The sequence below is a fragment of the Lycium barbarum genome, chromosome 6 (genome assembly GCF_019175385.1).
Source record: "Lycium barbarum isolate Lr01 chromosome 6, ASM1917538v2, whole genome shotgun sequence".
Classification (NCBI taxonomy): domain Eukaryota; kingdom Viridiplantae; phylum Streptophyta; class Magnoliopsida; order Solanales; family Solanaceae; genus Lycium; species Lycium barbarum.
This window is the reverse complement of record NC_083342.1, coordinates 111,762,523-111,906,701: the sequence shown is the minus strand read 5'-3', so window position 1 is coordinate 111,906,701 and position 144,179 is coordinate 111,762,523. Positions and strand designations below refer to the sequence as shown.

The 144,179-nt window shown below is 34.7% G+C and overlaps 12 protein-coding genes and 2 non-coding genes across 22 annotated transcripts; 10 read left to right on the top strand and 4 right to left on the bottom strand.

The window, feature by feature from the left end:
- The first annotated feature begins 2,291 nt into the window (after nucleotides 1-2,291).
- LOC132645525 (desiccation protectant protein Lea14 homolog) lies at nucleotides 2,292-3,896 on the top strand. Its single transcript, XM_060362542.1, has 2 exons — nucleotides 2,292-2,602; nucleotides 3,456-3,896. Exons 1-2 carry the CDS (start codon nucleotides 2,397-2,399, stop codon nucleotides 3,745-3,747), a joined length of 498 nt encoding a protein of 165 aa, XP_060218525.1. The 5' UTR covers nucleotides 2,292-2,396; the 3' UTR covers nucleotides 3,748-3,896.
- Nucleotides 3,897-8,568: 4,672 nt separating this feature from the next.
- Nucleotides 8,569-9,262, top strand: LOC132644393 (uncharacterized). Its single transcript, XM_060360984.1, has 2 exons — nucleotides 8,569-8,774; nucleotides 8,914-9,262. Exons 1-2 carry the CDS (start codon nucleotides 8,569-8,571, stop codon nucleotides 9,260-9,262), a joined length of 555 nt encoding a protein of 184 aa, XP_060216967.1.
- Nucleotides 9,263-12,903: 3,641 nt separating this feature from the next.
- Nucleotides 12,904-15,461, top strand: LOC132599983 (desiccation protectant protein Lea14 homolog). Its single transcript, XM_060313125.1, has 2 exons — nucleotides 12,904-13,275; nucleotides 14,820-15,461. Exons 1-2 carry the CDS (start codon nucleotides 13,073-13,075, stop codon nucleotides 15,148-15,150), a joined length of 534 nt encoding a protein of 177 aa, XP_060169108.1. The 5' UTR covers nucleotides 12,904-13,072; the 3' UTR covers nucleotides 15,151-15,461.
- A 1,805-nt stretch (nucleotides 15,462-17,266) lies between these two features.
- Nucleotides 17,267-18,753, top strand: LOC132645523 (desiccation protectant protein Lea14 homolog). The gene is made up of 2 exons (XM_060362539.1): nucleotides 17,267-17,532; nucleotides 18,297-18,753. Exons 1-2 carry the CDS (start codon nucleotides 17,330-17,332, stop codon nucleotides 18,601-18,603), a joined length of 510 nt encoding a protein of 169 aa, XP_060218522.1. The 5' UTR covers nucleotides 17,267-17,329; the 3' UTR covers nucleotides 18,604-18,753.
- A 9,010-nt stretch (nucleotides 18,754-27,763) lies between these two features.
- Nucleotides 27,764-29,073, top strand: LOC132645522 (uncharacterized). Its single transcript, XM_060362538.1, has one exon. The coding sequence runs from the start codon at nucleotides 27,996-27,998 to the stop codon at nucleotides 28,662-28,664; it is 669 nt and encodes a 222-aa protein (XP_060218521.1). The 5' UTR covers nucleotides 27,764-27,995; the 3' UTR covers nucleotides 28,665-29,073.
- Nucleotides 29,074-73,180: 44,107 nt separating this feature from the next.
- LOC132645520 (RING-H2 finger protein ATL67-like) lies at nucleotides 73,181-74,138 on the top strand. Its single transcript, XM_060362537.1, has one exon. The coding sequence runs from the start codon at nucleotides 73,304-73,306 to the stop codon at nucleotides 73,928-73,930; it is 627 nt and encodes a 208-aa protein (XP_060218520.1). The 5' UTR covers nucleotides 73,181-73,303; the 3' UTR covers nucleotides 73,931-74,138.
- Nucleotides 74,139-76,531: 2,393 nt separating this feature from the next.
- LOC132645519 (probable methyltransferase At1g29790) lies at nucleotides 76,532-78,271 on the top strand. Its single transcript, XM_060362536.1, has one exon. The coding sequence runs from the start codon at nucleotides 76,709-76,711 to the stop codon at nucleotides 78,098-78,100; it is 1,392 nt and encodes a 463-aa protein (XP_060218519.1). The 5' UTR covers nucleotides 76,532-76,708; the 3' UTR covers nucleotides 78,101-78,271.
- A 5,016-nt stretch (nucleotides 78,272-83,287) lies between these two features.
- LOC132645518 (reticulon-like protein B1) lies at nucleotides 83,288-86,574 on the top strand. The gene is made up of 5 exons (XM_060362535.1): nucleotides 83,288-83,632; nucleotides 84,904-85,084; nucleotides 85,172-85,313; nucleotides 85,919-85,988; nucleotides 86,092-86,574. Exons 1-5 carry the CDS (start codon nucleotides 83,392-83,394, stop codon nucleotides 86,259-86,261), a joined length of 804 nt encoding a protein of 267 aa, XP_060218518.1. The 5' UTR covers nucleotides 83,288-83,391; the 3' UTR covers nucleotides 86,262-86,574.
- Nucleotides 86,575-87,174: 600 nt separating this feature from the next.
- On the bottom strand, nucleotides 87,175-101,774 carry LOC132645517 (golgin candidate 4). 3 transcript variants are annotated; one of them, XM_060362534.1, is made up of 15 exons: nucleotides 101,377-101,774; nucleotides 99,814-99,912; nucleotides 97,845-97,937; nucleotides 96,251-96,382; nucleotides 95,297-95,384; nucleotides 95,148-95,212; nucleotides 94,245-94,412; nucleotides 94,035-94,118; nucleotides 93,766-93,912; nucleotides 92,796-93,092; nucleotides 92,600-92,665; nucleotides 90,122-90,324; nucleotides 88,849-88,903; nucleotides 88,249-88,425; nucleotides 87,175-87,594 (listed from the first exon to the last, which is right to left on the bottom strand). In XM_060362534.1, exons 1-15 carry the CDS (start codon nucleotides 101,581-101,583, stop codon nucleotides 87,271-87,273), a joined length of 2,205 nt encoding a protein of 734 aa, XP_060218517.1. In that variant the 5' UTR covers nucleotides 101,584-101,774; the 3' UTR covers nucleotides 87,175-87,270. The 3 variants fall into 3 exon arrangements, with proteins under 3 accessions (XP_060218517.1, XP_060218515.1, XP_060218516.1); XM_060362532.1 differs by having other exon boundaries at nucleotides 95,297-95,435; nucleotides 101,377-101,773; XM_060362533.1 differs by having other exon boundaries at nucleotides 93,766-93,909; nucleotides 95,297-95,435; nucleotides 101,377-101,773.
- A 6,405-nt stretch (nucleotides 101,775-108,179) lies between these two features.
- Nucleotides 108,180-108,329, top strand: LOC132601048 (small nucleolar RNA snoR145). The gene has a single exon (XR_009567494.1). It is a non-coding gene; the product is annotated as a small nucleolar RNA snoR145 (small nucleolar RNA).
- A 554-nt stretch (nucleotides 108,330-108,883) lies between these two features.
- Nucleotides 108,884-115,232, bottom strand: LOC132645516 (protein WHAT'S THIS FACTOR 9, mitochondrial-like). Of its 6 annotated transcripts, XR_009584122.1 has the most exons (5): nucleotides 114,614-115,232; nucleotides 112,946-113,815; nucleotides 111,308-111,407; nucleotides 109,716-109,806; nucleotides 108,884-109,225 (listed from the first exon to the last, which is right to left on the bottom strand). XR_009584122.1 is itself a non-coding variant. In XM_060362530.1 (2 exons), exons 1-2 carry the CDS (start codon nucleotides 115,070-115,072, stop codon nucleotides 113,000-113,002), a joined length of 1,275 nt encoding a protein of 424 aa, XP_060218513.1. In that variant the 5' UTR covers nucleotides 115,073-115,231; the 3' UTR covers nucleotides 112,732-112,999. The 6 variants fall into 6 exon arrangements, 1 of the variants encoding a protein (XP_060218513.1); XR_009584124.1 differs by lacking the exon at nucleotides 111,308-111,407; XR_009584125.1 differs by lacking the exons at nucleotides 109,716-109,806; nucleotides 111,308-111,407.
- A 1,553-nt stretch (nucleotides 115,233-116,785) lies between these two features.
- LOC132645515 (U11/U12 small nuclear ribonucleoprotein 59 kDa protein) lies at nucleotides 116,786-123,064 on the bottom strand. Of its 2 annotated transcripts, XM_060362529.1 has the most exons (10): nucleotides 122,919-123,064; nucleotides 122,662-122,819; nucleotides 121,224-121,569; nucleotides 121,012-121,095; nucleotides 120,063-120,128; nucleotides 119,570-119,642; nucleotides 118,563-118,945; nucleotides 118,338-118,378; nucleotides 117,479-117,568; nucleotides 116,786-117,403 (listed from the first exon to the last, which is right to left on the bottom strand). In XM_060362529.1, the coding sequence occupies exons 1-9, from the start codon at nucleotides 122,922-122,924 to the stop codon at nucleotides 117,490-117,492; spliced, it is 1,236 nt and encodes a 411-aa protein (XP_060218512.1). In that variant the 5' UTR covers nucleotides 122,925-123,064; the 3' UTR covers nucleotides 116,786-117,403; nucleotides 117,479-117,489. The 2 variants fall into 2 exon arrangements, with proteins under 2 accessions (XP_060218512.1, XP_060218511.1); XM_060362528.1 differs by having other exon boundaries at nucleotides 116,786-117,568.
- Nucleotides 123,065-123,108: 44 nt separating this feature from the next.
- On the top strand, nucleotides 123,109-123,192 carry TRNAL-CAA (transfer RNA leucine (anticodon CAA)). The gene has a single exon. It is a non-coding gene; the product is annotated as a tRNA-Leu (tRNA).
- Nucleotides 123,193-133,580: 10,388 nt separating this feature from the next.
- LOC132599982 (uncharacterized) lies at nucleotides 133,581-134,677 on the bottom strand. The gene has a single exon (XM_060313123.1). It carries the CDS (start codon nucleotides 134,593-134,595, stop codon nucleotides 133,780-133,782), a length of 816 nt encoding a protein of 271 aa, XP_060169106.1. The 5' UTR covers nucleotides 134,596-134,677; the 3' UTR covers nucleotides 133,581-133,779.
- Nucleotides 134,678-144,179: the final 9,502 nt, after the last annotated feature.

The window sequence follows — 144,179 nt, the reverse complement described above, 5'->3', positions numbered from 1 at the left end:
AGAATTTGCATGGGCAGAGGGCAAAAGTTTAAAAGATCACCAATTTTGAAGGACAAAACTTAAAGACCACCAATTTTAAGGAACAAAACTTAAAGACCACCAATTTGAAGGACAAAAAATTAAAGACCACCCCAAATGAAGGACGCAATACGCGCAAAAAAAAAAGGTTTAATTTGTGGGTTCTGGACGTAAAAGTTCATATGTATTCTGATCGCTATTCAGTTCTTAAAAATTTGCACGATTGTCCTTCAAAGGCACTGGTCTTTAATTTTTGTCTCTCAAATTGATGTTCTTTAATTTTTGTCCTTCACTTGAAAAGGTGGCCAAAAATACCCCAAGGATCTGGGTTCGAATTCCCGCTCAGTCCAAAAAAAAAAAAAAATCGCAAAACATAAGTTCATATGAAACTATGCCTATTCGCTATGAAATTATGCCGGACACGACAAAGGTTTCTATGAAACTATATAGAACCTATGCCCATAAGCATAGTTGTGAAATTAAGGCAGAATTTTGTTTCCACAAACTTTTGCTGGACAAGACATAGGTCTGTGTAACTTCACCCGAATAGGCATAGGTTAATAGGAATTTATGCCTTGCGAAATTATTATTATTTTCGACTCTGCTGGGGATATAACCCAGAATCTTTGATGTGAAAAGGGTACTTTAGCTCATAAATTTTCATTAAATGAGAAGTAGAGGCAAAAATTAAAGACCGGTCCGTATGAAGGGCAATCAAGCAATTTATGTCTGAAGTTCAGAAAAAAATGGATGAACTTCAGCACATGTGCATGATTTTCAAGCAAAAATGATGAATTTGTTATGTCGAAGTAGGTAGACTTAGAAATCTTTATTCACTACAATATGATTTAAATAATGGTCTCAAAATTAGCTATTTTGCACTTCGACCATTCTGGACTCTACGTTTTTGCTTACTGAATTTGAATACTGTAAGTTATTCATACATACTAAATTGGAGTATATTTTTAATCTAAAATTAAAATTACAAAGTTTTACCGAACCCCTAATTGCATTTTTAGATCCGCCCATGGCCTCAGATGTAATGGCACCTTCAGATAGAAAGTAAAAGGGAAAAGGGTCAAAAATACCCCTTTACTTTGGTAAAAGGATTCAAAATATCTTTCGTTATAAATTTGGATAAAAAATATTCCTCCGTCATTAAAGTTTTCAAATATACCCTGTTTTAACAGAAATCTTCAAAATAATCCGATTTCATTTTTAAACCTGCTCCATTTAAATCCGATCTAACTAAATAAAAACCCATATGGGTTATTCACTCCCGTGCCTAGTGGCTCCAAATGTCGGACTCGAGAATAAGTTGGTCGCAATGGGTTTTTTATGTAGTTGGGTCAGGTTTAAATGGAGCAGTTTTAAAAATAAAATCGTGTTATTTTGAAAATTTCTGTTAAGATAAGGGTATATATATTGAAACTAAAAAGGAGTATTTTTAATCCAAATTCATAACGAAGAATATTATTTGGCTCATTTTAAAGTAGAGGGTCATTTTTGACCCTTTCCCCAAAGCTAAAAGGTGGGGAACCTTCAGAGACGTCGGTTGAATAAAAACAAATCGTAACTATTAAAATATTAATTAATAATAATAAAGAGGTGGGGAACCGACTATTTGGAGAATAGTAGAAAGTTATGGGACAATCTTTTTGATATTGACAAATGAAGTCGGATCATGGGGTTGTCGACAGAGTTGAACAATCCGTGGTGAAATAGCTTTACAAATTCCATGAATCCATCCCCATTGGAGAGGCATTTAACAAACACTTGGCGATAACGAAACTGTACCAAAAAGCTTGCATCGAGTAGTCAATAGATATACACATTTTCTGACTTAATTATAAGTATTTAATATAATATACTCAGTGTATATATGTCACTTATTAAAATTACTTAATCATGATAAATTATTGTAATTTGCCACATAATTGGCGCTGATAAGTTTAAAGAATGCAATTTTATGAGAAGGTCCACATTGGCAACTAATTTCACGTCAATCAAGAGTTAACAAGCAGGTTGTTTAAATTTGCCCCTTCCAGCCAACTAAAGAGTAACACGTAATTAATGTCGACGAAGAGATAGATATTTATGCATGATGTGATAAAGCCTTGGCACGGGCTCAAGATACCGACCATGACATGTACTACTGGTGTCGACACTACAGCTTTTTCACGTAAAAAAGTTACTTGGCATATCATAACTTTTTTACGTGTCAGCTCATCAGAGACTCTTACCAGGAAACCACATCCTATAAATAGACGCTTCTAATCTAATAATTTACTGTATATTCCTAGGAGGCGTAGAGTTGCATATTCATTCAGCACTATAGATTTTCAATTGACTTTTAGAAGGAAAGAAAAAAGAAAAGAATGGCAAATTTGATAGACAAAGCGAAGAACTTCGTGTCGGAGAAGGTGACGAACGTGGAGAAACCAGAGGCTAGCATCACTGACGTTGATATGAAGAAAGTGAGTATGGACAGTATTTCGTATCATGCTAACGTGGCAGTGAAGAACCCTTACTCTGTTCCAGTACCAATAATGCAGATTTCTTACACCCTCAAATGTGCCAACAGGTTCTTCCCATCTTCTCCAAATTATATCACTCTTTCTCCACTTTACTGACTTCCTACTGCATATAACATACGTTACCATATAATCACCCTATTTTCTGTATATTTATGCATGCTTTGGCTTTCTATTGTTTTATTTTTTTTTGTTAATTTACGTGTGTTTTACTTGAATTTGACACATCTTTGAAATTCTAGAAATTTTTCCAACTGTAGCATATTATGTTGGAGTTTTACTTGTCGAAGTTTAACTCCTACGGCCTGTGCTAGAGTTTTTTGGTTTTTTTTTTTTTTTTTTCAATTTAGGTCTTTGTTTAAATTTTATTTTCACATTAAAAGTTGTTAAACTTGCTATAGTTTTGACATCGTAGAAATAAAGTTAATTAGCGGTCTGAAATATAAGGTCCCAAGGCCCGTTCTGACTGTGAAATTAGGCCTATCTTGGACAATACTTTTGTCTTGCAACATTTCATTGCCCAACTCTTACTTGCAGGCCATTCACTGAGCTTCGAGATTCCTATATTAATCAAAGCTAGTTCTAATTTGTGAGGATCGGAGAATACTGGAAGATTAACTGTTAAAAGTTTATTGTTCAAGCAAGTCCCCGTTAATTTGAGTTTGAGAGTTCATTGATATAATTTGATTTTCATCCCCAACTTTGCTTTAAATATCAAACTTCCCCAACTTCGAAGTTTGGGAGTTTGCTTTTTAAAGGTAAATGATTCTCACCCATAGAATTTAATAGTCTTCCACTGCAAATACTAAAATTTGGGATTGAGACATGGTTCGTTGGTTGATATAGTGAACTTAATCGTCTAACATATGCTGATTTTTTTGTCCTTTTGAATATGGAATACAGGGAAATAGTTTCGGGAACAATTCCAGACCCAGGGAATATAAAGGCAAATGACACAACCATGTTAGATGTGCCAGTGAAGGTTCCTCACAGTGTGCTATTGAGCTTGGCTAAAGATATTGGTGCAGATTGGGACATTGACTATACACTCGAATTGGGTCTCACCGTTGACCTTCCAGTCATTGGAAATTTCACCATTCCACTCTCTCATAAGGGCGTGATCAAGCTTCCATCAATCTCCGACTTATGGAAGGGTGGCAAAGAAGAAGAGAAAGAAGAGACAAAAGAGATTTAAATAGATGTGAAAAAGCATAACTATCTATAATAATACTGTAGTTTCATGTGTCCTTTTCACTTCAAATGTTCTACATAAAGTTTGTACGCATTTTGTTTCATAATCCAAAGCATTGGATCTTTTTAAATTGCAAAACTATTTTTCTTTTTTGCTGCTGCTACACTTTTTTAATTGATCCATGTGATGCACTTAAGATAAAGCGTACAAAAAGTTACTTTAAGTGCAGGCGTGGAGAAGTTCTAAAGGAGGTGCAGGTCTGAGTACAATCTTAATAAGTAGGAAACATATCATCCCGTAAGATTTCACCTACGAGTGAAATAGAAAAATAAGTTACTTTGTGACCGTGGTTGTGTCACAAATGTGTATTGTGACCAATTTAAATTAAGTTTATAAGTGTCTGTTTTAGTCCTTTAAATTTTTAAGTGATTTATTTCTGTTTTTATAATTTAGTCCCTAAGCTAGCTAAAGTTTATTTGCAGTTTAGTCCCTAATTTTGTTCGAGGAATTGGACAAGTGTCAGATGAGGTATTAATTTTCATATAATCGTTGTATTGAGTATCAATCATTATCAGAAAATATATTCAGCTTATTCTCTCCTCTCTTCTATCTTTCTCTTCTCTATTTCTTACTGTAACAAGAGGAAGCTTCCTTCCTCTTGTTACAAATGGTATCAGAGCATTCGAGCTCGTCTCCGCCACTAATAATGACACAGTCATCGGAATTTCGAAGTTTCAAAGACAATGTGCGTGCTATTCAAACCCAGTTGACTGTTTTCGCTGAGGATACGGGGAAACGATTTGAAACCATGGAAAACAACCAAGCACAGTTTCAGTCACAACTAGATGAAGCTCGTGAAACCAACAAAAAGCTCGAAGCGATTTCGTCAAACATGAATTTGAACCCACAAGCGAGTTCGATTCCTCCGGTGAGTTCGATACCGGCGTTACCAACCCATTCCAATGTCAATATGAAATATGACCTTACACACAACAAATGATAGAACCCCAATTGCTCCCGCAGTCAACGAGTATGGACAAACCTCAGGTACTAAAACCCCTAATCCAACATCTCAAACCTTGTTTACTCCGTCTACTTTCAATGTTGGTAGAGGATTTACATTTCCACCAGCCCTTTTATTTCGAGTCCACCTATTTTTAGAAACCCTATGTATTCCGCTTCGTCACCTATTTTGCCGACACCTATGTATTCCACTTCATCACCTATTTTGCCTAACCCTGTTACCCACACCTATGATAATACGAACAACCCCAGAACTTTAAATCCCAAAATTAATTTCCCTGAATTTGATGGAAACAACTCACGCAGTTGGTTGAGAAAATGTGAGAAATTCTTTGAGTTATACAATATTGCTGAAAATGAGAAATTGAGCTATGCTTCTGTTCATATTGGAGAAAAGGTGGATGTCTGCTTTGATAGCTATATAGTAAATCATAGAGGTGTAATGTCCTGGCAAAAGTTTAGTGTTGAAGTGTGTAGGAGGTTTGGTAGTATTAGACCACAAGATATTGTAGATGAATTTAATAAATTGATGCAGTTGGGTACAGTAGACCAATACCAAGAGAAATTTAAGGAGTTAACCAATTACATGACAACTTTAAACCCATTATTGAATGAAGCTCACTATGCATTAAGTTTCATCAGTGGATTAAGACTAGAATTGAAACCACTAGTGAAGTTAGCCAACCCCACTATTGTATTGGATGCATACGAAGTAGCCAAATTGTATGAAGAGTCTTTCAGAGCTTTTACACCATTTATTCCAACCAGAGCACCATCTTATCCACAACCAAGACCCATGGCCAATTCTTATCCTAGATACTCACAAAACACTTCACAAAGAACACCAGCTACCCCAAACACCCAACAACCATTCAGAATAACTTATCCAACTCAAAGACCACCAAACAGAACCCCTTTTAAACCAAATACACTACCACCTAATCTTGAAGCTCTCAGGGAGCAAGGGTTGTGTTATAGGTGTAAGGAGAAGTACTTTGTTGGTCACCCGTGTAAACCAAAGGGCTTACCTGCTATTGAAGGAGTAGAAGCAGAGGATGCTAATGAACCTCAGGAGGAGTTCTTGGATGTCCCTGAAACCTTAAAGGAACCTATTGAGGAAATGGTAGAAATTTCCATGAATGCTTTAATGGGTTTGAGTTCTTCCAGTGGTCAAGTTTCAACCATTAAGATCAGGGGATATGCATGAAAAATACCTATGATAGTCTTAATTGATAGTGGTTCAACTCACTCCTTTGTGGATCCTCACATTGTAAAGTCATTAAGACTCCCAATATAACCCATAAGAAAACCAATGAGGGTGATAGTTGCAAATGGTCAACTCATGAGCTGTCAGTTAGAGAGCCCTTCTTTTGGATGGAAAATGCAAAATGAACAGTTCCATTTCAAGTTGAGATTAATGAAAGTAGGAGGGTGTGACATGATATTGGGGATGGATTGGATAGACATGGTGGCACCATTTGTGTTGCACACTAGGCCCCATAGTCTAAGCTTCATGTGTGAGGATAGGATGATCACATTATATGGAGAAACAGATGATACAACTGTCACTACAGTAGATACTTAGAAGAATGTTGCAGTGTGGAACATATGAAGTGGTTGCTGAATTATCTATGGTAAGTAAGAAGGTGAGCATACCAGGGCAACAAATTAAGCATCCACAGGTAGAAAAGTTATTGAAGAAATATGCATTAGTGTTCAAGGAACCCACTGCATTGCCCCCGAAAGAGACTGTGATCATGTGATTAACTTAACTGTTGGTGCTCAACCTTTTAACTTAAGACCTTATAGATATTCATATGATCAAAAGAATGCTATTGAGTCAATTATTGCTGAGATGCTTAAGGCTGCTACTGTAGTCCCAAGTCAATCACCATTTGTTTCACCAGCTTTGTTAGTGAAGAAGAAAGATTCAACATGGAGGCTGTGTGTGGACTACAGGAGACTGAATAGTTTGACTGTAAAAAATAAGTATCCAATTCTAATAGTTGATGACCTACTAGATGAATTGTTTGGTGCTACAGTGTTCTCCAAGGTGGATTTAAGAGCTGGTTATCACCAAGTGAGAATGAAAGCTGGGGAAGAATACAAGTCTGCAGTCAGAACTCACCATGGTTAATGGGAATTTAGAGTCATGCCTTTTGGTTTGACAAATGCTCCTGCCACCTTTCAATCCTTAATGAATTCTGTATTTAAGGACCAGTTGAGAAAATATATATTAGTATTCTTTGATGATATACTAATATACAGTAGAACAATGGAGAAACACTTGAATCATTTGGATACTGTATGGAAACTTTTGCAACAGAACCAGTTATTTGCCAAACAAAGCAAGTGTGAGTTTGGGCAGTCCCAGATTGAGTACTTGGGGCATATAATCAATAGTGAAGGGGTAAACACTGATCAAGCAAAGGTAGCTACTATGGTAGAATGGCCTCACCCAAGAAAAATCAAAGAACTAAGAGGATTCTTGGGGTTAACTAGGTACTACAAAAAATTTGTGAGAGGTTATGCTGAAATAAGCAAACCCCTAACCAACTTGCTGAAGAAAGATGAATTTCAGTGGAACCAAGAAGCTGACATAGCCTTCAATCAATTGAAAGTAGCAATGACCAGCACCCTAATACTTGTATTGCTTGATTTCAATAAACCTTTTATATTGGAAGTTGATGCATGTAATACTGGCATTGGAGCTGTTTTGATGCAAGACAAAAGACCTTTAGCTTTTATGAGTCAAACCCTGAGTAAAAGGCATCAGGGCATGTCAACTTATGAAAAAGAGTTGATTGCATTACTACAAGCTGTGGATAAGTGGAAACATTATCTTCATCCCCACCATTTTATAATCAAGACTAATCACTTTAGCTTGAAATTCTTAAAGGATCAGAGGATCACAACTTCTTTGCAACATAAGGGTCTGACCAAATTGATGGGATTGAGTTTTGAAATCCAATATAAGAAGGGGGTGGACAATGTAGTAGCTGATGCTTTATCTGGAAAGGTTGATTACTAAGTTGAACAACCAGAAGCACAATGCTTACTGATATCACAAATGCAACCTAAGTGGATTGAAGAAATTCTAGAAAGCTACAAAGGTGATCCAGAGGTGTTACAAGCTATCACTACTTTGAGTAATACTACTGATCCTGACTCAAACATAACCATACAACAAGGGATACTAAGATACAAAAACAAAGCTTGGATGGGTAAGAATGGACAACTGAGACAACAATTGGTTCAAACAATACACAGTTCAGGACTAAGTGGTCATTCAGGAGTTTGGGCTACATATCAGAGGCTGAAAGCAGTATTCTACTGGCCAGCTATGATAGAACAAGTTAAACAACTGGTGCAAGAGTGGGATACTTGTAGAGATGCAAGGATGAACATGTAGCTTATCCTGGACTGCTTCAATCACTGCCTATTCCTGAGAGGGCTTGGGAGCATATTTCCATGGATTTCATTGAAAGTTTACCCAACTCAGAAGGAAAGGATACTATTTTGGTGATAATTGATAGGTACAGCAAGTATGCACACTTCATTTATATCTCACATCCTTTCACTGCTTCTTCTGTAGCCAGATTGTTCTTGGACAATATATACAAACTTCATGGACTTCCAAAAAGCATAGTGTGAGACAGAGATAAGGTATTTATTAGTCACTTTTGGAAGCAATTGTTCAAACTCTTGCAAGTTCAATTGTTATATAGCTCTGCATATCACCCACAGACGGATGGGCAAACCGAGAGGCTAAATAGATGTTTGGAGAATTATTTAAGATGCATGACTGGGCATAAGCCTAAAGATTGGAATAAATGGTTGTCATTAGCTGAATTTTGGTACAATAGCAACTACCATACCACTCTGAAAATGACTCCTTTCAAGGTAGTATATGGATATGATCCTCCACAGTTATTTTTGAAGTCATTGCTCAATCCAAGGTTGATGTTGTTGACCAGATTCTCAGAGAAAGACAGATCATGGCTAAAGTACTGAAGGAAAATCTAACTAAAGCTCGAAATAGAATGAAGATGAATGCTAATAAAAGAAGGACTGAGAGGGAATTCGAAGAAGAGATTGGGTGTTTCTCAAACTACAACCATACAGATAGACTTCTGTTGCTATAAGGAAAAGTCTCAAACTAGCTTCCAAGTTCTATGGACCTTATAAGGTTATTCAGAAGATTGGACCAGTGGCATACAAATTAGCACTTCCCACAATTGCTAGAATTCACCCTGTTTTTCACATATCTCAACTAAAGAAGAAAATTGGAAATCATATAATTCCTGGAGTCGATCCTCCTATCTGTTCTTCTGAAGGGCAACCTTTGGTGGAACCTGTTGCTATATTAGACATAAGAATGATCAAGAAGGGCAATAGAGCAATCACTCAAATTCTGGTACAATGGGCCAACTTAATGCAGAAAAAGCAACTTGGGAGGATTACCACTTTATCAAGTCTCAATTTCCAGCAATAGCAACCATTTGAAGACAAGGCTCATTTTGAGAAGGGTGGATTGTCACAAATGTGTATTGTGACCAATTTAAATTAAGTTTATAAGTGTCTGTTTTAGCCCTTTAAGTTTTTAAGTGATTTATTTCTGTCTTTATAATTTAGTCCCTAAGCTAGTTAAAGTTTATTTGCAGTTTAGTTCCTGATTCTGTTAGAGGAATTGGACAAGTGTCAGATGAGATATTAATTTCCATATAACTGTTGTATTGAGTATCAATCATTATCAGAAAATATATTCAGCTTATTTTCTCTTCCTCCTCTCTTCTATCTTTCTCTTCTCTATTTCTTACTATAATAAGAGGAAGCTTCCTCTTGTTACAAGTTGTTCGAAAACTTGTCTAAAAAGAGAGAAAATGTATAACTTCAGCTACAGGCTCCGTAGACGCCTAGACGGCATACCATAATATCATCACACGAGTTGCCAATATTCTAAGAAGGAGAAATCTTTAACATTAGAATTAGGGATGCATCTGATAGCACATGCAGACATTTTCATGACTTCGATGTTTTTCTAAATTTCTTTTGACGGACAAGAAATGAAAAAACAAGTGGTTCACTGAAATTTGTCTCTTGGGCTGCAATTAAGTCTTCCTCATAGCTACAGCCTCCTGCACATTTCTAAAGTGAACATATTGACATATGGACTTTTTCTACCTTATTCTCCATAGGCCGTCTCTTCACTACTTTACCCTCTGTTAGTTTCATATGGACAAAGCTAGCATTGTAGGTTTGTGTTTTTCTTTGTCACCCTTAACTAGTGACGGACTCGGAATTTTATTAAGGAATTCAAATTTTGAGCTAGATTAGAATTTCAACCTCTATTATTATATACATAAAAAAAAAAACTTATTTAGACAATGTACTTTTTCGTCGAAAATGATTTGAATAAAACCCCTTGCCCCTACCTGTTCTGCCCCTACCTACCTTAGAAGATAATTTGACCATCTACAGATCCACAAATCAAGAGTTCAAATCATGGTATAAAATATCAGTAAATTATATAGGAATAAGTGAGGGAATCCTAAGTGAAATACTTATTGTTAGGATACCTCACATGGGAAGGCCCTTAATTAAATAGAATACTTGGCAATAGAAAATTTGGAGCAATTGCACTATGAAACATCACGATCCCCACGTGTGACAAATTGCAAGTTAATTAAGCTTTACTCTATCCATGTGGTACTTTTCTCCTCTTCCACGCACCTAACGTTCGGAATATGCTGACAATTGATAAAAGATCTGCGCGAATAAAGCAATCAAATAACGCGGGCGCAACGCTGGATATACTGACATTCATGTGTAGGTAACGTGTCCTCATTACAGTCCTACTACCGTCTCTCTGACAACCTCTTAATTTTTTATTTACTAACCTGTTTTATTTAACATACATATACACATGCACAAAAGAGTAAAATTATTATACAATATCGATATTTTTGACGAGTTATAGTAATTAATCTTATTATACTTTTCAAGTTTTTTTTATCGCATCTTTATGAGCGGATGAAAATAATTTACACTCTCAAACTTTGCTTTGAAAATCAAATTTCCCTTTCAACTTTGAATAATAGATATTCTTTCCCTTTATTCTATGTAATGACTATTTCACCCTTATTTTTGGTAATTCCCCATTTATGTAATACATTTTTATATTATATATAATATTTATTTATTTAATCTAGGTATTTATAGATTCTTATTTTAACTTTATTAACATTATAAGTAGAATAATACTTTTATGCATTTATAACAAAAAAATAATGCTATTTTTTATGATTGTTATTTCAATATTATATGCACTAAGTATGTATATATGTATGTATATGTATGTGTGTATATTTAAATTTCACTTCTCTTTTACTCTCCTTTGTTTATATAAATAAAGAGAAAATAGTCAAATGCCCCCTCAACGTATACTCCGGTTAATTATGACGCACCCAAGTGAATATTTCTTAAGTTATAATAAAATTCATTTACAGTATAAATAAATAAATTTTAAAAATTTGCCTCTATTTTTTTAATTGTTTTTGCATTACCTACATAGAAATATATTTATAAAGTTATTACGACCTGTTATTTTTCACTTGTATAAATAAATATTAAAATTTTCATTATTTTAAATAAAATTATTTTTTTGTTTATTCTGCTAATTTATTTTATTATAGAACATCATTAACATACATACTCAATTAATATTTCTCACTTTTTACTTCGCCTAGAAGATAATATTGATTTTTATAAGAAATTTGGTACATAAATTAGAAAAATGAAAAATAACATGATTTTAAAGAAGTAAAAAAAGAAAACAAAAGTTAATAATGTAAGGATACAATAAGCATTTCAAAACGTCGATTAGGATAAAGGGGGCAGAATGTCTATTGTTCAAAGTTGAGGAGGGAGTTTGATTTGTAAAGCAAAGTTGGGGAGTGTAAATGATTTTCACCCATTATATATATATATATAAAAATACATTCGAATTATACATTATTTAAATAACCTGATTATTATCATTTAAGTGGAACAACATTAATTTAATAGTGTACGAAATCGACTGGTTCAATAAAACCTTTTTCGCTCCTTTGCAATTACGAGAAGAGTAAACACCTTAGATTTTATATATAGACCATTGTGTTTCCTTTATATTGACAACAATATTGTTATACAAAAAAGACTAAATTATTTTATTTTAGAGCAAAACCGAAACTAATTCTCTAAAAATTAAAGCAAAATAAAACTGTTTTCTGATCTAAAATGCAACCATTGTCTTTAGAGATCAATCTTAATCTTTAGAGCAAATATTGCTGGTTGTAATACATTTTTGCAACTAACTTGAGAAGACAACTCCCTCCAGTTCTCCTTGAGACGAATACAAACTAAGTATAATTTTTGTCTATAAGTTTTCCTTCTATTTTATCGATAAATAACATTCTTATATTTAATACATTAGATTGGAGAATCAGATTACAGTGATCTCTGTAGGAAAGGATATTAGCCAAACTTTGAAAGTAGATTTAAAAAATATTTGTTCTTGTCAATATTTCAACGCACTTTCTAGCGTATCATTTTATGTCTTCCTTTTTCTTTTTTTTTTTCTCCTCGCATTTCTACTATAGTTAATTGTAGAATTTATTATCACCGTCTGAACTCCAACAATTCGCCCCTATACTTGAAGCTATATAGGTTGATCAGTATCGGATTTTAAACTATTTTTCGAGCTCTAAATTTTGGTCATCAACTTCCCTCCAACCACAAACCCCCCTCTTCTTTTTAACAGATAACTAACGTGTCAAGTGAGAAAAAATCTGTGATCACAAGGAGAATATAAATAAACCAACATCCCTTTTATCTTCGTCCTCACATTAGAGGGAAGCACAAAATGAAACATCAAATGGTAACTAGTAAAAGTAATATTAAGTTCAATAAACTTTTGCTATGCGCGTTTATATTTTTACAATTTTTTTTTTTTTACAGCCTGTGCTACAGTTGTACTTAAAGTGCCAACTAAACAATACTAGGACAAACTAATAAAAAAGTACCCCGAAAACGAGTAACCTGTGACTTTCGATTTAAAAAGCATTATTATTAAAAATACAGACCTAAATCGGAATCGCTATTATGACTTGAGCAGAGTAGCACGTCAATTCTGACCCTAACGTGGAATCATCACATCTGATAAATAGTCGACTCTTTTTGTATATCCCAAAAACGAGCAAAATTCGTTGAGCACAAAACCTGGGCTAGTATTCAACTCAATTTCCTCCCATCTTCAAGAAGAATGGATCTGATAGACAAGGCAAAGAAAATTGTGTCAGATAAGGTAGCAAACATGGAGAAACCTGAGGCAACCATCATGGACGTGGATCTTAAGAAGATCGGTTTTGATGGCCTTACCTTTCATGCTAAAGTGGCCGTTAAGAATCCATACTTCGTTCCTATCCCCATCATGGAAATCGATTACGTCCTCAAAAGTGCTGGCAGGTCCAACTTCCTTTTCTCTTTACACTTGACTTCCATTCCATTACTTACCAAAGATTCTTTTGTCACACATTTTCTTTCTTCTAGTCATGGTTCATCACACTCAATAAAATTTATACAAACAAATAGTAGCATGAACTTTACACCCTATAACAGCATTGTGAATCGCAATTATGAACTTCTGTGTGTTTCGAATCAAGCGAATGAATTCTAAAATGTTACTGTAGTATATATATATAACTCTATTTTGTATACGTCTTGAACGCATGCAGAGTGAAGTCGATTATATAGGTCGCAACTTTAATCCCAAATGATCATATTTGACTTTTTCTTTCAAAAGTTGTGTGCTTCTCCCGCTATTTGCAAAAAATGTCATCATCCTAAAAGAAAAAAGTTAGAATAAAAGAATGTTCATTGATTGATTTAGTAGAATATATGGATATATATATATATATATAGATGATCCATATACGGCTATTAGTCCCCTATTAGTGGGCATAAACATAAAATATAGTCAAGCCTCTCTATAGTGGCAGCGTTTGTCTGAAAATTTCATAGCTGCTATAATAAGGTGTTGTTATGCATGTATATTGACATTTGATGTTTGGATCTCATTTAGCTGTTATAAACGAAAGTACGCATATATTTATTTTTCAATACTTTTTTTTATATATGTTATAAATGAAAACAAAATACATGTTAATTTTAAAATCTCGATTGATTTTTCTTTTTTATTAATAAAAATTGAAGTGACTAATAAATTCATAACTAGTTGTACCTTACTAAGGAAGATCATATGCATTTTAAATTAATTGAAAATTTAAATATTTCAAGTTTGACGTAAGAATTCTACAATTATAGGTTGTTTTGTAAATTTCAGTCTCTTAGTTGTTTTGTAAATTTCAGTCTCTTAGTGATAATATAATATTTGAATTAATGAAGATTTTTGTCCAAACTTTCAGCAAAAACAAATTTAATAGCTTTTTCTTGATGATTATCATAAATATTTTAATATTTTATTTTTATACATAATATATTTCTTACAAAAGATTACTTCCCCTAGTTCAAAAAGATTGTCCACTTAGCCATTTGCACACCTTTTAAGAAAATACTAACTCCCAGACAAAAATAGGTAATTTGACTAAACTATCCCAAATTAAATAAATATTGGGATTTGATCACTTAATAGTTAATACATAATAAGGGTAAATCTGAAAAAAAAATTATTAATTCTTTCTTGATTAGGTGAGTGGACACCCTTTTTGAACAAAAAAATAAAGGTTAAGCGGACACTCTTTTTGAATCAAAGGAAGTATTACACAATAGTTGAGTATGACTATTATAGAGAGGTAATTTTACAAAGAGTGCACCGCTCTAATGAATGTCACTGCTGTTATAGGTAAAATGTTGTTATAGAGAAGTAAAATATAACATGAAAAATCGGTTCCGGAGAAAATCAGGCCGTTATAGTGAAATGTCGTTATAACGAATGATATAGAGAGGTTTGACTGTAATGTACTAAATGCTGATTGGTATAATTCATGCAGGGTAATAGCATCAGGAAGAATTCCAGACCCAGGGAACATAAAGGCAAATGACTCGACCATGTTGGATGTGCCAGTGAAGGTTCCTCACAATGTGCTAGTGAGCTTGGTTAGGGACATTGGTGGAGATTGGGACGTTGACTATACGCTGGAATTAGGTCTCATCATTGACCTTCCAGTCATTGGCAACATCACCATTCCTCTCTCTTATAGCGGCGAGTATAAGCTTCCTACTTTGTCCGATTTGTGGAAGGGTGAAAAAGAAGAAAAGAAAAAAGAAGAAGAAGAAGAGGAGGAGGACAAAGAAGATCCGAGAAAAGTTATAGAGATATGAAGTACCATAGCTCTCTAATATTGTGGCTTCTATATATGTGCCTAATTTCTCTTCTATTGTTTTATAATTTAATAACACAACATTTGTACCTTATGTCATCTGAAGGTTACAAAATTGTCAGCTTTTTGCAATATTTAAGGTTCAATCTATGTATGTGGCAGTACTTTTCTCCCTTTCACGCACTCAACGTTTGGAATATGCCGAACAGCTCCACGAATACATCAATCAAAGAATGCGGGCTCAATGCTGAGTCACGTGTGTGTAACGTGTCCTCATTACAATCTTACTAGTTACTACCGTCTCTCTGACAACCTGTTGTTTATTATCTACACTATGATTTAGCTTACTCCACCAAATTTAAGTATTGGTGTTTGATCAGTAGAGTCCTTTTCTTTTAAAAGGTTGAAATTTATGGTTTAAATAAATTTTAGATATTTGTATGGACGAATTTATAGTCTTATTTATGAGGCATGTGAATTCATAATTTTTCATTAAATTAGGTATTTAAGTACATATTTCTTAGAATCGATTTAATACTATTTGTTGGCATTCATGCTTCAAGAAGTCTAAATTGTGCACTTGATTATATCGTGAGTTACTCACTAGAGGAACAAGGACCAATTTTGACTAAATATTTCACTTTCTCTCTTTTTTTTAGTGGTGCATTCATATTATAAAAATCTTAGATTCGCTTATAGTCATATGTGCATCGCTATAAATCATTTATTAAAAATTAAAATTAAATTGTTATTAAAGATAAAAAGATACTCCCTCCGGATAAAAAAGGTGTCCACTTAATCATTTGTACACCGTTTAAGAAAATACTAACTCCTAGACAAAAATAGGTAATTTGATTAAAATTCCTCTAATTAAATAGGTATTGAGATATGATCACTTACCACTTAATAAGGATAAATCCGAAAAAATAAAATTAATTCTTTCTTGATTTGATAAATAAACACTTTTTTTAAATAAAAAAATAAAGATTAAATGTACGCTTTTAATCCGGAAGGAGTATCACTCTTTTTAACATCGACTAAAATGGTAAGAGATCACAGAAAGAAAATACAGTAATCAGTAATACAGTAGTAGTCAAAAGGTCAGGGATAACGCATCGTTACCCTCCTGAACTATACCCGAAATTGTTACGACATACCTTACTTTTCTTAGGTCCTATTATTCCCCTAAACTTTTTTAAAACGAAATAATTACCCCCTAAACACTGATATTCACTCTCATATGGAAGAGTGACATACACTCTCCTTGCCACACGTATATTTATTTGTTTTCTTTTTTAATTTTTTTTCCGCTTACGTGTCATTTATTTTTTAAAATGAAAAACTAAAATTTCTTCAAAAAAATGAAAAATGAATATTTAAAGATCAGAAAATTTGATTTTTTTTTAAAATCCGAACATGGATTTTTTAAAAATATGAAAAACTTGATTATTTTTTTAAAATGCCTTTAAAAATCTTGATTTTCATGATTTCATTTTCTTAGGACACTTATATTTTTCAAATAAAATCTGGATTATTAAAAAAAAAAAAAAAGTGTTTTTCTTGTCAAAATGTGGAAAAACTGAATTTATAAAAATTTGGAAAATTAATTATTTTTAAAAAATGTGGAAACCCCATTTTTTAAACTAAATATGGAAAACTAGATTTCTAAAAAAATGAATTTTTCATAATTTTAAAAACAATTCAGTTTTCCATATTTTAAGAAAATACAGATTTTAAAGAAAAAAAATAAGTTTTCCACATTTTTATGCTTCTCACTTTCCAAAAAGAGTGACACACACTCTCCTTGCCATGCCAGCTCTCTATCTTGCCATATCATCATTTAGGGTGTAATTAATCCATTTTAAAAAAAAAATTAGGGGAGCAATGGAACTCACAAAAAGATAAAATATGTCGTAGTAACTTGAGATATATTCCGGGCGTAATGATGCCTTATCCCAAAAAGTTAAAAAGAAATGCTCGTAACTTTTTAAATTTCTTTTTAACTTTTTAAAGAGCAGTATTAAATAGTAGGAGGGACTATTATGACTTTGAGCAGGGTAGCGCGTCGAATCAGACTGAAACGCGCAATCCATATGTTATAAATTGACTCTTTATATCCCAAATGAGAAGCAGAGATATTCGTATTCCACTTACCATCCTCCCATTGAAGAAGAAGAAGAATGGATCTGATAGACAAGGCGAAGAATTATGTGTCAGAGAAGATAGGGCACATGGAGAAACCTGAGGCTACCATCACCGACGTCGATCTTAAGAAGTTTGGCTTCGACGGCATTACCTTTCACGCTAAAGTCACAGTTAAGAATCCATACTCTGTTCCTATTCCCATCATGGACATTGATTACGTCCTCAAAAGCGCCTCCAGGTTAGTTCCACTTTCCCCCTGTCTCCAGATTTTAATTAGGACTGTAGTGGATCTAACTATAGATTCACAATTCGGTAGGCAGAGTTTTATATTATATCCAAAAGATAGTATAAATAGAGTTAGATATACATTTAAGCACTTACCGTTTGAGGTGGAGCTATGATTTTGAGTTTATGAGTTCTGAATTCTAGAAAAACACAGAATTCAGCGCGAAGCTCTAGGTCTGTCCTGCTTACAGTTTCAATTCAGAGTTCACAAAAGTTTGAAATCTGGATTCACCAGTGTTGTAAGATGTAAGCTTCTATTTTTTCTGTTTTTGGATAAATTTGTTGAGTGGGATGGACCATGAATAGAAGTTGGGAGACAAGAAATTAAATACCCCTTCGCCTCAATTTGAGTGTTTTTAGTTTGGCTGAACATAAAATTTAAGGAATTATTTTTTTTTTTTTTTTTGAATCTTATGCTCCTAAACTGAAGGTATTTGTAATGTACTAAAATATCGTTTTAATCTTATGATTTTAAACTTACCGGATAGAATGTATGAATTGTCAATTTACTAAATATATAGATTCTTCGTGGGACAGACTAAAAAGAAAAATAAGACACTTCAATTGATGGATTGATATAACAAAATGACTTTGAATAATTCATTTAGTCAGCAGTTAGTTCCGAATTAGGAGGTGATTGATTGATATAAATGAATTTAGTCGGCATGAACAGAAACTAATTCTACTTGCTGATTTGTGTCAATTTTGGGGAAACAGGGTAATAGCATCAGGAAGAATTCCAGACCCAGGGAGCATAAAGGCAAATGATTCAACTATGTTAGATGTGCCAGTGAAGGTTCCACACAGTGTGTTATTGAGCTTGGTTAAGGACGTAGGTGGAGATTGGGACGTTGACTATACACTCGAATTAGGTCTCATCATTGATCTTCCCGTCATTGGGAACTTCACCATTCCCCTCTCTTATAGTGGCGAGTATAAGCTTCCTACTTTGTCTGACTTATGGAAGGGTTCTGGTAAAGAAGAAGAAGAGAAAGAAGATACTCAAAAGGTTAGAGAGATATGAAGCTGAGTACCATTAGCTATGTAATAACTATGGCTTCTATAATGCCGTTTTTAATTCAAATGTACTCTACATAAAAGATTGTACTCCCTTGTTTCTTTTGGTGGGTACCAAATTCCCAACTTTAAGTTATGCATTTTCTAATTCCATGAATTTTTGAGTTTTGATCTTTTTCGTAGAGGTATCAGTTTTTGCCAATTAAATTACCTTGCCAGGCAATAATTTGTCACTCATCTATCAGACGTACCCCGCTATGGTAGTGAAATCAAGAAAACAAGTTAACCATCTTTAGAGAGACGAATTTACAATTTTAAGTGAAGTAATAATGGCTCCAGCTTCTGCTCCTTCTCAACTTCAAATGCTCTTTTTTTTTTCTTTTTTTTTTTTTCAAAGCTTCCACCAAGTATTGTCCAAATGGTTACTTGTCTTTCTTTATGAAATGTATGTTAAATAGTTCCTTGGTATGAGTGGATTTAGACTATCATAATTAACGTAAAGGGTAGGGATTCGCCACTCTTGATTGTGGCTTTTGGGCCGGTGCCATTGTGTTGAATTTACAATATATGAATGGCACTTTGCATTATTCCTGCTTATAAAGAACGCGACCGCGAAGAAGTAGTTCTAACTTTTAGGGAAATGATCTAATAGAGTGTGGACCTATGAAAAATCTTTTTTTTTTTTTTTCTAATCCCTGCAGAATTTACTTCTTTGTCACAATAAGTCTTGTTAGGAGACAATCCAATTAGTGATATATAGATAAGTTAAAAGTTATAATTACACATGCACAATAGGTACGTGTGGTGGGATGATTTAGAATCAATCTACCCTCAATAAGAGATCTCAAATTTAAATCTTACGACGGTAAACTTCTTGGTAAAATGAGCTATACCCCTTAGTGAAGCCATGAAAACAACATTTTCTTATATATATATATATATATATATATATATATATATATATATATATATATATATTTGTTTGAGTGCCCATATACATTAGCTCCATGAAAACCCCTCGTGGTAGCAAAGACAGAATTCGTGTTACCTCTTAGTAAAGCCATGAAAATAGCATTTTCTTACATATATATTTGTTTGTGCCCATAGACATTAGCTCCACGAAAATCCCTCGTAGTAGCAAAGATAGATATATGTGTTACCTCTTTCTAGTGTGCAGTTTATGAAATCTAACTTTCAAATGACTAGTTCAGAACAAATGTAATTAGTATTACGTTAAACGATCAGATACAGTAAGAAGTTTTATGTCACTCTCATATTTCTTTGTTATCTCCCTTCTTTTCTTTCTTGTTTTTCCAGTCTTAGAAGTACGGTTGAGGTTGGAAAGCATAACTCAATCTTAAAACTAAAATCTTCTTTACCATAACAAAAAAGAATTATTATGATTGTGGGTACTTCATTCTTCGATTTTCCCATTATATAGTGAATACTGAACCGTTATTCATTCTGTTCGATTCAGTTCTAATTTGCTTCTTCAGTATGGGCTTTCTGCTTAAAAATTGGGCTACTTGGGTTCCCTAGAGCTGCCTGCTGGTGGCCTGGTCTAATGTTTAATCAATTAAGACAGCTTTATGGAACTGCAGTTATATGTTGTCTACATAGTTAAGTTGCATCGTGTGTAACAATGTTATTGTCAACAATTGTTAAGTTCCATTAAGTGTAGCAATGTTAATGTCAACAACATACTTCTTAATAAAATATATTATGTCTTGTCGAATAATTCTTATTCATGTAAATGGCCTCTTTCTACCACAGCATCCTTGATAAGCTTTAGAGATTGTTCAAGATCGTCAATATTAGCTTATTTGTACCACTTTGAAAATTAATTATCAATGGCTGAAATTTTAATGTATGGATAAAAAGTAAAGATCAAAGCAAGACCATTTATCCACGGATTATAAAAGAACATTGAGAGAAATAAAAATAGGAGAAAAGGACAGGTAAGTGTTGCTTGTAGCCCTTGAGTTCGGTTCATTTAAATTATTTGTGAAATGTCATGTCCGAGTAGCTTTTGCCACTGTTCATTTAAGAAGTTAAATGAATAGTTAATCAAAAGAGTATTAAAAAGGGCGTTAGATTATAGTTCCTTCACATTGCATATAAATAGTTTAAAGTTGTTGTAAGTTTGCTATGAAGAGATCAAAACAATGAAGGGAAACATGAGTGTTACGAGGGCATATAACATTTCAAACTTCTCTAACCAAAAAGAAAGTTATTACTAACTTATTCTACTTTCTCTTACTTACGTCAACCAAAAAATCATAGTGTAATTTTAATATAATAATTGAGTAATTCTTTTACCATACTAGTTTCACCCAGGGGCGGAGCTACAGGGGTGCGAGGGGTGGCAACCGAACCCCCTTCGTCGGAAAATTGCACGAAATATATATGGTGAATTTTTTTATTCATGTATAAATATTATTTTTGCATCCCCTTAACAAATGGAGATTCTGGATCAGTGGATGAGGTGCCTATAATTGAGCCTGCGACCGTGGGTTCGATTCTAGGCAATGACACCTTTTTTAACATTTTTCATCCAGTCCCTTTAAAAAAAAAAAAAAAGATTAACAAAACTCGTTTGCTGGACTCTATTTTTTTTTTTTTTAAAGCAAACACTAAGGAAACTTAGTGGAGGGATATTATTAAAATATAATAGTCTAACAAAAGTATAAACCAAGACAAAAGCAAAAGAATAGCTGGAACAAATCCAGCCCAAATGAAATTTAGCAAAAACAACTAGAAACGTTAGCCATTGGGGATAAAAAGAATCCCTAATTTCAAAAGTGTTAACATTGTTCTTCACTTCTTTGTCAACTCAATTGTGTTGCTGCCTTCGCCCATGGCTTCCAATTCCAAGGTTTTTCTTTTTTTTTTTTTCTCTTTTTTTTTTTTTACCATACTCAAAATCACAATAAACCCATTATTGTTTCTTGTTAGTTGTTAATCAACCCATTTTGTGAAATGGGTAGCTGACCCATTTTTCATCCATGAACCCCAAGTCTTGATTGTTTTAATTCTTAAATGTTGTTTGTTTGCAAAATTGGTCTTCTAGATATTTATTTTTAGCTAATAAAAGAATCAGAGTGTAGATTTTTATTTAGTAATCAATTCCCTTTTATGTGTGCTGGAATCTGGATTGTGAATTTGTGGTTAAGTTGTTTTCTTGCTTATTGAGACATTTGGTAGAGTTTTTCTAAATATAGGATCATCTATAGCCTAAGCAAATATTTTTCCTCAAAACTTTGAACAAGTGAACCACTAGGAACATAGTTCTTCCAGTTTTCCTGTGGCTTTAGTCTTTGATTCGATAACTTTTGATGTTTATACTCATAAATCAGTGTTAAAGTAGGTTATGATCCTATATTATAATATGGGATATGCTTAAGGTTACTGATTATTTTTTGCTGTATTGATATATACAAGATTGAGTTTTTATTCTCACAGTTAGATGTCCTTTAATATGCTTTATTTTATTGGCTTTTAAGATTGACATTGTGCCTTTAATTCTAACTAATTTTTTTTATTATAATTCAGTCTCAAAAGTCAGTGAAGAATTATTTTACCAAAGTTCCAAAATCAAGTTTGGACTCTCATGATCAACCTAATCTAGAAGAAAATGTCAACCACTCAGAAGTACCATTGCTTTCTTCTCAGGAATTTGATTTGAATTCTTTAAAGCATGATCCGGGTGAAAGAACTCAAATCTTGGACTTTCATCCAAATCATCGTGATGTCATTCGAAGAGAATACCTTAGGAGAGGTCCTTGTCAAACTCGGCTTAAAGAGTATCCTAAAACATATGAATAAGAGTTATTTTAGTGGTTGCTTGGTGCCTTATGTAGAAAAAGATGTGTTTAATAGGATCTCTAATTATGTTATTATAAAAACATTTCAAGGAATGAAATCTCGTCGTGTACAGTTGTAGTAATATACTTGCACTTTCAATAGAGAATTGTGTTTGTTTTGATTTCTTCGCGTGTTTATTTTTTAATTTTCTTGAACCCCTTTGTCAAATGTTCTGGTTCCGCCCCTGATTTCACCGGTGTAATTTTTGTACTAATTCTCTTAATTATCATGTCTCCAAATTTACGAATTATCATTTTGGCAAATTAGAATATTTGAAAGTATTTGATATTTGGAAATATAAGTTGTTTGTCGCCTTCTTATGATTAAGGAGCTTAAATATGTTTCTTAAAAGATGTGTGGAAATTTTAAAAAACACATATGATATGGACAGGAGGGAATATCTAGAGTCCGGAACCAAAATGACCCTCAAAAAAATCTTTTGAACTAAAATACCCACACAAAAAAAAGAGGTTACATAAGTACCTTTAGTGCAGTATTTTACCGCGCTAAAGCACTTAACCGTGACGGAGCCGTTAAGTGCTTTAGCGCAGTAAAATACTGCGCTAAACCAAATTGTCTCTCTTCTATAGCACAGTATTTTACTGCACTATAGGAGTCCACCATAAAACCCGATCGGCTCCACCACTAGTCCCTCCAGTGGGGTTAAAAAAATTCAAAAACGCCATTGGAGGCGATTTAAGGTGATCCCCACATAAAAAAAAAATGTCGTTTTCTATTAATTTTCGTCGGGAAAGTTTCGATTCTTGATATATTTAAGTCAAGGAGCAAGATTCTAAGCTCGAATTGTGGGAAAAAGCGGCGTACAACTCGATTAACACAACTCTACAAAAAATCTTTGATTAAGGTTTCCTATTATGAACTTTTGTTATTAATTTGTTAAATACATTATTGTACGCATGTTTAACATTTAATCGTCGTTAATTTCCAAAAAAAAAAAAAAGAGTCAAATTTCATTTTTTTTTTTTTTGGTTTGATCGGCTGGGTAGTGGCTTTTGCCACTGTTCCTTTTTTTTGGGGGGGGGGGGGAAAATTCATTAATTTTTAAATGTGTATGAATTGTTAATTTGTTAAATGTTTATGAATTGTTAAGTTGTTATATGTTTATGAGTTGTTAATTTGTTAATTGTTTATGAATTGTTAATTTTTTATGAATTGTTAATTGTTAATTGTTAATGAATTATTATTTTGTTAATTGATTATTTGTTAAATATTGATTATGAATTAATTAGTTGTTAAATATTGGTTATGAATTGAAAGAAGTTGATAGTTAATGAATTATTATTTTGTTAACACTTTGTTTGGATGATTGTTATGTATTGTTTCATAATGTATCGTATTGTGTTGTACTGTATAGGACCAAATCAGTCGTTACATAAAATAGGACCTTTCGTCGTTACATAGCGATGGATTTAATGATACGATACAATAAAATTAAAGTAACAATCAAAGCAAACATTGTATCTGAACTAACAACACAATATAATGCAATAGGTAACAACCATCCAAACAAGTTGTAAATGATTATGAATTGTTAAGTCTATATTATTCTAAAAGCATGAATATATATTTTAAATAAAAAAGATTATCTAAAAAAGAATAGTTAAAGTTCTTCTTTTCATAAATATATAAGTTTAACGATAAAAATGTAAAGTTTGTAGGAAAATATGTCGTCCACGAATATACTCTTTTAGTCTAATTTTATCATAGTTGTGTTGGCTATTTGGTCAACTAAAAATATATCACATATTCAAAATAGAGTTCTAAACAAATATTACTGCTGAATTTTTATTCCGAAACTAATTTTTCCATTACATAATTTAAAACTAATTAACTTAAAAGTCTTTGCCATCACATATGTGTCCTTACTATCACATATTAAATTTACTGCACATTTAATATGATGAAAATTATTTTCTTCCAATATTTGGTTGGAGAGTGAAAATAAATTTTGGAAAAGAATATCTAATAAATATTTTACATTCAAAATAAATATTGTATTCAAGATAATAAGTCGATATTTTTTTCCAAGTTGCTTATCAGTAGAATATAAATAATATTATAAAAATCGACAAGAAATATTCGTGCAACGCACGTACATAGAGACTACATACCCCCCAAAATATAGTAATCTCCTATTATGTTAATTCTGCCATTGTTATTTTATTTATTTGTGAAATTGTTTATCCCATGTTAATTATTCACAAGATATAATACAACATAATTCACATATTCCCTATAAATTATTAATTAGTTAATATAATTTATCTTTCATTTCAAGAATAATGACTAATTTAGTTTGTACAGACCGGTCTCTTTCATGGATCCGAATGTTTCACCTAGGCCCGATGATCACCCAGGGCCGGCTGATAGATCAGTATTGTCTTTACAAAACAATCATAGGTCAGAGTTATTATGAGTTGGTACTATAGGGATATCGACTAGTCTCTGTCCCCGTAGACTACCGAGGCGCAAGTAAGACTTTTACTTAAAATCAATTTTATTCAATATAAGGTAAATATTTATTTATTTTTTATAACCTTTATTTGGACTTCGAACAACATCTCGTCTAGGAGACTATCTCATATTCACCACCAGACCCATCTCAGGAGCCTACTCAGGTGCCCGTTGATACACATGTTTGATTATTCAACAAGCGTTAATGTATTCAATATAAATAAGAAATGGTGCTAATTTTTATATACTTTTCAGGTTCATTATTTGGCGCCTGCGGTGACGACTCTCGACGAGGAAGAGGTTGAGTTTCCAGACCAGGTCAGCATGAGGTTTTGCCCGTGCTAGCGGGACCAGATCCCAAGAAGAAGCACATTTTAGTCAAAGGCGCACGGGCCAGGGGAAGAGGAGATGATTATAACTTGGAGCGCCCGATTATTAAGAGGAAAAAGGGCGATGGAGCCGATGGCGAGGACAGTGGGGGTGGTATGAGTCTTAGGCTTAAGGATAGTCTCAAGCATACCATATGTGGGACCCATCCACGATAGTGTATATACATTAGTGTTGTACAGTTTATCGTAAATATTATATATTTTTTGCATATCTATTTATATTTATAAATATTATCTTAGTCTTTATTATTGTTTATAGTTTCACATCCTAAATTGATAATAAAAAAAAACGTGACACATTTGAAATAAAGTAAAGCATTAATTTAAAAATAACACGAAACCTAAAAGATAAATAACGTAAAGCTAATAACTACAAGTCTTCAAACAAAAAAGGACTTCGAGCACTTTTCAACCACTAAGCGACAATCCAAACTTTTACGTATCCTTGAAGTTTTGAGCAGTTTTGAGCCTACCTTATTAATCGTACAAATATAAGTAGGGTTCTATATAAAATATTAAAGTCCCGGAGTCTCAAAGCATGTTTAATATATGTCTAAACTACGTAAAAAGTGTGAAAATGTAATAAGAGGTTGTTTTGGGAAAATGGTGGACTCCTATAGCACAATAAAATATTGCGCTATTGGGGAGAGAGAATTTGGTTTAGCACAGTATTTTATTGCGCTAAAGCACTTAACGACTCTGTCACGGTTAAGTGTTTTAGCGCAGTAAAATACTGCGCTAAAGATACTTATGTAACTTTTTTTTTTATTGGGGTATTTTGATTCAAAAGATTTTTTTTTTGGATCATTTTGTTTCCGGACTCGGATAACTAAAATGATATGAAGACTTTCTAGTGTTTACAATATGTTGACTATTTGGACATAGCATAGTAACTAAGGTGGCTCTTCTCAAGCATTTACTTCAACAACCAACAATCCTCTGTCGTATAATTATACGGTAATAAACATTGATCCCTACTATGTATGTAATAATTAATATAAATAAAATACAAATTGAGGGGCAGAGCTCGCATTCATCTTACGGTTCAGTAGAACGAAATAATTTTGATTCAAATCTTATATTTATGTTAAAATATTTACTTATTTATAAATAATTTATCAAAAATCGAATAATTTTTTATTTTAGAATTTAAAAATCACAAATTTAGAATCCTAACTACGCCTGCCTGAGTGAAAAAGGAAAAAGCTACGCCTCTATTGCCATAGTCGTCAAAGTCCTCAATACATGATGTACCATTTCCATCAAGCTGCTGATTAACATCAAACAACTTTACGTACAATTAGAAAAAAGGAAGAAAAAAAGTGCCACCTCTTAATCCAATTAATAATTTATTTGGTCAAGTTTATTTTTTCCCCAAAAGTACTTATTTTTTTAATAAGTGTTTATTTGAAAAAAAATAAGGTATTTGGTCAAGCTTTTGGGAGAAAATAAGTGTTTTTAGGGAGTAGCAGAAATAGTTTTTCAGAAGCTAAAAAAAAATATTTTTGCCCAAAAACATTTTTTTAAAAAGTACTTTTGAGAAAAATACAAATAGAATCACTTTTTAAAATGACTGCTCAAAATATTTTTTTAAGTAATTGACCAAACACAAACTACTTTTCGTCAAAAGTGTTTTTTTTAAAAATATTTTTTTTTAAAAAAATACTTTTTAAAATAAGTTAATTTTAAAAGTATGATCAAACTATAAGTGAAGTAGCGATTTAAAAAAGGTATATAATCCCTCCTGTTCTTTTCTATTTGTCGCTCCACCCAAATAAATTTGGTCCAAAATTACGGTCGTTTTGGAAAATGAAAAAGGCATCAACTATTGTTTTTAAATGTACCCCTTTAATAATTTACCTATACAAATTTCTAAAACATGTTCCAATTTTTAGATACTTTTTGAAGAAAGATAATGATAATTTAATCGATTAGTCTTTTTGAGTAATACTATTAAATAAGTTTCTTAATGAATTTGCCAAATTTTTAAATGAAAATATAAAGGACCGGAGGGATCAATAGCATTTTTCTCAGTTTTTTGCTATTTCTTTTCCAACTTTACAATTAGGAGATCAATGGAATACAATATTTACTTTGACAATTTACTTGGAAGTCATCAATGGGTTAGCTACCTGACCAGTGACCACCATGAAACACAAAGTATGCTGGCAACTTCATAATTGTCAGTAAAAAATCACTTCAAGATTGTTTGTTCATTTGACATCACAATTCTAATGCTGGATCATCACGGAGCTAAAATACAATTTACGAGTTCGACTGGACTCAATAAATTTGTTCTAAACTTTATATTTGTGTTACAAAATTCATTAAATATCTATAAATTTAAAATTTAAAATCTAATTACTAATTAGTACTTGAAGTCGTGGTTATAATATTTAAAACAAATAAAACTTAGATCCATGAATTCGCTCCGCGGCTGGAAATGTGTCTGCATTGCACTCTTTCTATTAGTGAATCTCAAAATGATAAGACTTTAGAGTCAACATTGGCAGAAGAATGAGCCCAACCCATACCTTCTCCACTCACAAGACATTATGACAAAGTATAATATATAAGGGATTTAACACATACTCAAACACAAAAGTCCCAGAGTTTTGCATCTCAAATAACCATTTCTCAATTCTACCCTGACCTTCAAGACCCTACAAAAATGGGGGAGAGAGAACAAGTTAGGCCACTAGCTCCAGTATCCGATCGACCGGGCAGCGACGACGACGAAGCAACGTTAAACAAAAAAAAGTTTCATCAAAGAAGATGCTTCAAATACTGTGCTTGTGTATCTACTCTTCTTCTCATTCTAGCCATAATACTCATCATTTTGATCTTCACAGTGTTCAAAATAAAAGACCCTATTATTAGAATGAATGGTGTCACAGTTGAAAAACTAGACCTTGTTAACACCACCATTCTCCCTATGCCTAAACCAGGTTCCAACATGACCATAAAAGCTGATGTCTCAGTGAAAAATCCTAATTATTCATCATTTAGGTACAGTAACACAACCACCAGTATTTCCTACCGTGATACAGTGGTCGGTGAAGCGCGGGGCCCACCGGGGAAATCGAAGGCACGAAGGACTATGAGGATGAACATAACAATTGATATTATTACGGACAAGATTGTGTCACACCCTGGCTTACTGGATGATATTAGTACTGGTTTGCTGACTATGAATAGCTTCACAAGAGTTGGTGGGAGGGTCAAGTTGTTGAATATGATCAAGAAACATGTGGTTGTGAAGATGAATTGCAGTATCACTGTGAATATTACTAGCCAGGCAATTCAAGATCAAAAGTGCACTAAAAAGGTTAAGGTTTAATCAAGATTTCCGATATTAGTATCATGATATTTTTACTACATCCTTTTGGTTTTTTTTTTTTTTTTTTTTTTTTTTTTTTTTTTTTTTGTTGTTGTTGTTGTTGTAAAGATCTATTGAGTTTTGTATACTCTTGGCTGTTGATTATTAGAGGAGTTATTGGGAGTGGATTAGATGTTACTACTATATTAGTACTACATATATTTTGATACACGACAGATGACATTGTGTGATTAAACGAACCCATTTTACGTGCTCTTTATTTCTTGCTTTCCTGGTCGATTATATTATCACTCTTCCTAGATTTATAAATTCTTAATGCAGATTTGTGTGGGTATGATCACAAATACTTCCCTTTTCCTATGATCATGAGTGACAAATTAAAATGGATGTTGACATCAATTGAGCCCATATTTCTAATTATATTATTCTTCAATTATCAAAGACTCTCAACCCATTTTAATGTATTCCTTCATTGGTGTAAATTCGGACCCCGCACATAGCGGGAACTTAGTGCACCGGGCTGCCCTGTAAATATGACGATATTTAAGCTCAAGATTTGAATAAATTAATTGCTTCAATCCTTGTGAATTTCAGCATTTTGTTTTATTTCAGCGTTTCAAACTCCATTTAATTAGAGTAAGACAATGAGTTTCTCCCAACCATATCTCACGGTCCACTTCTTAATAATGGAAGACTTCTTGTTAGGTAGTGAAAGCAAATCAAGTACAAAATAATGTGAAAGAATGACTTTTCATCATTTTCCTAAACCTGTTATATTATGACAACTAATTGCATCATAATTAATATCGTACCAAATTGATATATCATGTGAACTTTAAGCTATCGCGACAAACGTCCTCATTATTCATATTTTTAAGGTTCATAACTCTTGGCTTCTCTTGTTCTCGACATCAAAATATCTCTAATATTTTAATAGAGTTCATATTTTGTGCATTCACAGTTTAAATAATTTGTATAATTTTCAAGTTAATTTGACCTACAATAACAATTAATCTCAATAAGGGAAAAGGGCCTGATTTGCCCCTCTACTATTGAAAATAGTTCGCATTTACCTCATTATACTTTCGGTGCAAATTTGCCCCTACCGTTACCTAAGTAGCAATATTTGCCCCTCCCCCCCCCCCCCCCCCCCTCCCGTTTGGATGGGAGTCCACCGTGACAATTAAACTTTCACGTGGCCTGACATTTGGATGAGGTGGCACGCCACGTGACATGCACCTCACTACCCTCTCCCCTCTCCATTTCTTTCTTCTACCTCCAACCAAAGCCACCTCCAACCACCATTGAAGCCACACCCCACCACCATCTCCTCCAACAATTATATCTTCTTTTCATTAATCCATCTCACCGGAATCACCATAACCGCCACTACTATCACTTTACCCGGATATTGTCCATTTATCCAACTCCAACCCAAAAACCTCACAATCATTAAAATTCTTAAAACCCACTTGACAAATCTGAAGATACTTTTAGATTAAAAGTTTAAATCTTTCAATAACAAAAAAGAATGTCTTTTAACTCTCGTAAGCATTAACATCATTGCTAATCTTTCTGCTAAATCTTTACGATAATGTGAAAGATTAAGAAAAAGCATTTCACCATTGTGTAAAAATACAACATTTGGGTATTGAATGCCTGAAAGTTTTGGAAATAAGAGGGTTATTTCGAATGAATTTGAGAGCGGCTGTGGGAATATTGAGTTGGGGTTTGAGAGAGGAAATGGTATGACAGGGTAGAGATATTGATTGGTAATGGGTTCTTTTCATTTGGGTTGAGATAGAGGAGAAAGGGGAAAAAGGTTGTTTGGTTGTCTCGGGGGTGGTGGCGTGGTGTATCGAAAAGGTGAGAGAGAGAGAGAGAGAGAGGACGGGGTAGTGGCGTGTGGTGGTTGTGGAGATGGGTTCGCCGAAGTTAAGGTTGTTTTGGTGGTGTGGTTGCGGCGGTTCTCCGCTGTTTGAGGGTGGTCAGTAATGTGGTTACTTGAATCAGATTTGTAAAAATTGTGTGGCTTCAATGGTGGTTGGAGGTGGCTTTGGTTGGAGGTAGAAGAAAGAAATGGAGAGGGGAGAGGGTGGTGAGGTGGCATGTCACGTGCCATGCCAGCTCATCTAAATGTGAGGCCACTTGGAAGTTTAATTGCCACGGTGGACTGCCATCCAAATGGGGGGCAAATATTGCTACTTAGGTAACAATAGGAGTAAATTTGCACCGAAAGTATAACGGGGGTAAATGTGAACTATTTCCGATAGTAGAGGGGTAAATCAAGCTTTTTTCCCTTCTCAATATTAAGCCTCTTACGACAACAATATTTTATAACCGATTAAATTGCACTGTTATATTTTTTTATTTTATTTTTGCATTATTCGTGTATATAACGTAAACTATTTGATATTGGACTGCTGCCAAACGCCACTTCTTTTATAAGATTAATACTGTAATAATTGAGTTGGTTGAGGCATATTCAGGTTCACGTGTAAATGCAACTTTGACTTTTTTGTGATTTTCTTTTGCTTAGTTAACCTCCAACTCTCTTGCGTTTTCTCTGACTTGTTGCATAGCATTAACAGATTTAGTTTTTAATTTCTCCATTTCTCATTATTTTCATTTTTTTCAGATTTTTACTTGTAGGAGAAATACATATTTCATTTCAAAATCAACGATTTAGATTGAATGAACTAAAGCTAAGCTTTCACCATGATTAGTATAATACATATTCATAAATATTTAGTACTTATTTAATAAGACCACCACTTAGACGACAACGATAACTTACCAGTGTAATCCTTACCCCTATCATGAAAGATATGAGACTAACACATGGACATGATGCGATTAGAGCAATTTGGAATGAACGTGGTGGACTGATGGGCAATGGAAAAATCATCATAAAAGAAAACTAACTTTTTAATTGGGCTGAAATCATCAACAGATCGTCGAACTTATCCAAAAAAATATCACTTAAACCCTTCAATTGAGACTCACACCATGTGAACTCTTCAAAATCACTTTTAATGGGTCACTTGGACACAAAATAAAAAAAGTGTAATTCACTTTCGTTGGGCGCGTGAGTTCCAAATATATATTTTTTTTTCTTGAAAAAGCTTATACAGAGTTCCAAATTTTTTTTTTTTTTTCTTGAAAAAGCTTATACATTTTTTTTCTTTTGTTGACACTTGGCGCTAAGTAAATAACTAAAGAGGACTTTTTATTAATTTTAGAAAATAACAATAACTTAATCAAAAAAGGAAAGCAACCCACCCCCTCCACGTCATCGTCTTCTTCGCCCCATTTTTACTTTCCCAAAGCTCTGCAATTTTTTCCTCCTGCACCTCTTTTTCTTTTCATTCTTCACAAAAGGAAAAAAAAAAATCTGAATCAACTAATTTTCCTCCCTTTCTTCTTCTTTCTAACATTGCCGTCGTCCTGTCACCACCGGACTACCCCATCACCACCATCTCCGTTCATGTGATTTGGTATGGAGAAAAACAATACTCTCTGTTCACGATTTCTATCTAACACTTGAATCTGAAAGAAGAATTTTTTCTAGTTTATTATAAGAAGAAAAAGAAAAAGAGGAGCTCGCCGGAGAAGTGGTTGGGGGGATGGGGCGGGTGACGAGGGGAATAGCAAAGAGAGGGGAAAAGGTTAGGTGGGTGGGTTGCTGGCTGGGGGTAAGGGGTGGGGGGGGAGTAAAAACTAAGTTTTCCTCTTCTTCTTTTTTTTTTTTGTTGATTATTGATATTAAAAAATATTTTTCATTTTTTTTTTAACTGTAAATTCATTTTTATTATTATTTTGAGCCCATGTGACACATGTTATCGTTTTATTCGTCGCTTTTTCATTACATCAGTGCGTGAATTACAAGTACCTTTGGTGTTTGACTGTATTTTTATTGTGTGTCTAAGTGGCACAATAAATTGATTTTTGACGGGTTCAGATGGTACAAGTTTTAATTTGAGAGTTTGTAGATGACTTCAGCCTTTTAAATAAATAATTTTCTTCTTTGTTATTATGACCGACCAATCGTTAGAGTCCACTGATCTCAAGTCTCAACTCAACGTAAGAAGCCCAATTGATAAAAGCCCAAAACTGTTGAATCGCCTAATTTGTTGTTGTGGGTGTGTAACAGCTAAAGAAGTTTGTTAGTAGTAAAAATTAAATTAGGACAGCTGGAAGCAGCCGAGAAACAAATTAAGCAGTCAAAATTTACTTCTTCTGCTCGTATTGGGACCATCTTTTATGAAAGTGAACACTTAAGTTACCTGATTGTTATGGAAAACAGAAATAATAATAACGTTGAGAAAGACAATTAGCCACTATGATAGCAACTTGGGTAGGGATTGCTTCATGAATTTATCCTTTTTAAATACAGTTTATTATGTGTTGCATGATCAATATATTTCATTTATATATAGGTTATGGTATTTATGTCGCACCAATAATCAAACATTATTAGACACATGCTACAATATCATATATTTGAGAACATCCAATATTTTATTATTAATTTATTCTTGTCATAATATTTTATTTAGCATGATAATGATATTATATGAGCTTAATGAAGAAATGTAGATTCATATTATAGCTGACCCAAAATTAATTGGGACTGATGTGTATTAGTAGTAGTTGTTGTTGTCATTCGTAGTCAATCTAATTCGCCTATATATGTACCAGTATTATCATTTTCGTAAGCTGTACAAAATTATTTACTAAGTACTATAGTAGTTAATCAGTTAACCTAGAGTCAATATAATTTGTTTTAAAGTGCATCATGTAGATGTAAGATGTGTCTATGGTATTCCATATTAGAGTAAATTCCCTAAGAGGTCATCATGTTTTGAGAATTGCCTAATAATATAATTTTTATTTTTTTAGGAATAGAATATTATTCAACTATCAATATTTTCTTAAAAAAATACTAAACACCACAAAACTTCCCTTCTCTCCTAGTTGGCATGCCATGTCACATTAATATTCTATTTTTAAATAATAAATTGGATACTTTCAGAAACCTCCCTCCAGGTTTTGCTTCATCACATTGACATCCCTTGTGGTTTACAATATTACGGTTACCTCTCTTATTTTGATTTTCTTATAGCCAATCTTTAAACCTATTTACTACTCCATATGTGTGTGTATATATATATATATATATATATATATATATATATATATATAACTAAATTAATAAATTTGCCCTTACTTTACATTAAACTCTTCCAATTAAATAATTCCATCAGAATACCTTAATTAACAAATTCTTTTATAATAAAACTAAATTAACAAATTTGCCCTTACTTTACATTAAACTCTTCCAATTAAATAATTCCATCAGAATACCTTAATTAACAAATTCTTTTATAATAAAAATGAAAACGCATCAGCTTTCTCTTTTTGGGAGTCCATTTCCACTAAGAATGAAGGTGGTGGCGTTGACAAATACCTGGTTGCCGGGAATTAAACTCGACGTTGAATTGATTTTTTAAAATGAGGAGAGTACTATTTAGACTGAAGCATCTGCTCGGGACGAGAACTTACTTAAAGCTACACACAGTAGAGTTAATATATCCAATTAGATTCTAATCATCTGTATTGTTATAATTCATATTCTCATTTGTTGTTTTTCATGCACTACGAATGCGCTCTCTTTCTTTGCACAATAGCATTGTTCCACTAATAATGGAACCGCTTGGTCCTTATTAACACTGGTGACTGCATCTGAAAACAGGTGATTCTGAAAAAATCAATTCGTATTAGAACAACACTCACTATTGAAGGGGGTTGTTAAGTAAATGGGTTGAATGTTCATCTTTGGAGATTCAACTGGAACTGAAGCAACCTAAGAATTTATTAATTAAGATATTTTGCTGGAATTAAATTAATTGGAAAATTAATACTAAGTAAGGGTCAATCTGTCAGTTCATATTTTATTGATATTAATGATAAGTAGGTTTAAATATTAGTTACAAGAAAATCAAAATAAGGGATGTAAGCGTAATATTGTAAACCACAAGAGAAGTTAATGCGATGAAGCAAAATCTGGAGGGAAGTCTCTAAAATTATCCCAATTTATTATTAAAAAATAGAATTTTGTCTTTGATCTAGTAAACATACAAAGACAAATCCAGCTACAGTACACAGACAACCTACAAACCCAGGAGAAATCAACTTTGCAAACACTGGAGAAATGGTCCTTGATAGAGGAGAATATAATGCGACAGAAGTCAAGGGCAAGATGGATCAAGTTGGGAGATGCTAACACCAAGTACTTCTCAGCAGTACTGAAAGAAAGGACACAAAGGAAACAAATCTCTAAAATTACTTCTATTGTTGGTGTGCGGTTAGTAGATCAAGAGGCTATCAAAGATGAAATTACTAGTTTCTATAAGAATCTTATGGGTACTTCAGCACCATCCTTACCAGCTATAAACAAACAAGTCACGAAGAGAGGACCAAGCTTAAATCAGACCCAAAGACTTAGCTTGATTACAGAGATCACTGATAAAGAAATCCTAGATAGTCTCAATGCTATTAGGGATGATAAAGCACCAGGAGTGGATGGGTATAATGCAGTGTTTTTTAAAAAATCTTGGTCCATCATCCAAACAAAAGTCACAGAGGCAGTCAAGGAATTTTTTGCAACTAGAAAGATGCATAAACCTATCAACTGTGCACTTGTTACTCTTATCCCCAAAAATTCAAAACCTGCTACAATCAAGGAATATAGGCCAATTGCCTGTTGTTCAGTGCTGTACAAGATGATTGGTAAAATAATTGTAAACAGGCTACAAAAGATCATGCCTAGTATTATATGTGAGGCACAAGCAGGGTTTATACTGGGTAGGAATATAGGAGATAACATTATCCTTGCTCATGAGTTAATAAAAGGGTATAAAAGAAAGGTCATATCCCCAAGGACCAAGGTGTATGATTAAGATTGATCTCCAGAAAGCATACAATTCACTCGAATGGATTTACTTTAACTAAGTTATGCATGAAACTGGCTTTCTTGATAAATTTATCCAGTGGACCATGGAGTGTGTGCAAACAGTGAGTTACAGTATCCTTATCAATGGTGAACCTACACAACCATTTAAGGCAGCTTGAGGGTTACGGCAAGGCGATCCCATGTCACCATTCCTATTTACTATAGGAATGGAATATCTTAGTAGACTACTTTGCGGACTGCGAGAAGATAAATCATTTCATTTTCATCCAAGGTGTGCCAAGCTCAATATTAGCCAACTTTGTTTTGCAGATGATCTATTACTATTTTCCAGAGGTGACTTAGCTTCAGTCACTGCCTTACACAAGTCCTTTACTCAATTCTCCTTATGTTCTGGCCTTCAAGCTAATCTTGGCAAGAGTGTTGTGTATTTTGATGGAGTATCAGTGCTTAAGCAGAACAAAATCATGCAACACCTAGGTTACTGTTATGGTGAGCTTCCTTTTAAGTACCTAAGAGTTTCATTGGCAACTAAGAAGATTTCCCTCATCCAGTGGCAACCATTAGTAGACAAGATCACATGCAAAATATCATCATGGACTGCCAAGAACTTGTCCTATGCAGGGAGGGCCCAGCTTATTCAATCAGTTATTTTTGGTATCCAAGCATACTGGGCCCAACTCTTCACCATCCCAGTTAAGATATTATACCTCATTGATGCCCATTGTAGAAGTTACCTATGGTCAAACAGTGGCACAATAACAGAAAAAGCTTTAGTTGCATGGGAATCAGTGTGCACTCCTAAATGTGTTGGAGGACTTAACCTCACTAATATCTTCTTGTGGAATAAAGCAACTTTAATAAAAAAATTCTGGGATATAGCTCATAAGCAAGACAAGTTGTGGATAAAGTGGCTTCATGTGTATTACATAAAGAACCAGATGATAGAAGAGGTGCAAGTGCCAAAACAATCTTGCTGGCTGATTAGGAAAATATTCGAATGCAGAAATCAATTCTAACAGTTGCAGCATATCAGAGGTGATAAAAGTATCATAAGACAAATTTATTATCAATTATTGCCTCATTTTCCTAGAGTTGCATGGAAAGGAATGATGTATCAGAATGCAGCAAGACTTAAAGTAAGATTTACAACTTGGTTGCTCATGCTAGGGAGGTTGTCTACCACTGATAGATTGATAAAGTGGGGATTACAAGTGGATCCTGAATGCTCTTTATGCCATCAACATGCTGAGTCTAGAGAACACTTATTTGTGCGATGTGATTATGCAAAGCAAATTTGGACCAAGATGGAACACTAGATGGAAATGCCACACTGTACAATTACCACATGGGAGCAACACATGACCTGGCTACTGAGAAATTCACGAGGAAACACAAAACAAGCTCAAGTTTACAAACTGATATACTCAGAAACTATATACGGCATCTAGATGGAGAGAAACAATAGAATCTTTGAGAAGAAGTGTCACGACTGGAGTATTGTGGCACGAGAGATTGCATATATTGTTTGTGTTCGGGACCCTAACAGGATTAGTGATGTAGTAGCTAGTTTTCACTTTTAGTCTGATTCTGTTGCCTTTTTTTGTTTCATTTGGAATGGCAAGCTGTGTATAGCTATGCCTTGATATGTAAAGTCCTACTTTGGTGATTAATACAAAGCTTAGTTACCGAAAAAAAAATAGAATTTTAATGTGGCATGACATGCCAACTAAGAGAGAAGGAGGGTTTTGTGGTGTATAGTATTTTTTAGGAAAATAGTGATAATTGAGTGATATTCTAGTCCTAAAAATACAAAAGTGATATTACTAGACAATTATCAAAACATAAGTGACCTTTTAGGAAATTTAATCTTTCATATTATTCATCCTGTGTATCTAGTTCCCTTCTTCATGAGGTGTTCCCCAGACAAACGAGGACTATTTACAAAATGTAAGATTGTCTGTTTGAGTACGTATTTACGGACACTTTTTTTTTTTGTGCGAGTGTTGGGCTGGGCCGCTAGGGCTTTCCCTTTTTCCTCACTTACTTGATTAATAAAAGTGAAACTTACATAAATGACTACCTTTTATTGGCTTCTAACTAGATATAACTATAAAATGCAAAATTACCAAGCGTAGCTACTTTTCTTTAAAAACGCGTGCATTTCTGTTTTTTTGAAATATAGAGAAATACAATGAACAGTAAATGTCGCACCCCATTTTAACCCGGATGGGTTTAAATTAGGAGTGCAACATATTGGAGATTCCTATTTTGTTTTGATTTTAAGGAGTCGCCACCTAATTATTTTAACGGTGAATTAGGACACCTAGATGTCAACTAAGGTAAAGTTAAAACTAAACCTTAATTAATGGTCTGCTTAACCAGTGTGATTCTAGGTAAGGGCTCTATATTATCCTAAAGGGAAGGGGTTAGGCATCCTTTAGAATCCGTTAACTTACGGTTATCCGACCAAACTTAGGTTAATTAATTAGGGCTAAAAATGCAAATATAATATTTAAAATTAAAGAAAATAGCTTATAATACTGCTAAAGTTTTAAAGAAAAATATAAATTGTTGCTTAAGATAAGATTTAGAGAAAAATATGATAATTTACATAAAAGAAGATTTTAAATGTCATTTCGAATAAAACTTATAAAATTGCTAAAAAGACTTTAAATAATAATGCTTCTTAAAATAATATTTGTATAGAATATATAAATAGAAAAAGACGAGAATTTGTGCAGTATTTTAATAGACATTTGAAACAAACCAAATAGTGAGATATTTAATGATTCTTTTCTGCGATTTTAAAAGCAATATCAATGTGGTAATGTAGAGATGCTTAGACTCGTTCTTTTGCTTAGAAGGCGATTATGACGAAACAAGACATAAGTTTTCCTCCTTTCTTTAATTTTATTAATTACCTTTAGCTAAAATGATATATGATTGATTTCAAATTTGAAGGGTTGTTTGCGAGAATATGCTTGAGTTTACACTTATGTAATAGTGGTATTTTGGAAATCAAAATATTAATTTATGCCATCAATTATTCTAGAAGCAAATATTATAGATTCTATAGATAATTTAATGTGGAGAGAAGAAAATGAAACTTAGGGGATTGGTTATTGGTTTTGTTTAAACTAACTACCCATTACTAAAACTAAGCCTACTTATTATTTAAGATTTATCTAAACTAGGAAAAAAAAAAAAAAAAAAAAATTAGTTGCATAATACAAATTAAATGCACAAAATAAAATAAAAGAGGTAAATAAATATCGAATGGGCCAGCCCATTTTTTTTACTGCTGGGAACTGTCCACGCTATTGGGCCTTGGCCCAGAATTTTCATTTTTTCTTTCTTTTGGGTTTTTGCTGCAGATTGGGCTGGACGCGGAAAAGATTTCGTTAGGCTTTTAGCCCAACACCGGATGTGGAAGAAGAACGAGCCTCCTCGGACTCGTATATGATGGTCATGCATAAAAACGAAAGAGAACGATTAGTATATGACCAATAGATAAGATTAAACATGCATAATATAAGTTCAAAACAGACAAGTGAACTAGGTACATACTGTGTATATTTAATGTACACCTCATATATACACATTCGTAAAGCTTTTGCCCCCGTCTTCCCGATGTTGCACAAGTTCGGAGGGATTTCACGAATCCCATGCATGGCTAACACCGGGGAGGGTTCAAGCTTAACCCATAATGACCCTTCTAACCTCCCCATTAACGTTCTGACCACAATATACTCATAATATACACTCGTATACATATTTCATATATAGGAATATCCACTGAACATGAATTCAGAAATAAGCATAATTAAAATTGAAATGAAACTGCACTGTACGTGGAATCTGCCAACACAAATGCCATTCCACGAGATACACATAATGTAGATCAAGTATATTCACCATACTCAACCATTTGGAGAATTTAAATAGAGCATTTTACATATATGGCACAGGCAGAGTGTAAAAGATATGCACTAGTAACACACAGCGCATATTGAACCCAAACATGACGGATTTGTGGTATACGAAACACCCACTGAATTCAGGAGGGGTATTTATAATATTCCGACACATTCTAGTCCACATTTTTCATATTATCAAAACAAACACTAATGACTACATCAAATATCACCCCTGCCAATCAGCTCATGATTCATTTCTACGTTCAGCAATTCTAAATTCAGTCAACGTAATGCACTATTTGAACACAAGATTTAATATATCGTGGAATGACAAAGAAAACAGCAGCCAAGGTGAAAGAGAACAGATGAGTTTCAGCATAAACGCAGAATTCTAACAGGTGCTGAACCATTACTTCTTAACATAAAGTAATTTATAGTCATATAGGTAGAAAAAATAGTTCAATACGTGGTTCAGGGTTAAAATCCTTTTCCAGAATTAGTCTACATTGGTTCAATATCAACATTCTATACCAGATATGGGCATTTTCAGTTCCAAGCTCAACCATCAGCATTTATGTTGCTCTGAAATGGGAACTAGTGACTCTAGACTATCATTTCTATATCACAAACCCCAGAAAGGAAATCAGATAGGAATAGGGAGAGGACAAGCATGAAAAAAGAAAAAAATGCTAAATGAAGTTATGTTTTCATATTGAGCTAGAGGGCAAAATATTCAGAGTATACCTGGTATACCTGAAAGGTATACACTGATATGCGACCTTGGTATATACTTGGGTGTATACTAAGGTTCATATACTACGTATACTTCGAGGCATATCATACTACAAACAGAAAATCAGATAGGGAATACGCGAAGATAAGTCAACATGAGTATTTGGGGGCATAAGTGTAGCCAAACAGATTAAAAAAAAAAAAAAAAAGACATACATGCTTATCCACACACACATATTGCTTTGGGCAGACCATATCAATCTCATTTACTCTAATCTCATCAAAATTTGATTTTTTAACTAAGTCATGTCTTTAACTAATCATCCAAAGTGAACACCCTTCCTCAAATATAAGACTTCAAAAGAGGAGTTAGCTTTTAAAATATGAAATTCAATCAAGCATAGAAATGCCCTTTTTCTGCAGCTTTCCACATGCTTAAAAGAAATTGTTCCTCCATTAGTTCCCAAAAGAGATTTTAAGGCTTCTGCCAAAGGGCGTATTCAGACAACAAATAAAACCAACTAAGTCAAGCACTTAAGCTCAATCATAGTTGAACTAAACCTTTTACACATTAAACCAAGCCTGACTTCTCCTAGCATACAACATTATGCCTATAAAGGCTCCACATCCAGATTTAAATGGGCTAAGAGAGAAGACACCCGAGCTCGTTATATATATATATATATATATGAATACACAACAGTTCCATCAACTTCGTTCAGAACCAGATTCTATTACTAAAGAGACATTATCATATAGTAAAGAAGATATTTTCATCAAAGAAATCTTAGGGGAACTACTATTAATGTCAAACAGAGGAGCAGCATAGAGAAGCTCCTGATGACATGAATAACTCAAGGTGGCCAGGATGATCAGGAGGTTGGTTACTAAATGATGTGCAACTGCAGGACCAGTGCAGTTTAGATTATAGCTTAGTTTGCAGAGTGTTACTGGGGCACGACACTGCTGTCTACAGCAGTCAGGAACCACAGCTGGTTGCTGTAGAAGTAAGAAGTTCGAAAGCTACTTTTGAGTATGTTTCAAAATACTTCTTTAGATTGTTTAAATCTAAAACAACATCTAACCTCCTCAAGACCATATAAACCAGCCCAAGAACTGAAACTGATGTATGTTAATAACTCCAAACAGCACATCAATTTTACCTTATGCTAATTTTAAGCCAGATTTATTCATCTTATCCACAAACTATCATTCTTATCATAGTACGAACTGGATATGCTTTCTCTCTGTTACAATTTCAGCCCTCCATATTACTATGTCATTACTAAATTACATTAAACAATCTTGTGTTATAATCAGAAGCAAACAGAAATCCATCACAGACTTAACCATTAGTCATGCCTGACCTAACAACAAACATTCAAACAAGCTCAAAATATCCTACTAACTAATTGTCCAGGTTTATACAACGATATGCAACTTAAACCAATCTAGCACGATTAACTCATGCATTTGAATTTACTGAAACCAATCTATCACACATAATACATGTAATTACACAAGCAGAGCTAAACTCGATGCTTCAAATATCACACAAAAACTAATTAGGTCCGGATTAACATCAACATACAGGCGGGCTTATCAGGCTAATCCAACTAATCAGCATATTTAAAACCTAACAAAGATTAAGAAAAGCATAGATTAAGCATAAAATAAAAGAAAAAAAAAAGGGAAATTACCTTCTTCAGGTGCAGCGAAGTGAGGCTTCGGATTCTTCGATCTACCTCAAAAAAAAAAACACCACGAACCCGAATTCGTATACACTCGAACTAAACAAATACCAAAGGCAAAAACAACAGAAAAAATGGTTTAATTTTTGACTCGATATCTAGAAATATTGCAACTATTGAGGATTAATATATTTTAGGGAATTTTGGGGTTCAAGATCTTGTTTTTTTTTTTTTCTTTTTTATTTCGAGTTTTTGATCTGATTTAAGTAAGGGATCCTGGATTTCCAAATCTCGTTTTTGCAAGGCAATTTTTTGGGGGATTCTCAAACCTCCTCCTTTTAGGGGATTTTTGCCGCTCCAAACAACAACAACAAAAAAAAACTACAAAATAGGGGGGTTTTGGGGTTCAGGAACTGTGATCCCCCCTTTCTGCGATTCTAACCCTACTATTTATGGGGATTTGGGGGGTTCTTTTGTGTTGAAGAAAAAACAGGGGGAGAGGAGCGGGGGAAAAAGGAAGAGGAGCGTGGTGGGGTAGCGGTGTGGGGGTCGTCGGCGATGATGATGATGAAAGGGAAAGAAAGGAGCGGGGGTAGGGAAAGGGAACGGCGTGGTGGGGATGACGACAAGAGAGGAGCGGCGGCGTGGTGGGGATGAAGATGATGAAGGAGAGGCGAGAAAGCGGAAAGAGAAAGAAGAGAAGGGAAAGGGGGAAGGGAGGCGCGGAGGAGAAAAAGAATAAAGGGAAACCTAGGGTTTCCCTTATGTTGGAGCTGATGCGGGTCGGACCCGGTATTTTTTGGACTGGGTCCATTTTTGGACTGAGTATTGAGAATGGGCTAAAATTAAAAACATAGACTGGGTTTAAAAATTGAGATAAAAGATATGGGCTAGTCCAAAAGATATTAGGAGTTAATCGGACTTTAATTTGGGATTCGGTAAGTCGAAATACGGACTGCGTGTAAGGAACAGTTTGTCTTCCAATATTTAAATAAGAGACTCATTTTGATTAACGATGTACTGAGAATGACATAATATCACATAATACCAAAATGTGTAATTATTAGAACTCGGGTAATAAAATTATATGATGTTATAATAGTCGTGCAATAATATTTTTTAAAAATTCACAGTAAAATAAAATACTATTATTTAATTATGCAAAGATAAATGCGATGCGTGTGCGTAAGCTGGTAAAATACTGAAATGATAAAAATTGTGAATAATAATAATAATAATAATAATAATAATAATGATAATAATAATAATAATATTAATAATAATAATAATAATAAGTAACTGAAATATAATAATGAAGCCCCGATTTTGATAAAAGGCTAATAATCATAGTAAATACAATATATATATTTTTTATTTTTCCACAAAATGTTAGGAGCATAAATGGGTATTTTGGGAAGAGAGGCGGGACAAAATTGGGTGTCAACAACTTGTCCCTCTTTGCCCGGTAATGATGAAAAGAGTTGTCGGGCAAAGACGTTGACTCAATAGCCTATTTTGTCCCGGCTAAAGGAAACTTGAGAAGTATATGACCGAACTCCGGTCTCTGAGTTGCCTACATATCTCGGGCTGCACGAGAATCAGGTCGAGTGTAGTTCTGGAACAATTACGACACCTGAACCCGATTAGCGCGAATCTTGCAAAATATTGTCCCAGTGTTGAATTATGATAACACTGGGTATTATGATAGAGACTTGAGAATTCAATTGCTGGAATGCAAAAGAATACTTGCGATTAGAGACGAGTGTTCGAGGTAGATCCTTGACCCGTGTCGGGAAGTCTGATTATCCTTCCCGACAAATTGCCCCAGTTCGCTGCCGAAGAAATAGTTCCACGAGTTGATGTGTGATGCCAACTTCGATATTGTCAAAAGCCACCAGCTAAAAAACAATTGTTAGCAACAAAGAAATATATGTGTAAATAAGACAGGGTTGGAGAAGTTTACACTTGTAACCCCTGTTTCGAAAGTTGAATCCATATCATACCCGCATTCGGAGGTGGGTGCCTGAACTGAAATATAAAATACCCGCATTCGGAGGTGGGCGCCTGAACTGAAATGTAAGATACCCGCATTCGGAGGTGGGCGCCTGAACTGAAATATAAGATACCCGCATTCGGAGGTGGGCGCCTGAACTGAAATATAAGATACCCGCATTCGGAGGTGGGCGCCTGAACTGAAATATAAAATACCCGCATTCGGAGGTGGGCGCCTGAACTGAAATATAAGATTCCCGCATTCGGAGGTGGGTGCCTGAACTCGAATATAAAATACCCGCATTCGGAGGTGGGTGCCTGAAATAAAATACAAGATACCCGCATTCGGAGGTGGGTGCCTAGAATGACATATAAAATACCCGCATTCAGAGGTGGGTGCCTGAACTTGAATATAAAATGCCCGCATTCGGAGGTGGGTGCCTGAACTTAAATATAAAATTCCCGCATTCGGAGGTGGGCGCCTGAACTGAAATATAAGATACCCGCATTCGGAGGTGGGTGCCTGAACTTAAATATTAGATTCCCGCATTCGGAGGTGGGTGCCTGAACTTGAATATAAAATGCCCGCATTCGGAGGTGGGTGCCTGAACTTAAATATAAAATTCCCGCATTCGGAGGTGGGCGCCTGAACTGAAATATAAGATACCCGCATTCGGAGGTGGGTGCCTGAACTGATATATAAAATACCCGCATTCGGAGGTGGGTGCCTGAACTGATATATAAAATACCCGCATTCGGAGGTGGGCGCCTGAACTGAAATATAGAATACCCGCATTCGGAGGTGGGCGCCTGAACTGAAATATAGGATACCCGCATTCGGAGGTGGGCGCCTGAACTGAAATATAAAATACCCGCATTCGGAGGTGGGTGCCTGAACTGATATATAAAATACCCGCATTCGGAGGTGGGCGCCTGAACTGAAATATAGAATACCCGCATTCGGAGGTGGGCGCCTGAACTGAAATATAGGATACCCGCATTCGGAGGTGGGCGCCTGAACTGAAATATAAAATACCCGCATTCGGAGGTGGGTGCCTGAACTGATATATAAAATACCCGCATTCGGAGGTGGGTGCCTGCACTGAAATATAAAATTCCCGCATTCGGAGGTGGGTGCCTGAACTGAAATATAAGATTCCCGCATTCGGAGGTGGGTGCCTGAACTTGAATATAAAATACCCGCATTCGGAGGTGGGTGCCTGAACTGAAATATAAAATACCCGCATTCGGAGGTGGGCGCCTGAACTTGAATATAAAATACCCGCATTCGGAGGTGGGTGCCTGAACTTAAATATAAAATTCCCGCATTCGGAGGTGGGTGCCTGGACTTGAATATAAAATACCCGCATTCGGAGGTGGGTGCCTGAACTGAAATATAAAATACCCGCATTCGGAGGTGGGTGCCTGCACTGAAATATAAAATTCCCGCATTCGGAGGTGGGTGCCTGAACTGAAATATAAGATTCCCGCATTCGGAGGTGGGTGCCTGAACTTGAATATAAAATACCCGCATTCGGAGGTGGGTGCCTGAACTTAAATATTAGATTCCCGCATTCGGAGGTGGGTGCCTGAACTTGAATATAAAATACCCGCATTCGGAGGTGGGTGCCTGAACTTAAATATAAGATACCCGCATTCGGAGGTGGGCGCCTGAACTGAAATTTTAAATCCATGTTCACTTCCACGGTGCAAAATATAAATCCACGTCCGCATTTCATGGTACAAAAACAAATCCAACATTCATTTTCACATCCGTATTATACGGTGTAAAGAATAAATCCACTTCTACTTCCACGTCCGTATTATACGGTTGTTTGAAATAAATCCACTTCTACTTTCACGTCCGTATTATACGGTGTAAAGAATAAATCCACTTCTACTTTCACGTCCGTATTATACGGTGTAAAGAATAAATCCACTTCTAGTTCCACGTCCGTATTATACGGTTGTTTGAAATAAATCCACTTCTACTTTCACATCCGTATTATACGGTGTAAAGAATAAATCCACTTCTACTTCCACATCCGTATTATACGGTGCAAATAAATCCACTTCTACTTTCGAAAAATAAATCTGTATCCACTTTCTATAATTATATGTGCATTTTCTTTTGTAATATAAATCTACTTCTGCCTCCTTGCTCACATCCACAATGTAAATGTAAATCCACGTCCACTTAAAATGGTATTGTAGAAAGGTATCCACGCTTATACCCACAACCAATAACGGGTGACCACAGTCAGTCCCTTTTGAAGAAAGTTAAGTCCACGATTATGTGTATTTGATCCATCGAGAAATGCCACGAGCTAAAGCAACTGTTAGTGATAAGGATATGTAAATAGCTGGGTTTGAAAGAATTATACTCACAACCCTTTGTTGAGAAGATAAATTCATGTCCACTGCTGCGATCGGGATTTCATAACGAGTGGTACGACGTCCACCGTTCATCATAAGCTACCTTTGCATCCAAGTTGAACAATATTTGCATTTTAAAGGAAGCTAACTCTTGGATCATGTCTATAATTTAAAATATGCACCACGTTCATGTTAGTTGAACCTGTCTCATCAAAGAAAAATTGTGAGTTTAAAAGAAAATTGGTTGACTTGTGCATGTTGGGGAACTTGGCCCTTGACTTGATTTTTGTCTCGGTCGCGTCCACGTTCTTCGATGTCTCACCACATATCTTGCTTTGCCGGGGAGTTTCAGTTATAAAACATATTTTGCAAAACATGAGTAACGAGATTTGTATGACTCTGAGGGGCAATATCTAATAGATAGATAAAAATGATTGTGAAGACTTGATTTTTTTGAATTTATTAGAAATATAGATGGACTTTTATTAAAAAACGGTTAAATATTTAAGACAACTTTTATGCTATTTCTAAAATTTTGTCCCAGTTTAAGTCCTGGAGACGCTTGATTCTGGACAATTGAAAAGTAAGAACTTATAATGAAAGCTTTTGAAAGTGATTTGACCGACTTCAAGATTTTGTCCCAGTTTCCAGTCCTGGAGGCACTTGATTCTAAACAAATCGAAAAGTGAGAAAGTTGTAATGAAAATTTTTGAAAGTGATTTGGCCGATTTCAAAAATTTGTCCCAGTTTCAAGATACTAAGACACATGAATTTAAACGGTGGGAAGACCAAAATCTTATATAAAAAATCCTTATGTATGTTATAGGAATTAAAATGTTTGGACAAACTGAAAAACTTTAAAATAGAAGGGCCGAACCCGCCTCGGGTTGCCTACGTATCCCAAAGGAATCAGGCCAGACGTAGTTCGTGATAAAAATAAAGACTTTTGAATTTATTTTTTTTTTAATAAAGGGGGGGCCGAACCCGATATGGGTTGCCTACGTATCCAAAAGGAAATCAGGCCACACGTAGTTCCACCCATACAACAAAACACTGAAATATTTTGAAAAAGTGGCCGAACCCGATGTGGGCTGCCTACGTATCCAACAGGAAGTCAGGCCAAACGTAGTTCCAACCACAAAACAAAGACGTTGAAATAATTTGAAAAGAGTGGCCGAACCCGATATGGGCTGCCTACGTATCCAACAGGAAGTCAGGCCAAACGTAGTTCCAACCACAAACAAAGATACTGAAATGATTTGAAAAGAGTGGCCGAACCCGATATGGGCTGCCTACGTATCCAACAGGAAGTCAGGCCAAACGTAGTTCCAACCACAAACAAAGATACTGAAATGATTTGAAAAGAGTGGCCGAACCCGATGTGGGCTGCCTACGTATCCAACAGGAAGTCAGGCCAAACGTAGTTCGTTACAAAACAAAAATGACAAACTCTGAATTCAAAAAGGCCGTAACAAAACATAGAGGCAGCATGACAAAAGGAACTAAACGTTCTAGTTGATGCCTCCGGCCTATTACAAAGGAAATTTAAACTTAAATTACTGAAACTCCCGGCGGGCTGGGGCTAAGATAGAAGTTCAATTCTGCAACTCAAGTCCTGGCTCAACAGCCTATAAAGTCAATATTTCAGCAAAGTCTTTGATTATCACAGCATGATCATCTTCATCTTCCACGAACAGGTTCTTGATTCCCTCCACGATATCATCATAGGCAACCTCAATAATTAGATCTGAAGGTTTTGAGAAAGTTTGATCAATGGTAGGAATAGGTTTTGGCAATGGAACCTCTTTCTTTTTATTCTTTCGTGCTTTCTTCACTTCTTCCTCAGTTGGCTCATATCCCAAACCGAATGTAAACTGTTGCGTAGGGAGAACGACTGGCTCAAGCCGCCCATTTAATGTCTTCCCTAGCCCAAATCCAGGTTGGTACCCATTTCTCAGCATTTCTTTTGCAACCATAATCGCGGCGCATGACCTTTTAAACTCTTGAGTTTGACAGACTTCACCCACTTTAGTGACATTCACAACCTCCCAAGCGTGGTAAGCTGCTCCGTCGAACCCTCCTTCTGCCTCAATGAATGGGATGGATTGCTCTCGATAGAAAGACGTATCCCCTTCTCCATGTATACATATTTGTTGCTGATCCCACTCGAATTTGACAGTTTGGTGCAAAGTAGATGGTACAGCCCCAGCCAGATGTATCCACGGTCTTCCTAACAGCATGTTGTATGTCGTGGAAATATCCAGTACTTGAAAATCCATAATGAATTCCACAGGACCAATCAACACTTTCAACTCTATTTCTCCAATAGGGCGCCTTTGAGCCCCATCAAATGCTCGAATATTCACATCACTTGTCTTGAGCTCACTAACATTATATCCGATCTTCTTCAGACTTGTTAATGGACAGATGTTAAGTCCAGAACCCCCATCAATCAACACTTTAGCCACAAACATGTTACGACACTTGACAGTTATATAGAGCGCTTTGTTATGCATGCATCCTTCTGGCGGCAGTTCTTCATTATCGAAACTGATTCGATGACTGTCAAGCACGCGCTCGATCATCCCAGCTAACGCCTCACTAGTTGTTTCACTTGGAACATATGCTTCATTCAAAATCCTCAACAGTGCATTTCTGTGCATATCTGAACTCAAAAGCAAAGAGAGAATAGGAATTTGAGCATTGGTCTTTTTCAACTGATCCACAACTGAGTACTCACTAGCTTTAATTTTCCTCAGAAATTCTTCTGCTTCGAATTCAGTCACGACCCTTTTTGGGAGGTACGTTGGTTTCCTTAAGTTGCCCCAATCTAACTAGTTCTTCTGGAGAATAGCACCTCCCAGACCTTGTCATTCCTGACGTCTTAACCTTGTCAGTGATCGTGTCCTTTCCTCGACACTCCATCACAGTTTGTTGATAATTCCATGGTACGGCTTTTGTATCGAGCACTGGCAACTGATTTGGTGCTCGAACTACTTCCACAGGTATTGATGAAGCTCCTAATATCTCGACAGGCACACAACCCCTTATCACTACAGCCGGAGAAGCAACGGCTACAAAATCATGATCCTCCACACGATCCACAGGCACTATAAATTCGGCTGGGTCGTCAACATTTTCATCTATTCCAATCATATTTATCGTGGCCCCATCATGGGTCGGGAGTGGATTGTTAACCACATTTGGTGTTGGTGGTTTGACCGTGATCTGTTTTGCTTCAATAAGATCCTCAACCTTATGCTTCAATGCGTAACAACGATCAGTGGAATGGCCTTTTACCCCCGAATGATATGCACATGTTTTAGTGGGATCAAAGCTTCTGGGTAATGGATCTGGAATTCTACCTTCCACAGGATATACTAAGCCTGAAGCTTGCAGTCTTTCAAAAACAACGCTCAGTGGCTCTCCTAATGGTGTGAAATGGCGAAACGGTTTATTTGGGCGAGGTGCGGATGCATTGTTTGGATGATGAGTTTGTGATGGTGGAGTTGGATATGTTGGTGGTCGTGGAGCTCGATATGCTGGTTGTGTGTTGTAAACAGGGTAGGATATTTGTGGTGATTGAGGTTGGTAAGATGACAAAGCTTGGTCGTAGGGATGTGGAGAATATTGGAAATACTGTGAGTGGTGAGCGTTAGGCTGGTATCGCGGGGGTTGTTGATGGTGGTATGATGTGTTTCCCAAAGCCATTACCGATGCTGCTTCTTTCTCTTTTTTCTTTCCGTTCCCGAGAGTACCTGTTTGTATGGCCCTACTAGTAGACTGTAAAGCCGCAAGACTTGTTATTCTCCCTGTCTTAATGCCATCTTCAATCATGTCCCCGGCTTTGATCACCTCTGCAAAAGTTTTTCCACCCATTGTCACCAAACGTTCATAGTATTCCGGCTCTAGCGCTTGAATGAAGAAAGTAACCATTTCTGTCTCCTCCATGGGTGGGTGTACTCTAGATGCTTCTTCCCTCCACCGTATAGCATATTCTCGAAATGATTCGGTGAACTTCTTCTTCAACTTTGTAATTGAGATTCTGTCAGGAGCGATCTCAACATGAAACTTGTAGTGATCCACAAAAGCATTTGCCAAATCATCCCAAGTACGCCATTTGGTTGTATCTTGCTTAGAATACCACTCCAAGGCTTTTCCACTCAAACTCTGATTGAATAGTTTGACTCTTATCCCTTCATTCTTCCCCACACCAATCAACTTTTCACAATAGACTTTCAAATGGAAGAAAGGGTTCCCCGACCCATCAAACTTCTCAAATTTTGGAATCTTGTAACCTGGTGGCAATTCTACCTCAGGAAATGCACATAATTCTTCATATCTCACGCTTTGGTTACTACCAAGTCCACGCAAACTTCTCATGGCATCCTCCAAACTTTTGAGCTTTCTATTTATCATTTCATCATTAATTGACCGTGCCTCATTTTCAACTTCGACATAATGATCAACATCTGTGCGACATTGTCCCTGGATTTGTGTCATGGGTGGAGCTGTGGTGTAAGTATATATGGGTGGAACTTGATGCGTATTGGTAACATCATGTGTCGGCGGTATGAATTGAGCATTTGAAGAGATGGCTGTAAATAAAAGGGGAGCATTTTGAGTGAGGGGTTCGGAACGAACCGGCTGGGAGGTGGTAAAATAATTTGCTTGGTTAAATTCGTCCAAATTTGGGAATGGAGGTGGCATAGGCAAAGTCTGACGAACCCCATGAGATGGAGTCATATGTGGTGGCGTTTGAGAAAATGACCGGTTGTGAAGTACCATGTGACTTAATTCAGCAACTCGTCGCTCCAAACGAGCAATGATCTCCAAATGCGTTTCTGGTTGATTAGAAGATGTGGGATCACTCGTGATCGGCAAACTAAGAGATGGCTCAGATGAAGTGGTTGCATTGATCAAACTTTGATCCATTTTAGAACGAGTCTTTTTAGTTAACCAGATGATTAGTGATGAGTCAGAGTCTGATTTCTTGGCTCTAGACCGTGTGAAATATGGATGCTCCGCCAGTTCCCCTTTAGCACAAGTCAACCTTTTATTTTGAAAAAATAAATTTTAAAAAGAAAAAAGATAAAACAAGAAAAAGAAAAAAAGAAAATGAGTCAGTATACGGTAAGGACATATTATTGCATATAAACACATTATTGCACATAATACATCGCGTTCTATAATGCAAGGGACCTCTTTATGCCAGAGGTAGGCCTAACGAACATTTGAAGGACAAACATGTTTTTTGATGTGTCATTCCATAACTCTTTCTAAAACTAGTTTACAAGAGTAATAAAAATTTATTACATGCCAGTCAATAATACAATTCAAAGTTAATCTAAGATATCTAATACTTCAACTCCACTAATTTCCTTTGGCTGTCTTCAAACCTCCGGCATTAATTTTGGATGCTCCACAACAACCTGCAACAAAAGGTTAGTTTCCTTGAAATATTTATCTATAGAGTATTAGGTCCACATAATCCACATATTTGTCCTCCAAATAATGCGCATAGATAGTGAGTAGTGTCACTTAGAGTCATAGACTCATTTGGACATTTGGTAAGGTTGACTAATGGACTTAATACCAAGGGTATTAAGCCTCCTAGGTTTAAAATGATGCATGTCCTTACAAGGTTTTGGTTTTCGCTCTACCTAGGTAGACTAAGAATGGTTTTCCTATGACACAAGGCTCCCCCAAGCGGACAACTTGGAAGTGGAAAGTCCGTGGCCGTCGACTGCACCGCCGATCGACTAAATCCACAAGACCAATCCAACTAAAAGGGTAATTTAGTAGTGCACGGGCGCAAACTGCGAAGCCGCTTTAAGTGTGTGAATATGTGTGAGTTTTCCAGGAGTGGAAAAAATATGAGCGGAATGCCAATTTAAGGAAAGCAATAACATACATATTACATAGAAAATTTACATAAGGAATAAAATAAAAACAACCAAAAGCATATAAGGAAAAAGCAATAATAAAGGCAAACAAAAAAAACAAACAAAATATCCGACAAATTATTAACCTAAGTCTGTTATGGTTAGAGCCTAAAGTCCCCAGCGGAGTCGCCAAGCTGTCACACCCCATTTTAACCCGGAGTCAAAATTAGGGATTTAGGAGTATGACGTATTGGTGATTCCTGTTTATTTTTGTTTTAAGGAGTCGCCACCTAATTAATTTAACGGTGAATTAGGACACCTAAATATTAACTAAGGGAAAGTTAAAACTAAACCTCAATTAATAGTCTGCTTAACCAGTGTGATTCTAGGTAAGGGCTCTATATTATCCTAAAGGGAAGGGGTTAGGCATCCTTTAGAATCCGTTAACTTACGGTTATCCGACCAAACTTAGGTTGATTAATTAAGAGTAAATAAAATGCTTAAAATTTAGAAAATGATTTTTAGATATTGCTAAAGTTTTAAAAGAAAATAATGTTAGTTAAAATAAGATTTACAGAAAATATAATAATCAGAGACTTTGAATGCCATTTTAAAAAAAAAATACGATTTATGAATGTTGTTAAGGTTTTAGACGAAAGTATAATAGTATTGTTTAAAATAATACTCGTAGAAAAACATAATAACGTGTGTAAAAGAAGATTCTAAAAATTTAAATGGGACTTGAAAATATTGATGAAGCCTTAAATAAAAGATAATATTTAATAAGATTTATAGGAAATGTGATAATTTGCATGAAATAAAACTTAGGCATTGTTAAGAAAAAAATGTCATTTGAAGAAGACTTATAAATGTGGCTAAACTTTAAAATAAAATGCTGTTTAATATAAGATTTGTATAAAATATGATAATTTGCCCATAAATAATAGCTTTTGAGAAAAGATTTAGTAATTTTGAACTTTGAATAAATTATATTATATGAATGTAGCAATGTAGAAAATCTAAGCTTATAAATAGGATTCAAAAGGAAGTGAATTTTCTTTCTCCCTTTTTTATTATTTATTATTAATTATGCTTAGCTAAAAATATGCATGATTGATTCAAAACTTGAAGAGTTACTTATAAAAACAATACTTGAGTTTATATTTGCATATTAATGACGTTTTGAAATGTTTAGATAATAGAAAGATAAAACACAATTCTTTTAATTCAAAATATGTAATCATGCTATTTTTTGAGAATCAATTATTCGGAAAATGAATTAGTCGTTAATTGCCTTGAATTATCTACCCATTACTAAACCCACTAATGTCTCCAAGGTTCATCTAAATTAGCAAAATAAAACATTAGACATACAAGTCAAATGTAAAAGATAAAATAGAGGAGAGAGTTAAATGGGATCAGCCCATTTTAAAAGACAACTGCAATCTGTTTGCCATTGGGCTTGGCCCAGAATTCCCTTTTTTTTATGCTTGCGGGCCGCTGCTGCTATACACATGGGCCAAGGCCCAAATATTTGTTTTCTATTTTTTTGCTGCGGACTGGCTGGACGCGGAAAAGATTTCGTTGGGCTTTTAGCCCAACACCGGATGTGGAGGAAGACGAGTCACTCGGACTCGTGTGCGATGATCATGCATAAAACGAAAGGAGAAAGATTAGTATATAATCAACGGATGAGGTTAAAACATGTAAAATATAACTCAAAACAAGTCAATGCATTGTATATATACTGTGTATATTTTAGTATATCTTATGTACACACAAATCAGCTGCCACACACTTGTCACATACGCCAATCATCCACCACATTTTGTTTCGACAGCAAATAGGTCATATTACTTATTTCTTAGTTTTCAGAAGTAGTTCCCGACATATTAGAGTTAAAGAAATAGAGTATGAGAAAGGGAGGTTCAGGTACAGCCATGCATTCAAGTGTACAACACAGACTCTTAATGAAGCAGTGGTTGACCTCACAGGGGCAATAATAACTTATTCAACAAAATGCAGCAACCAAGTAACAGCAGTAATGACAGTAGGAAGGCCAAACTGCAGCAATATATATTTTTTTTGATTAGAAGTCCATAACAGCATATTCAAATGTGACTTGATGCCTTATCTTGAACTCATTATAGTCTTAACTCAGAATCCAAAATATATTTTTTCTTTCCTTTAAAATACGCCTGATTCATACGCAGCTTGAAATATAACATATTATATACCAAATCATGATACATAATTCAAAACACACTGGGAAAAGGAACCCTGCCTAAAATACTCAAAGGATAAGTGCAAATAGTAGAATCTAGTACTCGACTTCTCAACTGAATTACAGGGAAATGAAAATAACACTGATTTGGCATATTTAACTCGAGTTTTAACTCATGAAACATCAACTTAAAAGGGCAGCATCGAGCTGAAAATCAAAGACTTATGATATGGGGATTTCAAGGCTAGTACTTCAACATACAATGATTATCTACCTACTTCTCTTACAGATTCATAATCCTCTTTTTTTTTTTTTTTTTTTTTTTTTCGGACAAAGATAGTAAGACAACAATCAAATGCAAGATCTCAACACCTATGACTTGGGGGTATTACGCTTGTGATCTGAATATGGCCTGTTATTTCCTCACACTAGAAATACATAACTCTCAAAAGACTGTTTATTCCTTCTGAACTCAATAGATTTCATATAAAGTAATGCCAAAATGAAGATTTTTCACATTATCGAAGGACTTGCATACAACAAAATGACATTTGTTTCAACCCTAGGGAACTGATTCATCACACTTTATTTGACACAGTTCACATATATACATCATGTTTTCTTTTAGGTTAACAGTTTCATTTTGAACTTGAAACAGGCTCTTGATTCTGGATCTAGGCTTCAACTTGAACATTCAACAAGGAATGCTTAATAAAATATCGATCTTAGTCTTGATAAGACAGTCCTTATTTTAAGCAAATCTTTCAAATGTACTTGAGCATGTTATTACCAGTTCAAGCTTTTTACTTTCGAAACTCATCTTGAACAAACATAACAGCACATTTGTCAAAAAAGAAGAAGAAACAACCAATCTTTAAGCCAATTGAACCTTATGCTGAAGCATACACTAACTCATAGGTTTTTAGTGAACATCTAATACCCTTTTATGACAGTGGGAGAAAACACATAAACTTTTGCTAGTGATATTAATCAGTTCATAAGTGGCGTAACTTAATGACTCATATATGACTAATGATGCAAATTGTAAGCCTTAGACATGTAAGATTAAGCCATTCAATTACGCAAATATGATCTTTGAAGATGACTTAGGCAGATAGCAGATCATTTTCAGAGGTTAATCTAAGTTCAACTAAACACAGAGAAATTCTGTCAGAAAGTTTACCAAATGATATAAGACTAAACATAGATAAGATGAACAGTAGGCAACTAGGATGAACATGCACAGTTTACATCGGGTGTGATTAAGATTGGGCATGTACATAATTAGGCAACCCACAACTAGTTGAGCTTATCCAGTAAACTACAGATTCAATGTTAAAACAAACATGGTTAAATGAGCCTGACCAGGTACAAATTTAAATAGAGATGATCATATAGTACACAACTAATAGTTTTGTCCACAAAGGGCTTTAAACAGTATTACAGGACTTAATAAGGCATTGGTACAAGTTTGCAGACTAGGAAGCAACACACCACGAAAGAACATTCGGTATATCAAACACAGAGGTCACAAATGATCTGGAACTTAACTTAACAGATATGGACACATCTCGGACATTCAAAATCAGCTGTACATTAATCAAAAGAAAACAGACAAAGGGTTGAGTGTGCTAATCATGATGCCAAGCAGGGAAGCTTATGTATTATCTCACAGGCATTCAAATAAACTGATCAAATCCATCACCCGATAATCCAGGTCTGATATAATCAATCGACAGGCTTAGCAGAATTAAAACCATATTAGCAGGATGGGTAGGCCTCTAGATCATAAATGAACACAGAACTCATTAGATGTCATAATAGTGAAACGACAACCCCAGATTTTAGAGGACATGCAAGGATTATCACTACTCTTCTGAACAGTATGTGAGAGCAAACATAATAGGCATTATAATGGTCCTTATTAGATCTTAACTGGATGAGATAGAGTCTAACTAATCATAAAAAAAACTACTGCACATAACCACGATTAACAGGTCTTCTAATCTGAACCTACACACAATTAATCTAATGACATACTAACCAACAAATATAAGCATCAGATGAATCTAGACCTGCATATAAGGCTAATATACTTCCAGAATTAAACTAAGCAGGACTGAACATGTTTAATTCGACCAGAATAAACTACAAACGCAATTAAAATACGACTACGCAAACAAGTCGACAGAATAGTTCAAAATACACAGACGATTATTAAAGAAACTTGCAGAAAGGGGATTCACCTTCTTCGGGTGCAGCGAAGTGGAGCGAATCTTCGATCTACACTCGAACACTTTGAAATTCGAACTTGCGTATGCTCGGATTTTGCAACAACACAAAGCAAATAAAAGCAGAAAACAAAACAAATGTTCTAGAATTTTGACTAGATAGTTTGAGACTATGATTTACTAAAGAAACTGGTTTTTTTTACGGAGATTTTGAGGCGGCTAATGAACTAGTATTACTGGTGATTTTGCCACTGAAAAATAAACTTGTTTCTTGCTTTAAGGGGTTTTGGGGGTTCCAAAACCTGTCTAATCTCGAGGGATTTTTGCCGCTCCAAACAACAACAACAAAAAAAAACTACAAATTAGGGGATTTTTTTCCGGGTCCCCTGAACTGTGATTCCTCTCTACTATTTATGGGGATTTGGGGGGTTCTTTTGTGTTGAAGAAAAAACAGGGGGAGAGGAGCGGGGAAAAAAAAGGAAGAGGAGCGTGGTGGGGTAGCGGTGTGGGGGTCGTCGGCGATGATGATGATGAAAGGGGAAAGAAAGGAGCGGGGGTAGGGAAAGGGAACGGCGTGGTGGGGATGACGACAAGAGAGGAGCGGCGGCGTGGTGGGGATGAAGATGATGAAGGAGAGGCGAGAAAGCGGAAAGAGAAAGAAGAGAAGGGAAAGGGGGAAGGGAGGCGCGGAGGAGAAAAAGAATAAAGGGAAACCCTAGGGGTTTCCCTTATGTTGGAGCTGATGCGGGTCGGACCCGGTATTTTTTGGACTGGGTCCATTTTTGGACTGAGTATTGAGAATGGGCTAAAATTAAAAACATAGACTGGGTTTAAAAATTGAGATAAAAGATATGGGCTAGTCCAAAAGATATTAGGAGTTAATCGGACTTTAATTTGGGATTCGGTAAGTCGAAATACGGACTGCGTGTAAGGAACAGTTTGTCTTCCAATATTTAAATAAGAGACTCATTTTGATTAACGATGTACTGAGAATGACATAATATCACATAATACCAAAATGTGTAATTATTAGAACTCGGGTAATAAAATTATATGATGTTATAATAGTCGTGCAATAATATTTTTTAAAAATTCACAGTAAAATAAAATACTATTATTTAATTATGCAAAGATAAATGCGATGCGTGTGCGTAAGCTGGTAAAATACTGAAATGATAAAAATTGTGAATAATAATAATAATAATAATAATAATAATAATATTAATAATAATAATAATAATAATAATAATAATAATAATAATAATAATAAGTAACTGAAATATAATAATGAAGCCCCGATTTTGATAAAAGGCTAATAATCATAGTAAATACAATATATATATTTTTTATTTTTCCACAAAATGTTAGGATCATAAATAGGTATTTTGGAAGAGAGGCGGGACAAAATTGGGTGTCAACAACTTGTCCCTCTTTGCCCGGTAATGATGAAAAGAGTTGTCGGGCAAAGACGTTGACTCAATAGCCTATTTTGTCCCGGCTAAAGGAAACTTGAGAAGTATATGACCGAACTCCGGTCTCTGAGTTGCCTACATATCTCGGGCTGCACGAGAATCAGGTCGAGTGTAGTTCTGGAACAATTACGACACCTGAACCCGATTAGTGCGAATCTTGCAAAATATTGTCCCAGTGTTGAATTATGATAACACTGGGTATTATGATAGAGACTTGAGAATTCAATTGCTGGAATGCAAAAGAATACTTGTGATTAGAGACGAGTGTTCGAGGTAGATCTTTGACCCGTGTCGGAAAGTCTGATTATCCTTCCCGACAAATTGACTCCGGGTTAATTCTGCGTTTATGCTGAAACTCATCTGTTCTCTTTCACCTTGGCTGCTGTTTTCTTTGTCATTCCACGATATATTAAATCTTGTGTTCAAATAGTGCATTACGTTGACTGAATTTAGAATTGCTGAACGTAGAAATGAATCATGAGCTGATTGGCAGGGGTGATATTTGATGTAGTCATTAGTGTTTGTTTTGATAATATGAAAAATGTGGACTAGAATGTGTCGGAATATTATAAATACCCCTCCTGAATTCAGTGGGTGTTTCGTATACCACAAATCCGTCATGTTTGGGTTCAATATGCGCTGTGTGTTACTAGTGCATATCTTTTACACTCTGCCTGTGCCATATATGTAAAATGCTCTATTTAAATTCTCCAAATGGTTGAGTATGGTGAATATACTTGATCTACATTATGTGTATCTCGTGGAATGGCATTTGTGTTGGCAGATTCCACGTACAGTGCAGTTTCATTTCAATTTTAATTATGCTTATTTCTGAATTCATGTTCAGTGGATATTCCTATATATGAAATATGTATACGAGTGTATATTATGAGTATATTGTGGTCAGAACGTTAATGGGGAGGTTAGAAGGGTCATTATGGGTTAAGCTTGAACCCTCCCCGGTGTTAGCCATGCATGGGATTCGTGAAATCCCTCCGAACTTGTGCAACATCGGGAAGACGGGGGCAAAAGCTTTACGAATGTGTATATATGAGGTGTACATTAAATATACACAGTATGTACCTAGTTCACTTGTCTGTTTTGAACTTATATTATGCATGTTTAATCTTATCTATTGGTCATATACTAATCGTTCTCTTTCGTTTTTATGCATGACCATCATATACGAGTCCGAGGAGGCTCGTTCTTCTTCCACATCCGGTGTTGGGCTAAAAGCCTAACGAAATCTTTTCCGCGTCCAGCCCAATCTGCAGCAAAAACCCAAAAGAAAGAAAAAATGAAAATTCTGGGCCAAGGCCCAATAGCGTGGACAGTTCCCAGCAGTAAAAAAAATGGGCTGGCCCATTCGATATTTATTTACCTCTTTTATTTTATTTTGTGCATTTAATTTGTATTATGCAACTAATTTTTTTTTTTTTTTTTTTTTCCTAGTTTAGATAAATCTTAAATAATAAGTAGGCTTAGTTTTAGTAATGGGTAGTTAGTTTAAACAAAACCAATAACCAATCCCCTAAGTTTCATTTTCTTCTCTCCACATTAAATTATCTATAGAATCTATAATATTTGCTTCTAGAATAATTGATGGCATAAATTAATATTTTGATTTCCAAAATACCACTATTACATAAGTGTAAACTCAAGCATATTCTCGCAAACAACCCTTCAAATTTGAAATCAATCATATATCATTTTAGCTAAAGGTAATTAATAAAATTAAAGAAAGGAGGAAAACTTATGTCTTGTTTCGTCATAATCGCCTTCTAAGCAAAAGAACGAGTCTAAGCATCTCTACATTACCACATTGATATTGCTTTTAAAATCGCAGAAAAGAATCATTAAATATCTCACTATTTGGTTTGTTTCAAATGTCTATTAAAATACTGCACAAATTCTCGTCTTTTTCTATTTATATATTCTATACAAATATTATTTTAAGAAGCATTATTATTTAAAGTCTTTTTAGCAATTTTATAAGTTTTATTCGAAATGACATTTAAAATCTTCTTTTATGTAAATTATCATATTTTTCTCTAAATCTTATCTTAAGCAACAATTTATATTTTTCTTTAAAACTTTAGCAGTATTATAAGCTATTTTCTTTAATTTTAAATATTATATTTGCATTTTTAGCCCTAATTAATTAACCTAAGTTTGGTCGGATAACCGTAAGTTAACGGATTCTAAAGGATGCCTAACCCCTTCCCTTTAGGATAATATAGAGCCCTTACCTAGAATCACACTGGTTAAGCAGACCATTAATTAAGGTTTAGTTTTAACTTTACCTTAGTTGACATCTAGGTGTCCTAATTCACCGTTAAAATAATTAGGTGGCGACTCCTTAAAATCAAAACAAAATAGGAATCTCCAATATGTTGCACTCCTAATTTAAACCCATCCGGGTTAAAATGGGGTGCGACAGCTTGGCGACTCTGCTGGGGACTTTAGGCTCTAACCATAACAGACTTAGGTTAATAATTTGTCGGATATTTTGTTTGTTTTTTTTGTTTGCCTTTATTATTGCTTTTTCCTTATATGCTTTTGGTTGTTTTTATTTTATTCCTTATGTAAATTTTCTATGTAATATGTATGTTATTGCTTTCCTTAAATTGGCATTCCGCTCATATTTTTTCCACTCCTGGAAAACTCACACATATTCACACACTTAAAGCGGCTTCGCAGTTTGCGCCCGTGCACTACTAAATTACCCTTTTAGTTGGATTGGTCTTGTGGATTTAGTCGATCGGCGGTGCAGTCGACGGCCACGGACTTTCCACTTCCAAGTTGTCCGCTTGGGGGAGCCTTGTGTCATAGGAAAACCATTCTTAGTCTACCTAGGTAGAGCGAAAACCAAAACCTTGTAAGGACATGCATCATTTTAAACCTAGGAGGCTTAATACCCTTGGTATTAAGTCCATTAGTCAACCTTACCAAATGTCCAAATGAGTCTATGACTCTAAGTGACACTACTCACTATCTATGCGCATTATTTGGAGGACAAATATGTGGATTATGTGGACCTAATACTCTATAGATAAATATTTCAAGGAAACTAACCTTTTGTTGCAGGTTGTTGTGGAGCATCCAAAATTAATGCCGGAGGTTTGAAGACAGCCAAAGGAAATTAGTGGAGTTGAAGTATTAGATATCTTAGATTAACTTTGAATTGTATTATTGACTGGCATGTAATAAATTTTTATTACTCTTGTAAACTAGTTTTAGAAAGAGTTATGGAATGACACATCAAAAAACATGTTTGTCCTTCAAATGTTCGTTAGGCCTACCTCTGGCATAAAGAGGTCCCTTGCATTATAGAACGCGATGTATTATGTGCAATAATGTGTTTATATGCAATAATATGTCCTTACCGTATACTGACTCATTTTCTTTTTTTCTTTTTCTTGTTTTATCTTTTTTCTTTTTAAAATTTATTTTTTCAAAATAAAAGGTTGACTTGTGCTAAAGGGGAACTGGCGGAGCATCCATATTTCACACGGTCTAGAGCCAAGAAATCAGACTCTGACTCATCACTAATGGGGTCCGACCAGACCAGTCCAAAAAATACCGGGTCCGACCCGCATCAGCTCCAACATAAGGGAAACCCTAGGTTTCCCTTTATTCTTTTTCTCCTCCGCGCCTCCCTTCCCCCTTTCCCTTCTCTTCTTTCTCTTTCCGCTTTCTCGCCTCTCCTTCATCATCTTCATCCCCACCACGCCGCCGCTCCTCTCTTGTCGTCATCCCCACCACGCCGTTCCCTTTCCCTACCCCCGCTCCTTTCTTTCCCTTTCATCATCATCATCGCCGACGACCCCCACACCGCTACCCCACCACGCTCCTCTTCCTTTTTCCCCCGCTCCTCTCCCCCTGTTTTTTCTTCAACACAAAAGAACCCCCCAAATCCCCATAAATAGTAGGGTTAGAATCGCAGAAAGGGGGGATCACAGTTCCTGAACCCCAAAACCCCCCTATTTTGTAGTTTTTTTTTGTTGTTGTTGTTTGGAGCGGCAAAAATCCCCTAAAAGGAGGAGGTTTAGCTGTCGCACCCCATTTTAACCCGGATGGGTTTAAATTAGGAGTGCAACATATTGGAGATTCCTATTTTGTTTTGATTTTAAGGAGTCGCCACCTAATTATTTTAACGGTGAATTAGGACACCTAGATGTCAACTAAGGTAAAGTTAAAACTAAACCTTAATTAATGGTCTGCTTAACCAGTGTGATTCTAGGTAAGGGCTCTATATTATCCTAAAGGGAAGGGGTTAGGCATCCTTTAGAATCCGTTAACTTACGGTTATCCGACCAAACTTAGGTTAATTAATTAGGGCTAAAAATGCAAATATAATATTTAAAATTAAAGAAAATAGCTTATAATACTGCTAAAGTTTTAAAGAAAAATATAAATTGTTGCTTAAGATAAGATTTAGAGAAAAATATGATAATTTACATAAAAGAAGATTTTAAATGTCATTTCGAATAAAACTTATAAAATTGCTAAAAAGACTTTAAATAATAATGCTTCTTAAAATAATATTTGTATAGAATATATAAATAGAAAAAGACGAGAATTTGTGCAGTATTTTAATAGACATTTGAAACAAACCAAATAGTGAGATATTTAATGATTCTTTTCTGCGATTTTAAAAGCAATATCAATGTGGTAATGTAGAGATGCTTAGACTCGTTCTTTTGCTTAGAAGGCGATTATGACGAAACAAGACATAAGTTTTCCTCCTTTCTTTAATTTTATTAATTACCTTTAGCTAAAATGATATATGATTGATTTCAAATTTGAAGGGTTGTTTGCGAGAATATGCTTGAGTTTACACTTATGTAATAGTGGTATTTTGGAAATCAAAATATTAATTTATGCCATCAATTATTCTAGAAGCAAATATTATAGATTCTATAGATAATTTAATGTGGAGAGAAGAAAATGAAACTTAGGGGATTGGTTATTGGTTTTGTTTAAACTAACTACCCATTACTAAAACTAAGCCTACTTATTATTTAAGATTTATCTAAACTAGGAAAAAAAAAAAAAAAAAAAAAATTAGTTGCATAATACAAATTAAATGCACAAAATAAAATAAAAGAGGTAAATAAATATCGAATGGGCCAGCCCATTTTTTTTACTGCTGGGAACTGTCCACGCTATTGGGCCTTGGCCCAGAATTTTCATTTTTTCTTTCTTTTGGGTTTTTGCTGCAGATTGGGCTGGACGCGGAAAAGATTTCGTTAGGCTTTTAGCCCAACACCGGATGTGGAAGAAGAACGAGCCTCCTCGGACTCGTATATGATGGTCATGCATAAAAACGAAAGAGAACGATTAGTATATGACCAATAGATAAGATTAAACATGCATAATATAAGTTCAAAACAGACAAGTGAACTAGGTACATACTGTGTATATTTAATGTACACCTCATATATACACATTCGTAAAGCTTTTGCCCCCGTCTTCCCGATGTTGCACAAGTTCGGAGGGATTTCACGAATCCCATGCATGGCTAACACCGGGGAGGGTTCAAGCTTAACCCATAATGACCCTTCTAACCTCCCCATTAACGTTCTGACCACAATATACTCATAATATACACTCGTATACATATTTCATATATAGGAATATCCACTGAACATGAATTCAGAAATAAGCATAATTAAAATTGAAATGAAACTGCACTGTACGTGGAATCTGCCAACACAAATGCCATTCCACGAGATACACATAATGTAGATCAAGTATATTCACCATACTCAACCATTTGGAGAATTTAAATAGAGCATTTTACATATATGGCACAGGCAGAGTGTAAAAGATATGCACTAGTAACACACAGCGCATATTGAACCCAAACATGACGGATTTGTGGTATACGAAACACCCACTGAATTCAGGAGGGGTATTTATAATATTCCGACACATTCTAGTCCACATTTTTCATATTATCAAAACAAACACTAATGACTACATCAAATATCACCCCTGCCAATCAGCTCATGATTCATTTCTACGTTCAGCAATTCTAAATTCAGTCAACGTAATGCACTATTTGAACACAAGATTTAATATATCGTGGAATGACAAAGAAAACAGCAGCCAAGGTGAAAGAGAACAGATGAGTTTCAGCATAAACGCAGAATTCTAACAGGTGCTGAACCATTACTTCTTAACATAAAGTAATTTATAGTCATATAGGTAGAAAAAATAGTTCAATACGTGGTTCAGGGTTAAAATCCTTTTCCAGAATTAGTCTACATTGGTTCAATATCAACATTCTATACCAGATATGGGCATTTTCAGTTCCAAGCTCAACCATCAGCATTTATGTTGCTCTGAAATGGGAACTAGTGACTCTAGACTATCATTTCTATATCACAAACCCCAGAAAGGAAATCAGATAGGAATAGGGAGAGGACAAGCATGAAAAAAGAAAAAAATGCTAAATGAAGTTATGTTTTCATATTGAGCTAGAGGGCAAAATATTCAGAGTATACCTGGTATACCTGAAAGGTATACACTGATATGCGACCTTGGTATATACTTGGGTGTATACTAAGGTTCATATACTACGTATACTTCGAGGCATATCATACTACAAACAGAAAATCAGATAGGGAATACGCGAAGATAAGTCAACATGAGTATTTGGGGGCATAAGTGTAGCCAAACAGATTAAAAAAAAAAAAAAAAAAAGACATACATGCTTATCCACACACACATATTGCTTTGGGCAGACCATATCAATCTCATTTACTCTAATCTCATCAAAATTTGATTTTTTAACTAAGTCATGTCTTTAACTAATCATCCAAAGTGAACACCCTTCCTCAAATATAAGACTTCAAAAGAGGAGTTAGCTTTTAAAATATGAAATTCAATCAAGCATAGAAATGCCCTTTTTCTGCAGCTTTCCACATGCTTAAAAGAAATTGTTCCTCCATTAGTTCCCAAAAGAGATTTTAAGGCTTCTGCCAAAGGGCGTATTCAGACAACAAATAAAACCAACTAAGTCAAGCACTTAAGCTCAATCATAGTTGAACTAAACCTTTTACACATTAAACCAAGCCTGACTTCTCCTAGCATACAACATTATGCCTATAAAGGCTCCACATCCAGATTTAAATGGGCTAAGAGAGAAGACACCTGAGCTCGTTATATATATATATATATATGAATACACAACAGTTCCATCAACTTGGTTCAGAACCAGATTCTATTACTAAAGAGACATTATCATATAGTAAAGAAGATATTTTCATCAAAGAAATCTTAGGGGAACTACTATTAATGTCAAACAGAGGAGCAGCATAGAGAAGCTCCTGATGACATGAATAACTCAAGGTGGCCAGGATGATCAGGAGGTTGGTTACTAAATGATGTGCAACTGCAGGACCAGTGCAGTTTAGATTATAGCTTAGTTTGCAGAGTGTTACTGGGGCACGACACTGCTGTCTACAGCAGTCAGGAACCACAGCTGGTTGCTGTAGAAGTAAGAAGTTCGAAAGCTACTTTTGAGTATGTTTCAAAATACTTCTTTAGATTGTTTAAATCTAAAACAACATCTAACCTCCTCAAGACCATATAAACCAGCCCAAGAACTGAAACTGATGTATGTTAATAACTCCAAACAGCACATCAATTTTACCTTATGCTAATTTTAAGCCAGATTTATTCATCTTATCCACAAACTATCATTCTTATCATAGTACGAACTGGATATGCTTTCTCTCTGTTACAATTTCAGCCCTCCATATTACTATGTCATTACTAAATTACATTAAACAATCTTGTGTTATAATCAGAAGCAAACAGAAATCCATCACAGACTTAACCATTAGTCATGCCTGACCTAACAACAAACATTCAAACAAGCTCAAAATATCCTACTAACTAATTGTCCAGGTTTATACAACGATATGCAACTTAAACCAATCTAGCACGATTAACTCATGCATTTGAATTTACTGAAACCAATCTATCACACATAATACATGTAATTACACAAGCAGAGCTAAACTCGATGCTTCAAATATCACACAAAAACTAATTAGGTCCGGATTAACATCAACATACAGGCGGGCTTATCAGGCTAATCCAACTAATCAGCATATTTAAAACCTAACAAAGATTAAGAAAAGCATAGATTAAGCATAAAATAAAAGAAAAAAAAAAGGGAAATTACCTTCTTCAGGTGCAGCGAAGTGAGGCTTCGGATTCTTCGATCTACCTCAAAAAAAAAAACACCACGAACCCGAATTCGTATACACTCGAACTAAACAAATACCAAAGGCAAAAACAACAGAAAAAATGGTTTAATTTTTGACTCGATATCTAGAAATATTGCAACTATTGAGGATTAATATATTTTAGGGAATTTTGGGGTTCAAGATCTTGTTTTTTTTTTTTTCTTTTTTATTTCGAGTTTTTGATCTGATTTAAGTAAGGGATCCTGGATTTCCAAATCTCGTTTTTGCAAGGCAATTTTTTGGGGGATTCTCAAACCTCCTCCTTTTAGGGGATTTTTGCCGCTCCAAACAACAACAACAAAAAAAAACTACAAAATAGGGGGGTTTTGGGGTTCAGGAACTGTGATCCCCCCTTTCTGCGATTCTAACCCTACTATTTATGGGGATTTGGGGGGTTCTTTTGTGTTGAAGAAAAAACAGGGGGAGAGGAGCGGGGGAAAAAGGAAGAGGAGCGTGGTGGGGTAGCGGTGTGGGGGTCGTCGGCGATGATGATGATGAAAGGGAAAGAAAGGAGCGGGGGTAGGGAAAGGGAACGGCGTGGTGGGGATGACGACAAGAGAGGAGCGGCGGCGTGGTGGGGATGAAGATGATGAAGGAGAGGCGAGAAAGCGGAAAGAGAAAGAAGAGAAGGGAAAGGGGGAAGGGAGGCGCGGAGGAGAAAAAGAATAAAGGGAAACCTAGGGTTTCCCTTATGTTGGAGCTGATGCGGGTCGGACCCGGTATTTTTTGGACTGGGTCCATTTTTGGACTGAGTATTGAGAATGGGCTAAAATTAAAAACATAGACTGGGTTTAAAAATTGAGATAAAAGATATGGGCTAGTCCAAAAGATATTAGGAGTTAATCGGACTTTAATTTGGGATTCGGTAAGTCGAAATACGGACTGCGTGTAAGGAACAGTTTGTCTTCCAATATTTAAATAAGAGACTCATTTTGATTAACGATGTACTGAGAATGACATAATATCACATAATACCAAAATGTGTAATTATTAGAACTCGGGTAATAAAATTATATGATGTTATAATAGTCGTGCAATAATATTTTTTAAAAATTCACAGTAAAATAAAATACTATTATTTAATTATGCAAAGATAAATGCGATGCGTGTGCGTAAGCTGGTAAAATACTGAAATGATAAAAATTGTGAATAATAATAATAATAATAATAATAATAATAATAATAATAATGATAATAATAATAATAATATTAATAATAATAATAATAATAAGTAACTGAAATATAATAATGAAGCCCCGATTTTGATAAAAGGCTAATAATCATAGTAAATACAATATATATATTTTTTATTTTTCCACAAAATGTTAGGAGCATAAATGGGTATTTTGGGAAGAGAGGCGGGACAAAATTGGGTGTCAACAGTAAACACGCTCCAGTGAAATCAGGAGCTATTTATGGAATAGATTTTTTGAAATACAGTGAAATACACGGAAATACAAAATCGGGATGAGTTAAAATAGGCTATATTTTTGGAACAGATTCTTCTTTTTCTTTTTAAATGGTAAGTTAAATTAAATCAACCATATTTCTCGCATTCTATAACAGCTCACGAATCTCTCTCAACTTTTATCACAATCAAAACTTTTTGAATTCAAAAACCACTAAAGATCTGAAAACTTCCAAATATAGAAAAATATACGCTGAAATACAATGAAATATGGTTGATTGTTTAAGAAATATAAAGTTGTAGTATGCGTATATACAATGGAATACAATGAAATATATCATAAACTATTTCATAAATTAGAAATACAAAATGCAGAATTACATTGAAATACAGCGAAATACAAAAATCGTGAAAACAAAGTGGAGCAAAAATAGGTTCTACACCAAAAAAAAAATATAAATACATTTAAATACAGCGAAATAATACACTGAAATATACTGAAAAATTAGATATACTGTTTGTTGATACACAGAAATATACTGAAACATTTTATCAAACACTTGGTGGGCATGAAGCTCCACAACTCTCATCAATGGTGTTTCTACAACAACAACCTATTCTCTTGCTCCTAGATGATGCTCCAATATCATATTGCTATAATCAATACTATTCTTCATCACTCATAAGATAGACAATACCACATGATTAACAAACATAAGAAGGATTTTCCTCTTATTTCGGCCTATCCATGGAGATTTAGCAAATAAATTGTTATGGTTGAGCTTCGACCATTGGCTGGAGATCCTCCACTACTTTTCTTGTTGCCACTGGTGTATTTTTGCTTGGAGTATCAATATCCGCCATTAAAATGGAGAGTTAGAGCTTGTTGAAGATACTCTAACAATGGCTGAAAATAAAAAATAAAAAAAAAATGAATGAAAAGTGAAGGTAAAGACGATGAAATTTCTGAACAATTGAAGAGAAATACAATAGATAACATAACGAAAATTAGTTACCTGTAGAGACTGGGTAACTGATAAGGAAGAAGAAGAAATTGTGCTAATTATGGTGAAGAATAATGGGAGTAAAATACGATTGTGAATTGAAGATGTGAGAGAAAAATATTTGAAAAAAAAAAGAGATTGTGGATAAGTGGGAAGAGGTACCTTACTTTTAGGAAAATACACTGCAGTTACAAAAACAAGTTATAGATGATAATTTCATAAATAATTAAGCTACCAAAAATAATTTTAAAAAAATGTAGCTATTACTAATAAATAAGTCTTAGAGGTAGTTATGGGCTGTAAATTTTCCTTAATAAAAAGGGAAAATTTCACTTATAAACAATTTATGGTCAAAATTATATATTCATAGCCCATATTTTAAATTACAAACCTACAGCCCAACATTTCATGACCCAACTTGAATATTCACCTTTATACAACAATATACAATTTTATACACCTTACCTGCCATAGCCATTTTTTTCCTCTTCAGTTTTTTACTAGTCTTATACATTATTATACACTTTTATACAAGGTTTATACATTGTCTACAGTAGATGTATAAAATTATATATTGTTGTATAATATTATATACTAGTCTTATACATTATTATACATTTTTATATAAGGTGTATACAATGTCTACATATTAAAAAAAGATGGGCTAAAACGGGTAAATATTTTACCATAATTGGCATACAGTATAAAATTCCCTAATAAAAAATTAGTAGATATTTTGCAATGAATTGCCTTGGACAGGAAAATGTTTGAAAGAGCTTTGTGTTTGACAAAAATAAGATACAAAGAGAGATTTGAGATTTCTAATCATCTTTTGTCTTTTATATGAAGCTGTTCTTTCAGCATAGGACAAGTTGAAACTTTTTATGTTCCAATTAGAAGCTTCACCTCCTTCTATTCTGCAATCTCACGAGGAATATGGAGGTGGGGTTGTTGGACAATAGTATCTCGGTTGGTTGGAAAATTTACTTAGTTTGACCAGATTCTGCTTAATATTTAAGGTCAAAAGGAAAACAAAAATAGCAATCTATTTTAATTCCCATCATGTGCATCTCAATGCTGTACTACTTACAAATTACAATAAGGTTAGGCAATTCATAATTGTTTGAGTTTAGATTAGGTCCTACTGGAGCGCACAGCTAAGCGGTATAGTTGTATCTAATGTTTAACTTTCATATTCGACAAAAAAGACACTAATCAACTTCTCTTGCCTATCTCGATCGTTTGTGATCCAAAAAAAAAAAAAAATGATGGATGAAATTATAAAAGATTTATGATATTTCTAATATATATAAGTGTCCAAGAGGGACGAACACCACAACAGCAAATTGTATCAAAAGTTGTCCGAGTTGTACACTAAATTTGAACTTATTTCAATTGTACTTAATTTCTTTCCCTTTTTTCTAGTTGTGGGTCCACTTCATTTAACAAGTACTACTACTTGGTTTGCCACTTATACACGTGTATTCCACTTTTATCTTCATTTTATTACACTATTATAGAAAGCACGTGAAATTGAACTCTAAGCAGGGACTAACATGTGTGCATTTCACAAGTTTAACATTAATTCTACCTCTTGTGTGTTTACTTTTTAGGTACCCACGTGTCTGTAGTGTCTCAATTGTCCTTTCATTTCCTTTATTTGGCATATACTCCCTCTGCCTCAATTTAAGTGTCTAAGTTTGACTAGACAATAAAAATAGACTTTTGAATCTTGTGGTTCTAAATTAAAAATGTGTATAATATAATAAATTATCCTTTGAATCTTGTGATTATAAACTTATATCCTTTGAATCTTGTGATTATAAACTTGACATGTAGGATATTTGAATTGTCAACTTAGTAAATATAAAAAGAGGTGGACATAACCAAAATAAGATAAATTTTAACAACAATTGAGAAATTAAAGGGGAAAATAAGAGGAAAGGAACAGAATATGGAGACTCACTCAGGAGTTTCATTTGTGGATTGCTTCTTCGCTTAATCGCTTCTCCTCTTAATTTTTTCATTGCTCCTCTTAGCTTTGATATTTAGTTTTCCATTTTGTTGCTTATTTTATTCTTCTTTGCAATTCTCTGGTTATTGTTTCTTCACCTTTTTTAAAATTTATTATTTTATATTTTCATTTAGCAATTTGAGAATTTTACTTAGGGATTAAAATTCAATGATTTACTATATTACGCCCATTTTTTAAAATATAAACTTCTACCATTTAGTCAATGATTAGTTAAGATATATCCTAAATCATTTTATTTTTTATTTTTTATTTTTGACTAAGTCTCTTCAAATAATTAAATTGACTAAATATGATGATTAATCATGTTGAGCTACTAACATTATAACTGCCGAAAAGATCCTAGTATTTGATAATATGTATTTTATTTAAATTCTTTCTTTTTCGTGAAGAAAAGAGTGAAAAAACTTATTTTGGAAGTGCAAAAGAGATCCTCACATACGACATGAACAATAAGCTAAAGGAGCCGGGTTTAAAGCTTACTTTATATAAAGTGCATTCACTTTAACGGCACCGTTTTTGCATGATGTTTAGTTTCGGTAATATTCAAGTTAAGCAACTCATATATTATATGAATATTGGTATTTAATTATCAGCGGAAGACTCTCATTGCTAAGTTCCCAACTATGTAACATGAGGTAAATCAATGATGTTGAAAATGAGAAGTAAGATGGTAATAATGCATGCTGAGTAATTTTGGGGTAGACTTCTTGATGTTGTACGTCTTGGAATTTATGAAAATTTCTTTCTTAAAACTGTCACTACATGATTCCATCACCTTGCCACTACTAATGTGTATGATCATATGTTGATCCATCGAATGCCTCTCTAATAACAGTAAAGATTGCATTTTTTCCATCCCGCTTGATTATATGTTAGGATCTTTTTATATTTCTCATTATGAAAAAGTGAAAACTTCCCTCCCCTAGAAGAAGAAGAAGAAGAAGAAGAAATAACATTAAATAATGCTAATTTTCGATCCAGGAAGCATATTGTGATATAATTCCCAATATCAGATTTTCTTTGGGAAACTTCTCAATAATTAAACAGTTGAACTAACCATTTTTTTTCCCCAAAGTTTAATGCTACTGACATTGCAAAAGATAATTAATCAAGCAACACATAAGCAAACTCAAGTACAATAAATAAGAGTTAGTAATTTAGATTTTTTATTTTATACAATGTTATTTACACTGTGTATTTATTTTTTGAAGTCTTAATAGGTAATTGTTCGAATAAATTTGGATCGACAAATTAGAAAAATGGTCGTTGATGGTATGAAAATCAATTGTATATACACCGATTTATTAAATCAGATTTGGAAAGGTAGGTAGATAGTAATTTATTAGATCCGATCAAATTGTACATATAATTGTGTTGGATCCAATCAAATTGCAGGAAGCGTAGAGCCAAGATTATAATATATGTTTGACACTTCGACCATTGAATCCATATATGGTAAATAATTAATTACATACGTGTGTTTACCCCAAACAATTAATTAAGAATCAATAAATCAAAGTAAAAATACAAATTACTTACCCGCAATTAAGTGTTAAAAAGTGTATATTTTTACCATCAATACAAAGGGGTTAACACCTTTAAAGGTGCAACGGGATGATTGAAATTTCTTCATTTTTTGTTAGAGTTTTATGTTGGGCGTTGAAAATAAAAATCCCTTGGGTGGAAAGTGCATTACCCAATGGTTGGAACCAAAATTTTCACAAAAGTGATAGAAAATATAAATAAATAAATGCCGAGGACATCAAAGACTACGTAACTATGAAGGAGTGTCTTGATCGGCTCCCTTCGAATAATGATAGCTTTGCTCCTCGCTTTACTCTTAATGGCCTAAGGTCTGAGCAGTCATTCGTAACTGTTAAATGCAAACAAATGAAGTTTTAAAAATGAATGATTATAAGAAAATAATAGTAAAAAAAAAAGATTAACAGTAGAACCAAGATTCATGACAAGGCCAAGCAGAAATTAAACTCCAAAGTCCAAACGACTCATGGTCAAGCCCAAGACTAAGAGCCCTTTTGGCTTAGCTTATAAGCCATTTTTAGCTTTTTTTAGTGTTTGACAGTCAACTTATAAGCTATTTTGTTCTTAAAATAAATTTAAAAAAATAAATTAATCCGTTTGACTTAACTTAAAAAAACAACAAAATAAATAAATTATGTTATCCCAATTTAAAATAGCTTATTAACTGCTTATTTTAAACCCGTCCAAACAAGCTCCAAACCAAGTAAGCAAGAAAGCAAAGTGCAATAAGTCATCATCAACCCCCATGTTGTCCATTAAATGACCCTTCTCTACTTCCCACACTACACTATTAAATGCCATAGCTGCACCAGGCAGTTAATCCACCCACCCACCCCTCAACCCCCTAAACCCCCTTCCATTCTCATGGACTTTCTCATACTCCCTTCCCAATGTCCACCACCATTCCCTCCTCCGTCCACCACCCCCAACAACCACCACCACCACCTCTAACCACCACCCCACCCACCCTTTCTCAAAATATCAGCACCATAGGCCTTGGCTACGCAATTGCCATAGCTCTCGGCTTCGTTGTTCTTCTCTCAACTATCCTCCTTGCTTCTTACATCTGCTGCCGCTCCGCCGCCGCTCGCCGCCGCCGCCGTCGCCGTCAAGCGAATTCACAAAACCCTAACAACACCGAAAACGGAATTTACCTTCCTCGTATCATATTCGTAGCAGAAGACGATGAAAACGATGACCTGGCATCACAAAATTCAACGTTGGGACTTGATCAAGTCGTGATAAACTCGTACCCGAAGTTGGTTTACTCGAAAAGAAATGGAAATGGGAACGATGTTGTTTGTCCGATATGTTTGTGTGATTACAAGGATGGAGAGATGTTGAGGATGATGCCGGATTGTAAGCATTATTTTCATGTTATGTGTTTAGACGCGTGGCTGAAATTGAATGCTTCGTGTCCTGTTTGTCGGAATTCGCCGTTACCAACGCCGTTATCTACGCCGTTATCGGAAGTCGTCCCTCTTTCTCAGTACTCTGATGGACGGCGAAGGCTATGATTTTTGGTAATTTGGAGGTGTAAAGTTTTAGTTAGGTCAATTTAGTTACCTTTTGGAGTTTAAATTTTTCATTTTTGCCCTTTTTACTGTTAGGGTTAAATCATTTCGTGGTGGTCGGAGTGATTTTGGCGTTGTGATTTTTCTCATTATTTTTTGTTGATTACACAGAATGGATGATTGATAGTATCAAGCAAAACAGTACGAGTAATTTCAGTGGCGCAGTATCAATTTCAATATTTAATTTTATACGGGAAAGGTGAAATTCAGAAGTCTCTTTTGCAAAATTATTTTTTCTACAAAAAAACGTTAACCGGACACAAGTATTATTGGCAAAACAGAGAGTAAAAACAAAACTAAACTAAACCAGAGCCAAATTATTTTCTAATCCTAACATAACGTGAATTTAAATTACCCCTTCATTTTTGCAAGTTCCTGCTTTAATTTTTTTCTCTATAACTAGCCGCTTCTCTCTTTAATTTGGCTGGGAAACGAGCTAGAGTAGCAGCTTATTACATTTTTGCAGACCTCTTTGATATATTGAGCCTGTTTGGATGGGCTTATGCCTATAAGCTGTTTGCAGCTTATAAGTTAAAAAAAATAAGTTGGGGTAGTCTAACTTATTTTTTTTGGCTTATAAGCTGTTTTCAGCTTATAAGCTGCTTTAGATAAGTTGAGTCAAATGGACCCAATTATTTTTTTGAATTTATTTTAAGCACAAAATGACTTTAAGTTGGCCAGCCAAACACTCAAAAAAGCTGAAAACAGCTTATAAGTAACTTATAAGCCAATCCAAACGGGCTCATTATTAGTCTGCGTTAGCATCATTTTGGAATAAGTCTTTTTCGTCATCAATGAGCCAAAGCACACATGTGAAGTTCATTTATGAACTCAAAGCCTTGCAAACTTATTGTAATAAAAGTTAAATAAAAAGGGGGATTAAAGGTTATCTCCCGTCATAAAGATGGTAAGAGGTGGGACTTGAAATGGTCTTTCAGTGAACTTTTGGTGCTTTGCTTTTTTTTTTTTTTTTAGTTTTGGTTGGTCTTTGTGAATGCAAAATTTCCATGCACATAGAACGATATGAAGATGCGCTCAGCCTTTTATTTTTCCAATACCTCTAGAGCTACTAAAAGAAATAAAGAAAGAAAAACCTCCGCCTCCTGCTGCTGCTTCTTCTTCTTCTCCTCTCATTTCTTTAAAGACTTTCAAGATTTACTTTTGGGATTGGTGTAGCTTTTGTCTAGTACTAGTATCTTTACTTCCAAGTCCCTCTTCTATTATTCTCCAATATAAAATTATGGCCTTATTGACTTTCATACTTCATTTTGTCTACTACTTATTTATATAGTCCATCACTCTGAGATGATGCTTCCAGCTCCACTTTACTTAATACTTTTCACTATTCGCTTGTCTTATTCATGCTAGTTTAAGAAATCTAATATGGCATTCTCAGCCTCGTATTTGGTACAAACTTCAGTTCTACCCTCTACTTAACTGGAAGAAAAGTCCCACTTTCACCAACATGACGTTTAGAACAAACAAGCTACCATGACTCTAGGCCTTTTTAGATATAGAAATATTTTTCTTTTATCAAAAAATATTTTTAAAACATTGTTTGGTTATACATTGGAAATGATTTTTTGGTATTCGAAGATTAGTTTTCCAAGTTTGAACATTGAATTTTTTTTTCTACTCACAAAATTACAACTTTTTTTCACTTGAGAGGTTAGACCAAACCCATTCATCTCGGCCTGCGTCGAACAGATCTTGTTGATAAATAAATTCACTGTTGTGTGTCCTGCTTCTTAGTCAATTTATTCCCAGTCGGACCCGTCGTACTTCCTTGACTACTCTTGAAATATAGTGGAAACATTTTGTTATGGTGGAGAGTGGGAAGTGAAAAGACCAATGCAGCAAAGAACGATTGTATGAATCAAAATTCACTTATTAAGACAGAAAGACTCCGCCATTCAAACATTGGTTGATCTTACTTTAGCGTGCTAGCCGCTGATTCATTGCACAGTCATGCTGCTTTCTCTTTCTTAGCTTTCTGCCCCCTTGGCCCTCCTATAATATGTATGCATATAACGTACACTGATAAGTTCATGCTCATTGTTACAAAGGAGTGGTGGGTGCAGTGTATGCATCCATGGACTTAAACATCCCCGATACCCCTGAATAGAGGTTACTCCCTCCATTCCATATTAAATGACCTTTTAGTCTTTTTATTTGTTTTAAAATAAGTGACGTTTTAGGACTTCAAGAAGAAATTAATCCTATTTTTCCAAACTTACCCTTATTTATATCAAGAATCATTAAGTAACTTTTCTTTTTCGAAGCATTAATTAGGGATAAATTAGTAAAAATACTCATAATTTTCTAGGAGTAAACAATTTCTTAAAGGGAGTGCATGAGCTAAAAGAGTCACTTATTATGGAATAGAGAGAGTAACATTTTTATAATGTAACTTGATATTAGTAAAGTTTTCGCTGAGAATGGGGGACTGACAAGGAAAAATACTATTCACAAGAAACTGAAGGGTATATCATAAGTTAATGCAACATGTGGACTCTGATCTCAAGACCTTTATAATTAATTAATCGTCATAATATCCAACTCAAATCCATATGATTAGTCAAGAAACTGATACAAGTGTTCTCGAAATTGCTCCAACCATTACTCTCTTGATGTAGAGGAGTAGCTGCTACATTAGGTATAATTTATTCAAGATATTCCAAATCTTTCACACAAGAATTTATCGCGCTCATACTAAGAGAGATGCGTAAATCAAATTTCATAAAGAAGTTGGGAGCATGGAGAGGGATACACAGGTTAATCTTCATATTCTGTATTCTTGCTCTTCTTATATGTATGGCTACTTTTTCCAAAATTTATTCTTTCAGATCTTTTCTAGCTTCAAATTCCTTCTGCAACTGTAACAAGTCATGTACCATCAATCACCATGTGGATTTAACTCTTGATACTGTAATCCAGAAAATCCAACATGAAATTGACATTTTACGACAACTACCAAATGAAAAAGTTTTCGGAAAACAGGCTATGTTTCTTGCAGATATTTTAAATCTAGTTGAGTCGGTCCACATATCACTAGCGCAAAACAGTGAGCCTGGAGCAGTACTACATTCCTTATCAAGACAAACAGAACAGGTCAATGGGCCTTCTGAATATTTCTTGACCGAAGAAATCCGAAAATATGTGAGGATTAAACCAAATAGGTTGAAAAAACAGAACTTTATGGGAGCTAATGGTACATTCACTAGCATAGGCCATGCTTGTTTTTCCATGAAATCGGAGCTTGAAGAGTACATGGATTATGACGTTGGTGAAATGTGTAATGATGATTGGAGATTAGCACAAAAACTTATGGTTCATGGATGTGATCCATTACCAAGAAGAAGATGTTTTACTAGAGCCCCTCAATTGTACAATAAGCCATACCCTATAAATGAATCCCTTTGGAAGTTACCTGATGACAAAAATGTTAGATGGAGTCAATACAGATGCAAAAATTTTACTTGCCTGGCTAGAAATTCGACTGCGAAAGGTTTCTTCAAATGCGCAGATTGCTTCAATCTTACACATCATGAATCTCCCAGATGGATTGTTCATTCCTATCAAGACTCAAATTCGAAAATGACAGCTGATATATTGATAACAGAAATACTTAATTTTAAGCCCGGAGAGATCAGAATTGGCCTGGATTTCAGCGTTGGCACGGGCACTTTTGCTGCTCGAATGAGGGAACAAAATGTGACTATAGTTTCTGCAACTATAAATCTCGGTGCACCATTCAACGAGATGATTGCTCTTCGAGGGCTAATTCCGCTTTACTTGACGATAAATCAGAGACTGCCTTTCTTCGATAACACTCTAGATTTGATCCACACGACGAGGTTTCTTGATGGATGGATTGATTTTGTGCTGCTGGATTTTGTGTTGTATGATTTCGATAGAGTCTTGAGGCCTGGTGGACTTTTATGGATCGATAGCTTTTTCTGTTTGAAGGAAGAGCTGAATGATTATTTAGAGGCATTCAAGATTCTCAGGTATAAGCAACTCCAGTGGCTTATTGTTCCTAAGCTGGATAAAGATGATAGTGAAGTGTTCTTCTCTGCAGTCCTAGAAAAACCACCTAGGCCTTTCCGATGAATTTGTTATATTTTCATGAATTATACTTATTTCATACAATAATGTTGGTACCGATCTTGTTCTTCGGTCTTATACATTTTGATCCAACACTAAATAGGATACAATGTGAGTTTATTGTACAATTGCCAGTACAATGTTACCAATAATTGTACTAATCTAACCGAGATTTCTTTGTCTTGATGAGTTTTTAGCTGTAATATTGACAATAATTTACTTCGGTCAACGTAGACAATACTTGATGTATTTGATTTACAAATTATGAAATATCATCTGCAATTGCATGAAGAAGAAACTTGAATATTATACAATTAAAGCAGTAAGTTTGAAAGAGGCTCAATGGCGTGGCCTAACGTCAACAAAGTGTGTGAAAACTGTGAGAAAGCAAGGTTCAAAGTTAGGTGACAACACATTAGCTGATTCTCTCTATTTAAATGCAGTAACTCCGAGTTAGTTTACATTTCGAAATTAAAAGCACACGAAGTTTCATTAGTAAGAACTCAGCAGCAGCTAGCAGCAAATTTTGTCCGTGGCTTAAAAGAAGATTTTGAAAGAGATTAAGGCCCATTCAGAAGCTTTAATCTGGACCAATAATTGTAGTTTCTCCATACGTAGTGGGCCTGATCAAAACATTATTTCGATGGGCCTAATGAGTAAAGGAACTGAGAAGTACTAGTAAAAAAGGAGGGCAAAGATAGACCAAAATTCCAAAGATAGTAATAGAACTGAATTCTTAAATTATTTCATATGGTATTAGAACCAAATTATATTGTATTGTGCTCTCGTCCGTACTTATAATATTCATCCTAAACTCCTACTGTTAACTCTAAAATTTAATTACATCTGTGAGACCATCTTAGAGATGTATAATCATTTAATTATTAGTTATACAAGGGCATTACAAAGGGCTTCATAATAGTTTTGGGCAACCTCACTCGTCCGTTTCGATTTTAGGTTGTTTGATACTAATACTATGATTAGCTTTTTATCGAAATAATTTTTTCAAACACTTCCCAAGTTATATAATTTCTTAATAATGTACTAACTCAAGCATTTTATTTGATGCTCACAATCTTCTGCGTGAAGTTCAGAAACCACATGGTTGAGCCTTACATAAAAGATTGTGATCATTCAGTAAAAGTACAAGGCTCAAAAGAAATCATCAACTAGTTGCCAAAGCCAATAATAATATATTGCAATCTAACATTAACATTGTTTATGGAGGAATCTTAGAATAAAATCAGACAAAAAATTTACTTAAAAGCTGAAGTACTTGACATTTTTGCTTCCACAAAAAGTGCAGACTTCTTGATTGAAAACAATATAGACATAAATTGAATTTACTTTTATTTATCAAATTCACATTTCCATGCTTTTCAATTGAGTTTGATTCTAGTCTTACAAAAAAAGGTAAATTGGTTTTCTTCTGTATAATTTTTTTCTCCTGGGAAGGGATTGTAGGAAAAACAAAACTTCTTAGACAGATTTAAACCTTGCATCGTTTAGAGAAAAATAAGTTTAATTTAATAAACAAAGGTCGTGGTGAGGTAGTAAGTAGTTTTTTATCTTTAATTAGAGATCTCGAATTCAAGCCTTATCTCGTAGGATTTTCAAATGTAAATTTAAATTTAATCGGACTTCAATATAAATACAGTAACACTAGCACGAAACAATTAAAAAGTTTTATATCGCAGGGAAGATTCTGGTCATTTTACTTTTAGGAACCATTTGGGGCTTTTGTGCTGTTCTTCTTTGTTCTTTTTCTTTATACTTCTACTTTTATTTGCTGTTCTTCTCTCATGTTTTCCTTTACTTATGTTACAGTTTGTAAATACAACAAATTAAAAAAAGAACAGCGTGGTGTTTACTTTCTCAATCTAAATATCCAGGTAACGTGGAGCCCACACAGCTGTATTAAAGTCCAATCTCCACCGCCAAGTCATCAAAAGTTGCCGTCGGCAATCGTCCTTTTGGCCGACACGTGTCCCCCAACTCTTCACTAGTCGGTGACCCCCACGCCACCCCATTCTGATAAATGCCCTCAAACTTAAGCCTCATCTCAATCATCACCGTCAACTTTTAAGATCAAAGATCACAACATTTGAAAAAAATGTACTCCATCTGTCTCAACAAGATTATTCTTTTTTAATTTGGCATAAAATTTAAAAATTAAAGGAATTTTTTAAAAATATATGATCCAAAATAAGCTTTAGATATTTATATGACTGTAAATCATCTCATAAAATTAAATTATTTATAAATATATAAAAGAACAATTATTTTAGAATAGATTAAAAAAAAAAATCTTTTTGAAACCGAAAGGGAGTATGTCATACTTGTGTGACGATATACCTTGCTTAACACTTGGGAACTTGTGGGACCCACCTTCTCATTTCTTAATTAGGCACAACTCACATCGCCCTTTCTCCTGTTCATCCTTTCTTTTAAAAGTCCACTGTTTTTTTCCGTGTACCTCTCATATTATCTCGTTGTAGCAAATCATTTTGAAATGTTTGCTCCAATTATTTACATAATAACTTTCTTTTTGTATATTGTGGAGATTAGTTTATGCTAAGTTTTATTATGGGTGTCAGAAAAGTCGCACGGTGCCACCAAATCGACATACCCCCATAATGCATCTCTTAGGAAAAACAATTAAAAGAAAAAATATCTTTCCTACATTTAAACGGTGCTTGAAATTAAGAATTAATACCTCAAAATCCCTCCAAACGACCCACGTTTTAATTTAGCACTTAAACTATGGGGTGCATATTGTTTTCATAAAGAGCATCTATATGACATTTTACATTCATTTTTGTAACAAAAAAAAAAAACTGGTAGACTCAATTAAAAAGACGTAATCCGTAGCGCGCACAACATTTATTTTATGTATGTTTTATTATTCAAACTTTTTGGTTAGGTTTATTATTATTGAGTACATTTTATTCTAATTTGCAGTTAGGTCCGCTGTTTTTCAGAAATATGAGTTTTCAACTGAAAATTTTTGAAGAACAAGAAGAAAAATAAATCAAGAAATTTAGATAAACCAGGAATAAATGAGAAAAATATTTTTTACGCTTTAATGCCAATTTCTGATACTTATCTTTTAGTATTAATATTATTTTTAAAAACTGAGTTTACTATTATGATAAAATTCAATCATGATTTTTAACTAAATTTTTTTGATTATTTTATTGTATGTTATTATTATTTTAAGGTTATTGATTTCAATTAGTTTACTGTTATTAGAAAAACATGTAGATTTTGAAAAAGAAAGAAAATGAATTAAGAAAGAGGAAAATAATAATGCCACATAAATTCTATTTTTTTTTTTACATATTTCCAGCTCTCACACACTATAAAAAGTGTGAGGTCACTTTCATTGCTACTTGACACTGCAAAGGGGTCTTAGGTAAAAAAAATAGTTATAATTCAGAGAGGTAACAACACCACATAATGTAAATGTAAATGTAAATATTAAACTAATAAAACATTGATAATTTAGAGAAATTTTGAAGTATTAACTCTAAAATTAACATACCAATTGAATTTTCTTCAGCAAGAGAAAGTGAAGAAAGATGGTGAAGCGAAAAGGAGAGAAAATTAAAATAAAATCTAAATTTAGTAAACAAATAGTAGAATTGAGAGAGGGAGGGGGTAGGAGAGATGAAGCAGCAGCTTCATGCTTGAGGGTGCACAATGGAGAGAGAGACTGGCAGGAAAAGAACCTTGACTTTTTGTGGGTCTACAGATCCATTTGTCAAAAAGATAGATAGCCTCACACAACTACTCATACTTGTGTCTCACACGTAGCGCGTCAAATTTGACTCAAAAGGTGACGGTTCGCCTAAATCGCCTAAAATTTTATGAATTGCTCAAGATATTTTTATATCAAGCTAATTTTAGCCCAATTCAACATAGCTTATTTTAAAGTGATCTCTAAATTAGCCTAATTTTAGCCCATTTTTAAGATTTACTTAAATTTGGATTTATTGCTTGAGATTTACTTTAGTTTTTTTATATATACACTTTTCTTGTATCATGTATCTTATAAGTTTGTGGTATGTTTAATATGAAGGGAAATATTTTTCACAAAAATATGTTTAATATGAAGGGAAATATTTTTCATGAAAAATATTTTTCTTGAAAATTTTACCACGAAAAATGTTTTCCTCAAAAATATTTTTCACGAAAAATCCACGAAAATAATTTTCAAGAAAAATATTTTTCTAGAAAATAGACCCTTCAAAAAAACTGGATCAAGTTGGGCAGGTCATGACCCAGCTCATTTTTAGCCCATTTCAGCCCAATCCATTTTAGGCCAAGTAACTTTTTGGTCAATATTAACCCAACCCATTTACTACTTCAGCCCATTTTGATTGGGTCAATTTTAGCCCAACCCGCCCATTTGACACCCCTATTCACATCTATTAAAACTTTTCAGAACATTTTCAAAATTCAAAACTTTCCATCCCGGATTTATTATTTTAATATATTAAGTAATTTATTATATTATTAGTAAGGGAGTTTCAAATTACATGTAATGAATTTTGGTTGATGAATTAGTTGACTTTTTATATTAATAGTAAGGAAATGGCGTAAACTATATCAAAATCACATGTAATGAATTAGTTAATTTAAAAAATTTGAATTTATCTCAAATTAACTATTTACCGTTTGTCGAATTAAAATAGGTAAATTATGTTTTCTTATCGACACTAAACCTCATATAAAGTTATATAAAAATTAACTAATGATGTAGAATTTTGCAAACCAATATTATATAAAATAATATCAATTTATATATCATGATTAATTTGGCTTATACTTCAGTTCAAATTACCCACAAAAGTATTTGATAGACTCTTAAATCAAAAAATTGTTGATCGAGACGGATTACTATTTAAGATTAACCAGTTATACTGAAAATAATTAAAAGCATATAAAATAATTATTAGCACTAAAAGAACTTGTCTTCCAAGTTCCAACTAATAATATTTCTGAGATTGAATTTTAGGTCTAATAATTACATTTTTATCAAAGCATCTTATTTATTTTCTTCTATATATCTGGACGAAAAAGACGGGAGGGGATATTTCAAATTAACTAAATTTAGGTTCGGGAGTACCGAACCTGAGGCTAGGACATACCTCGGTAACTTCACCGTTTCAAAAACATAAATATCAAAATTATTTCCACAACTTTCTCTTCAATACAATAAAATTCATTTCTTTTCACTTGCTCAGAGTCTTTTCATATTAGTAATAAACGAATCGGAGCTCCGAATCAGGAAAATGGCAGAACACGTTGATAATTCGGATCCTAAAGGAGAGTCGTTCATTGAGAAGATCACCGACAAAATTCACGGTGACGATTCATCGTCGTCATCATCATCGGATTCAGATAACGAGACAAAAAAACCGGCAGTTAAACCTGAAGTAACGGCTGAACCGGAAACGTCGTCGTTGAAGAACAAAGTATGGAGGTTATTTGGAAGAGAAAAACCGGTTCACAAGGTGTTTGGTGGTGGCAAACGTACGGTTCTATTCTTTTATGTGTTTATTATTTACTTAATAGACTAAAGAATTTGGGTTTTGTGGTTGAGAAATGATAAAAGGGTTTTCAAGGATCTTAAAGAATATTCTGTTTTTTATTCTCTGTTTCTCTAAGCTTTGACTGTTTTTATTATTTATTTATAGGTTTTTTGAAGGATCTTATAGAATATTCAGGTCCATAGACGTGTTTTTTAACAGCAACTGAGTGATCAAGAGTTTAAATTTTCTATTGCTTATGTGCTTTTTTCCACTGTGAAGATTGAATTTTTGCTTGGATGGAAGTGATTGGGGGTTGCGGAATTTTAATAGGGCGGATCTTGAAGAATATCCAAGTCCATATAGTTGTTTTCATGCTCTTTGGTTGGAGCAAAAAGTTAAAATTTCATATATCTGCCTACTGAAAATATTGGATTTTTAGTTCAAGTGACTGGTGGTTGAGGAATTGATGGGGTTTAGGGTTTAAAGAATTTTCAGATCCAAATGAATTGTCATTCTCGTTCAGGTGCTTGTTTAAGTCAATTGAGCAAACAAGAGTTCAAATTTCTCCTGTTGTAGGTTAATGATTGAGTTTTTTTTTTGAAATGAAAGTGATTGGTGGTTGAGGTCTTGAATCTCTTGATTACGGTTTAGGGTTCTTGACGTATCTGAAGGAATATTCAGACCCGTTGAACTTGTTATAATGCTGGTGTAGGTGTTTGAAAAAGAGCATGCGAGCTGCCTAATATCCATGTTTTGTTTTTTTTATTTGTTGAATGATTTGAATTTGGGTTAAAATGATTGGTGGTTAAGGAGCTAATTACAGTTTAGAGTTTTGGGGAGTTATCTTTAGGAGTCTTCAGATGCAAAAAACATGTCATTTGAAAAGGAGCACAAAGAAAAAAACACTCGTGCTCGTACATGTGGGTTTGTTTAGAGCTACTGAGCAACCATGAGTTCTTTGTCTGATCTAAGTGGAGCATGATGGTGGATGCTTTTCATGTATATTAAGGTTCTTCAATATTTAAAATTCTGATCTTTTTTATCTGTGAGGTCAGCTGTAAAAATTATTGCATATAAAATGCTAGTTGCTATGTGCTATTTAAGTGAAGCATATAAGAGACTGGATTATGTATAAAGGTTTTTCCTTGAAGTAATGATTTTAATTTCTTATTACGTGGAGAGTTTGACCCTGGAAATACTTATTTGAACACATAACTGATTGGTGATGCCAACTAAATTGTGATTGATTGAATATGTATCTTATTGTTGCAGCTGCTGATGTATTCTTGTGGAGGAACAAGAAGATATCTGCTACTGTACTTGGAGGAGTGACTGCTATCTGGGTTCTTTTCGAATTGCTTGAGTACCACCTGCTCACTTTAATCTGCCACATCTTGATCATCACTCTTGCAGTCTTATTCTTGTGGTCAAATGCAACCACCTTTATCAATAAGTAAGCTGATCCAAATCACAGTTTTAATTTATTCTTCATATTATTTGATCACCGTGCTGAGGATGTGGTTCTCTATCATTGTGACAGAAAATCTCCTCATATCCCAGAAGTCCACATCCCAGAGGAACCCATCCTTCAGGTGGCTTCTGCCCTGAGGATCGAAGTTAATCGTGCTCTTGCTCTACTGCGAGAAATTGCGTCAGGGAGAGAGCTGAAGAAGTTTCTTGCTGTAAGTATACCCAGTTCCAGTATCTTCCCTGGATGAAGTTTATTGGAATGCTTCCTGTAATTGGTGTCCGTTACTGTTACACTGAGCCTTCCTGCATTCACACCTATAGAGACTGTTCTTTTTGGGTGTTCATCCACCTTTGAATTCACCTTGTATCCGTTGTTGGTAGTTTCTGTTCTAGTTGATAGATGCATGTATGTCTACTTCCCCCTATCTGTGGCAGGCCTGCATTGGATTCAAACTCCCCGCTCTCCTTATTGATCCTGACTTGTTAGACAGTATTTAGGTTTTGTTGTAGTTTCTAAAGACATTACATAACATCGTAGGACGTGGAGTGCGAGAGCACGTCTAATTTCGAGATTTGTAGTCTGTTAATTGAAGGCTAAATTGCTCTTTGCCATGTTTGTGGTTTTCCCAAATTCCACAGTCCAAAGGATTATTGATATAGATCTGTTGTGAACTTAGTTATCAAAGGTGCTTGTTTCCATTTTCTTTGACACAAAAATTTCTTTTCTAATCTTATATGAGCAATATGATAAACACCTGAAATCTCTTTGGGGTTTTTTCACCTTTGTTTACTTACCAAAACTTGCCCATGTTACCAGGTCGTTGCTGGTTTATGGGTCCTCTCCATTGTTGGTAGCTGGTGCAACTTTTTGACGCTGTTCTACATATGTAAGTTTGAAGTTCCATCAAACGTTGTACCTCTTTTATTTTCTATTTGTTCTTTCACCTAGTACTGGTTCTCATTTTGACGATCTTCCTTCCAATTTGCCAGCATTTGTGCTCCTCCACACTGTTCCTGTTCTTTATGAGAAATATGAAGATAAAGTGGATCCACTAGCCGAGAAAGCAATGCACGAGATCAAGAAGCAATATGCTGTGTTTGATGAAAAGGTTTTGAGTAAAATTCCAAGAGGACCATTCAAAGATAAGAAGAGAGAATAGATGTGATGGTGCTGCGTTCCTGCTAGGGAGATTTGGGTTGCTGTACCTTTTCAGAATGTAATAGTGCTTTTCTTGTATTTTACATGGCGCTGATGCCATCTTTTACTTATATTTGGGGTCTTCACAACTGCTGATAGATGTAGAAACAGTTGGAAGGATTAGTCTGTTAGGTCTGTACGAGTGGTATTTGGCTGCAGTTTCCAACGTGTCAGTATATGAGTTAAACTGAATTTGCATTTTGTTCTTCCACACCTGTTTGCACTGCCTTGGCTTTTATAAACGTTTGGGATGAATCATAGCTACTGTTCAGTTAGTTGAGTCCAATTTGTGATATCATTCCTGGCTTTGGGTTGGCCACCTTAGTTTTATTTCCCAGGTGATGCGATTTCTTCAAGTGGAAATGATTGTTTCTAGTCTGCTTACATAAGACATTGCGATATTAGTCTATACAGGAAGAAAATGCATATCCAAGGCGTATCAGACAATCGGTTTAAGCTAAAAAAAACGTAGGCTCTTCAATTGTTCTCAACTTGTTGGTCGAGATAATTAAAAAATCAAAAAAGTGATACCAATTGGAGCAACGCAGTTTATAAATTATCTCTGGAGTGGCGTTAGAAAGTGTTGGAACCATTCAAATTGTTCTGTAGTTAGAATACGACTATCCGCCCAGAAATAACAACAAAACAGGATGGGTCTGCTCCTCCTTCAGAACAGCCATCAGCTTATCCAACAGCATCCATAATAAAGAACCGGCCGAAGTTAAAAGCGAGCAATATGGAGCGACATTTTGGTCATGAAAATATTTAGTCAGAATGTGAAAAGCTCCGTTGGTCTCTCTTTCTTACTTTTCTTTGGTGTGTGGGCGGTTTCACCAATAAGGATAAAGATGACATCAAACAAATACGGAGTAAGGTTCATATTCCAAAAAGAATTGATTGAACAAAAGAATTGCAATACAACATTACAAGAGAAGCAAACTATATACCTCCTATTAGTTACAACAATGCTGTCAGTATCTAGGTAGTCTGGAAATCTGATAATTGGTTTCCAATGATGGGGTAAGAGGTACTGTTGAGAACTCGGTATCAGATTGCTCAGGCGGCAGAATAACTTGCCGTGAGTTTGGTGCCAAAGGGGGCAGGTTATGTTTGGGAGAGGGTTGTGGTCTCGAGGAAACAAAGGAACCACCAGCATTATTTGACCTATGTTCTGCCGGGGTTGCATCTGCACTCTTGATTTGATCTCCTGTATTTCCATTGCCATCTTCAGCGGCCTCACCTTTCTCTCTTTCGTTCTCTTTAAGAAGAAAATCAACCCAGAGATCTGCAAAGGACTGCATGACAGTCCAGAAGCAACAAAAGACAAATTATGAACCTATATGATATTTATTGCTTATTAGAAAAGTAGTAAGCAAGAACATATCCATAGAAACTAAACAAGCTCATTTGATGATATATTTGAATCCTGTATGCCAGCAAATCAATACGGACCCCCTCCCCCTTTCTTCCGCAAACAGTAAAATATTCAAAACGCATGCGCAAAAACATTAGAACACAATGAAAAATAATATAAAATAAGAAAAGGTCAAATAGCATGAAGATGACCTGAAGCTGGACTTCAGGGGAAAAACAAAGAATGCACACTAATGGTAGTACATCAAAAGTTGACTTACAGCCTTCTACTACAGCAAGTAGAAAGACATGTTCTATTTACAATTCCATCAACAAGATGGTTAAACGTAAAATGCGGGTCCAACTAACTTCTGTCCACTAATTCAAATGGAGAAGTAAAACAAATGGCAGATATGCCATTTTCTGGAAGTTGATAAATTGAAAGAACGAGTAAAATCTAGAGCCGAAGAAAAGTAACGGGCCAATGTCATTTCTATTAGATGGCTTTTCTAGGTGACAATCTCCACTTGACAGGCCCAGTCATAAAGTAAAAGAAAGCAATATGATAAGTGAACAGGAATTTATATGAAATTTACCTGATCTGATGCCGTACTAGAAGGTGCTGAACTTCCACCCAAGATGCCACCTACTAGTCGGCCAGGGAGACCCAAGACACCCCGGACGACCCCTTTTCCAGATCCTTGCTGAGCCATGCCTATCCTCTGCTTGTCTTCATCAGAGAATCCTAGCATACGGACCATAAGATCCAAAACCTAGAAAAAGATGGAGAGATATAAATACATGCATCAAACGGAAAACTTCCCCCCCTCCTATTTATCCAACAATTTTCCCACTAGGGCCCAGATGTGTTTCCTCATAATTAAGTCTCTCAAGGTCCTCCCATTATATGCATAAATGTTTCAAATCTTCTTTGTTTATGTCACCTAAAGTGAAAACTTCAAATGATTTCAGGGTCAGTAAAATAGTGTTACCAAGGCTAGATGGAATCTCTAGGATGAAAAATGAGTTTTCTGGTCAATTTGTCTTCTTCATTCTTTGTTTTGTGACCTGGTGAGATTTTTTGAACATACAAAGTCTAACAAATAACTTGCCGATAACTAGCATGAATAGATGCGATGGGTTAAGTATTCACCCAAGCCCTCCCCATATCGTACTAGTAAAGAAATGATTCATACCTCTTTGCTGTGATTCCTTTGGAAGTAAGTCACCAGTAATTTGATCACAATCCGCCTGTATATCACGCAATTGAGGTTTAAATATTTCAAACCATTGTAAGGTTTTAAACAATGTTACAACAACTGTAATTTAATACTGACTGAGTAGGGAGTGAGTAGGGGAGAGATGATGGCGTAGGATAAGGACCTAAACATGGACCGAGAGAGCCTGTTTGCTTTGCCGATGGATAGAAACAGTATGATTTAGCATCTAAGGTTCAACCAGACTGTTCATGGGAGGAATGCCAAAAAACTTAATGAGGAACCTAAAATCTACATATTGTTTCACGAGCCAACACATGAAAAATCAATGTGACTTCATAAAATTGCAGCGCTATAATTTCATAAATTACTAAATAAAAGGTTTAATGGTTACAGGGTTACCACATACCAAACTACATAAAAGTGGAAAATCTTTTATTACAATATTCTCAAAGTAGAGGCATGATCTTCGTAGACAAGGTGATTATTGAAACAGGTCTAATACATGGTTATCAGACATGCTATATACCAGTAAGGGATGGTTTGGTATGATGGATAAGCAAAAATAGTGATGGGATAAAAATTTAGTACCACCTTATTCTTTGTTTGGTTACTAATCATGGGATAAGTTATCCCAGGATTAAAAATAATGTTGGGATAACTTATACCCATCAGAGGGTAGGATTGGGTAGGATTATGGAATAGTAATCCTGGGATAAGATAACTTATCCCAGGATAAAACAGTAAAATTGACTAAAATAGCCTTGAGGTTCTCAAAACCCTTTTCCTACTACATAAGGTGGAGGGTTTTTTTGTAAACAAACAACTTTTTTTTTTTTTTATGACATGGGAACCCGCAGCCGCTACCCTTCGGGTGCGCACAGGGTAAACCCAGCTCCTGTGCAATAGCTCGCAAACCACACAGAAGAAGTAACCCGCACTAGGCAAGCCCCGTGCGACGAGCTCAACCCAAAAGGATAACTAATCCCAACATAAATAATCCCAGTATAACTTATCCCAACATAATTAATCCCATCATAACTTGTGTTCAAACCAAACGACCCCTAAGAGTATTATTTTATTCATCTCCACCTTTACTGTAGCAGCACATATTAGAACAGGCAAAAAGAAATTGACACTGATCTCACACGGCTTTTAGCTTTCATAGCTGATAGATTTTGATGTTAGACTCATGAGACAAATGTTAGACGAGATAATAAATCCAACCTTCCATAGTTTGACCAAGTCTCACCTGTCGACATAATTATCAGAATCCAGTGACATCCTATTCAGCCTGGTCATACTCTGTTCAAGAGCTCGCCGTAGCTTTTCATTGTCTTGCTCAAGCTTATTTATACGGCCCTTCCCTTCAGAAATTCTTCTTTCCATGTCTGAAAGTTTCACCAACACCTCTTCCTTCTCCTTCTTGAATGTATCTGACTCATTGCAAGCATCCTAATGGAAGCATAAATCATGTTTAGAAAGAGAATAATAGAAAATGTGAGCCAGAAGATTAAATCAAGTCATGAAAATGATCATATGCTCCCAAATGAGCTCTAACGATGCACAAATTACAAAAGCTTCTATGCCTTTTCTGCTGGACTTAGTATACCTATGAACTATAGGAAGTTATGAAATATATAAGCTAAAAGATATCCGTTTTAAGTTTTAATTCGTGTTATATCAGATGTTTGATAAAGCACATTACCAATGTCCACACTTACTGACTGCCTTAGTCGACAAGTTCCATAACTACTTTCTCAATATCTCACTGTTTTGCATTCCAAGTTCAAGAGTACGAAGGTACAGGCCTCTATCTTCAGAGAAGTCAACTCGAAACTTGCTAGGAAGAATAACAAATTTGTCTAAGATAAGGTAACCTTGACTGAAACTTCAGTCTCTAACTGATCTGCCTACTATTTCTCTCCATTTCATGTGCCAGTGGAAATAATTGGGAACCGTCTAATCCCAGTGAAAGCAAACAACACTAGGCGATTTCTTCCCATTTGTCCAAGCCTTGGTGGACAGACCCGGCACTTGGGCTGGGGGAAGGTAATAAGTACCCGTGTAATTAATCAAGGTTCATTCAAGCTAAGCCGAGACGCGACAGTTATCAAAAAAATAACAATAATAATTGGGAACCCTCATTGGGATGGCATCGAGGGACAAAGAAGTACCATCTGATCTGATGGGGAAAATGGGGCAGCTCAATTCTTTTAGGTTGTTTTAGCAACAACGATTTCATATTCTTTAACAGTGGTTTAAAGGGAGAATGGATTTGGCAATTTTGCTGTTGAGCCTGCTCATTTGTTGATGAAGCTTACTGTCATCAAAAAGGCAGTGATGACTATGATTGGTTCTCACTAGTCCAATTCTTCAGCTTATGGAGTTTTTTGTGCAGGTCATACATGAAAATAAGATCTAATTTTCACCAGCAAATTCGCTTTAGCTAGATGTTTATTGCTGTGACAAAGCTTTTATAGATGTCTTTCCCGCTCTTTACAGCATTCACATACAAAAGTAAAGCACTGAAGCAGATGTTCTCACTCGAAACCATACTGGTATTGTTTGATGCATTGATTTCAAACCACCTGATTGGGGTATGGAGCAGGTGAATGAATTCTTTCACAAAGTTGTAATGTCACCATTCAGCAAGTATTGATGACAGAATCTTCTGGAGTAGAGGAGGCGCTTTTTAGTTTTTTGTGAAGTCTGATTACCACAGTATCAGCTACAAAGCTAGTACTGATGATCATTGGAAGTATATTGCTCTACGGTTCCAAAAGAAGTGGCATTTCAACCAGGTTTACAGAGCTCAATGTGGCTTCTTCTATTGATAAATTGCGGAAAACACGAAATTTTTATCAGTGATTCAACGTGTGAATAAATCATCTACTGTAGCACTGAAAGATTTGCTTTGGACCTGTGACGCTTTATCTTCTTTTGTGGGTCTATAGGGTTACTCCAGCTATATTATTTATCAGCCAAATCTGAAGGGCAGCCCGGTGCACTAGACTCCCGCTATGCGCGGGGTCCCGGGAAGGGCCGGACCACAAAGGTCTATTGTACGCAGCCTTACCCTGCATTTCTGCAAGAAGCTGTTTCCACGGCTCGAACCCGTGACCTCCTGGTCACATGGCAGCAACTTTACCAGTCACGCCAAGGCTCCCCTTCTTCAGCCAAATCTGAAGATCCAGCATAATAAAAAAACCAGAGGAAAATCTGGTTCTTTATGGATCTGGACTATATGGAGGGAAGGAAGGGGTGGAGAATCCTATTAGCAGAACCATAACTTCTAATTTTTTCAAATCAATTTTTGCCAACCCTCCAGTGTGTGGAAACTTGGCTTGATGTACTGTACGCCTGTAGTCTCACCTAGTGTGTACTTCCCTTTTCTATGGCAGCCTTGGTGTGTTGTTGTATCTCTGAATTATTATTTTTTTAAAAAAGCTTTTAATGCATAAACAGATATTTGCTAAAGAAAATCTTCCAAAAATAGGAAAAGCTATCTTGAATTCTCTTCTAGTTTTCAAAATAAAATACCATATTCAATCCATGTTTAGTCATTGTATATGAACACTACATGAAGATCTGAGTTAACTTATATGCAGAGACAATATTTTTTCTATAAGACTTGGTTTAGAACGATCCCTATAACCAATCTTTCCATTCAAATAGATGTATTCAGAAATAATAATTTACTCTGTTCTAGGAACACAATGGATTATACCTTCAGAAGCGCTGAAAGTTTATGTGATTCCTCCTTTGCCATCGCCAATTCTTCTCCAAGCCTTTCCTGGACATATCAAATTGTAGATGCGAAAGTAATGCATAAATTAGAAAGATAAATTAGTTTGAGAATTATCTGTTTGTTTTGCAGCATAATAGACTATACAAAGCCCCAGAGAAGAGGTAAAAATAGAGACCTTGGCTTCCATCTCGGCGTAGTATTGGCCAAGAGCAGTTTGTAGGTTAAGGACTTCAACATTTTGGGCTTCCATTGTGTTCAAACAGTTGGTTAATTTTTTATTTAGCTCATCAATTGTATCCTTCGACTTCCTTAATTCATTATAATTAAGGGTTTTGACATCTTCTTGACTTGCAATAGCTTGCTTAAGAGCTTTCTCCAACTGCAATATTTGAGCTCGCTGATATTCATTATTTTGACGTAGTTCTTCAATAATCTTGCTGTCCTCATCCATCTTTTCGGATTCTTCCATTTCCTGCAAGCACAGCAGCATGAATGACTATCTTGTACTTTACCCACAGAAGGCTTATGTTAATTTCACCCACATATATTTTAAAGTGAAAAGATAGAATTAAGACAATACAACGTCCAGTAATTAAGAAATGGCATCACATTGGATGTTAACTTGCAGTACTCCAAACTAAATTAACTAGGGGATTAAATCATCATCCACAAATGCAGATAATCAATGCAAATTAAATCGTTATGAGACATGATGATAATAGATAACTAGTTATTTTCCAGTTGATAAAAAGCCATTCTTCAATGTGGTGAAGAAAACCAAGAAACATGTACACTATGATGAAACCTAACATGGACGTCACTAGACCAGACGAGGAAAAAACTTATCAGGGGAAAAAAAAACAAGAAAGAAAGTCCATCGTGGTCAGAAGAGTCAAACAGTAATATGGACAAAAGTTCCTACTCTATCCACATTAATATCCTTTAACAGCACAATCATAGATGTAAATAGGATTAGAACAAAAAATTATCTGACATCAACAATCAATCTAGAGTCCAACAAGAAAAGCCAACTCTGCAACTGCTATTGATTATAAGTACTGTATATAGAAAATGTCAACTAAAAAAACCCTCCCAGTTCCCCCTCTAGAAGCTCAAAAAAGGTATACTCATCATATGCTATTAACCTTCTCGAGTAAATGCTGCTTAAGACGTTTCAGTTCTTGCTGTGCTTTGTCCCTTCCCCGGCGAGTTTCCTTCAATTCATTCTCCAAATTTTGTAAAGACCTCTTCATTTCTTCCTTTTCAGGAAATACCTCCATAGGATGCACCTTCTAAAACAAAATAGTAGATTAGACAATACTTATAATTAAAAATAAATTAGACAGAAAAGTGCTGAAGACAGTTTATACCAAAAAGTTGAAAGAGATTCCAAAAGGTTACGAAACAAACTCACCTCACTTATACTATTGATGCTACTTCTATCGGCTGAAGAAACACCAGTTGCTTTCAATGAAGCTTCTAACTTATCTTTCTCATTCTGCAAGAGAGAATGTCAAGGCATGTCCAAAATCAAGATTTGCCGCTTTTATATTGATGATGAAGAAACTATAAAAAGCACTTGAAAATAAATGGAAGCAAAATATGTAAATGCCACAACACTAACCTTAAGATCACTGTTTTCTTTTTGCAGTGTTTCTATCACTCTTCTCAAACCATCTCTTGCTTCATTTGATTCTCCGTTATTTCTTTCATGAAGGTCCGATTGCAACTGCTTTAATTCAGATACTTTATGAGACAGCTCAGTACGAATTGTTGTCATCTCCACAGCCATCTGAGATGCAATTACAGAGAAAAGGAAATTATATCAATACCAGAGCGGAAGCTGGATTCAGTAAGGCATGCAGAAAAGACAAGTCAAAAACCAGCACAGCTTAGCAAAGAGTACAATAATGTTAAGGGAAGCAAGAAAATTGGGACACACGCGCTTGCTCATGCCGACATGCATGAAAATATATTGTGAACTACCAAGACGTTTGTTATGCAGTAAGTGAAGATACAAAGATGACAAAAGATATTGGTGTATAGTAGATGCCGAAGTACATAGCCAACCTCCAGTTACATAAGTTTCTCTTTGATAAATAGCCTCCAGTTACATAACTTAAACACACTAAATCTTTCATGAAGATATACATACACATGTGTATCCAAGACCCCAAAACATATTTGTCAAGGTGACCAATTTTAATTGTCTCTGATAGATTGATCACAAGATGGAGATGTAGGATCATCTCAAAATGGTAAGCTGTATTACCAAATACAGTGACGCTGATAAACAACTCAAAAGCCAAGCTAACCAAAATACTAGTGAAGACACCTGATATGCTCCAACGAGATCAGATCAGATTAAATGGAAATCAAATGAAAAAAGCAACAGTAAAATATAAAACTTAATGAAAGAGGGAAACTTCCGAGCTGAAGACTGGAATATATTATTCCATCAAATTATGACCATTGGATGTCAGAAGGCCACATATGCATCAATACGTAAAAAGCAAAAGGTACTCACTTTATCCTTGTCCGCTTTTAAAGAGTTCAGCTCTTGTTGGACTGTCGAGCTCAGCTTCTGCTCCTCTAAGAATGAAAGTGGTTTCAGACAGCATAATCAATTGAACCGCTTGAAAATTATAACGGCAATATTCACAAAAATTTAAATACCTTGTAACCTAATTTTCATATTTGCCAGCTCGGTGCGTTCTTTATCAAGCTCCATTTCAAATTGTTTTATCTGCAGCTCATGAGATGCCTGCATGGCTGACAAAGATTTATTTTTCTCTTCCAGCAAGTCTGCAAGCTCCTAGAAGCATTAACAAATTTCTGTGAAGTTTGTTAATCAAAGATAGAATCTGGTAACGAGGGACAAAAAAGGAACTAGGAAAAAAAACGAGGTCAAGTGACTCATTATATTTCCAAAACCTCTTTTATTTAGCACTAGTGCCTGAGGTAGGGACAAGCAAAGGACATTGAATCTAGTAAACTGCTATCTTTATGCCCAATCAAATATATTAGTGTAATTTGCTAAGCTTATAAGATATGCATAGCAATATGCACTACCTGATGTTAAGTGGAACATATAGGATCCGTATTTAACCCTCTCGCGAACATGAATATTAGTGTAAAAGCAGATCATAAATTTTGGCTACTAATATCCAACAAGCATAAAGAATGCAAATATCTCCTTCAGAAAATCTCTACAGTATGAGGCACTTTTGTCCCACTAAAATAGCACAATACGGTTGTTGTGCAAAGCGATGAGTTCTTCCTATTATAACAGTGGAGATTTTTTTTTTTTATTGTTTACAGTGGACTTTTTTTTTTTTTTTTAATAACTAAGAAATCACTGACGGCAAGTGACACGCGGTTCAAAACTCGGTGGATAATGGACCCAACCCTCTATCCTTCTCCACTTAATACCAATTTTTTTTTGTTTGAGGTAGGTTTCGAACATGTGACGTGGGCCTAACCAACACATTACATGTTGCAAGTTGCAACTCTTGCCGCTAGATCAAAGCCCTGGGGGCGACAATGGACATTATTCTAAACGCCCACATGAAAGGGAGACCTAAACAGTAGCTCATCATAAGGGGGGAGAGACGAATGTAGGCTATTTACCTTTTCATTGCCAAAAGTGGTTCCATTGCTTAGTCCATCCTGCTTCGGAGAAAACCCATTGTTTGTTCGGCTCCCAAAGGAACGGTTAACTATAGCTTTGCTTTGGCGGTTTGGAGATTGATCACTGCTCCCCTAAACAAAACCAGATAACATTAGCCACGACCTAATACAGTGAGTTGAAGCTTATATCTGTGAAATTGAACAGTAATTGAAAGCAGAATAGTTCTGTCACGCAACATTAAGACCTAAAAGGAGAACAGGGGGAAAGGAGACAGCTTAATAGATTAGCATGGCTCTCCATAAACTAATACAGAAATAGATTATTAAGTGCATATAGGGCAAAAGATTTGAAATTCCTTTAAAATATTTTGTAATTATTGTCTATTCCCTTAATAATTTTCTACTCAAATAGCCCCTTCAACTAAAATGTTGGTAATATAAGGTGAATCAAGTAGCCCCTTCATCCATAACTAGGGCGAACAAGTAAGGGCTCATTGATCCCTGATGTAAACTCACGTTATGGGAACTCCTTTATATTGCCTGCTACTTTTCTCACACTAGTTATGGCTACTTCATATACATCCTTTATGCCTTTTTTTTTTAATAAGGATCATTTATGCCATTTATATTTTTTAATATGGATATCTTTCTTCTCTGATACCCACCAGATAACCAAGCTCTATCATATGCTTTCTCTAGGTCAACGAACACCATGTGTAAATCTTGGTGCTGACTACATGTATTAAAAATATAATGCACCGTTACACCTCATAATTGGCACTAGCACCATTCTCAAAATGGTGCATTTTACTTCCTTAGAATCCTTAGTAAGTAAACATCAGGTGACCTTTTAATATAGAGGATATTTTTGGTCAGCTAGAGGAGATAAGTAACTCTAAGGATATAGAGAAGGCAATTATCTCAGGCCATTCAATATCGTTGTCTCCAGGTCAACGAACACCATGATATAACCAAGCTCTGTCATATGCTTTCTCTTGGTCAGCGAACACCATGTGTAAATCTTGGTGCTGACTACATGTATTAAAAATATAATCCACCGTTACACCTCATAATTGGCACTAGCACCATTCTCAAAATGGTGCATTTTACTTCCTTAGAATCCTTAGTAAGTAAACATCAGGTGACTTTTTAATATAGAGGATATTTTTGGTCAGCTAGAGGAGATAAGTAACTCTAACGATATAGAGAAGGCAATTATCTCAGGCCATTCAATATCGTTGTCTCCAGAATAAAAGGTAATTTTTTCAGCAAGACAGCAACTAGTTATTTTTTTTTTTTAAGTGTGGTGTCCGGGCCAGCTTGCGCGCACCTCGACTAATTCCACAGGATACCTACCCCCTCCCACCAGCAACAGGTACCAAGTAACGCTGTCTTCCAAGGCTAGGACAGATGGAAAGAAATCACTCAATATTCAACAACTAGCTATAAATAGACAATCACTTAGAATCCATCATCTGGATGGATATCCAGAAAATCATTAAACAGATAAGCAGCAGAAATAATTATTAAAAAAGAAAAGCTTTATTTTCGAAATACCAGTAAAAGAAAAAAGTTTTATTTATGGAATAACTACCTTCTGCATGTTTCTAGATGCACCCAGAGGAGAACTTGATTGTAGACTTTGCTTTAATGAACTATTTTCTTCATTTAACCTTGAAACTTGATCCTGCAGAAGTGACTTTTCAAGTTATAAGAGCATAATGGCAATTGTGCAGCAAAAGGCATGGAGCAAGTGTCGCCAAACAATTGAAAATCGTGATTTTGCACACATCACGTAGCACACTTCTTCTTTTTCTACTTTTTGGAGAAAATATCAAGTATCACAATTACAAAGTTCAAATCATTTGTTTTATGGAACATCAAAGGTATCTTTTTAACAAAACTATCCCTATTGCCTATTGGTTCACTTAACTACATCCTTATAATATCTCATGTATTATAAAGACATCCTTAAATTTTTCAAAACTGACCAAAAACATCACCAGTTAAACTTTTCATCCACTTCAAATAAAGCCTATTGTTTGTCACGTAACTTCTTGTTGCTTTCTCTTCTCCAGACAGGCTCTTCATTCTTTCTTCAAATGAACACCAGAAATAGCCATCCCAAGGTCTCCTCCAGTGAGAGGAATAGGAAAGCCAAGAAATGGCAATGCGATAGATAGTTGAAATCCATAGAAACTCACCAAACTGGGCTAAGATAAGTTGAAATATTGAGAAGAGAGCTAAGACTTTCCCTACACATGAAGTCCTGGCTCAATCCTTTAATGACGAACTCAGAAAGAAGAACAGTGCGTTGCTCTACTCCCAAGTGGGTGGATATAGTGCTGGTTATGTCATGTAACATCCGTTGCTTAAATCACTAAATTAGAAGTGAAAGAGAATCCCAGGGGATTAGGCTGGTATTGCTGAAGGCAGCAATGAAATGTCCATCACGTATCACTTCATGCAGATCCTGCAAGGACTCCATCCATGCAACTCTACAAGAAACTTGGTGTCTTGGTTTCCAGGAGGATACACTTTTTTTTGAGAAAAGAAAGCTATTATTCTTTTGATCGAAATGCCTATCGAATGTATTTGGATTTTGACATGAAATAAATAGAGAATTCCTAATCTTTCTAGATTCTGCAGCTAACGCATAATTCTTTCATGTGCATCAGATATTGCTAACCTTCCTCACAAATGTCCAGGATAAGATCCAATGCCTCAAAGATAAAGGACCTGCCTTCAATGGATCCTTCATTCTTCCAAAGAATCTTCATCTCTCATCTTTTTATGCGGTGAGCTCTTTCACATTTATTCTTTCTATCATGTGCTTTTTCTTTTTGCTATCTTCCTCGTTTCTCAAATTTTTCATCATGATCAGTCAAAACCCCTATTTTCCCAATAATTTTTACATAGTGGAATGCAAATTTTCAATATGGTTTAAGCTACATTGTAAAATTTGTCTGTGATTCTATGTATTTGCAAAGAGATTTTTTTTTTTTTTTAAGGTTTGGTCAAGAAGGAGTACTTCACCAGTGTTTTAGCAAGAAATCAGATGTTTATTCAAGAAGGAAGGAAGGAATGAATGAAAGAAGGCTTGTGGGAAGAAGGGACAAAGAAAAAGAGTAGCATGTGAAAAACAACAAGCTCCGTTAGAAGTGGATGGAAAGCTTAACATAAGGATGGTTTTGATCACTTTTGGAAAATTTAAAGGATGTTTCTATTAAGAATTTTTTTTATGGATGTAGTTAAAGTTGGAGTGAAACAATAAGGATGAATTTAGTCAAAACTCAAATATCAAAAATAGTCACCACAGTATATGGGGTCATTGTTTCTAAGCATGCAACAGTATCACGATTATTTTCTTTTCTAAAGAAGCTGTTGCATTACATTGGGCCCTTCAGCAGTGTTCCAAAATGGGTCCAAAGGGCCGTCTTGGGCCATCAAATTCAAGTAAGGAAGATTTAACAACAACAATTTGAAGTCATAAGCATGCCACTGAAACTTACCCAACTACTATATAAGATATCATGTCAAGCGGAAGAAAAAAAAAGCTTTACCTCTTTTTCTTTCAATAAAGCAGCATAATTAACAGATAATGCCTTGATTTCAGCCTCAGATTCTTTAAGTCTCTTAATTTCAATTTTGTATTTCTCTATCTGCAACAAAAACAAATAAAACATGCCACATTAATTATGTGCTACCTTATGGAAAAGGACAAAGGAATTTTAAACAACCATAGGGCCCGATAAATCGAATTCTGCCACAACAAAACTAGACTCCAAGCAAGGTTATCTTTTTAACATAATTTTATTTGTTTAAGCCCCTGTCCTTTCTCGCCTAGAGTAAAATGTCAATCTATTGCATTAACTAATAATGACGTCGAAAGAAAAGGTTATCAAAAACTAAGAAGAATTCTGACGAAATAGCATTTAAAGATAACTGCTAGGACATATAAACTAAATTGCAACTTAAGACAGCACAATCAGTTCTCTGATTATTTAACCTAGCTCATCAATATTTTATACTAAACCAGTTTTAGGAGTGACAAAACAATCCAGCTTTAGAGCTAATATAAGACTACTGCTCCGATGAAATAGATTGTTTTTAATCATTGTAACATTTTGTATGCATTGTTCCACATTAACGCATCAATATTAGAATCACTGGTGATAAAACAATCCAGCTTCAGAGCTAATATAAACTCTAATTAAATTGATTGTTTTTAACCAATAATTTATTTTAATTATCCAATAATTGCAACCCAATAACATAACCATAACAGGACTTACATGATAAGAGAATCTCGTTATGTGGAGCCTTATTCAGCCTCCAAGACATTACCCTTGCCAATGAATCCACTTCAACCAACATATATATATCTTCTTTCATATAACTAACATAAAAATAATCAACACAGCATGAAAATGTAATGAGAGCATATTTTTAGTGCAATACACACATCTATGGAACTCCCAATGCTCTTTCATGCACACATAATTATCAATCATCAACTACCGCTCAATCCCAGATTAGTTAAACTCAACTGTATGAATCCTCTATGGCCATTTCGCGTTATTCAGGTGGCACTTGCCTACGTAAAGACATCCTAAAAATAATTCAGTTAGACTATTTTTATACTACCCCAACTCTCCGCCTTCATCCTATCTATGCACTAGCTATGGTTATTGGTTTGTGAAGCTCACACAGACAGAGTCTCAGCCAATATAACCAAACTCACCAACTTTACACAATCTGTAAATAACTAAACCCAACTTAATTCTCCGATTTGAAATTACAAAGTGGATCCTTTCCAGGTAATACAGGGTGGAATGTGCGGTAGACGCGTGCCATAAGTTCAAATCCTAGCTGGCGAACCAAGTCTAGTATTCACAGAATTAACAAGTTTGAAACAACAAATTTCTGGTTTATCAGACAAAAACCAGAAAAGAAAACGGATACATATTCCTTTTTATCTAACTAATAAAGTGAAGCATTTTGCAGAATTAGCAAAGACAGCATAATATACATCAACCTGACACTCAATCTCTAATTAATCAATTGCTGTCTAATTAGGTCCATCTCATTCTAACACTCAAGTAATTATAGATTCCCTAAAATACCTCAGGATTGTCGAAACCATTGGCAATTGGGGAATGATATGTCGGTGACTTGGAATGAGCGAAGTTTCTAGAAATTCTCCGATCAGATAGTGAATTACTATCTGAGCGATCACCAATCGAGAGCTGTTCATCATCGTCTTCATCATCTTCGTGAATTTCAAGAGCGATCCTATTGAGATTCTGCTTTAAATTCTCGATACTCCACATCTTTCAAATGCACAAATTTGTCTTCTAGGACAATTATCTGAATGATATAAGATTTAGGAGTAGGACAAGATCCTTCTGTTACAAATTTAGTGGGAGATCAAAATGTGCATGTGGTCAATTTTTACATTTATTTTGGGGGTTTATATGGTAGATCTGGAAAACAAGAAAGAAATTACACTCAAGTTGTTTTTATTTCGTTATCATTAAAACAAAAACAACGTGCTTTTAATTAATTACGGCTCAGATGCAAGCCCACAGGGTTTTTCTTTTTCCTTTTTTTTTTTCCATTGGTTTTTGTTGTTTTAAAAAAAAAAAAAAAAATCCCGATATCCGGCACCTGCTAGCGTTTTAAGAAGCGGGGGCGCAAGGCGAGTTGTTTTACACAGTACGGGACGAGGCGTAAGCCCCGAGATACAGGACGTATGTCTCATGGATCTACGAGGCATATGTCTCGTGTATATTCAATTTTATTACTAAAAATTAAGCAAAAGTAGAGTTTTCATTAAAATTCGGCAAATAAATTCAAATAAATCACCAATAACATAAAAAAAATGATTATAAATATTACTTATTTGAGAAAGATAACAACACACAAAATGATAAAAGCCTAGATTATCTTTAAAATGAAACCTTTATTCACTTCATCATCAATCTCCAAATCTATTAGTCCTTCCCGACCTTAATTAATTCTTGGACTGACTTTTCTTTGTATATCCAAAGAAGGAGAAGGGCAAAAAGGGACAAGGAACTAGTGCTATGAAATCTCTATCATACCAATTTAAGGCATTATCATCTAAAAAAACTATTTATGGCAGTTTTATATTCTATGAGAGTTGCTTTTTTTATTTATATATTTTAGGAAAAATCACTATAGCATGAAAACATGATAACATAAGTCATAAAGTATAAATATCATTATACCAATAATGAAAATCATAATTTATAGCAAAAATCAAATTTAACGCCTAGGGCGTAAACCTTTACACCCGGGGCTTACACTTTTGCGCCTAGGACTTACGCCCCGAATTCTAGGGCGTACGCCCTATAGATCTACGCCTTTCATTTGCGCCCCAGAGCGTTTTTGGTACGCCTTGCCCCGGAACTCGCCCCGAAAACGCCTCTAAAAACACTGGTACCCGCATTGGAACCCGATTAATTTGGATTCATACCGCGTATTCGAGGGAAACGCTCCCTATGAAGAATTTTTTCATACCCAAAGCTCGAACCGGAAATCTCTGATTAAGGAATGAGCGGCCCATCCGCTGCACCACATACTTTGATAGTATAGGTTTTTTTGTTGTTGCTAACTTGCTATAGTATTTTAAAAATTTATTTATTTATTTTGCTTTCCCCCTTACTAGCAAACCAATTAATTCGATTGTGGGTGGGGGAAGGGAATTGAGTTGATAAATCATGATAGCTCAGTTAGTTGGAATATGACCTCTTACAGTACCAAATGCTTCAATATTGTTGAATAGTTAGTTGAATTGATATTATGTGATCCCTTAAAATATTTATGATCAAGATTTACTTGCTTCCACAAAATGTAGTAAAATAAATGAATTTGGGCCATAAGTATCTTAAGTAGCCTTTTGGCGTTAACCCAGGATTATTGAGTAATACTGAAACGCTACTCGAGGGAATCCAACGACCGGTTGGTTTGAAGAATATTTGTATTTTTTATTATAAAAATAATATATTCAGTTTACATAATTTTCAATCGAATAAAAATTTATATCTATATACATGGCTTAGAGACCTATTTATATTTTTTTCTCCATTTTTTGGCTTTTTCTATCATTTTTTTTCAATTTTTCCTATTTCTTATTCATTCATTTACGTGTTACCATTAATTACACATGGTTCTTTCTTAACCATTTCTTAAAAACTGAAAGGCCACGCCTCAGAATCTCTTAATTGTACCATACTCTCTTCATTGTCTAATGTCTAAATCATTCCCTTTGAACATTTGTAGCAGCACTCAAACGGTAAAGAATTGTAACGGTAAAACTAATATCAATGAGGACAATAAAGAATTGTAAAGGCAATAAAGATTAAATGAGGAGGACAGTGAAGCATCATAGCAAGGAATAAGGATCAGAGTCCTCGTCAGTCTTCACAAAGATAAAGGCTGCATCTTAAACATCCTAATGCTGTCAAATTTGTCTCTTTTGAACTTTTTTTCTCTTTTGTACTTTGAATTTGCAATACGTGATACATACTTTATCCGCCATTTAAATGATTTTTTTAAGGGAGTGTAAAAATGTCCAGATGTTTGGTTTCCGGTAAGCTTAAATTAAGCATATTTTGGCCTTTCTAAGGTGCGTGTAATATTTTTTTTTAGAGCAATATACACCTAATTCGATAATGTTATTGCACGAATTGTTTCAAAGAGTGAGACACCTACAAAAGTCAAGAATTCATTATATTTTTTATCGCAAATTTGTCTCTTTCAGCTTTTTGTTTTGAGTGCGACACCTACAAAAATTGAGAATTCATAGGTATATAAAAAAAATTTATCACTTTATTCTCATAAGTTGTGCTTGAAAAGTATTTGTATGAAACTTTTTTTTGTTAAGTTTGTGAAAATTTAAGTACATTTTAGTTGAGAGGTTATATTTATATATTTTATAGATGCATCTTGTAGTTTTATTTTTTGATTTACAATCCAAGTGAAAGAGTACATGTGATTGGGTTCCTCTTGGTGACATCGCCGGGGGGGGGGGGGGGATATTTTTGTTATCTTGAAGTATTTATCATAAAAATAAATGATATTCATGCATCCTTGTTGAAAGTATATTGTAGATTTTATTAATTGTTTTGCAAAAACTGAAAATATATTATCAAATAAGAATGTTGTATGATTTGTAGAATTTCCTGGAGGTATAATTAGACAAAGGGTCCAATTGAGGTTTTTTTTTTTTTTTTTTTTAAACATAAATGGCCTACATAAAGCGAAGTGTGAATAATGATTTTTACTTCTTTCGTTCTATTTTTTAGGAATGATGGATTGTACGTATAGTTTGCTTTGAAATAGTACAATTACTATAAATGAATAGCCAATTTTTTATTTGTTTCTTTAGTATTTGTTATTGGTTATATTTTCTATTCTTGAAATTAAGATTATAATATAAAAATATTAATTGCATAACTAGAAAACTAAATTATGTGTTGAACGTTTGTCTTTAAAGTTTTAAAAAGTGATATTTCTCTCGTTTTTTCTTTTATCTATATCTTGTTTCGCAAATTCAATTCTATAAATACAAAAGAAGAAAAAAAGAATAACTAGAAAACTAAAATTAGGCGTTGAACGTTTGTCTTTAAAGTTTTAAATAGTGATATTTTTCTTGGTTTTTCTTTTGTCTATATCTTATTTTGCAAATTCAATTCTATGAATACAAAAGAAGAGAAAAAGAAGGACGATACATAAAACTTTATAAGAATCTGAAATTAAACCTTGTATTGACTTTTTTATATTTATTATTCATGAAACTAGTATTATATCATCAGATGACAAAGTTATTACAGAAATACATAAAAACTATATGTTGTTTAGGGTTACTAATTCAATTTTTATATGGAATATAATATTTATTTTATAGTTCGCAATTTTTAAAATTAAATGTTTAATTATGATACTATAGTTTTGTCGGTAAGATACATGATATTATTCAATTTTGGTCAATGGCACGACAAGATACCGGATCAAGGAAACAACCGATAGTATTACCGCTGAAGAATGTAATGAGATAAAAATTATCAAAAGTAAAGATCAATATTTTTATTACAAAAACTATAACAATTATTTTTTAACGATCGCGCGATGTGCGGACATATTCACTAGTAAGAGTAGGGGTGGGCGTTCGGTTCTTCGGTTCGGTTTTATCGAACTTCGGTTCGGCTATTTCGGTTTCGGTTTTTTGAAGATGGACACCGAACACCGAACCAAACTAGTTCGGTTCGGTTCTTTCGGTTTCGGTTTTTTGAAGTTTGATTCGGTTCGGTTTCGGTTTTTTCAATTCGGTTTTTTTTATATGATATTAGAAGCGATTCCATTCACACTAATTCATATTCTCAAAAGCAACAAAACATAAAACTGACAAATTAAAATTAAAATCAAACAAACAGGATACACAAGAATAAAAAACCATAACAATAATATATGATTACTAGGTGTTATATACATACAGTAAGAATAATTAAGAAAACACATAAATGACATACATTAATCCTAAAGACACATCCTAGTCACATTTCTTTGTTAAAGATATTTGATTTTCTCAATTGAAGTGGAAAATTAGGGATACAAAAGCAAAAGAGGGTTTGTTACAATTGGGTTTTTTTTTTCTTAAACTTAATGGGCGTGGACTATTTTAATTTTTTTAGGTAATGTATTAAATTTCGGTTCTTCGGTTCGGTTTCGTCAAAGTTCGGTTCGGCTATTTCGGTTTCGGTTTTTTGAAGGTGGACACCGAACACCGAACCAAACTAGTTCGGTTCGGTTTTGATTTCTTCAAATTCCGTTCGGTTCGGTTTGACTTTTCGATTTTCGGTATTTATGCCCAGCCCTAAGTAAGAGGATATTTGAAGTTCATAATAAATGAAGCAGATTAAAGCTCAAATTTGTATGGTAGATGAAGGTGTCGTACATAATGTAAGTTGTCGCTAAACACATATTACCTTTAAAAGTGTGTCGTACATAATGTAAGTTTATCTATTACAAAATACAAAATGTACTTATACCAAATTTAACACAATGAAAATCATATATTGTCGCAAGAAATTATTTAATATTGTGATTTGAATGGTTACCCAACTTAGAGTAATTGGTTAACAAAGTCCCTTATATATATATATATATATATATATATATATATATATATATATATATATATATATATATATATATATTTGTCTTTGTCTTCCAAAAGCCATCTAACTTTGTTTAGTTAGCGTCCATGGTCATTTTAGCCGAAAATACGACCTCTGATACTTATTTAATGACGTTGCAACTGTAAGCTTTTAAAGATAAATATTAAAAAGATTAAAATCATTTCTTAATTTTATTTAGGACCCAACCCACCTTAAAGCCGACCCAATCTCTGGCACTACCCATTCCAACTCTTCCAAGTTGAATTAGCTCTAAAATTAGTAAAATACTTCCCTGCAATCCATTAAGGTGTCATATGAAACTTGTTGAATACATTTGGACCTTTATGCTTCAGATTTAAATATTTAATTTGAATTGTAGGATTGGTACTACTTATCTGACTTGCATAAACTCTAAATGGGTAGCAAAACTTTTTAGTGGGTCTGGTTGGGGATGAGTCGGTCTTAAAATTGGTTTGATCCTAAATAAATTCAAGTATTGATTTTAATTTTTTAATATATTTTTTAAAAACTTACAACTGCCACATCATTAATTAAGCATCGAAAGTTGCATTTTCAGCTAAAATGACTATGAAGACTAACCAGGCAAAATTAGATGACTCTTAAAAAAAAAAAAGATAATTGACTTTGATGATCAATTATCATAAGCTGAGTGACCATTCATGCAATTAACTCTCAATATTTTATAATTTTGAATAAAATCAAGATTCAATTACTCAACGTTCTAATAAAATTACCAAGTATCAAAATGATACAACAATTAAATGTTATAGAACAGTACATGAATATGCAAATACAATTTGAATTACCACAATTTCGTAAGCAACGCATTAGTTGAAATATGCATCAAGTTTAATATGATCATGCTTTTTTTTTTGGGAGCATGATCATACAATGTAGATATTGTTGTTCAATTCAATAGTTAGTTATCCCACAAGTCGTCTAACATTTATATCGTACTAACACCTCTTTTTGTTGCAATCTCTAATTTTATACCACTTCAGGTAATGTGTTGGTCTCCAATTCGTTACGTTGATCATTTGAAACAAGAAAAAGGGCTCTTGTAAACTTGAGAAGTAAAAGAGGCCTCCAATAAGAATTATAGAAAACGTCATGGGTCAAATTGAAAATTCGCCACATCAATACGGCTTTATATAAAGCGCGAGGTAGCAGTTCTTTTCTTCATCTCCTGTTTTATGTTATTATATATCCTTATATAGTGGAAACTTCAAACCCTAGGGTTAGGTTAAGCCGCCAGCATTAGCAATGGCCGCTCTCTATTTCCAATAGCTATAATTTTCCATTTTCTCGTCTTGCTTGAATTTATTGCTAGGACTCGTAAGAGCTGCAATGAAGAGAAACGAAGAAATCATTCGATTGCGATGATTTTTTTATCCCGCAAGATGAACTTTTATCTTCTATGGTTCGTATTCCCTGAGCAGCTATTTATAGTTTCAGAAAACATTTGCGTTTATATCTATTTTTGTTTTAGAGTAATGTTATCGAAGGTCCTATGGACGAAGCGCCAAAAATATAATGCGTTATCGGCCAAGTTTGCTTTCGGATATCGATTTCTGAACCCGGATCTCCGAGCCTGAATCATTTTCCGGTTCGGACTGCTTAATTGGATCTGATTTCTGACATTTTTTTTTTCATTTTGATTTCTCTTCATTAAAAAAAAAAAAAAACTAGCGTAAGTGATGTGAAAGCGAAGTTCCCAGCAGAGAGGGTTGAAACTCTAGAACGAGACCTCTCTAACAATATTAAACAATCTTCGCAGATTAAATATTTGCCGAATCGTAGGAAGCTCCAAATTACTCCATTTTGGTGCTTCTTTAAACCTCGGCTAAATCTTTTCTCTATTTTCAACTTTTTGCTTGCATACTTGTTGTTGAAGTCCACAAGCATTCTCTAAAAGTTAACTGTGTATGAAATATACTGCATTCGGCAACATGTCTTTTTTTTTGTTTTTTGTTCAAGGATTTGTAAATGAACAGCTTTATAACAATTTCTTCAGCTTTGAGGGTGATGTCAATGAAATAAAACCAGACTGTAATAACGGCAACAAAAATCACAAGTGTTGATGTAATCAAATCTAAATTTTACTAACCGTACTCCTGAGCAACAAATTATGCATAAGCTAGTACAGGGCTAAGCTATATTTTGGTACTGACGAATAATGATTAATAACGCAAGACCTAAATTGAGCAATTTAAACGAAATATGAATTGTGAGATCAATTATCCGTGTGTTCTTAGGACTAGGCACTGAAATCTGAATGCATGCATTATGACGATTTTAGTGATGGAAAACGAAATAAAGGTCAAGTGTAAGCAATTATGCAGAATGCGAAAGAATTACCAACCGTGCAAATACAACTGAACAATTAAAACTTAGCAGACTTAAAAGCTTGATTCATAGGGTTTCCTTTTCCAATTAATTGGGGTAAATTACAAGGATACACAGTAGAATTGAGTCAATTGACTAAGTAGAGCAGGTAGTTTACAGTTTAGTATTAAAAAAAAAGGTAGCTCGAGTAATGGTACATGCGTAAGCTTGACTTATGCAAGGAATTAATATTATCAAATAAGGATCACTAACATTTATCATCTGACTATCTATACCAGTACTTGAAGGTTATCAGAAGGGGCATCTTCACATAACCTCTGAGCCTGCTGCAATAACTTCACCTTCTCTTGTTGAGATCTGTGCTGCAATGCTGTCCAAATGAGAACTCTGCTATTCTCCTTCCCTGGGACATAACACAACATTAATGATGCTGATGCTACTTGTCCATTAAAGCATAGCTATTCAATGACCAACTCAATACTTCATCAAAACAATAATGAGCAGCTCAGATGATTCCTATCACATCAGTTTTACCATTTTGACTTTAGTTGAGCAGAAAGAGACAATAAGAGAAGATCAAACCCTCAAATGGCATAATCAACTGTCCCTGAGAGAGCACCAGCTTTCTCCTTTCATTAGTTAATAGTCGAAACAATTAGGAGCTTATGAAGAAAGAAGTGGGAGGGAAAGCTCCTTTATTGTTGATAAATTTCACTACTTGTAAGATAACACTCCACAGTAAAAGAGGAAGACGAAACGAGTTTAAACAACGGTCGTGACTGGAATGATTATAAGTACTTCTTCCTACTCTTCTTATTAAAATAAAAAGAAAGGCCAATTAGTACACATAAAAGCCATTAAATTACAGTATAAAGAATGGTTATTTCTCATACCATGAGGTGCATATATGTTGCCTCTAGACATCATAGCGTCAAACATATCAATTGCAGCCAAGAAAATTTTGTCAGCATCATGTGCAGCGCCCTGGAAAAATTTCTCAAACAATCTGATGGCTTTAGAAAGAGCACAAAGCTGCTAAGCTATGCTATTTGAAACTAGTCCAAATGTAAAGTTGTCTCCGTGTGACCTATAGGTCACGGGTTCGTGCCGTGGAAGCAGCCGCTAATGCTTGCTCCCTGCTAACGTGGAATGCTTTGTGCACCGGACTGCCCTTTTGTTGTAATATGTACAATGCATTCATTTTATTTTAAAAACTGGTAACTGTAATATGTACAATACACTCATTTATAGGAATGAAAGAATACAGTTGACTCTAATTCTTTTTGAACTGTTCTAACCAACTTCTACTGACTTCTAATTGTAAGTAACTTCTAACTGAATTGTAACTACCTTCAGCTGACATGGCCATTAACCATCTGCATTCTCTGATTCATGTATCAGAGAGGTGACAGAAACGTACAGTGGAATATGAAAAGGAATAGACTTGAAAAATGGTGTGGAAGACAAAAGCTCCAACCCAAAGTTGTCCTGCTTTGGGTGGCTTGTTGCCGATGGAGCTTGCTCAACACAGGATAGGCTACAAAACTGAGGATAACACTATGCAACATCTGTTTTCTATGGGAGAATGTATTGGATCATTTGCAACTGCATTGTAGTTTCTTATGGCAGATTTGGTCTTTATGTTATGCATTTAGACTTTAGAGTTCACTGGGTAATGCCATCAAGCATCAGAGGGCTACAAAACATTTGGCAAACACAGAATTGACAAGAGACAAAAGAAGCAGCAGAGTTCCCTTATGACAATAAGCTGAAAGAGGGAGAAGATGCTTTGATGGGAGGAAGGAACAAGGAAGTGGACAGCTGTTATGATACTTAAATGTATTCATAATTTGTTGTTCTGGGACAGTGGGTCTTTTGCTACTGATATGTCAGACCTTTGGACTTGTTAGAGTCTTTTGTTACAAAATCTTGACAAGCCCAGCTCGTCACTTTTGGTACTGTTTATGAATAAAAGACTTTATACCATTATAAGAAAAAGTACTACTTTTACTCATCACATTTTGTTTAAATCATAAGATTTCACAACATATTAAGAATTTGGTATTCCTGAACAAGGGTGATGTCAGTAACAATATAACCTTCATGCCTAATCTTTGTCTAAGAAAGGCACATGTTGTCCTTTCCGAAAAGAGAAGACACGGATTTCTAATTCAATTGCACAAAAAGAACAACATTGGTCTTCAGTCCAGATTAAAACCAGAAAACAGTTTCTTTTCAAAAAAAAAAAAATACTAGGTAAGCCGCCAAATCCTGCCAACTTCTATCAATAGAAATCTACATCATAACAAAATCACCGTCTAAAAGAAAAATAATGCTAAATTCAAAAGTATAGTTATTCATAGAATTTGATCTTTGCATATCTTACCACTTCAAAAAAAGAAAAACTTTTTATTTTTATTTTTAATCTTAGTATACCACAAAGTACAAGGTGTGGATATCTTATAATTTTTCCCGGAGGGAATACCACTTATAGTAAACAGTTCCACTCTGTTCTGGAAATATGGGATATTGTTGCATCCTAATCCACTTAATAGGGTACCAAGCGTGACATAAAATGCTTGCTCCTGTAATTTAGAAGAAACCAAATAAGACTATATACCAAAGAAAAAGGGGAGAGAGAAACCAAATAAGAAACATTATCCAAATGATAGATGTTCCTCCTTAAACAGCAATAAGAACTATGATTCCGACAATCTTGAATTAAGGGCTCCAATTAAATAAAGGGAAAAGTGTAAAAATACCCCTCCCATCCTTAAAGTTGTCAAATATACCCTTGTCTTGACGGAAATTACCCCCCAAAATAACCCGAAATCATTTTTTAAACCCGCTCCATCATTTAAACCCGACCCAACTAAATAATAACCCATAAGATCCCCTTATTCCCACAATATGTAGGTTTGAAGTTTGAGGGATTTCGGATTATTTTGGGGATAATTTCCGTCAAGACATGGGGAAAATTGAAAACTTTAAGAACGAGAGGGGTATTTTTGACCCAAAATAAGTTCGGAGGATATTTTTAGCCCTTTTTCCAAAGTAGAGGGGTATTTTTGACCCTTTTCCCTTAAATAAAAATACCCTATACCTGAGAGTTATACATCAACAAAAAGCAAACAAACCATAAAAATTTTAAAAAGTCAATTAAATGGGAAGAAAACTGTTATAGCAGCTTAATGGATGAATCCATGCAGAATTGTGCTCTATGTAATCTACTTAGACTAGGAAGATTAGATATATACTATTAATTTCTTTATCAGAAAACAATACTTGCTATAACCACTTTTCTGTCATTTCTTTGTATGATATGTTTATTATTGTCAATGTTGTGTAATTGATATGTCCTTTGTTGTACCAATTCTCAAAATTTACCATGTCAACATGTCCGTGGTTAATCATATTGCTTTTCACATCCATCTTCCTGCTTGTTAAATTAATTTGGATGGAGGAACTCACATTGTATGAACTGTAATATAACTGTACCCTCTAGATAGACTTATATGCAGAAGTAAGAACTTCCTTTGTAGCAACAACGATTATTCAGTGAACCCAAAAGAGTTGCCAATTTTCAATATTGATCCATCATATAATCTTAAAATAGAGATTCCATTTTTCACATAAGATCAACAGATAGGGATTTATATGATATATCCAGTTCAATCAACACCAATATTACAACTCAAGAGAGAGAATAACAGAAGTCAAGGTACCTCAACAACAACAACAACAACAACCCAGTGAAATCCCACAACGTGGGGTCTGGGGAGGGTAGAGTGTACGCAGACCTTACTCCTACCAAGGTAGGATGGCTGTTTCCGAGAGACCCTCGACTCAATAAAAACATAAAAAGAGGTCAGATACGGCTAAGAGATTCAAAGCAATATGGAAATGAAGTAACGCAAGCGACACAGATAACATAGAATAATCAAAGCACAGGAAATAACAGATAATAGCATAAATTAGAGCACAAGAAATTATACTACGATAATGCGACTATTAATAAGGCAGGGTAATGAGACTATCTACTAGCCTTCTACCCTAATATGGGTCCTCCAAACCCTCCTATCTAAGGTCATGTCCTCGGTAAGCTGTAACTGCGCCATGTTACCTCAAGAGCTCTGTATTATTTCCGGGAACTGAACTTCCCTATGTTGAGGGGATGCTAGTCTTCATCCCTACCTGTCTCTGCATCAGAAGTTCCATCGCATTCATCAGTCAATTCAATCTCTTCTTCTTCATCAGTCAATTCAGTCTCTTCTTCATCAACCACATTGTCCAGCTGAGGCAAAATGTCCACTCCTTTGCTTCGGTAAATTAACCCAGTCCTCATAACATGATGAAACTTATCCCTGTGGCGTGTTAGAGGATGTGGATTTACAAGTCTCCCACGACGGTACCCCTCTCTCAATGCCACAGTCGTTGTCTTGCACTTGAGTGAGAGGTAAAATATTCCTGGATACCTAGTAAATATTCGAGTAAATCTATGTGGAAGATTTAATTCCTCTCTCAGGCTCCTCAAGTAATTTCTCTTTGTTTTCTTGTATAGTGTCAAGCTCAAGAACTCATGTAAAACCCCAACTACTCTCTTTTCCATAAGATCACTATTGGGGTCGATTCCCCTTGAATCCTCATACGGTGAGATGTAAGGCAGCTTCTGAAACTCATCCATCCACGCCTTGACCTTCTTCTGTGCTCCATATCCCCTTGGGAAACTCATGGGGAATTCTAATGCAGCTTTGCCTCTTTTAAATTCCCTATACCCCGGAGGGCTGCTATCGTCTGTTGTGCCCTTCTCATTCATCTTTTGCAACTCAGAGACGGCATATTTTTCTGGCCACTGAACAAGCTTTAAGCAAGCCAATCCATTTGTTCCCTTAACTATCCTAAAATGATCTGGAAATTTCGTAATTAATTTCTTATCAAAATCATCAGGCAATCCTAAATCCCATTTCAAAGGACGTAATGATTGCAGCGCCACCTGCAAATATTAAAGTCAAATTCAGCTCCACATGGAGAAAAAGAGCAGTACTGGTACTGTAGTTTTAAATTCACAAAATGGCATTTTATCTTGATACTTAAAAGCTACATCAGCAAGTTTTTACACCTAATCCAAATTGGTCTTCAGTTTTCTGCACCAACAACTATCATATACCAAAACCACGATTTACAGATAACCTTTTTTATATTTTACAACATTTTCGAATTAATAGCAATCACATGCAAAGTTGTAATCAACTGGCTCCTCTACATTGGATACATGATAGGTAAAAATGCAATGATAACAACAACAACAACAACAACAACATATCCATTATAATCCCACAAGTTGGGTCTGAGAATGGTAGAGTATACGCGGACCTGACCCCTACCTTGAGATGTAGAGAGGTTGTTTCCGATAGACCCTCAGCTCAAGGAAATGCAATTCAAAGTAGTTCGAAAAAAGAAATAACGGAATTGAATAAGCCATGGCGAAAAACTATAGAAAGCATGACACATCAGTCTGAAAAAAGGAACAGTAACTACAACAAAATAATACAATAATTGAAGTATAAGCAACAGATAGTACTAGAAATCGACGGACAAGAAACTACAAGAGTAATACTACGACTAACTAGTATGGAAAGAGTAAAAAAAATGCATCGACAGAAGTATAATTACATTCAATTTGGCAATAATCCCCACGAAAAACACAGTCTTTGTGCTGTTTTTATAAAATACTTGCCATTTCAAAAAAGAAAAGCTCCAAATTGATTAAACAAAAGCGTTAAAGAAGTACCATTTTGTTGGTAGTCATCATAAGAACTTTTGAAAGCCTTTCAACCAAATCACTCTCGTTATCTTCAAACACCTTCAATTCTTGATCATGAAGAATTTTAGCAATATGGGTAAGCTTAAAACAAGGCAAAGATTGGTACTTTGGGTGAGGAAACTCCTCAAAAAGAGTTGGGTATCTTCGAATGAATCTAAGTGTAGGAACTGTAAGTCCAAGTAGTTTTTGGGAGTCATTAAGTGACTTAGCAGTAAGATAACCAACTGGTGAGCGGAGAATAGCGTCATTTAGTAAACAAGCTGCTTTAAGATCTGTTTGGACATCGATAATGTGGTCTAAACCTCTGTTTTTCACCCATTTTAAACGGACTTTTACTATGCTTCTATGTTGCTGAAGATTGTAATAAAGGTTTTGGGTGGCTATGGATTTTAGGGTTGAGAATAGAGATTTTTCTAACAAATTCATATGTGGGTTTGTGCTTGTGACTTGTGAGTGAGAAAATTCTGTTGCATTTGGTTTGCGATTGGAACTGGACAGTGGGTTTTGCACAAGGGGGTTATTAATGAACGTGTATTCAAAATCCTCTTTGAAATGGACTATGGCTTAAAAAGTGAATCTTCAAAACTGATTTTGTATTTAGCTACTAAATAAATAATCATGAGATTAAATTTGTCTCCTAATTTTTTATGCTTTACTTGTCATTTTTGTTTTTTACATTTTTCAGAAAAGGATTTAAAGCATTTTAGTTTACAGTAGCACAACTTATATTTTATTTGATTGACTTTGCTGATTTATTGCGTGATGATTTTAGGGGAATTTGCACGATTGTCCTTCATTGGGGTGGTCTTTAGTTTTTGGCCCTAAAATTGCTGGTCTTTAATTTTGGCATTCGCTTAAAATATCTCGAGGTTTTGAATTCGAACCACGGCTTAATCATAAAAATTAAAAAATTCGCAACTCAAGAATTTGCAGAAAGTTCTGCCTTATGCGACAGACTTTGCCTTAAGACATAACTTAAAGCCTGTCCCATAAGACAGAACTAAAAGTATGTCCCATAAGACAAAACTTTTCCTTAAGGCATAACTAAAAGTTTGCCTTATAAAATAAAGTATATGCCTTAAGGAAAAAACTCTACCTGATGGGGGCAGACTTTGACTTAAGGCATAACTAAAAGTCAGCCCTATAAGACAGAACTTTTTCTTAAGGCAGAACTAAAAGTTTGCCTTGTAAGACAAAGTCTATACCTTAAGGAAAAGTTCTCTCTTATGGGCAGACTTTTAATTATGCCTTAAGGTAAAGTCTGTCGCATAAGACAGAACTTTTTGCAAACCCTTGCCTTGCGAACTTTTTATTTTTTTGACTGAGCGAGGGTTCGACCCCAGAACCGCAGGGTTTTTTTGGCCACCTTTTCAAGCGAAAGGCAAAACTTAAAGACCAACAATTTGAGGGGCAAAAATTAAAGACCAACCTAAAAGAAGGACAATCCGCGCAAAAAAAATGATGATTTTATTGAACAAGCATGTTTGATCTGCTGAAAAAGATATCTCGTGAGAGGTTTTTGCCAAGTTGAATTGTACATGATGCCAAGAGTACATTTGAACTTTTTAGTTCGTTGATGTAAGTAATACAAACTGATTAGTTTCGGTGAAAAAAAGTCAGCGATCTTTGTGTCACTCAATATTGTTTCTCGTTAAAAGGTGGTCTGCTCGTGGCTCTGGGAGATATTCACGTTTGACATATGTTTACTCTTACCTATATTTTTGGGATGATTCAGTATAACAATTCATAACTTTCATATGAAAAATAATGGATGCATAACTAACTTATGCAGTGTTTAGTTGACCACAAAAGAAAGGGATAGTTCTCGCAGAACTAAAACATCATTTGGTTCTATGTTTTAAATAATATCCACATTAACGTATTTTAAAATTTGAATCGTTTTATGCGGATATAATGTAGAGAAGAACACATATGTTAGCAATACGAATATTAAACTAATAAAAGATAAATGCCTCTAAAGTAAGTAATTCATGCGCAACTCTCTTGCATTATTAATCAAAATATAACAATTTGATTATTATTCATTTCATAAACAATGTGCAATATAATCCCCATATGACAAGTACGTGAACCAAACGACCCCAAGTAAATTTTCAAATCCGTAATTCTTCCCACAAGTATTAATCAATTTTGAACATGTGCAAACATGCTGTCCTTATATCATATTAATAACCATGGGTGCCAAATGGCAGCCAAAATTTATACAAGGTACAAAAAAATATATATTAGAATGCCACAATTGAAACTTGAACTTGTGAGCTAAAGCAGTTTTTTGAACCCCCTTTAGCAATACACTAGAATTTCCCTAATGTCAAGGGGATTCAACAATTTATATATAACTATAATTTTTCGAGGAAAGGAGCTCATTTGAACCCCCTTGTTGATACCTAGCTCCGCCCCTGGATGCTATACACATCGACAAAACCCTGATATCGACGAATGTGAAACTTAGAAGTCAAATGTTAAATCCATCAATATGGTAGCTATTATGGCGATATCAGTTCCACCTGGTATTTGATCCCCTTGAGAAGTCCTTAGATGGCATGTCTGGCCTCCTAGCAATGTCTTCCTTGAACAGTACTATATATTTAAATCAACCTTGTCTCAGCACAAAGTCAGTCCCTCATGTTTGCCCTTGGAGTTCCATTAATCACAATGAGGCGAGAGTGAATGAGATTAGATACATGGCTTTTTGTCCTAGTCCGGATGTACTCCACAAGCATCCAAGACATAGTGCTGAAAGATGACGGATAATTTAGTAGAATCAAACCAGGCAATCAACAAACCGATGCTTCTGCACTAGGAAACAACCTATAAAAACGTCATTTACGCTTCGCCAGGTAGGATGCCCATATCTCATCTGCTGGAGGTGGTGGTTGGACCCAGTGCCCAGGTATTCGGCTGCATCAACACACAGGTTTTGGGAGGGGGGAGTGGGGTTTTGTTAGATACGCCTCACATTTGTCATTATGCAAACATAACTTATCATGAAGAATTGGAAAGAAGTCCATTTTGTCCGTTTAAATGAATGTGACTTCAAAGAGAATACTGATTAAAAGAAGATCGTAGTTCACGGCAGAAGACACTAAAGGGTCAAACAGCAATGACTTCACATTCCAAGTGCAAAAGGGCATAATTTTCAACGATACAAAAGCAGTGAGAGTCAATCACCAGACTAGTTGTATCAAGCTGGTCCTTCAGCTGGATTACTGTGGATTCTATTACCACAGCTGATTCCAAGAAAATACCCTACTTATACTTTGATTATGACTTTGAAATGATTCTTTGGATATGATTTTCCAACCTTATTACTAGTTTTCTTTTAGTAGCTGAGTTAAAAAATGTTAAATCACACATGCTTAAGTGAATTGCCAAATCTAAAAAGCAGGAATATTAACACATTGTTAAAGAACGTAATTGGATATTTTTTCCAAGGACGTGATTGAGAGACAAATTTCATTTAATTAATGAAGCTATGCTACAGATGTCCATCTGACCAACAAATGCAATCATGAGATGTTCCTTTTCGACATTTTTCTTCCTCATGTTTGCAGCTTGTTCTTTGTGTGTAAGTGAAAACCTTAGTAAACAAGGAAACAACTAATGCAACTTTTACATTTGTGGACTAAAAGAATAGAAATACTAGCAGGATTTAGCAAGATATATTTACCTTCCTCCAGGTCTGATGTATGCATCCCATGTTCTTCTTACCTGCATATAAGAAGGAAAAGGTTTCATGTCACCTAAGCCTTTAAATTGTCAAGCATAATCAATTTTGAAATTTCTTCTTGCAAAAACTACTCACAAATAAACATATAGGAACGAATAGAATGGGCTAAAGAAATGCAAATCTACAGCAGGAGTAAATAATTAACAAGACAATAGCCAAGTTCACCTCTATAAGAGTTCCCAAATCATGATTACTTCCATAGTAATAGTGATAAAATTCCATTGGTAGATTTGCCACAGAATCATGTAAGCTGGCTGAGCCTGCCTCTTCAGATCCACCCTTTTCTAACTCATTGACAGGTATAGGACCTGATTTATCTTTTTCCTCAGTCGTTTGATCTTGATTTATTTTAACGGCACCGGTATTAGCATGCAGGTCACCAGGCTCCGGTCTCTGACTTTGAACTGTTTTCCTGGATACCTCAGCAGTTGCAATTGCGTCCTTAACAGCATCTGTATCAGCTGCTGCCTTTGCCTGCCGCTCTTCTTCCTCAACTGCAGCTCTTACCTTTTCTAGAAACTTGTCATCCTCCTCTGGAAGAAAGTGACCTATTCAAGTACAAACAACAATGTTACATATTAAGACTGAAGAAGATGTCTATGGGACCAAAGGGGATAAGACTGAGGGTAAAAGGCAGTAAAAGTATCTTTCATAAGTAAGGGTTCTACTCCTCATCCCATAAAGCCAAATGTCTACAGGTGATAGCAAAACAGTAGCAACTCTTACTCTCCAGTCTCTCTGAATGTCTATGCCTAAAAAATCAGCATACAAAAATAGTCACATACAGAAGACACATTAACTGCATATTTGGGTTAAATTCTCCATAGGACTCATGAAGCAAAAGAGGAAGCTGCCAAATGATAAACACACTTGCAGCATTAAAAAAGAAATTATAATCCCAAGGGGAAACTACTGATTCTTTCACCAAATTCATTTTCCCATTGAGCATCCAGTAGTCAACAAATAATAAAGACTTATTCATCACAAACTTTTTTAACAATCCATGAGGAACACTGCATGGTTTTACTTAAAAAGTGCAGATTTCAAACCATAAACATAAGAGTCCAACTAGAAACAAAGTAAAAATAATAAAGTTAAAAGGAAAAGGATAATACAAGCTAGGATAAACTAAAGGAAACACTAAAACAGATCAACATCATTGGAATATTTACCTTGCTTCTTCAACTTCTGAACCCTGATGGAGCGTAATTCTTGCAATTTCTCTACTATCAATGCCAGCTCAAGCTGAAAGCAAAAATAGAAGTGACTCATCATCATTATACCAAGAAATAAAGGGCACCCAATATTATATTAAATGGTTGTCATCTCAAATAAACCATAAATCAACCTCAAGCTTGTGGTATTGAAAAGGAACCTCCTCTTTTTTTTTTTGTGTGTGTGTGTGGGGAGGGGGAGAGGTTATGTCTGGCAGAATTCGTTTACTGGAATAGGAGAAGGAGCAAAATTAAACCACACAAAAACATTGAACTGGATGATAAATATGGTGCCACCATGTCAAAACTCTCAAAAGTTTCTACAATGCTTAAGAAATTGCTAGATCGGTTGTGGAAAAGCTTTGAAAACTTCAAAAGTCATGTCCAGTCTGAATGAATAAGCAACCATCATAAGGGAAAAAAAAAAAGAATAAGCAAGCATCATTCGCACCTCAGATTCTAGTCTCTTTTTATCCTCTTTTGCCTTTAGCTTTGCTATTTCCTTCATCTTTTCAACCTGCACATAGACCTCAGTTACTGATGTAGCAATGGCACCTTTACTGTGAACATGCACAACAGAAACAGCAGGAACTAAGTTTTGGAAGCTCAGTGACACTCAGTGCAGCTACATCAGAAAACCTAGAAGCATTTATTAGTAATAGTATGACATCATAAAATAACACGCGTACTCCAATAGAACCCAATATACTGTGTTGTTCTTATTGAGTATACAGTGGAGTGCAATGAATCCTGTTATGGAAATCTCTGAAAACCAGTGGTAATAATAACACAATAATGTGGATACAGGATGTTTAACGGAAAAGTTATGAGATCACCAAATAAGTAATATGATTAGGTATAAAGACCTGGTAGTTCTATAAGGATCATTTTCTCTTGACTTGGCCTGAACTACAAAATCTGCTTTGTTTCTATAAACTTTACAATTAGTTATATAAGATCAGGAAAAAAACATGCAGAATTGACAACACTATGCCTCTAGTCCAAGCAGAATGGTTAACTATGAAATTTAGATTTGTGGTAAACCAAGCTAGCAAGCATTTGCAGATAGTGAAAAGTTGTTAAATGAGTGGAATTGTCCAACAGATCAATGAGGCTGTAGTCTCACCATGGTGTAGGCTGCAGCTGAGGCCAAGTAATAGGTTCTTAAAATCTGATGCAACTATTGCTCAATGGGTATTCAATCAAGGATGGGAACTAAAGATCCAGAAGAAATTGTAATGATCGGGAGATTGGAAAGAATCTTCTCTTCGAAAAAAAGCTTGAAGATATCAGCACATTATAAAACGAGCCTGACTCCCGGAGATGGAATGCAAGCAATGTAGAATATTCACAGTGAAGTTTTGCTAGGTGCATTAGTTATGCAGTTTCAGTATCAATACCTTGCGTTTTGCAATATCCTTGGCTATCTCTCTGGCCCTCCATTCATCAGCTTCTGCATCAATTTGGTCATATTGCTCTCGTTCCTAAAGAAAAGTGTGACGTCAGAAATCAGAATGCTAAAATGAATAACACATACACCTTAGAGATTAAAATTCCAAAAATAGTGTAGACAAAGAAAAAGATGAATGCAGTAAAATGGGAACTATAGCACCTTTGCTAGCTTTTCTGCAACGCGTTTCCTCTTCCTCTTTCGCCAAAGTTTGTTCCTTTTGTACTTGTGCATTTTATTTGCTAATCTAACAGATGCAGATTTTTCTTCCCACGGGACCATCTCATTCGTGATAGCCCTAAAAGGTTCCAACTGAGCTCTCAATTTTGATATTAAAGCATTAGCCGCTTCCAACGACAGCGATTCTTGGCTTTCCATATTGATCCTCGAATGCTCCATAAACTTAACAAAACTCTCAATAGAGCCTTCACCAGCCACATTTTCTGAACTCTCCTCAGAATTTTCTTTCTTGTCTTTCAACCTAATTAACATTTCCAGCTCTTTCTTCCTGCTCAAATACTTCAAAATTCAAAAACCCAGAAGAAAAATGGGAGCACTTAAACAATAATGCATATAGTACTGATTTGAAGTTTTAAGCTTTAGTTACACACTAAAGTTCTCACCCGCCCGATTTGCCGAACCCCTCCCGGCTTTTTCTATCTTTAACCTAACAAACATTTCCAGCTCTTTTTGCCTACTCGAAAATTCCAAACCCAAAAACCGAGAAGACCAAAATGCAAACACTTTAAAATTAGTATTCAAATAATCCATGCATCGTAGTGTTCCTGAATCAACTTTAGCCCCATCTTCCGAACCTTTGTCAGATTTTCTTTCTTATCTTTCACCCTAATTAACATTAGCCATTCTTATTATCTGCTAAAAATAATCCGAAGAGAAAACCCAGAAGACCTAAACACGAACAATATCAAATTTGCATTCTTTTTTCCCCCTCATTTAAGCATCTGGTATAAAACAAATCCACTGGCCTGACTATACCTATTTGCGAGGGAAACCCCATTAATAGGGTAAAGCACTGCGCATTGCGAGGTTCTCCATTTCCGCGCCCCCGCTGGTATCAAATTTGCATTCAAATAAAGCAAATAATAGTGGTTTTGTTTCAAAGTTTTAGCCCGATTTCCAAACCGTCACCATATATTTCTCCCTTATCTTTCACCTTAATTACTGCCCCCGTTTTGTTTTACGTGACACTATTTTCTTTTTAGTCTATTCCAAAAACTCTTTTCCGTACTGCTTTGATATGCTTTTCCTTGAGCCGAGGGTCTATCGAAAACAGCCTCTCTACCTCTCAAGGTAGGGGTAAGGTCTGCGTACACACTACCCTCCCCAGACCCCACTTGTGGGATAACACTGGGTATGTTGTTATTGCTGTTGTAGTCCATTCCCCAAAAAAAAAATGACACCTTTCAATTTCTACAAACAATTTAAACTTTAAATGAAACAAAGTAAGTATCATTTCCAGCTCTTTCTGACTGGTCAATATGCAGAAAGACCTAAACAGTAACACATACTAATTCACATCCAATAATGCATACATCATATAGTTTCATGATTCAAAGTTTTAAACTTTAATGTTACTTACAAAGCTGTTGCAAGATTGACAGTATCCTGTAAGTTTTTGAGGTGATCAATCACATTGCTGGTATTCCAGAAAGTAGTAGAAGCTGGTGGAAAACCCGGTAATGGTGGAGGTAACGGTCGGCCAAATGGTGGTGGTAGACCCTGTGGATTCATCGGATACTACAAGTTCATTCAGAGAAATTAAAATCAGCTGAATATGTTTGGAATATTGAACAAATCGAGAATTTAAAGAATAGTGAAACAGTGGAATTAAATTACCTGCATCTTGGATGTCTAAAAATGTTAAACCCTAGCAGATGTGTGAATTGATAATTTCAGGCAGCAATTGTTTCTTGATTCGCGCCTTCTGAATTTTGGTCTCTGAATGAGGCCTGAAGGTTGATACATAAGAGGGGATTAATGAGAAAGGTCAAATAATATTTTATTTAACAATCCATATAAACAACAAGTCAGGATGGCCGAGTGGTCTAAGGCGCCAGACTCAAGTTCTGGTCTTCGAGAGAGGGCGTGGGTTCAAATCCCACTTCTGACAAATTTAAGGGTTTATCTTTTTGATTGTTTTCCCTACTTTTTGCTAATTGCATTTTTTAATAAATATATTCTTTAAAAAAATTAAATATCCCACTTCTGACAATTAAGGGTTTATCTTTTTTATTGTTTTCCCTACTTTTTGCTAATTGCATTTTTTAATAAATATATTCTTTAAAAAAATTAAATATCCCACTTCTGACAATTAAGGGTTTATCTTTTTGATTGTTTTCCCTATTTTTTGCTAATTGCATTTTTTAATAAATATATTCTTTAAAAAAATTAAATAGGATCAATTCAGTACACGAAGTGATGCAAAGTGGAGCTGTAATAACTTGACATCATACACTTCATCTTATTCAATGTAAAACAAAAATGACAAGGAAAAAGAAGACATATTAGTAAGTACTTAGGAGCCGTTTGGACATGGTTTGAAACTATGGTTTCAAATCATGTTTGAACATATAATTTGAATATCTTAAGTTGTATATTCTCTTATAGACATAAAAACCCCAAAGTTATGAAAACTATCAAAATATTTTCAATTCTTATACAATCTTACCAAATGAGCAAATTATAGTTCATAACAAAATTAATACGTTACTAGAAGGCCTTTCTAAAAAATAATTGATCAAACTTTAGTTTAATAAAAACGAAAATTTAACATGAATAGTAATGAGGTTGGTAAACATAAATAAAGGTTGGTGAAAGTTAATGAGGTTGGAAAATAGTTGGTGGGAGTAATTGTTTAAAATATTCATCAACTTATGGGTCTCTTTTTACAAAATATAAACTTATAGGTCAAATTTTATATTTAAATTTTTTGAAATCATGATTTGAAACCCCAAATCATGCCTTTTTGGATAATTTGAGGTTTTAAGCAAACCATGAGATGAAATGCATGTCCAAACGCTAGTTTCATCTCATGGTTTCAAACCGCATGTCCAAACACATGCTTAGTAACTAGTGGAAATCCATCGAAGAAGACATATTAGTAAGTACTTAGTAACTAGTGGAAATCCATCAATTTTAAATTGTGAATTTTGCAACAACAACATACACAATGTGATTCCATAGATTGTGAATTTTGATAAAATTAGTTTTGCTTTGAACAATCATTGAGAAATGCCGGTTAATTTGAAATAACGGCGGAAGCTTTTCAAGGCATGAACACTTTTTACGAAAGCACAGGATCCCTTGAACTAGGTGATTGGTCCTGATTTTCCTGTGAGTGTCAATGAGCTTAGATTGTCTGTTGAAATCTTGGCTAAGGCTATGCAGTGTAGGATAGGCTATCTCGGAAGATTGTTCTAGTAGAAGGCCATATGTTGAGTTCATTTTCATTTTCACTGCTCTCCTGATACTTGACAGGAATTTCTGGACTTAAATTGACACAGTTGAAAAGCTGAAGCCTCTGTTTTCTTCCCATTGGAGACTAGTGCTGATTTATCTTGAACCTGATGTGACTTCATGAAGCTAATATTTGAACAAAGAGTCATTTGGTCCCCAACTGGTAATCGTACAAGTCCTTCTGTAGTTTTGTCATCACCTAGAATGATCCATATAAAACAGACATTTCTTTCTTGAATGACTAGTACACTCTGCAACCCTTTTATTGAAGCAACGAATCTTATACTTTTAGACAAACGATATGACCCGACAACTAAAAACATCAACAAACAGTAATGTCTTTGGTCCCCTTATCGATCTAATTTGTAAAGTTAACTGATACCGGAAGTTTTCCTAAAGAGAAATGCATTTAAAACTTAATTCTCTTCACTTACGAAAAACATGCCCTGCTACTGTGTTACAGTTACCTACTTCCTAGCCAACCTAGTTGTTCTTTTGCTTTGGACTATGAATATTGGGGAGACATTTCACAAGCCCATGAACCTAAATCCAGTAAGTATGCCATCAGCTTAAGACGACAAGCCAACAAGCAAAAGACAGTAGGTGTTAATTACACCAACTCTAAGACATGGTTCTTGATTTTGCATAGTAATTTGTTGAATGGGATATGGCATACAAGTTAGCAGATCGATGCATATTTTATAAACACACTCGAAGCCACCTTGTGTCCAACCCTTCGGCAAAAAATTACATCTTGTTCGGGGGTGTCAACTACGGCAAATTACTTGCTAAAATCACTTTTCTTTATTTGAAGTGACTAAAGTCAGACTAGTTTACCCATAAAGTCATTATAGTCAAAAAGCTAAAGGGATAATTTTATAAATCTCCCCTCAAGTTTGGCTTCATAACTCTAATTTCACTTGTGGTTTGTGATATTAGATTTGTCTGAAGATTTAACTTATGGTGACATTCAAGTCTCTTAATTAGTATAGGTGACTTGTGCGGACCACAATAAAGCAAAACTTAATTAAATTAGGGATTAAGATGATTGGGGTCTTATTTATATTTTTTCAAACTTCTTAATCTTTTGTAAACTACAAAAATACCCCAACTTAATCCGAAAAAACCCACCAGCCCCCTTCTCCTCCTCTCACCACTCCCCCCCACCCTCGCTCCCAGTTTTTTTTTTTTTAATTGATCTTTTTTATTTGATTTTTCACCAACCCCCCTCACCCTACCACCCCCCCCTCGAAAAAAAATATTATTTTTTGTTTTATTTTTTAATTTTTTTTTTCACCAGCTCCCCTCCTCCCACCCCTCACCCCACCCCCCTCCGCCCCTCCCCCTTCCCCACCCAAAAAAAAAAAAGTTTTGAATCCTTTTTTTCTTTGTTTTTTCACCGGTCCCCACCCCCCTACCCCCTTCCCACCCAATTTTTTTTTCACCAGCCACCCCCTTCCTTCTCCCCACCCTCCCCCCCCCCCCCCCACCCAAAAAAAATATTTTTTTTAAAAAAAGTTTTGATTTTTTATTTGCTTTTTCACCAGTCACCCCCTCCTCCTCCCCTGCTACCCCCCCCCCCCCCCCCCCAAAAAAAAAGTTTTGATTTTTTTTTACCAGCCCCCATTCCTCCTCCTCCCACCCCTCACGCCCCCACCCCCCAAAAAAAATTATTTTAAAAAAAAAATCTTTTTGTTTTTTTGCACCCCTTACCCTTCCAAGAAAAATGTTTGTTTAAAAAAAAAGTTTTGAAAAGTTTTTATTTTTAATTTTATGCACCACAGCCCCTCCCCCCCCCCCCCCCCCCCTCCCACCAAAACAAAAAAAAAATCTTGAAAAGAAGTTTTGATTTATTTGTTTTTAGTTTAGAAAAAGTTTGGATAAAATCCAAGTTGTTGTTGTTGTGTGTTTGTAGTGAAATAGATGATTTTTCTGTTGTTATCCTGATATGGTTCAGGGTTTAGCAAAAGATATCCAACAATTTTTTTTTTTTTGTTCTTGTCCTGGTATTTATCTAGTTCTATTTGTAGAAGATGACCAACAGATTTGTAGTTGTTGCAACAAGTTCTACACTTTTTGCAACAAGTAGATAATCTGTTGTAACGACTCACTAATCTGTTGGACATAACTTCAGTTATTTGGTTCTGTTTGTAGAAGATATCCAACATATTTGTAGTTGTTGCAACAAGTTCTACACTTGTTGCAACAAGTAGACCATCTGTTGCAACAACTACAAATCTGTTGGACATAACTTCACTTATTTAGTTCTGTTTGTAGAAGATATCCAACAGATTTGTAGTTGTTGCAACAGATGGTCTACTTGTTGCAACAAGTAGACAATCTATTTCTGAATCAGGAAATGTTAAGGAAAGATATGGTCAAATTGACATCCAAACTAACAATCAATCCTCAGAAAGAGAGGAAGAACAGAGCCAAGAAGTAGTAGATACAAATGAAGAAAGTGAAGAGGAACTACAAGATAAAGAAACTAATGATGGAAATGAAGGAGATGGAGTAGATCAAGGAAATCTGCTACACCCCAAAAGGCAGTTGCTGAACAAATTATTACTTAAGTTGTGGTATTTGGAGCTAAGGTGGTTGTTGAACAAATTCTTTTTTCTTTTTTTGGTCCTTTATGTTATTTGTGAATGATGTTTATGAACTTATTTATTTTGATTAGTTGTGGTATTTGGAGCCAAGGTGGATGTTGAACAATTTTTGTTTATGAGCTTATTTAATTTGCTTACTAATTGTTGCAACAGATGCAACAAATCATATAGTTGTTGAAGAAGTTGCAACAAGTTACTAATTTGTCTCAACAAGTTACTAATCTTTTTAAACAAGTTGCTTAGTTGTTGCAACAAATTACTCACCTTGTTGGAAAAAATCAAACAGTTGCTTAAATTATTGCACTAAATAAAAATATGTCGCAACAGATCATAAACTTGTTGAAGAAATTACAACAAGTTACTAATATGTTGCAGCAGGTATCTCATATGTTGCAACAACTTACTCATATGTTGCGGCAGGTATCTCATATGTTGCAAACAACTTACTCATATGTTGCGGCAGGTATCTCATATGCTGCGACAACTTACTCATATATTGCGGCAAGTATCTCATATGTTGCAACAACATACTCATATGTTGCAGCAGGTATCTCATATGTTGCAACAACTTACTCATATGTTGCAGTAGGTATCTCATATGTTGCAGCAACTCCTCCATTGTTGCAACATATTCACGATATTGATCACATTGAATTCCTTTGTTTATGCTGAATAACATTGAATTAATCTGTTTATCACTAAATATGGTCGAATTAAGTAATTCACATCAAATCACTCTAATGATCACTCAATTTAAGAAGAATACACTTAGAATTGCCTATCTAATCCATGAAATTACTATCTAATCCATTAAGGATGTTAGTATATTATCATCACTAAATATCGTTGATTTCCTTTGTTTAACACTAAATATGGGTGAATCAAGAAGTTCGCATCAAATCACTCTAATGGTCACTCGATTTAGTCCATACTGACGTAGTAAATCATCTTTCCTGACTCAAAATATATCAAATTTATTAAGTATTATACATTGATCACTAAATATCGTTGATTCATTTGTTTAACACTAAATATGGGTGAATCAAGTAGTTCGCATCAAATCACTCTAATGATCACTCGATTTAGTGCATACTGACTTAGTGATCATCTTTCCTGACTCAAAATACATCAAATTGATTAAGTATTATACATTGATCACTAAATATCGTTGATTTCCTTTGTTTAACACTAAATATGGGTGAATCAAGTATTTCGCATCAAATCACTCTAATGATCACTCGATTTAGTGCATACTGACTTAGTAGATCATCTTTCCTGACTCAAAGTACTATCAAATTGGTTAGGTATTATACATTGATCACTAAAAATCGTTGATTTCCTTTGTTTAACACTAAATATGGGTGAATCAAGTAGTTCACATCAAATCACTCTAATGATCACTCGATTTAGTGCATACTGACTTAGTAGATCATCTTTCCTGACTCAAAGTACTATCAAATTGATTAAGTATTATATATTAATCACTAAATATCGTTGATTTCATTTGTTTATCACTAAATATGAGTGAATAAAGTAGTTCACATCAATTCACTCTAATGATCATTGGATTTAGTGCATACTGACTTAGTAGATCATATTTCCTGACTCAAAATACCATCAAATTGATTAAGTATTATATATTGATCACTACTTATCGTTGATTTCCTTTGTTTATCACTAAATATCATTGATTCCCTTTGTTGATCACTAAATATGGGTGGATCAAGTAGTATTTGTTGCAACAACTGTAATATTTGTTGCAACAAGTGTAGTACCTGTTGCAACAACTATAGTATATGTTGCAGCAAATGACATAGTTGTTGAACAAGTCCTTACTCTTGTTGGATAAAACACAACAAGTTACCCAGTTTCTGCAACAAGTCACTCCACTTGTTGGAAAAACCCTAACATGTAACTTAGTTGCTGCAACAAGGCCTGTCAGTTGTTGTAACAGATTGCTTACTTGTTGGCAATCTTTTAGCAGTTGGATAAAACACAAGTTACTAGTTGTTGCAACAAGTCCTGTTACTTGTTGGATAGAACCAACAAGTTACAGAGCTGTTGCAACAAAATCACTACTTGTTGGAAACTGTTCAGCAATTTATTAACAACAATACACACATTTATGATTGGACACGATCAACATATCATATAAACCAAGTTCACAAGCAGCAAGAACATAAATTACCATTCTAAAAAAGAACAACATTAAAATGTCATAAAGTTCCAACAAATAACTAGTATTACAACACAATGCAATTAACAACTATGGACCATTTCGGCTTGGACAACAACTACAAATCTGTTGGATATCTTTTACAAACAGAACCAAATAATTGAAGCTATGTCCAACAGATTGTCTACTTGTTGCAAAAAGTCTAGAATTTGTCGCAACAACTACAAATCTGTTGGTTATCTTCTACAAACAGAACCAGATAAATGCCAGGACAAGAACAAAAAACCATCAGTTGGATATCTTTTCCTAAACCCCGAACCATACCAGGAAAACAACAGAAGAACCATCTATTTCACTACAAACACACAACAACAACAACAACAACAACTTGAATTTTATCCAACCCCCCCCCCCCCCCCCCCCCCCCCCCCCCAAAAAAATCAAAACTTCTTTTCAAGATTTTTTTTGAAGTGTGTGTGTTGGGGGTGGGGGTGGGGCCAAAAAACAAAAAGAAAAACTTTTCAAGACTTTTTTTAAAAAAACAACGTTTTTGGGGGGGGGGGGGGGGGAGTGAGGGGTGGGAGGAGGAGAGGGTTGGTGAAAAAGTAATAAAAAAATATCAAAACTTTTTAAATTCTTTTTGGGGAGGAGGAGTGGAGGTTGGTAAGAAAAAATCAATTTTTTTTGGGTGTGTGGGGGGGGGTTTGTGAGGAGGACGAGGGTGGGGGGGGGGGGAAAATAAATAACGAAATCAATTTTTTTAAAATTTTTTTGGGGGGTTTGGGGGTGGGGGGTGGGGAGGAGGGGGGTGAATAAATAAATAAAGAAAATAGGGGGGCTTGGGGTCGTCGGGGGTGGGTCAAAGTGTTAAAAATAAAACTTGGGAGCAAAGTGTTAAAAATAAAACTTGGAGCAAAGTGTTAAAAATAAAGTTGAGGGTCAAAGTGTCAAAATGAAAACTTTTGGGCAAGTTCAAAACCCCTTAATCACTAATCAAAGATTATCACCTCCACTTATAGCTTGTTTGGCCAAGCTTATTTTTCCCCCAAAAGTACTTATTTTTTCAATAAGTGCTTATTTTAAAAAAAGCGAGGTGTTTGGCTAAACTTTTAGGAGAAAATAAGTGCTTTTGGGGAGTAGCAGAAGCAGTTTTTCAGAAGCTAAAAAAAATAGCTTTTGCCCAAAAGCACTTTTTTGAAAAGTACTTTAGAGAAATATACACATAGAAGCACTTTTTAAAAGCTTGGTCAAACACTAATTGCTGCTCAAAAGTACTTTTTAAATTAGTTTGTCAAATACAAACTGTTTTTAGCCAAAAGTACTTTTTTTGAAAAAAGTACTTTTTTGAAAAGTACTTTTGAAAAAAGTACTTTTGAAATTAAAACTTGAATCACCTTCACTAAAAAAAAAAAACTTAAGTGTCACCTATAATTAAAAGCCCAGGTTTGTCTCTTATTTTAATTTTCTTTGAAACAATTTTTTTAACGTGATTATTCTTAATATATAAAAATTGTGAAAATTTTGGCTCTGCCGCTAAATGCACTATGTTATTATTCTTTATCTACTCGTGTAACATGAGCACAATTGCGCTTATATAACTAATTACGTATACGAAACCGATATGCCTAGATCTTAAAAATGGCCAATGTTTGGCCAAAGCAGCTTTCATCTTGCTAGAGTGGAGGAAGAACGTTTGACACATGGCTATTACACAATCAGAATTACTCTGGTAAAGTAGATACTTCGTATCCAACCAAATGCTTTCTAAAAAGCAACAGAGTACAACACAGTTAATTTAGATTTAAGAGTTTTATCTCCAATAATGAACGCACGATAAACAAACTAAAGCCATGTTTTAAGGTGTACCATTTGAAGTGATGAGCTGGTAATTGAGAAAATGGATGCTAAAAACATTTAGCGGGGACAAGTAGGATGTCTAAAGGACGTTGGTCCCCTCTCAAAATCTCAAAAGAACCAAAATCAATGTTTTTTCAAATTTCAAATGCAATAAAAAGAGCATATTTTGTGGTGTTTCCCTTCTTGATAGGAGTGCATTGTTTTGCATCTTAAGGATAAGAAAACAAATTTTGTGCATGGAAACAAAGGAGTGATGGGGATAAATTCTTGGATTTTCTCCTAACAAAATGCCACTCATGGGACCCCACTGTGTCTTGCTTGTTTCCTTTGACAACTTAACATTTCTGTCCCACTTCTTAAGTCAACAATGCCGAATTAACTTCCTCTTTTAAGAAAGTTTTACGACTTAGCAGAATTTCTTGGGTTCAGTGTCACACTTTAAATAGCAAAATAGTTAGGAACAAAGTTCACATCTTCAAACTTTGGAGGGCAAAAAAAGTTAGGAAGACTAATCTTTGATTTTTCTTCTTCTTATTATTAATATTACTATTACTGCATAGTTTACAAATGATATAGGAAGATATGATTTCTAATGGCTAAACGTGGAATGGTTCTTGATTAGATCAGGCAATTCCCTAATAATCCATTATGTCTGTTTTCAGCTCTCCCTATTTTAGAAATGAACGACTTACACAGATAATTGAGTAGAGCATTCACACAACCGTTTCCCACCTAGAATTTTTGCTGAACTTCTTTTCTAATCAATTAAACAATTAATTAGGGGTTGTTTGGTTTGCGAACTAAATTATCCTGGGATTATAGTCCCGAGAATATAATCTTTAGAATAATTAATCTCAAGTTTGATGTGATAAGGTGGGATATCCAGGATTAAGTCTGAGATTAAATTTATACTGCGTCTGTTTGACAGTATAAATTTAATCCTAGGATATCCCACCTTATCCCGTGTATCAAGCGACCCCTTGGTGCTTGATAAATATTTGATAGAGGCCAAAGTGTTCACTTTTGATAAATTTAAAGGACTAAAATTGCCTCGTAATACATGTAAGGGACCATTTTGAATTTATCCCCAAACATAATGGGCCTTTGTCATTTTTTCTTAGTTATATTGTACCCTAAAAAAATTATCATCACAGGTCACTTTAGCATGAGATTTTGAGTCTCGCGTGTCTACCATTTCACCACCAAGGCATCTTGAAAGTGAATCGTATTCCATGAATTTGATATCTATCTAGTGTGATGTATGGAATATATGACAAAAGTGGATCTATTGATCGGTCATGTCAAGTGTATATACTAAACTATACTAAGTTACCATGATTACATCGTAAATCAAGGTGATAATCATAATATATACAGTAATTAACTAAATCACGTGAAGACGTGTTATCTAATTATTGAGTTGATATAAACAACTGCAAGATCATAATTCATTATCCAACTTCGGTTGAGTTTGAGGCCTCCAACGCCCTTTTTGAGTACTTTTTGTTGTGTCACTATCCCTAGAGATCGAGCGTAGTAGTTTTCTTGTGGTATTAATTGAGCGTATGAGAATCAATTTAGCACATATATAAAGAACAAAATTCATTGACTCCAAATCCTAGACTCCCCATTTCCCATATCTTCTCTTTAATTTATTTTTAAGAGGTGGGTTGCACGGAGGGGGTTGGAGGGGCGGTGCTGCTCTGACGTGAGGAATTTGACCCTTTGTGAATCAAAAGATTAATTGGTCTTCATGGAAGTGCTGTGAATTTTTTAGTCGAAATTGGGCACTAATTAAAAATGTGAGTGATATCATACTCCATTAATTCAACCCATATAAAACTATCACATGTAGTACTAGACTAGACATGTAGTGATACCAAGTACCAACATGGTATGGTTGGGGTCTCTCAATCCTTAACCAGACGTTTTAGGTTCGATCCTTTGAGAATTAAAAAAAAAATCTGTTGGAAACGTCGCCCCCCATAAATGGACCCTGCAGTATGCGATCCCGATTTAATCAGACACCGAACACCGGGCAAGAAAAAAAAAGAAAGAAAAAAAGAAAGCCTTGTAGTGGTGGGGCTGTCATCAAAATCCCTCCTAGCTGCTCCACAAAATGGCACAGACCATCCCCAGAAAAGAACAAAAAGAGAAAAAAATGAAACATGTGATGGTCCTGATGGCATTTTACAACCTTATCCCCAGACCATGAAAAAATTGTTTAGTTTTCTGCAAGTAAAATGCTAAAAGTGGAAAAAATGCCCAAGTACTCATATTATTTCATTCCAATTATGGCACCAGTCTTCATTTTTGAAATTATCTTTCCAAGAACTGATACTTTTTATCCAATTTTATCCATCCTCAAGCATTGATAAAGTTGGATCACAGACTTCAAAATGATAAACTAAGATAAGAGAGTACCAAATTATTATTAAGATTGTCTACACATAATAAGATATAAGTAAGTCCTAACCATAACTTGTTTTTCTTTTTTCACCTCAGAATGTACAAAATATTGAATCTGAGTGATACATGATAAGTTATTTGTATCAAGGGACGAAAATCTAAATATACATCTAAGAAAAGAAGGATGAAATTAATATTGCTCCAGTGATCTTTTACAGTGCAGAATTGCATCAGAAATCGCGTTCTCCATATCGCGCCAAACATCAGTAGAATGATCAGTGGAAGGACTTTTTATAGGGGAATAAGCCTGTGGTGAATTAATATTGCTCCAGCTTTTCACCTTTCTCAAACTCTTAACTTTACTAGTACGAGTACTTCTTCGGTCGTTACCATTTCCAGCCCAATCGACAACAGAATAAGATTTCATCATTCGACGAGGAGATCCCTGAAATGATGAAGAATCAGCAGTAGTATTCTTGCAGCTTTGAATTTCACTTACTTTTCTTTGAAGATCATCAACTTTTGCAGTACTTTTTCTTGAACTTCCTAAATTTTTACAAAATGGCTTGATGAGTCTATACCACTTAACCAAGATTCTGCCAGAAAATTTCCTCCATTTTTCAAGAAAATCAGCTTGGCTAGTTCCAGAAGAAACTGTAGAGATAGGTGTGGAAATTGATGAAGTATTGAAATTATTGGAGGTTTCTTGAAAAGATTCAATCTTTGATCTATCATGATACAGAGGCATGATGTGTCCATCAGAGAAAATTTCATCAGCATGGACAGATTCAGAAACAGGATGAACATCAAAGTTGAAGTTTTGGGCTTCTTCCAGGAATCTTTTCGAATAAGCGATAAACTTTAGGTGTTCCTCATCATCATGATCATCATCACTATTATAAGAGGGTCTAGGGGATTCTGTTAGGCCATCAATGGAAGGTTTTCTGTTCAACAACCAGCTATATGAAAAACTTTCTGTGGCAAGAGGTTGTTGGGAATTTTCCATGTTGAATAGTACTATAATATGTGAAGAAAGGAAAAGGGAAAAGAGATGCTTATATAAAGAGTTTACAGGGAAATAAGACAGGTTGCACGATACAACACATTAAAATATATTTATATTTGAGTTAATGGTCAAAAACACACTTGTCTATATTTTTTTCGCGAGTTTCAGTTCTCAACTATCAATTGTTTTTTTTCCTACCAGAATTATCACCATTTATGTATTAAATCATACCTCGAAATTGACTAGGTCAACTATCAATTGTTCCTTCTCCTACTTGAACTATCATCACCATCTACTCAATTAGGTGTGTTTTAATACATAGACGATGATAGTTCAAGTAGGAAAAAGGAGCAACTGATAGTTTAGGTGTGAGACAAAAAAAAATTATAGTTCAGGTGTGTTTTTTACCATTATCTTTTGATATTTTTCAGTCGGTCTATATAAGTCAATCTTTATCTAATGCTTGTCTAAGGATTGATCCAATCACATGAACTTGTTTTACTGTGACATATTGCATAGATTTTCTAATTTCAACAAGTTTTAGCAGCAACACATGTTCCATGCATATCAAAGGAAGCAACTAATTTGGACAATTGATCTCTTTTTTTTTTCTTTCTTTTTTTGTTTTCTCAAAGTAATCATCATATTTATGTGTTAGTTTATCTTTTGAATTCTTCTTTTTTCTTGTTTTTTGCTGTATATGTAGCACCTAATGTTATCACTGCCGTCCAACTAAATACAAGATTAATATTTCTGCAGCCCCATTACTCGTTAGAATTAAAACAGTTATTTTAAAACAGCAAGAAATGAAAAGAAACAAAAGCATAACTCCAAAGAATGTTAAACTATGATAAATCAAGAACTTAGCATTTAATAAAATCCTAGTAATAGCCCACTTTGGAGTTATGGAGTTATTTAAGAAAAAAATGAGAAAATATGGATCAGTAAATTAAATGCAGTGCTGAGGTGTTCTAGTTCTAGAGATATATTAAGTAATGTATTATTTAAACTTAACTTTTCATATTGACCAAAATTTTACTAAATGCCAATTTGATGACATATGGATATGATACTCGTTTTCGGCAGGAATGGTGTAAGGAGATACTATTACTATTAAAAATTTGCAACTAATAGCAGGCATGTTGGAGCCATTGACCATGCTTCAGATAGTGATATTATTTGCCCTTTGCCATTTTTAATACAAGTTGCTGCTTCCTACATGCTTCTGGTAGAAAAATGATTGTCTTAAAGTATTAGTATTATCTGTCTCTTGACTGTTAGGACTCAAATAGACAAAAAGAAACAAATGAGGCAACAAGTTAGTAAGAGAGAAGAAGTATTTACAGACCAAGACATACTGACCCCAGAATGTAGCCAAAAGGTTTCAAACGCAGCTAAAGGAATGGGTAATTGAAGTCATAGTTAAACAAACTATGAAGTCTAATTAGTTTAGTTTGATAGCACAGAATTAAAAATATCAATTCTTGTTAGCAGTATTTTAGCACGATTATTTTTTCAATAGAATCTTTTGCATTCACGCAAGTTCTATCGTTCTCATCACTTCTTACTTAATGGTTAGGTCTGAATTCTGCAATCAAGCTGAAAATTAATGAAATTGGTTCTTGAGTCAATCTTCTCAATCTGTATTGGCTCGAAGCTCTTAATGTTTTTGTTTTATTTCTATAAGAAGATTGATTTAATTATGGTATGAATGCGTATTGATGCTTTATTACGCTGCCTTTTAGTCATTGACCAACGAAAATTTTGCAGAAGAAAAAAAAAAAGGAAAATGCCTTAAACAGTTAAATGACTTTCACTCGAATGAAAATTAGTTCTGGAGCTATGATTCTTTTATCTTTTTTTCTGTACACATTACTGTAAAAACTAAAAGAATCTTGAAATTGTAAGAAAAGGAAAAGAAATAAAGGAAAAAGAGAAAAGAACAGACACAGTGTCCCTAGTTTGTTGGGAGAAAAAGCAGAATCAGAGGCTAGAACTGATTTCAAAGGTCCCTACTTGTTTGCCCAAAGGAACAGGATTTGTCTGCTAACTACTTGCCTATTAGTTAGGTGCCAATTTTTTTTAAAAAAAAATGGAACAACATATGGCAATTTCAAGGCCAAATATCAGTCATCTCAAACAGACAATTTCCATTATATATTAGAATTCATAATTGTCTTTTCTGACCAAACAAAAGAAAGTTGTTAATGTTGTGTACCATGATTAAGGCCACAATATCACCACAAGAATGGTAAAGTGCAGTGTGAGGAGAATAAAGGGATTTATGCATACAAAAACAAGCCTCATTTTGACACTGAAATCTTCACAAGCATGGATGTGATATTTACAATAATGCTTCTATTAAATTCAGGGAGCAGTAAACCCGTCAACCGTTCGGGTTAACTGGAACCGGAACCGGTTCAACCGGTTCCGGTTAACCGTTTATTATATACCGGTCCGGTTTCAATTTTTTTAGAACCGGAAACCGGACCGGTTAAACCGGTGGAATTAATTATTTATTTTTTTAAATAGAGCCGTTGGGCTGCTCTGTTGGACCGTTGGCCAACGGTCCATTTGCAAAAATGGCCGTTGCCAAACGGTCCCAAACCCATTCCCCCCCCCCCCCCCCAACCCCTCAAACTTTTTTTTTAACACTTTAACCCATCCCCCACCCCTATATAAACCCCTCTTCATTTTCATTTTAATCCACATCAATTCACTCTTCTCTTTCTCTCAAATCTCAATCTCTCAATTATAGTTACTTTGCAACAATTAGCCACTTTAAATTTCTCTCAAATAAATATTATAAAGTCTTATTATAGTTTCAATTATTAATTTTGCAATTATAATATTGTTGGTGGAGTTGGTGATTTTGCAACAATCCGAAGTAGCTTTGGTGGATTTGCAATTCTAGCCGCCTTCACTTTGTTGGAAATTAGTCCGGCAATTTGGTACCTTAGTTCCAACTCTATCTTTATTTTTCGCAATTTAATTTACGCAATTTAATTCTATCAATTTAATTTGTTGCAATTTATTTTCTTGTGATTTATTTGAGTGTGATTTAAATTAATTCTATTTAATAATGGCGAAGAGATTTAGACGTGGTGCCGGTAGTAGTGGTATTGTTAGGGATAGGATTAATGAGGAAACATTTGTGGAAGAAACACCTAATTTAGGTATTGATGTTGGTGGAAATAATCCACTTTTAGGTCATGAGGCAATGCAACAACATTATACCGACACTTTTAATGAAATTGATGATGATGATGATGATGAAACACAAGCCCCCGAAAATATCATAGGAGATACATGTCCTGCACAATCACATACACAAGACAAACCGCCTAGAACTTGTAAGCCAACTGCTAAAATTTGGAAATTTATGACTAAGGATAGGGAAAGCCAAACAGCTAAATGTACCCTATGTGGACAAGTATTTGCTTCTAGGCAAGAAACTAGTAAGGATGGTGGAACGGGTACACTAAATGCTCATATGAGAAAGAAACATATGGATGTTAGGGGAGAGCAAACGGGTTCAAATGTGGGGGGTATTCAAATGACGATAGACCCACGAATCGGTAAAATTCTTAAGTATGACAAGAAAAAAGAGCGTGTAGAAATAGCTAAAATGGTAGCTTATGATTGTTTACTATTTTTCTTTCCTTTGGGTTTGGGGTTTGTTAGTTACATTCAACGTTGTTATAATCCGTTATTTGAGGGTATTCCTAGAAGTACTTGTAGATTTGTATAAAAAATATAGATTTTATTTGCGTCATGTGTTTAATTCTTTAAATTGTAATGTTTCTCTTACCGCTGATTTGGGTCTTAGTCTTAACAAGTTGGATTTTTTTGCTATTACATGTCATTGGGTTGATGACAATTAGGTTATGCAAAAAAAAAATTATATCTTTTTTATATGATGAAGGAAAAGGTCGTTACGATGGAAATTTTTTAGCGGATTCAATGTCTACTATTGTGAGATTTTTTAACACGTATAGAAAAACACTTTGTATTGCTTTAGATAATGCTTCTAATAATACAAAGGCGATTGGTCTTTTAAAAAGAGAATTAAACCCTCCGCTAAAAAATATTTTTCATGTGAGATGTAGTTGTCACATTTTAAACTTAATTGTTAAAGATGGCCTTGTGCGTTTTGACGATTCTATTTAAAAAGTTAGAGAGGCGGTTGCGTTTCTTTTTTGTAATGCTAATAGGGGAAGACTTAGAGATTTTAAGAATTGTTGTGTGGAAAATAACCTTAAACCTAAAAAAATTCAAGTAGAAATTGAGACTAGGTGGAACTACACTCACATTATGCTACAACAAGCATATGAGTATAGGATTCCCATACAACAAGTTCACAACAAATATAATATTAATAATGATGATTGGTTAAATTTTACGCATTGGGAAGATGTTAAGGAATGTGTTGAACTTTTAGAATTTTTTTATAATGCAACTCTTGTTTTTTCTAAACAATTTTATCCCACGGTAACCGAAATTTTAGCCTACTTAGCGGAAATAGCTAGAGTTTTACAAGAGTATAAATATAAACCCGGTTATCAAGCGGCTATTTTTGATATGACAACAAAATTTAAGAAATATTTTTTTCCCATCCCAACTTTATTTATATTGGGTTCTCTTTTACATCCTTGTTTAAAAGTGTCTTATACTAAAGCATTGGTTGGTCAAATTTATATATTTTTAGAAATTGAAGAGGGAGTTCAACTATCTTTAGCTGAAGCCGAACTCGCTATTGATGACGAGTTTAGAAAAGATTTTACTCATTATTCTAATTTGGAAGAAAATGCTACACCCATTGCTCCACGTCCTACTACTTCTCAAAGTAGCAAAAAGGGCTTGTCGGGTTTGTCGCATTTAAAAGTTTTACATTCACAGCCAACTCCTTCTTGTAGTGCAAACTTTGATGAATATAACTTTTATTTGATGCAGCCAAATGTGGATACAAGGAACTAGATGAGTTGGACGTCTTAGCATGGTGGAAGAAATACAAGGCAAGTCATCCGATACTCTCAAGAATGGCTCGAGATATCCTTACGGTTCAAGTATCAATCGTGGCTTCGGAGAGTGCATTTAGCCAAGGAAGACAACAAATTTGAGACCATAGACACTCATTATCCGGCTTTAGCTTGCAAGTACTAGTGTGCATTCGCGATTGGATTAGATCGGAGCGACGCAACCAAAACTTAGAAGCGGAGGAAGGCGAAGAGAAAGAGATTGAAGATTTGATAGCAAGTGGACCGGACCAAATGGAAGACTTTGAAGATATCTCCATGGTCGAATATGATATGGGGGGAATTAACCAAATGATTGAGAATTAGTGATTTTATTATTCTACTATTTCTTTGCAACTCATGTATTATTTGCAAGTTAAAAAAAACTACAACTTACAAATAAATGTTATCCAAGAATGAATAAAATATATGGCTCATTGAGCTTTCTTTTATTTACTTGTGTTCATATTTTTACTTATATTAAGTTAGGAATATACCTAAAATATACTAAGAATATACTTATAATATACATCTACTTAAATTAAAAACTAGAAAGTTATATACTTGAAAAATAACTAAAATATACTAAGAATATACTTATAATATACATCTACTTAAATTAATAACTAGAAAGTTATATACTTGAAAAATAACTAAAATATACTAAGAATATACTTATAATATATAGTATACATATAACTTAAACATATATATATATATATATATATATATACGAATTTATAAACTTAGAAAAAAATTAAGCTATAAATAACTTAAGTTATAATATATAAGTTATAAGTATATATAGTATACATATAACTTATTATATATAAGTTATATAACCTAAGTATATTGATATATATATAAGTATATTCTTACTATATTTTAGGTATATGTAGTATAACTTAAGCATATAACTTAATATATATATATATATATATACACGTATATGCTGTATTGCTGACTTGCTGTTAGTCTGTTAGTCAGTAAATATATAAACTTTACTTATAAACTTATATAACATATGTAAATATACCTACAATATACTAATAAATACTATAATATATATATATACTATACAAAAAACAAAAAAAAGAGGTTTTGGACGTGTTTGAACCGGACCGGTTCCGGTTTCGGGTTTTTAATCGGTAAACCGGAACCGGTGGCCAGTTCCGGTTTTTTAGCCGGAACCGGTGGCCGGTTCCGGTTTTTTAACCGAAAACCGGCCGATTTGTTAACCGGTTACCGGTCCGGTTCAAACCGGTTAACAGGTTTAGGGAGCAGACACTTTTTCTCATTAGTTTTATCTCGTCTTACCATTAAGAGTAGTCCTTTCTAATATCTATTTCACAGCATAATATTGACAATATAGGGGTTTAAAAATTAAAGTTCTTTATAGAATGGATATAGATCCTTTAATGGCTCACTCAAGATCAAGATTACATTCAAGTTTTGAGAAAAAAGAAGGCATTACAAAAAATCCATATATTATTCTTGCATGCTTCAACATGACTAACAAATATTTTTCTTGCATGCTTCAAAATGTCTATTCGTTGTGATAGAACGGTGCAAGACATGCCTTCTATGTTAACAAATATTATTCATTCATGACTTATTTCAAAAGGCAGCATGTTCTCAATTTTAAAATCCACAAATTTGACATTGCTTTCATCATATCCTGTTATGTCATGGCGTAAACTCCAGAAGATGTATCTATAAAATCTAGCAGACCTATTACCCATCATCCTGCCAATTTGATTGTTGTATAAGTTATTGTTAAAATTAATGTATTGTCATTGTATTAATTAAAAGTATCTCCGTTGTTTCACAAGTAGTTGGTCAAGTTATTATGTATCTATAGTAGTATGAAGACCTCTAGCAAAAATGATTCTTGGGGAAACCAAAGATTCACCATTATATCTCTATTGTGCTGCCTATTTAATTGTCTAAATCTCTCTGTAGTTTTTTTTTTTTTTTTTAATTCTTTTGGATGCAGGGTATTTTATGTTGGAAGAAAACATGGTATCTCAAAAGGGAGAGCGCCCCTCATTGATTGTAAAGAGCCTAGGGCTCACACCCACATGAGAATTGGGCTGCAAGGCAAAATGGGCCTATTCCCCCTCCCCCACACCCAATCATTTTTTTGCGCGGATTGCCCTTCTTTTGGAGTGGTCTTTAAATTTTGCCCCTCATATTTGTGGTCTTTAAATTATGCCCCTCATATTGCTGGTCTTTAATTTTTGCCCTTTGCGTTGCAACCCTGAGCGTTCACGCAGAAATCATGAGGTTCTGGGTTCGAACCCCTGCTCAAGCATAAATTAAAAAAAAATTGCAAGGCAAGATTTGAGTCGTGTGTATGCCGGACCCAACATACATTTGTTAAGGAATTACCAAAGTTATGCCGGACCCGGCATACTCTGTCTTATGGGCAGACTTGGCATAAGTATGCCGGGTCCGGCATAACTTTGGTAATTCCTTAACAAGTTTATGCCGAGTCCGACATAACTTTGGTAATTCCTTAACAAGTTTATGCCGGGTCCCGCATAATTTTGATAATTCCTTAACAAGTTTATGCCGGGTCAGCCATATTTATGGACAAACTTTTAATGGGACCAGACCAGTAAATCATAACAAACCAATAAAGAATGTGGATGTTCTGTTCTACCTAAATGTATCTTAATGCATATTCAGGTCTTAAAATGTTGCAAATGTACCTCAGTCTATTAGTATTTGCACTTACCAAGTTGTGCAAATTGACACATCCTACGATGCACCAGTAGATAAAATATAAAAACAATATCAGCCTTTTATGAGCATGCTTTGTTTCTGCCAATGTATGATCTGTTTCTTTCCCAGCGTTACTGCTTTACTGATGTTAAGTTCAATTTGGTTGCCAATATGCAGAGTTTGAACAAATCAAATTTGACTTATAAAACAAAGTCTATGTCTTAAGGAAAAATTATGCCTTATGGGGCATACTTTTAGTTATGCCTTAACTAAAAGTCTACCCCATAAGGCATAACTAGGAAAAAACTTTTAGTTAAGGCTTAACTAAAAGTTTGCCCATAAGTATGCCGGATCCGGCATAAGTTTGTGAAGGAATTACCAAAGTTATGCCGGATCCGGCATACTTATGCCAAGTCTGCCCATAAGGCATAAGTATGCCGGGTCCGGCATAACTTTGGTAATTCCTTAACAAGTGTATGCCGGTGGGGGCATAGCGAAATTTAAACTCTGTCTAGCGATTTTTTTAAAATTTTTTGACTGAGTGGGGGTTCGAACCTGGAACCCATGAGTTTTAGCCGAAGGGCAAAATTTAAAAATTTCAAATATGAGGGGCAAAATTTAAAGACCACCCCAAAAGAAGGGCAATTCGCACCATAATTTTTCCCAATATTTTAGGGGTGTGTGAAAATAACCTGAACGGGTAAATATTTCTTTCTGGTATTAAACCCGTTTTTGACATGAAAAGAAAAAGTCTAACCACTAGCATAACAGGATAAAAAATCATTGTTCATATTATACCCTCTTCCTATATGCAATTCAAGAATTCAATCTCAACAGTTATCCCATTTGTGTTATGTTATGCTAAAGATCTAAGCTTTGTCTCAGCATTTGATATTTACTTTGACGGAGCCAATAGCAGAAGACTACACCAATGTTACATTACTTAATTTATAGACTGCTAATGATATTAATTATTAATGGATGTAGAAAATGTGAACTGGAGTTCCCAGAAGAGTATGAGCCCGTTTGGATTGGCTTATAAGTTGCTTATAAGCTGTTTTCAGTTTTTTTGAGTGTTTGACTGGCCAGCTTAAAATCATTTTGTGCTTAAAATAAGTTCAAAAAAATAATTGGGTCTATTTGACTTAACTTATCTAAAGCAGCTTATAAGCCAAAAAAAAATAAGTTAGACTACCCAATATGTACTTCTATAATCAGTGAATGCACATGCTGCTGAATCAATGGGCTTATCTAGATTAGAGCTGTTAAGCCTAAAAAATTACTGTTCTCTATTTGGTCCTTTCTCCAGAAATGCATTTTAAGAGTTGAGAACTTCAATATTAAACCATCTTTAACAAGTCATGCCATAGCATAGTTACCTTTGTCTAACCACATATTTTTCCTGATAACTGGAGATAATGAGAACTCTTTTTTCTTACCGACTATTATCAGTGCTGAAGCCACTGGTCCATTTCATTTAGGAGCTAGTGTTTGAAAGAGGATTTGTGAACAGAGTTCATATAGTTTTCTTTCGTAGTTTAAAAGACTTGCATCTTAGAAGTTAGAATCTTAAATGTTTATCAAGTGGGCTAGTCTTATTTAATATGGATAAAACAGAGAAACATACTTAAATTATTTGTGAAATTACTCCTTACACATCTAAACTATGCGAAAGTCTTGTTATCCCATGAATTTATTTTTTTCGTATTATTTACCTCTTGAATTTACTTTTATCGTATTTTTCGTTTTCAACATCTCTTTATAATCAAGAATTCTTCATAAGGAATAAAGTCAAGCCTAAGCATTCTGCATAGAACATATTGAAATAAATGAGATTCACGC

Excerpts from the sequence above, each read along its gene's own strand:
- LOC132645523 (XM_060362539.1), top strand. The coding sequence starts at position 17,330 with ATGGATCTGATAGACAAGGCGAAGAATTATGTGTCAGAGAAGATAGGG. Across the intron at positions 17,533-18,296 it reads GTCCTCAAAAGCGCCTCCAG|GGTAATAGCATCAGGAAGAA; the intron begins GTTAGTTCCACT and ends TTGGGGAAACAG.
- LOC132645525 (XM_060362542.1), top strand. The coding sequence starts at position 2,397 with ATGGCAAATTTGATAGACAAAGCGAAGAACTTCGTGTCGGAGAAGGTG. Across the intron at positions 2,603-3,455 it reads ACCCTCAAATGTGCCAACAG|GGAAATAGTTTCGGGAACAA; the intron begins GTTCTTCCCATC and ends TATGGAATACAG.
- LOC132599982 (XM_060313123.1), bottom strand. The coding sequence starts at position 134,595 with ATGGAAAATTCCCAACAACCTCTTGCCACAGAAAGTTTTTCATATAGC.
- LOC132599983 (XM_060313125.1), top strand. The coding sequence starts at position 13,073 with ATGGATCTGATAGACAAGGCAAAGAAAATTGTGTCAGATAAGGTAGCA. Across the intron at positions 13,276-14,819 it reads GTCCTCAAAAGTGCTGGCAG|GGTAATAGCATCAGGAAGAA; the intron begins GTCCAACTTCCT and ends TAATTCATGCAG.
- LOC132645519 (XM_060362536.1), top strand. The coding sequence starts at position 76,709 with ATGCGTAAATCAAATTTCATAAAGAAGTTGGGAGCATGGAGAGGGATA.
- LOC132644393 (XM_060360984.1), top strand. The coding sequence starts at position 8,569 with ATGACTGGGCATAAGCCTAAAGATTGGAATAAATGGTTGTCATTAGCT. Across the intron at positions 8,775-8,913 it reads AAAGACAGATCATGGCTAAA|GAAAAGTCTCAAACTAGCTT; the intron begins GTACTGAAGGAA and ends TGTTGCTATAAG.
- LOC132645520 (XM_060362537.1), top strand. The coding sequence starts at position 73,304 with ATGTCCACCACCATTCCCTCCTCCGTCCACCACCCCCAACAACCACCA.
- LOC132645522 (XM_060362538.1), top strand. The coding sequence starts at position 27,996 with ATGGGGGAGAGAGAACAAGTTAGGCCACTAGCTCCAGTATCCGATCGA.
- LOC132645516 (XM_060362530.1), bottom strand. The coding sequence starts at position 115,072 with ATGAATTTGTTAGAAAAATCTCTATTCTCAACCCTAAAATCCATAGCC. Across the intron at positions 113,816-114,613 it reads TGATGACTACCAACAAAATG|GTGGCGCTGCAATCATTACG; the intron begins GTACTTCTTTAA and ends TAATATTTGCAG.
- LOC132645515 (XM_060362528.1), bottom strand. Across the intron at positions 121,570-122,661 it reads GTCAATCTTGCAACAGCTTT|GAAGAAAGAGCTGGAAATGT; the intron begins GTAAGTAACATT and ends GTATTTGAGCAG. Across the intron at positions 120,129-121,011 it reads AGGATATTGCAAAACGCAAG|GTTGAAAAGATGAAGGAAAT; the intron begins GTATTGATACTG and ends GTCTATGTGCAG.
- LOC132645517 (XM_060362532.1), bottom strand. The coding sequence starts at position 101,583 with ATGTGGAGTATCGAGAATTTAAAGCAGAATCTCAATAGGATCGCTCTT. Across the intron at positions 97,938-99,813 it reads CTTTATTGAAAGAAAAAGAG|GATCAAGTTTCAAGGTTAAA; the intron begins GTAAAGCTTTTT and ends TCACTTCTGCAG. Across the intron at positions 95,213-95,296 it reads TATGAAAATTAGGTTACAAG|AGGAGCAGAAGCTGAGCTCG; the intron begins GTATTTAAATTT and ends TTTCATTCTTAG.
- LOC132645518 (XM_060362535.1), top strand. The coding sequence starts at position 83,392 with ATGGCAGAACACGTTGATAATTCGGATCCTAAAGGAGAGTCGTTCATT. Across the intron at positions 85,314-85,918 it reads AGCTGAAGAAGTTTCTTGCT|GTCGTTGCTGGTTTATGGGT; the intron begins GTAAGTATACCC and ends CCATGTTACCAG. Across the intron at positions 85,989-86,091 it reads TTTGACGCTGTTCTACATAT|CATTTGTGCTCCTCCACACT; the intron begins GTAAGTTTGAAG and ends CCAATTTGCCAG.